Below are 144,179 nucleotides of genomic sequence, written 5' to 3'. Positions count from 1 at the left end.
CAGGCAAGCAGGGGGGTAACCTGGAGGCTACTGGGGGCAGACAGAGCCAACTCTTCAGAGAAAGCACCGGATAGAAAATTAATTCCTTAAGAAGTTGCCGGGAATTATGGGAAAATCTCCATTTACATATCTGTGTCAATTCTCACTTTCTAAAGGGTACAGATTTCATCTGGATGCAATCCCTTAATTAGAATGAGTGCAATTAAATTCTGACAAAGACTGGGAGACTACTGAATAGGAATGGTGTGACAACTTTGAGTAGCACATGTGACACTGTCCCTTGAGTTCTTTTAAGCTTTTAATACTGTCTTGGGACTTCCCTGATGGCCCAGTGATTAAGAATCTGCCTTCCAATTCAGGGGACAGGGTTCGGTTCCTGAACAGGAAGCCAAGATCCCACATGCCCAGGGCATGCCTTGGGGCTGCTGCTGCTAAGTCCCATCAGTCGTGTCCGACTCTGTGCGACCCCATAGTTGGCAGCCCACCGGGCTCCCCCGTCCTTGGGATTCTCCAGGCAAGAACACTGGAGTGGGTTGCCATTTCCTTCTCCAAGCCTAAGCACCACAACCAGAGAGAAGCCGGCTTGCAGCAGTGAAGATCCCACGTGCTGTAACTGACACCCAATGCAGCCAAATAAATAATAAGTAAGTAAAAGTTAAAAGGTAAAATTGTCTTCAGTTTTGAACAAACTCCATATATAAGTATTAACATAATGCTGCTAATTTGCTCGACATTACTATTTTATAAGTTAGATGTAATGTTTCTGAAGTATAGTGAAGTTAGGTAAGAAAACAGGGCAGTGTATGAATCAGGGCCAAACAAACATAGAAGTAAGATGACCTGATTTTGACCTGATACTGTAGTCACATAGTCCAGAACTCAATCCTAATTCTACTCCTTAGTAGCTTTTGTCATATTGGGCAAGTTGCTGAGCCCAGTTGATTCTAGATTTCCTCATCTATAAAACGGGTAAAATAAGATCTATCCTCAGGGTTAACAATATATATGAATTGCCCAGAAAAGCCCTTAGTAAAATGGTAACTTATTAAGCAATGGCGATTATTTTTGTTGCTATTAAACTGCCATTATAGACAATAAAGGCAACAGATGTTCAAAGAAGCTATACGATTCTGAACAACAAGATTCTGGGACATTTCATGAAGAAGCAGAGCCTGCCCTGATTTTACATGCTGAGCAGATTCCTTGTAGGGAGAAAGGATTCTGTCAATGGGAGGAGGCTTCAATCCCTTACAGGGACAATGGTGTAAGTGCATTGTGCAAACAGAAATATCTCTGACTGATTTAGAAAGAGAGTGAGTATACTGATCTAATAAGGACTCCAGTTCAGACAAAGGAAGAAAGGTTAAACTGGGACCTAATTATGGATGAGTTTGACTATCTGTCAGCCCATGGGCTTCTCTTTGTGGATAATTGATAATAGGCTGGGTTAAATTAATGAACTGGTGTTGAACAGAAGAAAGATGTGTGGTCATAATCTGTAGGGCCCCTCCTCATAGCTGACATTTTAAAGCAGTTGTCACAGACCCAGCCTACATCATTAGTCAGAGGTTCTCTGGAGCAAGAAGACTGAGGCTTCCGTTCAATTCCTCACTAAGCAGACCACAGTTTAAACAAGGGCAAAACATCTACCAAAAGATAAACATAGGAAGTAAGAAACTAGAAACCCCCATCATTAAACAACAGAGTAGTCTGGGTATCATCAAACAAAAAGTTCATAGACATTTTTTTGATATCTGAGTGAGGGTTTTTTCCCTCTTCTTATGACCATATAGCAAAACACAAGCGAGTCCAGCTTGCAGAATGAAGAAGGTCCCCAAATAAAAAGGGAACCATTTAAAGTAGTTTTACACGAAATAACTTACATTCACTATACCTAATAGTATAGTATATCATAGTACTTCCGGTCTGTATTTATTCTTCAAATGATTATTTACAGTAAAAGAAATCCAGTTGGAGGTTTTAGTCACTCTGATACAGGCCAGGCATTCCTATGTTTAACAGCAAGGAAAGGGAATTTTCTGTCTTGCAGTGTGATGCACAGCTCTCTGAAGTCTGTCGGTAAACTGTCTCTTACAGGAATGCAAGACTTTCAGAAATGTAAATCTTTCTGATCTATGGAATGTGACAAGCTCACTGTCCAACTAGGGATGGGTTTTACATTAAAAAATTTTTTTCTATATGTTTAGCTTGGGGAAAAATTACACTCAGGAAGACTCTACTAACAAATGTTCAGGTAATTAACAGGCTGTCATGTGAAAAAGGATAAACGTATTCCATGTAGCATCAGCACGGAACTGGTTCTGTGGATTAAAGAAAAATAAAAGTCAGTTTTAGCTTTACATAAGAAATATTTTGTAGACTTGGCTGAAAATAGCTTAGCCGCCTTCATGAAGATGGAAATATTCGGCGGGGATGATCAGTTGTTTCTGAGGCCAGAAGCTATCAATTAACTCAGGGATATTCTTTCAGTCTTCACGTTAGCCTCACCTGACAGCTTTTTAAAACTACACAGACACCAGAACCTCAGGGCAGATGAATTCACCAGAACCTCTGGTAGTAAAATGTACTGGCCTTGATATGTTTAGGAAGCAGCAAGGTTGGGAATCACTGTATTAGCTGAGGCAAGTCCGCATGGCCCCCGTGCACCCACCCTGCCTGTGACATCAATTAGGAGAACACCATGAAGAACCCTTGTCAGCGCGGCTGACACCCATCAGGGGCCAGTGTACAGCATGTATTGAGGATGATCCTGTTTGGAAGCAAGCAGGCAAAGGAAGGAGCTGCTGGGAATCCAGTCACCAGATCATGAAGTCTTCTACAATGAATGCTTTTGTAATCAGAAAAGCTTTCTGTAAAAGGGCTTTTATAATCAGAAAAGGAAGTTATTTTGAATTAGCAAAAATATGAATCTTTAATATTATAAAGATCATATAATATATTATCTGTTATAAAGATTATTGTAAGTATTATAAATGACTGAAATCTGAAAGAGTTTTCCAGCTTCATCTTCAGGTCCTCCTGTGCCCCAGCCCCTACCCCCAACATATGTGTTTACACTTAAGTTCTGGCTATAGTCCATTTTCTCAAGACTCCAGAAACATGGAAAATACTGTCGCACCTACATGATTTTCAGTCTTTGAGATCAGTCTCCTGGAATACCTTTCTTCTTTGCCTGGCAAAATCACACTTATCTCCAAATCTTGTTCCATTATCACCTCCTCAAAAATTTCCTAGAATTCCTCCCATTATTTTCCCTATTCTATTTCTGTAGTATTCTGAGTAGGGTTCAGGAACTCTATTCATCACATTGTAGTTTAGTTGTTGTTGTTATTTTTTTCTGATGGTTGTCTCCCTAGATTTTTCTGTTAGCTCCTCTGAACAGCAAGGAGGAAATAGAGAAAAAAAAATCAAGTTTTCTTCAGGAAACTATAGTGTCTCTGATAGAATCACAGAAATTAACTGAGGATATTTTAGGTTTGAAGCATATGGGGTAAAGACCATACCCATGATTTAGAATAATGGACAGATCTTTGTAATTCAAATAAAATCCAGAAAAATACAGTGACTAAGATAAAATCGTGGGGTGGGAAGCTTGCCCTCTCACTGAGATAAAAGGTAAAAGGGCTGCTTTTATTGAAGCTTCGCTCTGAGAGTTCCTTTCTTTCGTTTCTGGCAATCATCAGCCATAGTCACAGACCCTTCCCCCTCCACGGGGTAAAGTTGAAAGGAACTGAATGGTTGACATTCCAAGTGAAAGGTCTGTGTCGGGTCCAGAGAATAGCACTGTGTGTGGAGGCCACATAGGTCAGTTATGTGGGAGGAGAGGAAATGTCACTGCAAAAAGTCTTCCCTAAAGATCTGAAAAGGGACATTCAAACAAACTCCTCCTCCAAGTATCACGCATGCGTGTGTGTGCTCACTCACTTTCCACTCTTTGCGACCCTATGCACCGTAGCTCCCCAGGCTCCTCTGTCCATGGGTTTCTCCAGGCAAGAATACTCGAGTGGGTTGCCACGCCCTCCTCCAAGGGATCTTCCTGACCCACCGATCAAACCCGTGTCTCCTGCGTCTCCTGCATTGCAAGCAGTTTCTTTACCACTGAGCCAACTGGGAAGCCCTCCAAGTATCATAACAAAAGCTTTTAGTGAAAGGAGAATGACTTATGAGGACCACCACTTAATGGTGCACTCTCCACAGTAAGGGTTTTGACCTTGAAATAAAGGATGGTTTAGCACAGCTTTCTGGACTCCCATCTGAGTGTTTGATCATTTGTGCATCTTTGGGTTATTTTGTTTTTTAACCAATGCACTATAGATGCATTGGTTAATATATAATATAATATATTATATATATAATAATAATAATATATATAATGCATCATTATATATTAAGGAAATATATAAGGGTATGATTATTCTTTCAGATAGTGATTATCTAGAGCTTTTCAACTTAAGATCATCTCACAAAAATAGTAGAGGCAAAATTGAGTAGTAGTAATATCACTAAGATATTAATACAGTTGGGGTAATAATTTTCAACTATTAGTAGCTTCTAACTAAAGATCTGCTATTTATTTCTCACTAAATGAACCATATTAAATGCAGTTATATTCAGATAAAGCATGTATGATTTCTGATCAGAAGGGCAATGTAATATGATGCAATATGAATGAGAAGTCCTAGATTTTAGCCTAAATTTCAAGCTTTTATTCTAATTAGCTGTGTGATCTTTGGCAAGGTATTTAATATTTCTTGAGTTTTTTTTTCCCTCATGTATAAAAGAATATCTTTTTGTTCATTTTGCCAATAATTTAAGCAAAAGTGTTTTGTCAACTATAGAGAGCTCTAGAAATGTAAGTTATTATTGTCATTATCATATCAAGTAATATAAACTATATATAAAAATATAGACTATTTTTCATATATATTTTACTTATTCCAGAAAGATTTTCTATTTTCATCTGAAAGATAAAAACGGTCTTCTCATAAAAACCTAGAGAGCAAAACCAATACAATATTGTAAAGTAATTAACTTCCAATTAAAATGAATAAATTTATATTAAAAAACCTAGAGGGTTTTTTTTAAGTTAAGTGCTCAAAGATGGTTTCTTTGGTTGCTTAACCAGTTCACTTAGTAAACATAGATGCTTACTTCATATACTGATTAGATAATCCTCTGAAAATGAGGGTCTAATATCAATGACCTTGGAACTCAGGATTTGTTCTCTTTCTGGACACACAAGATTGAATAACCCTTTGAAAAAACAAGATTTATTTCCATCTATTTCCCATACATCTTTTGAAAGTAAGAGTGTTAGTCGATCAGTCATGTCTGACTCGTTGTGACCCTATGGTCAGCAGCTCACCAGGCACCTCTGTCCATAGAATTCTCCAGGCAAGAGTAGTGGAGTGGGTAGCCAATCCCTTCTCCAGGGGATCTTCCTGACCCAGGGGTTGAATCTGGGTCTCTTGCATTGCAGGCAGATTCTTTACCGTCTGAGCCACCCTGGAAGCCCCATATGCTATTACAAAATTATATTGCTTGTTGTTCATAAACCAGTTCCTAGGTATTCTTAAGTGTACTTCATTCCCTAATATCCTCTCTATTTCTACCTGTCAAAAATCTATAAGTTTAATCATAATGTTACTTATGGTATTAAAAGATTAAAAACAAAATGGGTGTCAATCACAGAGAATATCAATTATAGTGGGCTATTTTGTCTCCACTTCTTCCTTGATAATGGGGTCCCCAGTTTTTCATTGGGTCTCAGTTACCTGAATGAAGACTACTTTCCTCAGATTCTCTTGTAAGTAAACATGGACAAGTAATGAATTTCTACCCTTTGGATAGAAATAAGAATGACGTGTGCAACTTGTGAAAAAGTTCTTCCCTCTGCTTAACTTCACTCCATCCTCCTGAAACTTGGCAGACAGATGAGGCCTGGGCTTATATACCACGTGGCATAATGCCAGTCCAGAACTCCTTTCACCGATACATGGAAGAAAATTCTGCTGTCTTTAATCCACTCAGTTTTCTCTCGTTTGCAGCCAAGTCTAAAACTAACAAATACAGCTTTTTATTTGGGAGAACTGGATTAAAAAAAAATCTATTCAGACATTTAAATGGTGCAAAAGAATAGAAAGTTGATCACAATATACTGAGTGATAAAATCAGATTAAAAAAAGGAATCTACAGTATGTTCTGAAAGTAGAGCAAACAGTGTATTAACTATTGATAAAATTATATGGAGGGGATAAAATATTGTGAGCAATAATTTAATCCTCTACAATTACAAGATTACTTTTGCTTACAGGTGGTTTAATTTCCTTTTACTTGAAATACATTTTTTTCTAATTTATATGAAATAATAGTTTCAATATAGAATAAATTTACTAAACTAATTTTAAAAGATGATGTCCATGCTTTAAGGGCTCATCTTAAAGCCACTCTCTCTTTGAAGCCTTCTTGGTGAACCCAATAAGTTCTAGGAAATATTTCACTTCTCTGAACTACAAATCAATTAATCGTGTCTTCATATGGACCTTCTCCTGTATCTTTTTTCTTTAATTATCATTGTCTATGCTTATTTCCCATTAGATTTCAGAGCAGAGATTATTTCTTGTTCAGAAATTCATCTACTTAGCCCAAGCTTTGCGCATTGAAGGTGTTCAAGAAATATTTATCAAATGAGTTGGTGAAGTACAAAGGAATAAAAGATATGCATGCATGCTGAGTTGCTAAGTCACATCCAACTTTTTGTGACTCTGTGAACTGTAGCCCATAGAGTTCCTCTGTCCATGGAATTTTCCAGGCAAGAAAACTGGAGCAGATTGCCATTTCCTACCCCAGGGGATCTTCCTGACCCAGGGATCAAACCCACATCTCCTGTGTCTTCTGTGTTAGCAGGTGAATTCTTTACCACTGAGACACCTGGGAAGTTTAAAAGATATAGGGCACCTTTTATAGGAAAATATTAATAAATATTCATAAAGAAGATGTTGGCAGGCCACACACAAAATATTGGAAACAAACAAACAAAAAAATTAGTGTTCATTAGGACAGGCATCCCTGAGAAATGCTGTTTACCTGGATTACACACTCTGATGACCTGAATCTTGACTCTTGCAGGCAGATAGAGTACAGCCATTTTTAGTAGCCAATTCTTTAACTTAGAACCTTGCAAACATCACAAAATGACTCAGTGAAAATGACTGAGAAGAATGTGAGTTTCCTTTTGGGACCACATCAGGAACGCCCAGGAATAACTTGGAGAGAATTAAAAGGTGGAACTGAGACCCTTCTCTCACCTAAGTGGGTGCTACACTACTTTAAATGTAACATTAATGTGCCCTTGTTCATTTCCACTGGCTGGCGAGGAGAAACTTGCATACATTCAGTAGATTCTACTGAATGAAGAATGCTTATCTTATCAATCTCTAGTGTGTCTTTATAGTAGACCTTAAGAAAAGTCTGACCTAAAATAGTAGTCACATGCAACACAATTCCCTCTTCCAAATGTCTCATATAATTCTTGTTCTGTGAACAGTCTGTTCTATGAACACTCCGGCTATTCAAGGTACCTTGGTTCTTTCTTTTTAAACCTTTATGCCTACCTTTTAAAATAGATTTATTCCAAGTATCAGTGCTGGAAATTCCTTCATAGTCCAGGGGCTCAGACTCTGTTCTCAGTGCTTGGGGCCTGGGTTCAATCCCTAGTCAGGGAACTAGATCTCGTATGCCACAATTAAAGGTCCCATATGCTGCAACTAACACCCAGCACAGTCAAATATATAAATAACTTTTACAATTGAGTATTAGTACTCATTTCCAGATTTCTTCGGAAGTCTTTCTATCTCTGCTAAGTGATGTGACAAACACTGTGTGTTCCTGTGGGTCACAGAGCTCTCCATATCTCTGAAAAGAGGGTTATGGAGTTGTACTCTACAATGTAGGATAAGGAGGATACAGTACAAAAGAAAGCTTAATCCCCCTTTGGCTGGGTGATTCATTTCCTGGTGGAGGTGTAATGCAGCAATCTTCCCATGATAGACACCCACACCATGGCCTCCGTCTGCCTCTTGTATGTAGAAAAACTTTAGCCCAAGAATAAACTTCATTTGAGAAGTGAGAAAATGCAGAAACAAAGGAAAGCAGTCAAACAAAATCAAATAATAACAGTTTAGTCATTAAGCAAACTCAAGGATTTTAGTTCCTCTTCAAGGGCTACAGATAGTAGGTGCTAAGTCAATTCAGTCATGTCTGACTCTTTTTCACCCCGTGGACTGAAGCCTGCCAGGCTCCTCGGTCCATGGGATTCTCCAGGTAAGAATACTGGAGTGGGTTGCCATACCCTCCTCCAGGGGATCTTCCCCACCCAGGGATCAAACCCACATCTCTTAAGTCTCCTGCATTGCCAGGCAGGTTCTTTACCACTAGCACCACCTGGGAAGTCCATTATAGACAATATTCTGAGCCACATCGTTTGTGCTCAGACATACTGAGCACCAGGGGTAAGTTAACTATGTGACGACCAAACTCCCGTAACAAGAATTTCAAGAAGTGGCCTCAAAGAAATGGGAACAAACCAACCCTAGAACTGAAGATTAACTGTATGGACTTAAACCAATAAAGATGACGCTGCTCAGACCACCAATGACCAATTTCAAGATGACTGTCAGAGTTGACTGTGCTGTTTCTGCATCTGGCCCCCTCCCTCCACTGATACACCCCTGAAACTCCCCTTTAAAAGTTCTTGCCCCGCTGGCTGGCAGAGGGAAGTTTGTGTTTTTGGGACATGAGTTCACCTTCTCCCCAGAATTGCTGACTTCCTCAATAAAGCTACCTTTCCTTTTACCCAACACTTATCTCTTAGTATTGGTCAAGAGCTCTTGAGCAACGAGCTCTCCAACTTGAGATCTATAACAGAAGTGATACCTGAAAACAGGTGTGTCACTAAGCAAGACCAGGATTCTACAGACACTGTATAACCGGGGTCCCCGATCCCTGGGCTGCAGAGCAGTATTGGTTCACGGCCCATTAGAAACCAGACCTCACAGCAGGAGGTGAGCAGAGGGCAAATGAGGGACACTTCATCTGCTCCTCCCCACATGCCCCCCAATTGCTCGCATTACCACCTGAACCAATGCCCTCCACCCTGTCTGTGGAAAAATTGTCTTCCATGGAACTGGTCCCTGGTGTCAAAAAGCCTGGGGACCACTGATGTACAGGACTGTTAGCACATGGTGATGTATTAAATGTTTAACACAGCAAGATCATGTGAAGAAGCATTGAAAAATGAGCGTGGCATTACTTTTCACTGCTCTGAGCCCTGCAGGAAGGAATCATAGGTATTCTCTACCTTCTCAAGAGGGCAAGTTCTTCTTCTTTGTAAAGTAGATACTCCTTCTTCACAAGAAGACGTCAGGAAAAAAAATGCTTTTGTGTTTTATGAAGAAATTGCAAAGGGAGATGGAAACCCTGGTGGCAACTCTTTATGACTTTTGGAGCAAGGAGGCATCCGAGGAAGAGAAAGTTACGGCAGCTTTGCATTCAGAGTTGAGGTGTGGATGTGGGGAAGGGCATAAAACAGGAGATACCCATCAAGCAACAAAGAAGTTTCAGGACTGAAGTTTTGGAAGCAATACAGGGGCCTGAGAAAGCTTATTTGAAGTTTCTTTCTTAGGAAACCAGTGCTCAAAAACAAGCACATCTTCCTGGGTACCTGTGAGCACCAGGCATGTGGTGAGGAGCAGGGAACGGGGGCACCAAGTAAGCAGCACAGCCTGGAAGCCCAAGCAAGGGGCCCCCAGGACAGAACCCGGGCTCGAGGAGAGAGTGACACATGGAGCGGTCCAGCTGGAGGGTTCCACTGGTTTGGGCAGGAAGCTGAGGAAGACCCCCTCATCGGTGACACTTCAGCATCAGTGCTCACCAAGATATTCTGCTCCCATTTGGAATTGAGGTTGCTATGGAAAGTGTGGAATTTTTTTTCTAAACCAAATAAGCACATGAGCCTGCATGTTTATATAAATTTAGGGATGGAAAAGCAGTTCCTGGAAAAAAGGTTGATAGAGGTAGTAGCTGTGGCTGCATTAAACTCGATTCAGTAATCCAATCTACTTTCATTTTTATTAAGAGCACTTAACACGAGATATGCCTTCTTAAATTTTGGGGGTTCAATACAGTGTTAATAACTATAGACAATAAAGCAAAAGATGACAGGATCAGTGTTTATGCAATACCCATAAGTCTCTTTAGGTACAGTATTTAAAAGGATCTTCAATGACTGTATATAATCCTTGCATCATGTATTTTGAGAGCCCTCCCCAATTTTAGCAAAGCTAATATGACTGATAACACAGACATTAAAAGCTCCTTTCTCTTTATGATACACCTGTAACTGTTAGACAGGTGAGTAGCCTGTATGCAGAATGTTAAAAACAGGCTAGGCTTTCTTAAGCATTTTCTATATAGTTTAGGACTTGGGATAGTATTGATTTGATTAGTAACATATAGTATGTTACACTTATACAGAATATTTTAATCTATTGATTATGTATGTATTGCCTAGTGGTATCAAATAGAGATTAAAACATGGTAAGCAGATAGAAGGACAGCAAGCACAGTCCTCAAAGTGTCCCACCAGTGGGTAATTTATGGCTTTCTCTAATCTAGTTAATTCTTTATGCCTTGTTTCTCCTTTGTAAAGTTGAAATAATACTACTTGTTAATGTTTATAGACTATGCTTCAGGATACTATGCTTTGGGAGAAGGAAACAGCTACCCACTCCAGTATTCTGGCCTAGAGAATTCCATGGACAGAGGATCCTAGCCAGCTATAATGCATGGGATTACAAAGAATCCGATATGACTGAATGACTTTAACTCACTTGGGATACTCAGATGAATGATGTAATTAGATACATATATGACACATAATTTAATGACCACTTCACTTCTTGGGTTCAGTCACTCGGTCATGTCTGACTCTTTGGAACCCCATGGACTTCAGCATGCCAGGCTTCCCTGTCCATTGCCAACTCCCTGAGCTTGATCAAATTCATTTCCATTGATGAGTTGGTGATGCCATCCAACCATCTCATCCTCTGTCATCCCCTTCTCCTTCTGTCTTCAATTTTTCCCATGATCAGGGAGTCAGCTTTTCCAATGAGTCAGCTCTTCGCATAGGTGGCCAAAGTATTGAAGTTTCGGCTTCAGCATCAGTCCTTCCAATGAATATTCAGAGTTGACTTCCTTGACTCTTTGCAGCATTGACTCTTTGCTGTCCAAGGGACTCTCATGAGTCTTCAACACCGCAGTTCAAAAGCATCAATTCTTCAGCATTCAGCTTTTTTTATGATCCAACACTGACATCCTTACGTGACTTTTGGAAAAATCATAGCTTTGACTAGATGGACCTTAGTTGTCAAAGCAATGTCTCTGCTTTTTAATATGCTGTCTAGGTTGGTCATAGCTTTTCTGCCAAGGAACAAGTGTCTTTTAATTTCATGGCTGCAGTCACCACCTGCAGTGACTTTGGAGCCCAAGAAGATAAAGTCTGTCACTGTTTCCATTGTTTCTCCATCTATTTGCCATGAAGTGATGGGACCGTATGCCATGATCTTCATTATTTGAATGTTGAGTTTTAAGCCTCTTTCACTTTCATCAAGAGGCTCGTTAGTTCTTCACTTTCTGCCATAAGAGTGGTGTCACCTGCATATCCAAAGTTATTGATATTTCCCCCTGCAATCTTGATTCTAGCTTGTGCTTCATCCAGCCTGGCATTTTGCATCTAATTTATATACTTTGCATATAAGTCAGATAAGCAGGGTGACAATATGTAACCTTGATGTACTCCTTTCCTGATTTGGAACCAGTCTGTTGTTCCATGTCCATTTCTAACTGTTGCTTCTTGACCTGCATACAGATTTCTCAGGAGCCAGGTCAGGTGCTCTGGTATTCCCATCTCTTTCAGAATTTTCCACAGTTTGCTTTGATCCATACAGTCGAAGGCTTTGGCATAGTCAATAAAGCAGAAATAGATGCTGTTCTGGAACTCTCTTGCTTTTTCTGTAATCCAAAAGATATTGGCATTTGATCTCTGGTTCCTCTGCCTTTTCTAAGTTCAGCTTGAACATCTGGAAGTTCTCGATTCATGTACTGTTGAAGCCTGATTTGGAGGGTTTTGAGCATTACTTTTTTAGCATGTGAGATGAGTGCAATTGTGTCATAGTTTGAACATTCTCTGGCATTGCCTTTCTTTGAGATTGGAATGAAAACTGACCTTTTCCAGTCCTGTGGCCACTGCGGGAGTTTTCCAAATTTGCTGGTATATTAAGTACAGCACTTTCACAGCATCATCATTTAGGTTTTGAAATAGCTCAGCTGTAATCCATCACCTCCATTAGCTTTGTTCATGGTGATGCTTCCTAAGGCCCACTTGACTTCTCACTCCAGGATGTGTGGCCCTAGGTGAGTGATCACACCATCGTGCTTATCTGGGTCCTTAAGATCTTTTTTGTATAGTTCTGTGTATTCTTGCCACCTCTTCTTAATACCTTCTGTTTCTGTCTCTATTTCTTTGTGAATGTGGAACCTAAGATTGATGAGGGTAAGTGATGTGCTGAAAATAGTATTGTAAGTTAGGGACAGGGCTAGAAATATAGACTAATGATTATAAAACTAACTAGTATAAATATGAATAGAATCAAATTCAAATCCAGAAATTCCCAACTATTTGTTTTATGTAGAGCTTAATGACGGGTTTGGTAAATTTTCAAAGAAAGCCACTCACATACTAAACAGATCAGATCAGTTGCTCAGTCGTGTCTGACTCTTTGCGACCCCATGAATCGCAGCACACCAGGCCTCCCTGTCTATCACCAACTCCTGGAGTTCACTCAGACTCACGTCCATCGACTCAGTGATGCCATCCAGCCATCTCATCCTCTGTCGTCCCCTTCTCCTCCTGCCCCCAATCCCTCCCAGCATCAGAGTCTTTTCCAATGAGTCAACTCTTCGCATGAGGTGGCCAGAGTACTGGAGTTTCAGCTTTAGTATCATTCCTTCCAAAGAAATCCCAGGGCTGATCTCCTTCAGAATGGACTGGTTGGATCTCCTTGCAGTCCAAGGGACTCTCAAGAGTCTTCTCCAACACCACAGTTCAAAAGCATCAATTCCTTGGCACTCAGCCTTCTTCACAGTCCAACTCTCACATCCATACATGACCACAGGAAAAACCATAGCCTTGACTAGACGAACCTTTGTTGGCAAAGTAATGTTTCTGCTTTTGAATATGCATACTAAACAAGAGTATTATAAAACTTTTTTTTACTCTAAAGTTCTTGCATTTGGCATACTCTATCATTGGTTTGCCAAAATCTGTGAAAATTCTATGGATAGAATGAGACAGTAATTGGAGAATAAAGTTACAATGGAAATGCTATAGGTGCTAATTTGAGATATGAGTATAACATCTAACTCTATTTCCTTCAGTGAAATATATTATGAGTCTTACAAATCTTGAATTAAACATTTCTCTCCACTATTGTCATCTCCTGAAGTTTCTCAAAGTCCAAAAATTTTTTTCTCAAATTTTATTCTGCACACATTTTGCAACATCTCTTTCAGGTGTTACAGTAATTTTCTATTGTCGTAACAAATTACCACAAGCTCCGTGGTTTAAAGCAACACAGCTTAACCATTTACAGTTCTAGAGTTTAGGAATCCAGAATGGGTCTCACTGGCCAAATATCAAGGTGTCTGCAGGACTGTGTTTACTCTGGAGATTCTAGGGGGATAATCTTGTTTTCTTGCCTTTTCCAGCTTTTAGAAGCTTCCTCTTCATACTGTTGTTGTCTCTCTGCTTCTTCCTCTTTTGCCTCCTCCTTACATCAATCACAACCCTTCTGATTACATCCCCTCCACACACAAAATAACACAGGATAAGATTATCAACCTTGATCCCATCTTCTACCTTAATACTTCTCTGTCATGTAAGGTAACATATTTCCAGGTTTTGGGGATTTGAGTATGGACATCTTTGGAAGGTCATTAATCTGCTTACCACAGATGTTAAGAATTAAAGATCCTCAAATGAGTAGTAGATATAGGAATAGTTACCATAAATAGCCATATTAACCTCAAAAGTTCAGCCCTCTTTTCATTTTGCCTAAATGTCAAGGCTATGGTTTTTCCAGTGGTCATGTATGGATGTGAGAGTTGGACTATGAAGAAAGCTTAGTGCAGAAGAATTGATGCTTTTGAACTGTGATGTTGGAGAAGACTCTTGAGAGTCCCTTGGACTGCAAGGAGATCCAACCAGTCCATCCTAAAGGAATCAGTCCTGAATATTCATTGGAAGGACTGATGTTGAAGCTGAAACTGCAATATTTTGGCCACCTGATGCGAAGAGCTGACTCAATGGAAAAGACCCTGATGCTGGGAAAGATTGAGGGCAGGAGGAGAAGGGGACGACAAAGGATGAGATGGTTGAATGGTGTCACTGACTCAATGGACATGAGTTTGGGTGGACTCCGGGAGTTGGTGACAGACAGGGAGGCCTGGCATGCTGCAGTTCATGGGGTCACAAAGAGTTGGACATGACTGAGCGACTGAACTGAACTAAATGTCATACTAATTACTTAGACAACTTTTTTAAACTCAAACTTTTGTATCTTATATTTTTTCTGATCATTAATGAAGATGAAAATAACCCTGTCTGATAATTATTTGAAAACATACAATAAATGGAATCATATATGATCAGTACCACCACCAGCCAGTCAACATAAGCACACAGAATTTGAAAGTCTGCCTGGTAATACGAGTAGACAGACAAGGAAAAATGTATTCGGGCATTTTAAAATAGAAAACACAGGTTTATAATGATGGTGAATCGTTCCTTTCTCATAATTTATATTGGAAAGTGATCACACATATTTTATGCTCCTTGAGAAGTTTGTTCTTTTTTTTTTTCCCTTAATCAATACATCTTTGCATTAAAACTGGAGAGAAACTTTGTGACAGGCAATTACAGAATCATTTTTAATTTTAAATGTAATCTGTGTTATGTGATTATCCAAAATATGTTGATTTAAATAAATACATTTCTGAAGGAGTTTGCCAACTTCTCTTTTTGAAATATAAGTTCTTTCCTCATTATTTGTTGAGGACACTGCTCTTTCCCAGTAACTCAGCATCATCATTTGCACATTAATTTCCGATCAAGATATTAAATTCTGCTATTCTTGTTTTGAAGTAATATTTTCACTGTTGCCTACTTGCAGTCCTAATCAATCAGTACCAACATTACTATAAGAACATATCTTAAGGATTGTTGTTTGTTGTTTGTAGTCAGTAAGTCTTCTCTGACAGTTTGCGACCCCATGGACTGTCGCCCACTAGGTTCTTCTGTCCATGGATTTTTCCAGGCAAGAATACTGGAGTGAGTTGCCATTTCCTTCTCCAGAGGATCTTCCCAACCCAGAGACTGAACCTGCCTCTCCTGCACTGGCAGGTGGATTCTTTACCACTGAGCCACCTGGGAAACCCATCTTAAGAATTAGTCCACACTAATTTTTTTTTTTTTTTTGGAAATCAAGAAAAAGAAAAGCAGCTCACATTTACTTTACAAAAGCTTCAAAATGTAAAGCTTATTTAGTTCCCACCTTAATCCTGTGAGTTGAGTACTATCTTAATCTCATTTCCCAAGTGAGAAAACTGAGATGTGGGGAAATTAAATAATTTGCTCAAAGTTGGGTAGATGGGAGTAGTAAAGCCAAATTTCAAAATCAGATAGTCTGGGCTGGGTTTCCACCCACCTGCTCAGTGCTCTGCCTGGGTGTTTTATGGGAAGCACATGAGTTCCCTTTGTGCCTTGGCGGGGAGCTGTGTGACCCACCATACCTAACGCTATCACTCTGACAGATTCCACTGGGAACTGGAGGGCACATTTGATAGACAAGGAACCACTGGGTGTGAGGGCCTCTATTCCCAAAGGGGGAAGAGGAGGAACAAGTCTTACCAGCCCCAGACAGAAACTAGCAGAGTCCTGTTTCCCTAGTCCTGCCTCGTCAGCCTTGCCTCCTCCTAGCTTCACAATGCTGCTGGTGCCCTGACAACAGCCCTTACATCACCGTGTCCTTCCCAGGATCCTAAAACACCTTTGTAACACTTACAGGAGCAAGCCCCAACAGCTCTGTCTGGCTCAGGAGATCTGCTTCATCGTGTCTGTCTGATCTTCTACTTCTTCCAAATGTAGATTTCCCAGTTCCAAAATCTCCTACTCATACTTTATTCTTCTTTTTCTCTAACAAGTTATAGCCAATCCCACTGACTTCAGCTTGAAAACATACTCCAAATCCAGGAATTTCTCAACACCTTTCCGGCCACCACCCTAGACCGCATAACCCTCATGCCTTGTTTGGACCATTGACACAGCCGCCCGACTGGTCCTGCTGCTTTCTCTCCTCCCTTTCTACAGAATCCTCCAGACACTGCAGTCCTAACCTTTCACAGAAGTTACTGTCTGCTAAAATCCCCGAGTATCCACCTATACCACACTGGATAAAAACCACGAGGCTTTACCAAAATGTGCAGAGCTTAACATAATCGGGCCCCAGAAATCTCTGACTTAATTGCTTTCCACTCTTACATGTGAGCAATTTGTACCAACCACTTGGGACATAATATTTTTCATAGATGTGCCTATAGAGTAATTTCAAAAATTTTAGTATCACTCCCTGGAACAGTAAGATAAAATGAGACGGAGCCCTTGGATTTTATATAAAAATATTGATTGAAATTCCTGGGGGTAACAGTCATTATTCTAGTTGAAGTTGCAGTCTTTGAAGAAATGCAGCTTTTTTTTATACACGTCTTTATTTGGAAAAATTAAGAATTAAAGATCATCATTAAGTTCTCCTACAGCTTAAAAAAAATTCATTTAAACTAGATATAATGTACCACTAATAACAATGACACCAAGGTTGTTACTAAATTGTGCAGGTGCAGGAGGGCCAAGAGGAGCTGCTCCACGTTCAAGGTCAGGAGGGGCGTCTGTGAGGAGATACCCCTCGTCCAAGGTAAGGAGCAGTGGCTGCACTTTGCTGGAGCAGCCGTGAAGAGATACCCCATGTCCAAGGTAAGAGAAACCCAAGTGAGACGGTAGGTGTTGTGAGAGGGCATCAGAGGGCAGACACACTGAAACCATAATCACAGAAAACTAGCCAATCTGATCACACAGACCACAGCCTTGTCTAACTCAGTGAAACTAAGCCATGCCGTGTGGGGCCACCCAGGACGGGCAGGTCATGGTGGAGAGGTCTGACAGAATGTGGGCCAGTGGAGGAGGGAATGGCAAACCACTTCAGTATTCTTGCCTTGAGAACCCCATGAACAGTATGAAAAAGGCAAAATGATAGGATACTGAAAGAGGAACTCCCCATGTCGGTAGGTGCCCCATATGCTACTGGAGATCAGTGGAGAAATAACTCCAGAAAGAATGAAGGGATGAAGCCAAAGCAAAAACAATACCCAGCTGTGGATGTGACTGGTGATAGAAGCAAGGTCCGATGCTGTAAAGAGCAATACTGCATAGGAACCTGGAATGTCAGGTCCATGAATCAAGGCAAATTGGAAGTGGGTAAACAGGAGATGACAAGAGTGAACGTCTACATTCTAGGAATCAGCGAACTGAAATGGACTGGAATGGGTGAATTTAACTCAGATGACCATTATATCTACTACTGTGGGCAGGAATCCCTCAGAAGAAATGGAGTAGCCATCATGGTCAACAAAACAGTCCAAAATGCAGTATTTGGATACAATCTCAAAAATGACAGAATGGTCTTTCTTCGTTTCCAAGGCAAACCATTCAATATCATGGTAATCCAAGCCTATGCCCCAACCAGTAACACTGAAGAAGCTGAAGTTGAACAGTTCTACAAAGATCTACAACTAACACCTTTTAGAACTAACACCCAAAAAAGATGTCCTTTTCATTATAGGGGACTGGAATGCAAAAGTAGGAAGTTTCAAGAAACACCTGGAGTAACAGGAAAATTTGGCCTTGAGTACAGAATGAAGCAGGGCAAAGGCTAATAGAGTTTTGCCAAGAGAACGCACTGGTCATAGCAAACAGCCTCTTCCAACAACACATGGACATCACCAGATGGTCAACACTGAAATCAGATTGATTATATTCTTCACAGCCAAAGATGGAGAAACTCTATACAGTCAGCAAAACAAGACCGGGAGCTGACTGTGGCTCAAATCATGAACTCCTTATTACCAAACTCAGACTTAAATTGAAGAAAGAGGGGAAAACCACTAGACCATTCAGGTATGACCTATATCAAATCCCTTATGATTATACAGTGGAAGTGAGAAATAGATTTAAGGGACTAGATCTGATAGATAGACTGCCTGATGAACTATGGAATGAGGTTCATGACATTGTACAGGAGACAAGGATCAAGGCCATCCCCATGGAGAAGAAATGCAAAAAAGCAAAATGGCTGTCTGAGGAGGACTTACAAATAGCTGTGAAAGAAGAGAAGCGAAAAGCAGAGGAGAAAAGGAAAGACATAAGCATCTGAATGCAGAGTTCCAAAGAACAGCAAGGAGAGATAAGAAAGCCTTCCTCAGTGATCAATGCAAAGAAATAGAGGAAAACAACAGAATGGGAAAGACTAGAGATCTCTTCAAGAAAATTAGAGATACCAAGGGAACATTTCATGCAAAGATGGGCTTGATAAAGGACAGAAATGATATGGACCTAACAGAAGCAGAAGATCTTAAGAAGAGGTGGCAAGAATACACAGAAGAACTGTACAAAAAGAGCTTCATGATCCAGATAACCACGATGGTGTGATCACTGACCTAGAGCCAGACATCCTGGAATGTGAAGTCAAGTGGGCCTTAGAAAGCATCACTACAAACAAAGCAAGTGGGGTTGAAGGAGTTCCAGTTGAGCTATTTCAAATCCTAGAAGATGATGCTGTGAGACGCTTACTCCTTGGAAGGAAAGTTGTGACCAACCTAGATAGCATTTTCAAAAGCAGAGACATTACTTTGCCAACAAAGGTCCGTCTAGTCAAGGCTATGGTTTTTCCAGTAGTCATGTATGTATGTGAGACTTGGACTCTGAAGAAAGCTGAGCACCAAAGAACTGATGCTTTTGAACTGTGGTGTTGGAGAAAACTCTTGAGAGTCCCTTGGAGTCCATCCTAAAGGAGATCAGTCCTGGGTATTCACTGGAAGGACTGATGCTGAAGCTGAAATTCCAATACTTTCACCACCTCACGTGAAGTGTTGACTCATTGGAAAAGACTCTGATGCTGGGAGGGATTGCGGGCAGGAGGAGAATGGGACGACAGAGGATGAGATGGCTGGATGGCATCACTGACTCAATGGACATGAGTCTGAGTGAACTCCAGGAGTTGGTAATGGACAGGGAGGCCTGGCGTGCTGCAATTCATGGGGTTGCAAAGAGTCAGACACGACTGAGCAACTCAACTGAACTGAACTGAAAGAGAATCTTTAAAGATAAAAATCTGATTCTGGCTTATCTTTTAGTTTGATTATCCGATTTTAATTTTTGGTAATACCCAGCAAAAAATGAACCTGCAAAGTGGCTCCTCCGTTTCCTTTTTTGAAGTAAAATCACTCCTACAACTAAAAAAAGAAGACTTTTCTTTATGCTCTATCTCAGTATACATTTCAGGAAAGTCTCCACAATGTGGTTTTTATGGATATTTAAAAAATAAAGTCCATTTTACTGATAAATAAACTTTTATAAAACTGAATAAATGAATGTCTTCTGATAAACTTTTCTTATTTAAGGTTGACCTGGTTCTTGCAACCAAGACTCAATAGAAAAAAAAAGTACAAAAATGTTAAATAACATGATGAGATAATTATTATTTTTTTAAATTATGGTACAACATACACAACAAAATTTTACCATTAATGCCGTTTTTAAGTGTAGAGTTTAGTGGAATTAAGTGTTTTCACATCGTGTAATGCCACCATCCATTTCTGTAATATATTTTTGTCATTGCAAGCTGAAACTCTGTGTTCACTAAACCTTAATTCCCCATTTCTCTCTCCCCAGCCCCTGGTAACCACTCTTCTACTTCCTGTATCTATGAATTTGGCTATTGTGGGTACCACAAACAAACAGAATCGTATATTTGTCCTTTTTGTGCTTGTTTTGTTTAACTTAACATAGTGTTTTCCAGTTTCATCCTTGCTGTAACATGTATCAGAGTTTCTTTCAGTTTTTATGCTGAATAATATTTCATTGTGTGTGTATACCACATTTATTTTATCCATTCATCTGTTGAAAAACATTTGAGCTTTGTCCACGTTTTTTTGTGTGTGTGTGTGTGTTAAGTATTTTATTTCATTTATTTATTTTTTTTTTTACTTTTTTTTTTAATTTTATTTTATTTTTAAACTTTACATAATTGTATTAGTTTTGCCAAATATCAAAATGAATCCACCACAGGTATACATGTGTTCCCCATCCCGAACCCTCCTCCCTCCTCCCTCCCCATACCATCCCTCTGGGCCGTCCCAGTGCACCAGCCCCAAGCATCCAGCATCGTGCATCGAACCTGGACTGGCAACTCATTTCCTACATGATATTTTACATGTTTCATTGCCATTCTCCCAAATCTTCCCACACTCTCCCTCTCCCACAGAGTCCATAAGACTGTTCTATACATCAGTGTCTCTTTTGCTGTCTCGTACACCGGGTTATTGTTACCATCTTTCTAAATTCCATATATATGCGTTAGTATACTGTATTTATGTTTTTCCTTCTGGCTTACTTCACTCTGTATAATAGGCTCCAGTTTCATCCACCTCATTAGAACTGATTCAAATGTATTCTTTTTAATGGCTGAGTCCACGTTTTGACTATTGTGATTAAGACTGCTTTCAGCCTCTTTGTGTGCACACGTCCTAGTGGGATTGCTAGGTCTTATTCTCTTTAATTCTGTTTAATTTTTTGAGGAACTGCCATACTGCTTTCTACAGCAGATGCACCATCTTATATTCCCATCAGCTACGCCCTATAGTTGATATTTCTTCACATCCTAACATTGGTTGTTTTCTACTTTTTAAAAAATAATCCTCTTACTTGATGCAGGGATAATTCTTTTTTAATCTCAGAATAAGGAAGACTTTGGGCTTCTCAGGTGCCTCAATGGTAAAGAACCTGCCTGCCAATGCAAGTGACATAAGAGATGAGGGTTTGATCCCTGGGTCAGGAAGATACCCTGCAGAAGAAAATGGCAAACTGCTCCAGTATTTTTGCCTGGAGAATTCAATGGACACAGGAGCCAGGCAGGTTACAGTCCATGGGTGGCAAAAGAGTCTAAACAACTAAAGGATACTTTTCCAAATATGATATAAAACCAAAACGGAGAGAGAGAGAAGCCATGAAATATTATGTTGATGAATTTCATTACTCAAAAGCAAAAATTTTTAAGGTTTCTGCAAGGCTGAAGTCACCTTAAGAAAAATCAGTATAAAGACCAACTAGAAAATAATTGTAACTTTCAGACAGAGTTAATTTCCCTAGCTTAGGAAAAAGCTCCTTCAAATACTTAAGGAAATAATCATAAACTAATGAGAAATGGCAAAAGATATAATTAAAAATTATAAGAATAAGAAAACATAAATAGATCATGAGTATATGAAAGATGAGTCTTAGGTCATCCATCTTCAAAATGATATCTACTGCATTAGGCCAAAATAAAGATTCAGTAGTAAGTACTCAATGAGTACATTTCATATATTTTCATTAACAATCCAAAATTTCTGGGAAGTAGAGCAGAATCCACATATAACTCAGACAAAAAGAAAAATCGTTCTTATTTTGAATTCAGCTAACATAATTAATTTCTTTAGGACAAATCAGATTAAGACGTTATAGTATAAGCCAAGTTATTGAATTGCATTGTTAAGTTAGTTCAGTAGAGCAGCAACTTACAGAGAAGTGAAAGAAAGTGAAAGTGTTAGTCGCTCAGTCGCGCCTGACTCTTTGCAACCCCATGGACTGGAGCCCACCAGACTCCTCTGTCCATGGGATTTTCCAAGCAAGGATACTGGAGTGGGTTGCCATTTCCTTCTCCAGGGGATCTTCACAACCCAGGGAGCGAGTCCGTGTCTCTTGTGTCTCCTGCATTAGCAGGCAGATTCTTTACCGACAGAGCTACCAGAGAAGCCCAACTTACAGAATGGTTGCTCCAAAAAGTATATAGGGAAATTTTTACACCAAACATTTATTTCTGAGGAGAAACCTTGGAACTTTTTGGAACCTCCAACACCCTCATCACCAGAGTTTGAAATAGCTAATCACATTATTCATACATATAAACATCTCTAAAAGTCTTCACTCATTATGAAAAATGTGGTTTCAGTGAGTCCTGTAACTATTTAAGTGTAATTCTAAGATTCCTCATTAACTCTGAGAATGATTCTTCCTTGAGCAAAATTTCTTGGTAAGGAAAATATATTTAAATTTCATGAATGTTTTATATGGGAGGTATTTAATTGTCATGTTTCACATCAGAGGGTCAGAAAGATCAAGAGCATTTATGTAAGAGCCCTTCTCATTTCCCCCATGAAGCTGTCAAGGAGAAAGTTTTCCTCTCCTCTTCTAAGATCTTTTGGCCGGTAAAAGATTTAAATTGACATGAAACAGATTAGCAGCAGAAAATCAAACGAAAGTTTAATAACAAATATACATAGGAGAGACTCAGGAAAACTGAGTTACTCTCCAAAATGAACCAAAGCCTCCACCTTAAAATACCATTTTTGGATAAAGATGAAAATAAGATGTTGCAGGTAATGGTTGGGATTTCAAAGAGGAGGAAGGCAATTCACATAGAGATAGAAAAGCTACTGTTTGCTGGGCTAGGCAGAGGTGCCTGGATGCAAAGTGGACTCGGACCTCAAGGTTCTGCCAAGTTCTCCCCACCATGCCCAACTCATATCGTCCCAGATATCTCTGTTAATAGCTCTGTTCTGGGAACGTTACCAAATCCAAGCTCTGTCTTCTCACTGTGTGATAGACCAATAATCAGACAAGGTGTTGAGGTAAGGCACATGCTGTGTGTGTGCTAAGTACTTCAGTTGTGTCTGATTCTGTGGGACCCCATGGACTGTAGCCTATGAGGCTCTTCCATCCATGAGCTTCTCCAGGCAAGAGTACTGGAGTGGGTTGTCGTGCCCTCCTCCAGGGGATCTTCCCCACCCAGGGATCAAACCCACATCTCGTGTCTCCTGCATTGGCAGACAGGTTGTTTACCACTAGCACCACCTGGGAAATTCAAGGTAAGGAATAGCGACTTTACTTGGAAAGCCGACAGACAGAGAAGATGGTGGACTAGAGTCCTAGAATACCATCTTATCAGGGTCTGGATGCCAGTTTCTTTTATAGAACAGAAGAGGGGGGAGTAAGAAAGTAAGTTTAAAAGACGTTACTCTTGCAAAATATCTCCTGGCTTGGCCAGCATCAGGGAGGGGATGTATTAATTTCTTCTTTTCTGTAGCCACTCACAGATGGGCCGGGTCAGAATGTCTTCCTTTGAGCTGGACTTAGGCACTTCAGTTTAACATTCAGGCAGAGGGGGCAAGGTTTGCCACGGGAACCTGAGGTTTCCCCAACCTCATATATACTTTCATCTATAGACAGCATCTTTGGAGTGATTATAATAGCAAAAGCAACAAAGAGCAAAGGTTGTCCAACAAGAAGTCAGAATTTGCTCTTTCCTGGTGTAGAAACAGGCCCTTTATCTAAATCCTGCTAGGCAGTGGAGGGGGCAATAATGAGAAAATCTCCCTGAGTCATGTTCTTAAAAACAGTCTACACTAATCCTCATGCCAAAGAGACACATTTTGGGATGACAAACTTTCCTCCCTTATAAAACCACTATTAAATGAGCAATTAATATTCATATAAAGGGAAAGCTAAAGTTAATGAACTCAAAAAGTTCTTTTCTACACTAGATGTTAGCTTTTTCTCTGACTCCCATTAACAAAAGTAATTGGCTTCCTTGGTGGATCAGATGGTAAAGAATCTGCCTGTGATGTAGGGTTTCAATTCCTGGGTTGGGAAGATCCCCTGGAAAAGGGATAGTGTTTTTGAACTGTGGTGTTGGAGAAGACTCTTGAGAGTCCCTTGGACTTCAAGGAGATCCAACCAGTCCATTCTAAAGGAGATCAGTCCTGGGTGTTCATTGGAAGGACTGATGCTGAGGCTGAAACTCCAATACTTTGTCCACCTCATGCGAAGAGTTGACTCATTGGAAAAGACTCTGATGCTGGGAGGGGTTGGGGGCAGGAGGAAAAGGGGACAACAGAGGATGAGATGGTTGGATGGCATCACTGTCTTGATGGACATGAGTTTGGGTGAACTCCGGGAGTCGATGATGGACAGGGAGGCCTGGCGTGCTGCAATTCATGGGGTCGCAAAGAGTCAGACACAACTGAGTGACTGAACTGAAATGAACCCATTCCAGTATTCTTGCCTGGAGAGTCCCATGGACAGAGGAGCCTGGCGAGTTACAGTCCGTGGGGTCACAAAGAGTCAGACACAACTGAGCAACCGACACTCCCTATTAGATATTGAATGCCTTCTCTGTGTGCCAAATGATGCTCTTGATGTTTTTAGGTAGAATCGTGAGCACATGTGATGAAATCCTCACACTTGGAAAGACTCCATGGTAATAGGAAGAGACCACAAAGAAGGTAAAAGCAAACAAAGATGTAATAGAGTACGTGTTGCAGGAATGAGTTCCCTTTCCAGGGTGTGAGGGTGGGCTCTTGTCTAACTCTCGGAAATTAATTGTCTGAGGAGACACGTGTACCGACAAAGCAAGAGATTTATTGCGAAGGGACACCGGGTGGATAGCAGCAGGATAAGGGAACCCAGGAGGACTGGTCTTGGGTGCCCTCAGCCTGAAACAGCTTGAAGCAGGGTTTCCATCCCTGGCCAGCAGTTGAGGTAGGGTTGCTGCAGTGAGACCCGAATCCTAGCCACTATACCAGTGGTCAGTGACAAAGCCCTGGCTCTTCAGCTTTGCAGAAAAGTATTCCTACAAGAGAGGAGTGAAACCAGTAGCGTTTATTAGGGGAAAAAGAGTACAGTACATGTGGATAGGCACACAGGTGTCCTCGGAGAGAGTAGTGCCCTTATGGTAGTTTAAATCACTTTTATGGGGCATTTCTTCTGGGTTTCCTTTGGCCAATCATTTTGATTTGCTGACGCTGAGTCCTTATTTGATATATTTCAGGATCCTCCCATGTGTGCATGCATCTCTCGGCCAAGATGGATTCTAGCAAAGAAGACTATGGATAAACTTGGCACCACTCCCCGTTTGACCTCCAAGGAGCTTTCTAGTCAGGAACATCTCCTTGACTTCAAGAATAAGAAATACGTGGCCTTTTATCTCTTATCTGGGCAGGGCCCAGCCTCCTCTCTCAATTGTCCTGCTATTAATACTTTGGAGTTTCTGACTCATGGTCCTCTCTGCTAGCATGAGTATCTCTCAGCCAAGATGCATTCCAGAGTGAAGGATTCTGGGTAGTTGGCAGGACATATTATGGGCTGACATCTCCTCTCTCCTTTTGGCCATTCCTGAGTTCTCCTGGTTAGTTTCCAGTGGCAGCACCAAGTGCCTTATTGATAACATGACCATGGGCATGGCTCCTGAGGCAGATTGTAGGTTAAGAAGACTGGAAGAAAAATTAACAACAACAACAAAAACACTGGTGGCCAGAGCATGTAGGAGAAATAACCTGTGTGGATACCATACTCACTGGGAATCCGAGAAATAACCAGATACTAGAGTCGTCAAGGAATCAGACAGGGTGTCTAAGAAGTCTGTAGATGACACCAACAAGGAGAGACACCAGGTGGCCAGACTACCCATGTGCTCCTTCAACTGGGCTGCCTTAGCTGCCTGAGTGTCCTGGAACCTCGGGATAATCCTCTGGTGGATGTGTTTAATAACATGGACATATTTTATCCAGTTTTATTAAGTGCTGACAATACAATAGGCACCGAAGAAGGAAGGATAATGAGGATGGATAATACAGTCTCTGGTATTAAGAAAATCCATATAACAGGGAAGCTGGGCAGGAAAACAAATGGTAATGCAGTAAAAATGCATTCCAGCAACGTGTGGAATATCAGCAAAGGAAATCGTGAGAGTGGTAAGTTTTTTAAATGAAATCATTCTGAATCACACAAGTCATCCCTGGTTGTAGTTCAAAACTGGATCCACCTTCCCACTGATTTTCTCAAAAATACTTAGTGAGTACAACATAAAAGTGTACACAGTATGGTAGAAGATACAAAGATATATTAGACGGAAGCTCCCTCTTTACATTGAACTGTATTATGGTAGGTCATGCTATAGGTAAGATTTCCTGTGATTCATTTTCTTTTCCAGACCTTTTTATGTAGGTAGCTATGGAGGTTCTATGTAGCTAGGGGCAAAGATGTTGTTTCCTGTTACACCAAATTGTCTGGGTCATGTAAGCATTTGTTCAAAATTTAAAACCAGAGTATCACCTAAGAAAAATATCAGGGGAAAGCGAAACCGGATCCTGAAGACACAGTATACCAAGTGTTATCTCTCTGAACATAATCACAAGATTGTCTCCGAGAACTTAAAATAGGGTCAGTATCTGTGGGGTATCATTATTTTTGTTTGTGGGGAATATTTGGATCAAATAATCATATCTGTCAAAATGACTCATAATGCCACCTGATGGTTGGTATTTACTTCTTAATAGCAATCATACCATGCTAGTGAATAACCAATATAAAAAACAGAACTAAAAAAAAAAGAAAAAACTTACCTCTCTTCTTGGAATTATTCCAACCTTTTCTGTTGGAAGTTTAATATATCATAGTTCATTTAAGGAAACTCATTATTTATTGTCTTTAATTTATAATAATTTGCCTGACATTTATAATAATTTATTTATAATCATTTATAATAACTTGGGCTTCCCTGATAGCTCAGTTGGTAAAGAATTCACCTGCGATGCAGGACATCCAGGTTTGATTCCTGGGTTGGGAAGATTCCCCTGGAGAAGGGGAAGGCTGCCCACTCCAGTATTCTTCCCTGGAGAACACATAGGTGCAAGTGAACAGAACCCAGCTAGTGTTTGGGCACACACTCAATGAAGCTTAATTGAATTTACAGAGACAGAGAAATGGCCTGAGGTCTGGATTGGTGTTAAGCCGCAGAAGACAATGGGATTAGGGCCAAGTCATCAAAAATCTCTTTCCATCTCCCTTGTTTTTCTCTGCACATCTGGATTGGCTTTTCTATTTCTGCTTACTGGCTTCCTCTGCTTCTCATCTTTAAGATGAAATGGTGTTGCCACAGACCCTGAGTTTGCATGTTGTGGTTCCATTCACACACCATGACTCACTAGCTCATTCTCAAGGCCGTATTTAATATGGAGAAAGTGTGATCGGCCCAGCTTGGCTCAGTAAGCTCTTCCTGATTTCTTGTTAGGATCTAGAAACTGATGCAGTTTAACGGTGGCTGCCCTCTCACCATCTGGATGCTTGAGAAGTTCCCAGGCGAAGGATGATTACTGTCAGCCTTGCAAAAGAGACATGTCCTAGTCTTGACTTCTCGGCTCATCTATGTCTTTCTTTCTACATGTCCAAAGATATCCTACTCATGATTCAACTAACCAATGCATAACAACAAACGCTTAACTATTTCATCACTGGAGAAATCCTGAATTAATAGTCATTACTTTGCCCAGAGGCATAGCATAGGGGATAGATCAGGACTTTTTAAGACAGGAACAACTCAAACTAACATAACTAAAAGGGAAATTTGTTAGATCATTTAATTTGGAATTTCTAGGTTCAGGTTCAAATAGATTTCAGAGTTCAGTTTTCCAATATGTAGAGCTCTACCTCCACTGCTTCCCTCTGTATATAGCCTTAATACTCCCAACCACAGAAGGATATTCTCCATGAGTCTAGAGAAGATATGTCACTATTAGATTCCTGGTGTGATATCCCAGTTACATCATGAGAAACGCTGGGCTGGAAGAAACACAAGCTGGAATCAAGATTGCCGGGAGAAATATCAATCACCTCAGATATGCAGATGACACCACCCTTATGGCAGAAAGTGAAGAGGAACTAAAAAGCCTCTTGATGAAGGTGAAAGTGGAGCGTGAAAAAGTTGGCTTAAAGCTCAACATTCAGAAAACGAAGATCATGGCATCCGGTCCCATCACTTCATGGGAAATAGGTGGGGAAACAGTGGAAACAGTGTCAGATTTTATTTTTCTGGGCTCCAAAATCACTGCAGATGGTGACTGCAGCCATGAAATTAAAAGACACTTACTCCTTGGAAGGAAAGTTATGACCAACCTAGATAGCATATTCAAAAGCAGAGACATTACTTTGCCAACAAAGGTTCGTCTAGTCAAGGCTATGGTTTTTCCTGTGGTCATGTATGGATGTGAGAGTTGGACTGTGAAGAAGGCTGAGCGCCGAAGAATTGATGCTTTTGAACTGTGGTGTTGGAGAAGACTCTTGAGAGTCCCTTGGACTGCAAGGAGATCCAACCAGTCCATTCTAAAGGAGATCAGCCCTGGGATTTCTTTGGAGAGAATGATGCTAAAGCTGAAACTCCAGTACTTTGGCCACCTCATGTGAAGAGTTGACTCATTGGAAAAGACTCTGATGCTGGGAGGGATTGGGGGCAAGAGGAGAAGGGGACAACAGAGGATGAGATGGCTGGATGGCATCACTGAGTCGATGGACATGAGTCTGAGTGAACTCTGGGAGTTTGTGATGGACCGGGAGGCCTGGCGTGCTGCAATTCATGGGGTCGCAAAGAATCGGACATGACTGAGTGACTGACCTGATCTGATCTAATTGTATAATCCAGTGGAAGATTCATGATTGATCTGTCTTGGTCATACACCCACCCAAGACTAATTGGTCTATTTAAGAAAAATGGAGTTCAATCTATTTGTATCATGTTATTTTTGCCTGAAGAATTCCTTTTTAAGATACCAATTTACGTATGAGGACTCTTTGTGTTGCAAGGAACAAAACCCAACTCAAATTATATTTAAAACATGAACAATGATTTTATACTTAGCTATTTCTAGGACACAATCATCTTATTAAGTGTCCTCTCCCCTACCTCCCAATTACTTAGAGTTTATTTTTCTTCATAAGTTGACTTTATCGCATTTCTCTTTATCATTCCTCCATAAAGTTAGGAAAGGAAAAGGCTATAGTTCCCCATTTCAGCAGAAAGACAGCTTCTAACTTCTCTAACTGTATCATGATATATGGATGTCATCTTAAACTTTAGAAAATAATCCTATATTTCATTTAGTGATGCATTCATAAGTGAAGAACCAAGTATCAGAACAGACATGGGAATGAAAATTGAGGAGACTGCTCGCCTTTCCAAGATCACAGAATGATCTGTGATGCAGTTCATAGGGGCTGTGTTGGCTACATGGATCCTCATATGATTCTGTATATATTTTAGTCTGGTTAAGATATTTTAGGCTTCCCTGGTGGCTCAGAGGGTAAAGCATCTGCCTGCAATGCAGAAGACCTGGGTTCGATCCCTGGGTTGGGAATATCCCCTGGAGGAGGAAATGGAAACCCACTCCAGTATTCTTGCCTGGAAAATCCCATGGACAGAGGAGTCTGGTGAGCTACCGTCCATGGGGTCGCAAAGAGTTGGACACAACTGAGGGACTTCACTTTCACTAAAGATATTTTATGATTAAAAACTTAAATGCTACTAATGTTGAAATTTTGAGTCTAGAGACAACTTGTAGATGGCCCTATGTAGATGATTTGAGCAGTCTAGTCTTGTATTTATTTATTTATTTTTTCATGTAAACATGGAAGGCCAGATCATTCACTTACCACTGTGGCTGTGAAGAGAATGAGAAGGTACTGGAGTCCTCAGCCCCATTAGATCCCAAAGGATCAGGGAAAATACAGTTTTCCCAAAATGAGGATGTTGGTTGGACAAAAATATCTAAGGACTGTGTTAGTCACTCAGTCGTGTCTGACACTTTGTGACCCCAACAGACTGTAGCCTGCCAGGCTTCTTTGCCCATGGAATTCTCCAGGCAAGAATACTGGAGTGGATTTCCATTCCCTTCTCCAGAGGAACTTCCCAACCCAGGGATTGAACCCTGGTCTCCTTCCTCACAGGCAGATTCTTTACCATTTGAGCTACAGGGACGTCTATCTAAGGGGCATTACAATTAGTTAATTTTCTCTAGGTGAAACTCATTCTTTCTTGAGTTCATTTTCAATCTGTTCTTGTATACTGCTACCAAAAATTATAGCCTTAACCATAGCCAACACACTTGAGAAACAATGGTGGGAGGAAAACAGAATGAATCTTTAATGAAATAAATCTTGATCTTTTCCTTGTATGGTGCCCTTCAGAGGAAGACTCCTCTGTGTGGGTGTGTGTCTGCATATACACACAGGTATGTGGTCATCACTTGCTTCCTAGTGTTGTTGAAGCTTAGATCTGAGAGGAACCCAAGGGGATAATACTTCCTCCACTCTTTGTTATCATGGGTCACTGTTCCTCAGAATTTCACACTGTTTCTGCCCTGAAACTTCCTGAGTTGCTTTTTAAATTCATTTGAGGGGACTTAAATTGCTTACAATTTTTTTTTTTTCTGCAAGACACTGCTTATTAGGACACACTCCAAACCCTATTTCACCATGAAAGCTCCCTGCCTATGATAATGAGTTATGACCAATGCTTATCATCCTCTGCTGATTGACCTCGGCCACAGACCATAGACGTGTAACAATGGGATGAGGAAGAAGCCTTTCTTAAGCATGACCCTGTCCTGCTCCTTCCTCCTGACAATGTAGTGATGGAATGAATCTTAGGATGGAACACAAAGATGACTACTTCTGGGGACAAAATGCTAGAAGACAGCTTTGAAGACATGGGGAGGGAGGTGGGTGGTAAGGTGTAATACACATACACCCAGTATTTTGATTTTGTACTTTTAAGATCATTGCATCAATCTTATCCATAGTACCTGGTGTATCCATCTACTGCATGTGATTTATGATTAATTTTTTTGTTTGGATCTCAAATACGGCAGAAAGTGAAGAGTAATGAAGTAGCCTCTTGATGTGTATGAAACAAGAGAGTGAAAAACCTGGCTTGAAACTCGACATTCAAAAACTAAGATCATGGCATCCGGTCCCATCACTTCATGTCAAATAGAAGGGGGAAAAGTGGAAGTAGTGACAGATTTTATTTTCTTGGGCTCCAGAATCATTGCAGATGGTGACTGCAGCCATGAAACTAAAAGGCACGTACTCCTTGAAAGGAAAGCTATGACAAACCTAGACCACATACTAAAAAGCAGAGACATCACTTTGCCAACAAAGGTCTGTATAGTCAAAGCTATGGTTTTTCCAGTAGTCAAATATGGTTGTGAGAGTTGGACCATAAAGAACACTGAGTGCCATAGGATTGATGCTTTTGAACTGTGGTGCTGGAGAAGATGCTTGAGAGTCCCTTGGATTGCAAGGAGGTCAAACCGGTCAATCCTAAAGGAAATAAAGGCAGAATATTCCTTAAAAGGACTGTTGCTGAAGCTGAAGGTCTAATACTTTGGCCACCTGATGCAAAGACTCAATTCATTGGAAAGGTCTCTGATGTTGGGCAAGATTGAAGGCAAAACGAAAAATGGGTGGCAGAGGATGAGATAGTTAGATAGCATCACTGACTCAAAAGACGGATTTGAGTAAACTCCAGGAGAAAGTGGAGGACCAAGGAGCCTGGTGTGCTATAGTCCATGGGGGCACCAAGATCAGACACAACTTAGCGACTGAACAACAGCAACAATTTTTAATCATTGACCCAGATTTTCTTTATCTGCTTACAGACAAATGCAGGACTGGAACATATCCTGGGTTAAAACAAAACATTTCAGGGTGCACACAGCACACTTCCATACATATCGTTATTTGTTACTGTTTCCACCAATGTTTCTTTTTTGGTAAGCACACTAAGTGTTGAGAGCCAAACAGATGATAGTTTAATCAAACACTTCACACTGTGGCATGGTACGGACTATCAGTTTCTCCTTCTGGAATGGGGAAATCCACCCTGCATCTGACTCTCTTGACAGCCAGTTCTACATTCTCTGCAGGTCTGTTATCCTTTCTCAGCTCTTTTAGTTTAGTTCAGTTCAGTCACTCAGTCGTGTCCGACTCTTTGTGACCCCATGAATCGCAGCATGCCAGGCCTCCCTGTCCATCACCAACTCCCGGAGTTCACTCAAACTCACGTCCATCCAGTCGGTGATGCCATCCAGCCATCTCATCCTCTGTCGTCCCCTTCTCCTCCTGCCTCCAATCCCTCCTAGCATCAGAGTCTTTTCCAATGAGTCAACTCTTCACATGAGGTGGCCAAAGTACTGGAGTTGCAGCTTCAACATCAGTCCTTGCAATGAACACCCAGGACTGATTTCCTTTAGGATGGACTGGTTGGATCTCCTTGCAGTCCAAGGGACTCTCAAGAGTCCTCCAACACCACAGTTCAAAAGCATCAATTCTTCGGCGCTCAGCTTTCTTCACAGTCCAACTCTCACATCCATACATGTAGGTCATTAGTTAGAATTTTTAGATCTTGAGTAACAGATGCCAGATTGTATTTGCAAATGTAGGAGTAAGAGATGCTTTAAGAGGATGAATGTACCTCTCCAAGCCTAAGGATGGGATTGTACTGAAGCCCACAGCAGAATCTGGACCTGAAAAGTGGAAAGCAACTAATGCTCAGTTTTAACTTTTGTCTCTACTCTGCTCTGGGCTTTTGTGAATTTATCCTCTTTGCAGATAAGTTCTCTTTGCTTTCTAATGGAAGTCCCCTACACGTGAACCTTCACATTGCCAACTTTCCAGGACGCACACATGCATTTGCAAGTCCAGTCATGGAAGTTAGTTAGCGTGTCTGGTGTGCAGTGTCATCTCTGTGCATCCTCTAAAGTGGTTGTGCTTTGTGTCTTTTTCCATATAGTACTGTATAGGGCACAGTGGAGAAAGCAATGGCACCCCACTCCAGTACTCTTGCCTGGAAAATCCCATGGGCAGAGGAGCCTGGTAGGCTGCCGTCTATGGGGTTGCTAGAAGTCGGACACGACTGAGCAACTTCACTTGCACTTTTCACTTCCACGCACTGGAGAAGGAAATGGCAACCCACTCCAGTGTTCTTGCCTGGAGAATCCCAGGGACGGGGGAGCCTGGTGGGCTGCAGTCTATGGGGTCGCACAGAGTCGGACACGACTGAAGCGACTTAGTGGCAGCAGCAGGACACAGTAGTACAGTATCTTTATTTCAAGCCCAGGACATCTGGAACCAGCATGAAAGCAGCTGTATATAGCTGACTGTTGGGTACCTAGGCTTATGGTTGGACTTTCAAGTTCTTGAAAAGGAACTCATGTGAATATAGGGGACTTACTGTACATGACTCAGTATGGCTTCTTGCAGGCTGGTTTTATATTAATAGCTCTAGATAGATACTGAGGTTGTCTCTAGATTCCAGAAAATCTCTGATTGGCTTCCCCCAGTCCACAGGTTGTGCGAGCTGAAAACCTAATGAGGTGGAGCAGTTATTTTGAAACATCATCTCCTCTTTTTAGGACATGATCATACAAGGTGAGCCATCAGAATAGAGTTTTGTAATGTAGAGAATGAGGCTGCTTCTGCCTAATTCATCTCAGAGCTTGTCTCTGCTTTGATGTTTGAAATAGGTGTGGCATGACTGCAGTAACGATAACCATAGTCACATTGGACTTTTGTATGTAATTGCAGGTTTTCTAAGCTACCTAACATCTCTTTGAGGTTGGTCAGTATTATTATAATTATACCAGATTTAGGGGTATGGATTTGTAGACACAGGCATTTAAGATGCCATGCTAAGGGTTATGACAAATCCAGGATTTGAAGGAAAGTCATCTGGCTGTAAAACTTGGGCTCATAAACTTTGGTCATATTGGATTTAAATCTTTTTTCCATCTGGATTTCTATTTTCTGCTCACCATTTCTTACTCAGATGCTCTAATGTCCCAGCTGAATTTTATAATAGATTTTTAATTGAAAATATGTTCTTTATATAATAACAAATAGCAATATAATGTGACTCCCTATAGTAAAAGTATCTCTTAGATTTGTCACTTTTTTCTTTATTAAACATTCTCCCTTAACTTCTTTTCTGTAACTAATAATCATGATGATGGTTTTATTTTATTATTTTTTTAATTTATTTTATTTTATTTTTTAACTTTACAATATTGTATTGGTTTTTCCATATATCCACATGAATCCACCACAGGTATACACGTGTTCCCCATCCTGAACCCTCCTCCCTCCCCATACCATCCCTCTGGGTCGTCCCAGTGCACCAGCCCCAAGCATCCAGTATCGTGCATCGAACCTGGACTGGCGACTCATTTCATATATGATATTATACATGTTTCAATGCCATTCTCCGAAATCATCCCACCCTCTCCCTCTCCCACAGAGTCCAAAAGACTGTTCTATACATCAGTGTCTCTTTTGCTGTCTCGTATACAGGGTTATTGTTACAATCTTTCTAAATTCCATATATATGCGTTAGTATACTGTATTGGTGATTTTCTTTCTGGCTTACTTCACTCTGCATAATAGGTTCCAGTTTCATCCACCTCATTAGAACTGATTCAAATGTATTCTTTTTAATGGCTGAGTAATACTCCCTTGTGTATATGTACCATAGCTTTCTTATCTATTCATCTGCTGATGGACATCTAGGTTGCTTCCATGTCCTGGCTATTATAAACAGTGCTGTAATGAACATTGGGGTACACGTGTCTCTTTCAATTCTGGTTTCCTCAGTGTGTATGCCCAGCAGTGGGATTGCTGGATTTTGTTTTTATTTTATTTTAGTTTCATTTTCCTTGTAAGCAGAATTGGAGCCTTAAGGAATATCTGCTTAAATGAAGTCTAGTGTATTTAAAATAATCCCCTCTGGGGAAATAAACTTTTGGTTGGAATATGGTTGGTGGTGAAGGCAGAACATGGTGCTATTCAAAAGTGAGTCTGTTTGTGTTTAAATATGAGTGACTTCATTCTCATGATTAGAGAGAAATTAAAAGATACATTCTGATATGTGAAGTTTGAGCAATTTAGAAGTGTGATTTTTGAAACTCACAGTCCCCTCTAACACCACATCAACTCAGTTTTCAGAAGGGAAAGAGGAAATGGAAGCTCCAATACTTTGGGCACCTGATGTGACGAGCCAACTGATTGGAAAGAATCTTGATGCTGGGAAAAGTTAAGGGCAAGAGAAGAAGGGGGTGACAGAGGATGAGGTGGTTGAAAGGCATCACTGACTCAATGGACATGAAAGTGAAAGTCGCTCAGTCATGTCCAACTCTTTGCGACCCCATGGAATTCTCCAAGCCAGAATACTGGAGTGGGCAGCCTTTCCCTTCTCCCGGGGATCTTCCCAACCCAGGGGTTGAACCCAGGACCCTGCATTGCAGGCAGATTCTTTACCAGCTGAGCCACCAAGGAAGCTGGAAGCAACTCAGAGACAGTGCAGGACAGGGAAGCCTGGCATGCTGCAGTTCATGGGGTCACAAAGAGTCAGACCCGACTTAGGAACTGCACAACAAGAGCTACAGGAAATAATAAGAGACAAAATGTGAGAATGCAGGCACCATTTGGAAGAGTTAAAGAGAAGGTGCTCTTGGGTTTAATATGTCTTTCACCTCCTCATTCATTATTCGTGTATATTTCAACTAGGATTTCTTTTTTTACGGGTTTATTTTTTAATCAGGAGCCAATTAAGGTTATGACACTGTAGGTGACGTGATCATGACTAGATATTTGATCTTAAGGAGTTACTGTTAAACATTTTAAGTGTTGTATTTTCTTTTTAAAAATGTTATTTATTTTTAATTGAAGATAATTGCCTTATAATACTGTGTTGGTTTCTGCCGTGTATCAACATGAATCAGCCATAGGTACCCTCTCTCTTGAACCTCCCTCTAACCTCCCACCCCATCAGACACCTCTGAGTTATGACAGAGCTCGGATTTGAACTCCCTGTATCACACAGTAAATGTCCACCGGCTATCTGAGTTCACCTATGGCGATGTATGTTTCAATACTACTCTCTCCATTTATTCCATTTCCCCCTATTTGTCTACAAGTCTGTTCTCTATGTCTGCATCTCTACTGAGGCCCTGCAGATAGGTATAGTTCAGTACCACCTTTTTAGATTTCATATATATGTGTTAAAATATACCTGTCTTTCTCCTTCTGACATACTTCACTCTGTAAAATAAATTCTAGGTTTCTCCACTTTATTAGAACTGAGTCAGATGTGTTCCTTTGGAGGCTGAGTAATATTCCATCGTGTATACATACCATGACTTCTTTATCCATCCATCTGACGGTGGATATCTCGGTTGATTCCGTGTCATCATTACTGTAAATAGTGCTGTGATGAACAATGGGGTGCGTGTGTCCTTTTCAATTATGGTTTCCTCGGGGTATATGCCCAGTAGTGGAACTGTTGGGTCATGAAGTAGTTATATTCCTAGTTTTTTAAGGACTCTCTGTACTGTTCTCCGTAGTGGCTGTATCAATTTGCATTCCCACCAACAGTGCAAGAGGGTTCCCTTTTCTCCACACCTTCTTTAGCATTTATTATTTGTAGATTTTTTTGGTGATGGCCATTTGGACCAGTGTGGGTGATACCTCATTGCAGTTTTGATTTGCATTTCTCTAATAATAAGCAATGCTGTGCATTTTTTCATGTGTTTATTGGACATCCATATGTCTCCTTGGAAAAATGTCTATTTAGGTCTGCCCATTTTTTGATTGGGTTGCTTGTTTTTCTGGTATGGAGCTGAATGAGCTATTTGCACGTTTTGGAGATTAATCCTTTGTCAGTTGTTTTGCTTGCTATTATTTTCTCCCTTTGGAGAAGGAAATGGCAACCCACTCCAGTGTTCTTGCCTGGAGAATCCCATGGACAGAGGAGCCTGGTGGGCTACAGTCTATGGGGTTGCAAAGGGTCAGACACGACTAAGCAACTAACACACATTTTCTCCCATTTTGAGGGTTTCACCTTGTTTATAGTTTCCTTCACTGTGCAAAAGCTGTTAAGTTTAATTAGGCCCCATTTGTTCATTTTTGTTTTTATTTCCTTTACTCTAGGAGGCAGGTCATAGAGATCTCGCTGTGGTTTATATCAAAGAGTGTTCTGCCTATGTTTTCCTCTAAGAGTTTTATAATTTCTGGTCTTACATGTAGGTCTTTAGTCCATTTTGAGTTTATTAGGCTGGTAGGGAGTGTTCTAATTTTAGTCTTTTACACACAGTGGTCCAGTTTTCCTAGCACCACTTACTGAAGAGACTATCTTTTCTCCACTGTATATTCTTGCATCTTTTGTCAAAGATAAGCTGCCCATCAGTGCATGGGTTTCTCTCTGCACTTTCTATCTTGTTCCATTGGCCTGTTATTTCTGGTTTTGTGCTCATGCCATGCTGCCTTGGTGACTGTAGGTTTGTAGTATAGTCTGAAGTCAAGCAGGTTGATTCCTCCAGCTCCATTCTTCTTCCTCAAGATTGCTTTGTCTATTCAGTGTCTTTTGTGTTTCCATACAAATTGTGAACTTTTTTGTTCCCATTCTGTGAAAATTACCATTGGTAGTTTGATAGGAATTGCATTGAATCTGTTGATTGCTTTGGGTAATATAGTCATTTTTATAATATTGATTCTTCTAGCCCAGGAACATGGTACATCTCTCCATCTGTTTGCATCATCTTTGATTTCTTTTATCAGTGTCTTATAGTTTTCTGCACACAGGTCTTTTATCGCTTTAGGTAAGTTTATTCCTTGATATTTTATTATTTTTGTTGCAGTGGTGAATAGTATTGTTTCCTTAATTTCTCTTTCTGATTTTTTCATTGTTAGTGTATAAGAATGCAAGGAATATTTGTGTATTAATTTTATGTTATACAACATTGCTATATTCATTGATTAGCTCTAGTAATTTTCTAGTGGCATCTTTAGGATTTTCTATGTATAGTATCATGTTATCTGCAAACAGTGAGAGTTTTACTTATTTTCCAATCTGGATTCCTTTTATTTCTTTTTTCTTTTCTAATTGCTTTAGCTAGGACTTCCAAAACTGTTTTGAATAATCATGGCAAGAGTGGGCATCGTTGTCTTGTTCCTGATCTTAGAGGAAATGCTTTCAGTTTTTCACTGTTGAGAATAATGTTTGCTGTTTGTTTGTAATATATGCCCTTTATTATGTTAAGGTATGTTCCTTCTATGTCTATTTTCTGGAGAGTTTTTTTTTTTTAAATCATAAATGGGTATTGAATTTTGTCAGAAGCTTTCTTTGTATCTATTGAGATGATTATATGATGTCTATCTTTCAATTTGTTAATATGGTGTATCACATTGATTGATTTGTATATACTAAATAATTCTTGCATCCCTGGGATAAGGGCCCACTTGATCACAATGTATGATCTTTTTAATGTATTTTTTTATTTTGTTTGCTAAAATTTGGGTGAGGATTTTTGCATCTATGTTCATCAATGATGTTGGCCTGTAGTTTTCTTTTTTTGTGGTATTCTATCTGGTTTTGGTATCAGGGTGACGGTGGCTGGTGGAAAGGTTTTCAATCCTCTTCCTTAGCCACTCTGCCTCTGGGACTCAATTGTGGTTTTATCGCCACCTCTGCATGTGGGTCATCCACAGGAGTCTGCCCTGAGACTGACTCAGCTGACTCAGTGGCACAGCTGCTTGGATCTTGGGGATGCTGGAAGCACCAGGTGTGCAAGGGCACAGGTGGTCGTGGGCACAGGTGAGATGGCACTATTAGGGGTTTTTCCCAGCCTCTGTCTGCTCTGCCCCAGTGAGGACCAGGCATGGAGGTGGTGCAGCCGCTTGGGTCATGGGGAACCCAGCAGCACCAGGTGTGCAGGGAAGCCGGCGGCCACAGGCACAGCAGATACGGTGCCCGTAGAGTCCTCTTCGAGTTTCTGGCGGCTGGCGTTCAAGGGCTTGTCTGGCTGGCCTTCTTTGTTGCTTGGCACAGCAGGTACTCAAAGGGCGCCCCTGGCTGATGTCCTTATCTGTTGGTCAGCTAATCAGGCTCTATAAGGCCACCCTCCCTTGGATTTTCCTCTGTTGGGCAGCTGCTGGCCCCTGCAGGTGGGGAGAAGGAGAGGCTATAGTGACGGCTCCACCGCCTTCGCGTTCGGTGACTCTGCAGAGTTGCCTTGCCTCCTTCGCTTCCCAGCTCTCCTGCAAGGGCTTTCCCTGCTGTGATCTCCCCCCTCACATCCCCTGGGGCCATCTCCCCACAGTCAACAGCAGTCCACACCCTGACTGCCCTCCAATCCCCACACTCTAGCTCCCAGCCATAGCAAGTACCAGAGGACCTGCATCCCTGTCTGGGGTGTGAAGGCTGCTGCGTGGATTGTCCATGCAGATCGCACCCCATTCAGACCGTTACAGATCAGCTGCTTCCCTCTCCAACGGCCTCAGATGCCTCTGCTCTGTCCCAAACTACTGCTCCTACGTGAGGATCTCACCCCTGCTTCAGTTCCTCTACCCCTTGGGAGCAGGTCCAGTCTCACTCTCCCCCTCTTCTTCCCTTCCTCCCTTCATCCTCCCAAGTTTTGTGTGGACCTATATATTCCTTTCTGGTGGTCCGGGATACTGCCAGCTCTCAGTTGGCGCTCTGTGAGATCCTCTGCATCTAAAGATGTATCCAGATGCATCCATGGTGGGAGAAGTATTCCACATCCACCTACTCCTCTGCCATCTTGTCATCTCTCCATTAGTCGTATATATTTTGAACCCCCTATTATGCACCAGGGATCCTGTAGTGGACAGGAACAGATAGATGCTTATTCCCTGGGAACTAAAGGAGTGAAACAATTGCATAAATTATAATTACCACTGGGACTTCCTTGGTGATCCAGTGGTTGAGAATCCACCTTCTAATGCAGGCAATGCAGGCAATCCCTAGTAAGGGAACTAATATCCCATAAGCTGATAGGGAGCTAAGTCTGCCCTCCTCAATCAGTGAGCCCAGGTTTCACAGTTAAGACTTGACACAGCCAGAAATAATATAATTAAATAAATGATTAAAAAATATAATTACCATAGTTTTGAGGAAGGAAAACCACATGGAGATATATAAACTTAGAGCTGACCCAGTCTAAAAAGCCAGGAAGTCTTTCCAGTGGAAGAAAGCATTACATTTAACTCAAAGGAGAGGTTCATAGTAGACCTTCCTTAAATGCACACAGATGTTTATTGCAACCTTGTGAATAGTAGAAAAATAAAAGAATGTTACAGTAAGTCCCCTCCATAAGAACCAGTGGAAGCAACCTAGATGTCCATCAGCAGATGAATGGATAAGAAAGCTGTGGTACATATACACAATGGAGTATTTCTCAGCCATTAAAAAGAATACATTTGAATCAGTTCTAATGAGGCGGATGAAACTGGAGCCTATTATACAGAGTGAAATAAGCCAGAAAGAAAAACACCAATACAGTATACTAACACATATATATGGAATTTAGAAAGATGGCATCTGGTCCCATCACTTCATGGGAAATAGATGGGGAAACAGTGGAAACAGTGTCAGACTTTATTTTTGGGGGCTCTAAAATCACTGCAGATGGTGACTGCAGCCATGAAATTAAAAGACGCTTACTCCTTGGAAGGAAAGTTATGACCAACCTGGATAGCATATTCAAAAGCAGAGACATTACTTTGCCAGCAAAGGTTCGTCTAGTCAAGGCTATGGTTTTTCCTGTGGTCATGTATGGATGTGAGAGTTGGACTGTGAAGAAGGCTGAGTGCCAAAGAATTGATGCTTTTGAACTGTGGTGTTGGAGAAGACTCTTGAGAGTCCCTTGGACTGCAAGGAGATCCAACCAGTCCATTCTGAAGGAGATCAGCCCTGGGATTTCTTTGGAAGAAATGATGCTAAAGCTGAAACTCCAGTACTTTGGCCACCTCATGCGAAGAGTTGACTCATTGGAAAAGACTCTGATGCTGGGACGGATTGCGGGCAGGAGGAGAAGGGGAAGACAGAGGATGAGATGGCTGGATGGCATCACTGACACGATGGACCTGAGTCTGAGTGAACTCCGGGAGTTGGTGATGGACAGGGAGGCCTGGTGTGCTGCGATTCATGGGGTCGCAAAGAGTCGGACACGACTGAGTGACTGAACTGAACTGAACAATATACCTGTATATGAGACAGCAAAAGAGACACTGATATATAGAACAGTCTTTTGGACTCTGTGGGAGAGGGAGAGGGTGGGATGATTTGGGAGAATGGCACTGAAACATGTATAATATCATATATGAAACCGGTTGCCAGTCCAGGTTCAATGCACGATACTGGATGCTTGGGGCTGGTGCACTGGGACGACCCAGAGGGATGGTATGGGGAGGGACGAGGGAGGAGGGTTCAGGATGGGGAACACGTGTATACCTGTGGCGGATTCATGTTGATATATGGCAAAACCAATACAATATTGTAAAGTTAAAAAAAAAAAAAAAAAAAAGAACCAGTTCCATCCTGACACTGTGTTTTTAAGTCCAATTTGTTCATTAAGTCCAGCAAAGTTAGCCAGGTACCCAACGAACACAGTCGGCTATACAGTACTGTACTATAATAAGTTTATAATACTTTTCACATAAGTAATACATAAAAACTAACACAAAAATGAAGAACATATTTTTAATCTTGTAGTACAAAGTACAGTAGCACAACAGCTGGCATACAAGGGCTGGCGTTGAGTGAACAGGCAGGAGGAGTTATTGGAGGATGGAGAGGAGGTGGGAGATCTTGGAGCTGAAGGATCGTCGGCAATTGGAGGCAGGGGGCACACTGCTTTCCACTCAGCCTTACAGCATCTTTGAAAATTCGCAGCTTTCAGGTTCATATGTAGGAGACTTACTGTATAAGGTTGCACATTTTTGGCAGAGAAGTGATAAAGAGATGAAAGCTTTTGAATTTTAAGAAGCCCACACTAGTCAAAGCTAGAATTAGACACTGTAAGGATAGGGATGGGTGGTGAGTAATAGCAACCGTGCAGGGGGGCAGAAGGGAAGACAGGAGAGGGGGCAGGCATCACAGGATAGAGATCCACAGAGCAGATGTGGGCAAAGGGATGAAGGGCAAGTAAACATGATATGTCTGGGAGACAGGGATACAGGATTGCAGACAGTCCCAAATTAGACCTTCCAGAAGAGGCAGGAGAATTGGCAGTTTGCTCCTGTTTTCACACTCCCCGCCCCCTCATTGCTTTAATTGCAAAAGTACAAGCTACATCTCAGACCTCAACTGCCGTCTGTGAAATCCACTCCAGGTAGGAATGACCTTGAGAACACCTAGAGCAATCACTACTGATGTATCTCTAAATAATTCATACAGCATAGGAGAGTGATGAATGTTAGTGATCATGTTAATAGCACTGGTGATCATGGCTGCCGCATATTGCCACTCTAAACTGCCTTCGGAGACTCACATTCATCCATAAGAACGATAATATAGCTAACGATATTTCAGAAGGGAAACCTTTGTAAAGATATTTAAACTGGACAATTTTCATACATCTTAGCAAATAGTGTTTCACACTAATGGAAAAAAAAAAAGTAGCTACAATAATCAGTACATTTCATTAAATATCTTCTGTTAACATCACTACATGTTCTGTCCCTCTATTTCCTTGCATGATTATGTATTATACTAGTAAATACTGGAAAGATTTTTAAAGTTATGTGTGGAGGTCATAAAAAATGTAAGCAAGCTATTTGTTCTGCCCAAATTGAAGAGAAAATGCATTTGTGAGAAGGTAGGAGAAAGAAATGGCAACCCACTCCAGTGTTCTTGCCTGGAGAATCCCAGGGACGGGGGAGCCTGGTGGGCTGCCGTCTATGGGGTCCCACAGAGTTGGACACGACTGAAGTGATTTAGCAGTAGCAGGACCTAATGGGCTATTTAAAAATATAAGAGGATGGTTTTCTCCATTTTAATTACCATTTTGTTTCTCTTTAAAACCAATGATTAATCCACACATGTATCTATTTATATATAACTGCATTTTTTCCATACCTCTTTTCACAAAGACTCACAGCATCGTTTTGGACTTTAGATTGTATTTAAAATTCTTCCATCTTTACACACACATGAACATACACACACACACACACACACACACACACACACCAAAGATTCAGATAAACAGCTGATTTCTAGGCATACCTACTATGCCTAATTAACTTTCCACCCTCTGCTCTAACTAGTGTCTGGTATGATGCCTTTCCTACAGAAAGTTCTCAATAAATATGTGTTGAGTTAACGACACTTACCTTATGAAACAAATTAAATGTGGAACATAGACAAGATGTTCATTTCAATGATTTCCACAGTCGTCATACGTGAAATGTCATAAGACAATTAAACTCATGTGATTATTCATCCAACAGTGCTTTTTGCCCAACAATGATAGGGATTTTCCTTCTTAATTTTCCCCAAAGTACTAGGGGAAAATGTTATTGATAAGCACAGCTAGTTTTTTATTGTTAGATGTGACATTCTTTCTGTATCAATGGCGTTATCTGCCTAGAAGGCATTGCCTTGAAGTGCGCTAAAATGTTTATTTTAAAGCTCTTGAAAGGACCAGAAGCTTAGTGCTCCTTTGGTCTATAAATAATGGCTGATTCATTGAAATTGCTTCTTATCATTTGTCTAAGACATTTTGAAGGGACACAGGTTTGTTAAAAGCAAAATAAACAGAAAAAATAGTCACTGAGAATATAAATTTTCTTATTTTCCAATAAACTTTAGTTGTTTTTTTCTCTTCTATGATTTCTCTCTCTTATTTTTCTGCATACTTCTGTGCATCTATATATTACTCTGTTATTCTATTTCATTATAGTTTGTCTTCTCGATTAAATTACAAGTACTTCGAGGGTTAAAAAAAAGTACCTCATACTGTTTTGAAATGCCTTGTGTACGTGAACTCAATACGGGCAATAGATGAAGCTCTGTTCAATGAAATTTCAGTGCCACTATTTCGTTCTTGGACCTCAGCCTGAATTTTGCGGAATGGGATAAAGATGAACTCGCTGTTTGATCAATAAATATTGTCTTTGGAGCCTCTTAGTCATAAATACCATCTTCTCACTCATCTTGTTTGTTATGTTTTAAGTATAAAATTATTTGTAAAATCCTACTTTTAGTTCCTGGTTTCAATCTATGCTGCTGTTTAAAAAAATAAAGGTTAGAACATACTCAGCAGAGTTTTCACAGGAAAGACTGAGGTTTATGTGTTCTTTCCCACACTGTCTGGATCTTATTCCTTTCTGTTCTTTCTATCCTTTGCTGTTTCCTTTTCACAATGTTTATAGATTTAGAGAGGTCCCCAGAAATAAATTTCACATGACCCTGTTCCTGAAAAGTAGGAAGACTGCTTTTCACATACATGGCTCGTTTATTTCTTTTCCCCACTGACAACCTTTAGCTACTCTGGTTATTTCTTATTTCATTCATTTAAACTTCCACATCCGCTCTGACCCCAAATGATACTGATTTTCGGTCTCAGTGGTTGTCAGCTGGTCTCCTTTCTGGCGTCACTGCTGCTACCCTGCCACCCTTTTGAGACCACAGCTGGCCCAACTGCTCTTTCTTACACTCTAGAATTTATCTAGGTGGGAAACAACTTTGAGATCAGTCATTACTCCACCATCAATAGATACTAGGTCTGCGCTTTGCAGCTTTACAATCAGGAATCTTCACAATCCGAGCCCAAGTGTAACAATAGTGGCTGCTTATTACCACACATCAGAGCCCAGATCAGGGTTTTACAAGTACTATTCCTAATTCATAATTCTTACAGCAATCCTAGGCAGTAAAAAACTATGATCGCATTCTGCAGGTGAGGAAATATCTGCAAGCTTTATTCCTAAACTTACCTTCCAACGCAGTCCTGCACAACCATGGCCATGTGTGGCCACGTCTGTGCAGGGCCCCAGAACTCACTTTTACTTTCTTGCCTCTAACCTTTCCTCTGTGATCTCAGCACCTAGTTGTATGTCAGCTTCCATCTTCTGTCAAGTTTGCTTATCAGTCAGGACTCAATTCAAATTCCAACATTTCTGTGAAATTCTGCTTGCATTCCCCAATGATCTAAGCAGTTAATCATTTCTTCCTCTTGCCCGGAAAGCACCCGGAGCTTTCCATTTAAAGTTCCTCTCACTGGCTTATGCTAGTTCTGTTTGCTGTACTTGTGTCCCGTCCCCTCGTCTAGCTTGCAGGCTCCTTAAGGTGTCATGTCAATTTGATACAGTCTCTTAACCCATTAAAGATGGAAAGCCCTTAGTATAGGGCCTTTAATACATTCTTCCTCTCTTCTTATAGTTTCCTCTCTTTTATTGTTTAGAATAATTAACATCTTAGTAGATATCCTTCTTTGCGATTTCACTTGCTTTATGTACGAATGCATATCTTAATAAAATTCAACTTCCCATGGGCCCTTTTAATTTGTTTAGTCTAAATACTCTTGTTTTTAAAATAAGATAAGCATATATTTATTAACGTAGTTTCAGGTGCTTATATTTGAGAAGGAAATGGCAACCCACTCCAGTACTCTTGCCTGGAGAATCCCATGGACAGAAGAGCCTGGCAGGCTACAGTCCACGGGGTCGCAAGAGTCAGACATGACTTAGGGACTAAACCATTTGCTCACAGTAAATGAAAATCCACACAGAGAACATGGATTGAGTGAGTCAGAAGATTGCATGTGAAAAATGAAGAGCAGATTTGCAAAAAGATTTAAAGGTGAAACATGGGAACTGGCAGAAAGAGAAGAAAGAAGTTAAATGTGTAAAACAAGAATATTCTCCACTTGCTGTTAAAGAAGAGAGACTACAGATCACAAATAGCACAATCTGGAAGCTTAGCTTTGCAATGTGGTGGGACTTACTGTTAGTTTCCACCTTTGTCTTTTGCTCTGTTTCAACATCTAGAAAATGTAAATTTCATTCGCCTGCATCTACTCATCATTCAGGAGGACCTAACTCAAATCTCATCAGTTTAACATTTTCCTCAAGTTATTTATTTCGGGAAAAATAACCATAAAAGTCATTTAAAAAGTCAATGCCAGCTTATGATAATTGACACATCCCGCCAGAAGTTCAAAATATGCCTATTTTTTCCTAAAGATTCATTTTTCTCCCTACTGGGATGCATCTTAAACATTTATGGCAAATGGCTAGACCTTGAAGACAACGCAATGATACACTTATCAGAAACGCTCGAAACAGATTTACTGAGATGTAGACGAGAAAATATAAAATTCGTTTTATTAACTGCTGCAATTATATTCAAACCAAAAGAGAGTGTCTCTCGGTCCGGTCCACAACATTGCTCCATGGCACCCCACCGAGTGACCTGCTTTTCGCTCAGGCCTTCCTTTCATTCCAAGTCAGTAGGCAGGAGAATCCAAAGACAGTCCCACATCTCTGAAATACTTAAAATTCTTCTCTCTTCCAAAAAGGTGACTTCACAAGCACTTTGTCTGACACCTTTCTACTGCCTGCTCCCCTCCAAGTCCGGATACACTCGGGCGGGCGGCGGGGTAGGGTCTGCAAGCCCGGCTGCTGATAAGAATTATCTCCGGGGAGCCGAGTCCGCCGGGTCCCCGGGGGTGGTCCCAGCCCGGCTCCCACCGCACCGCCCCTGCCGCATTCCTGAGCCGGGAGCGCACCGGGGAGGGGGTCCGCCCCCCCCCAGAGCGCTCACCCCCGGCCAGGTGAGCGCCGCCGGCCTCCGGGGGGTCTGCTCACCCGGGCCCGGATGCCTGGACCTGTCGAGGCTGGGTAGCCCCAAGGGCGGACAGAAAAAGAAGGGTTTTCTACTTTCCCGGCCGAGGGCTGGATGTCTGGGTTCGGACAGGTTCCGGGACGCTGGCCAGCTGCGCGCGCTGCGGTGCGACCCGGCGCGGGACCTGTTGCAACCCGTCCCCACCCCGCCCTCGCCGGCGCTGCACCTGGGCCCGGGAGGCGCGGCCCGGGCGGGCCCGCGCTGCCCTCCGCCGCCCGACGCGCAGGTGACTCCCCGCCTCCTGCGCCCTGGGCCTCCTGGGACGCGAACCTTCGGCGCGGGCGCGGCTGTGCACGGCGCGGGGCGCTCCCGGCCGGTGAGTGGGGTCCTTGCTCCCGATCCTCCCTGGAGGGTGCGGGGCGACGACGGGGGCGGGGACCGCCGACACCCCCGGGCGGCCGGGAGGGCAGGGCGCGCGCGCGGGATGGGACGGTTGCGGGCGTGCAGAGTCGGGTCCTCGCTTTTCTGCTTTTCTTTCCTGGGCGCGCGGGTTAGGAAGTTTGCAAAGTTCAGTCTCTGGCGGCCCGCGTTCGGCCGCCCCAGGGACCCGCGCCGCCCGCGGTGGGCTTTGGATCCCGTTTCCTCGTGGCTCCCGGGTCCACGGCGCGGGGGGTCCCGGAGGGGCGCGTGTGCGGGAGCCGCGGCTGTACAGCCCGTGGGTGTACTTCAGATCCCGCGTGGGGAACCGAGCTCAAAAAGGAAAATCCAAGTTTGCCTGGACACCCTCTCCCGTTTGTGTGGGTCCCGCCTCTGCTCTCAGAGGGGTCCAGACTTTAGAAACTTTGAGTTTCCCGGCCCCTGGGTCTGTGACCTTGGCAAGCTCGCCGGGTCGTTCTGCCTCCTATCAGATTCTGAGAACCGCTGCTGAGGGTGCTGGTGGCCCTCAGAGGAGAGGCGATTAGTGCTGGCGAGTCGCATGGAGACGTTAGGCCTGTTCTTTGTGTCCTGTTGGGAGAATGATTACCTCCATGGGGCGTGGGGGTGGTGAGGAGCAGGTAACATGTGTGTGTCAGACGTTGGAATTACGGGTGAGTGAAGACAACAGTGCTTTATAGAGAAGAGGCTGGCGGTCCGGGAGCACAGGTCTGCCTGGGACTGTGCCCAGAGGGATGCGGCTATAAAGTGGAGTTAAGAGCTAAAGTCTTAGGGCTTCCCTGGTGGCTCAGCTGGTAAAGAATCTGCCCGCAATGTGGGAGACTGTGGGTTCGATCCCTGGGTCAGGAAGATCCTCTGGAGAAGGGAAAGGGTACCCACTCCAGTATTCTGGCCTGGAGAATTCCATGGACTGTCCATGGAGTTGCAAAGAGTCGGACACGACTGAGCAACTTTCACTTCACTTCACTTCAAGAGCCAAGGAGGCCGGAACAGTAGAAAAGAGCCGTGCTGGTGGCCAGTAGTCGAGAGGAGGCTGGATGTCCCAGGGCTCCTTTCCAGATTCCCCTAGAGATTCTTCTGCCAGGTTACCGCCAGGCACCTCCCCTCTCCCTTGTGTTATCCCCAACACAGGGAGAACCCCAGGGAAGTCCATGATTGATGCTGAATCAGACTTGACAAGAAATAGCCTAGGAAACAGTGAGGAAAGAGAAAGCTGGTCTTTTTGGTCTTCCAGAATAACCAAAGAAGGGGGAGTGGTGTGAAACCAGATCGGGCAGGGGTGGGCTGGGCCCTTGGTTTTGTTTGATTTCTCCCTGTCTTCCTACTGATCCCGGAGTGACAGAGGCTCCCACACACCTTCCAGTCAACATTGCCTCCCTTGGTTTTGAGTTTAAGGCGCACGTGGTATACACACCTGTGAGGGAAGCTGGCTGCACCCAGCAGAGCCTGCCTGAGGGGCTGGGTGGATCCTGCCTTTCAAGTTGGTGCCTTCTAGACCCCAGATGCTCAGAATGTATTGTGGGAAGCATCACCCATTGAACAACTGCTGAAAGGGATTGCACACAGGAAGACAAACCACACCTCTTGCTGCTGACTCAGTGACGTTTTTTTGTGATCACTCTTTGGAGGTTGTTGCTTTAACCATAACTGACTAAACTCTTTGGGATGGGTTAGTTAATTTATTATTCTTTCTATTATATCCCCTCCTGCTACCATACTCCTTACAGTTTGTGGTGGAGCTTTTCTTGATCGTGACTTAGTCATCCTGTAACAACTCACCTCCTGCTTCCTGTCCACTGCATCACACAACTGTGAGTTTCCAGGCTGGGAAAGGAAGGATCCTTCGAGTTTGGAGAACCTTGTGCTGAAAATGTGATTCCAGTAAATCAGGCCTCTTCCATAATATAAATCTGGTAGGAGGAGACCTTTTGAAAAGGCCCCACACTTAGCTTAATTTAACTAATTATTTGTAAACTTACAAGTTGTCCTTGTATAGCTAGTTAGGTAAGTTCATGTCTCTCCCTATGTAACTTGCCAAGTGTAAGTGTTCCAGGGATGTTTCACAATTTCACAGAGTCTGTGAAACACAATGTTTTAAATATACTTTTGATTGTTTAATTATTTCTAACTTGGAAGTGCGAGGTATTTTAGGACTTTGTTGGTGAATTTATTGAATATCAGAATGCCACCCCCCCCCCACCACTGCCACCACCATGGAAGCACAATTCGAAATGATGGATTTTAAGGATACCATGGGTTAAATTTTATACAGATATCACCTAAGCTCCATCAAGAATTAAATCCACCAACATTTCTCTGAGCAAACATGCCAGAGCCTTCAGGTGACTCTTCCTTCCTACCACCCTGCAAAGTAGAGCCAGGCTCCAAAGGGGATCAGCATCTGCCAGCTGGGAGATGAGTACTCTGGGTGGCTGATCCTGAAGGTGGGGAATGGTGGAATGGGGATGCATGGAGGTGAATTTGAGTGGGAGCCAGTTAACTTCCATTAGGAAAGGAGGGTTTTTGAGGAGTTGAGAGGCTAGCGCATGTAAGAGGTTAGGAACAGGGGTTGAGGGAGGCAAAAGATGTTTTGAGCAGTTGGATGCTGTGAGGAAGATGCACCTGGGCTGGAGAGATGATCCAAAGATAAGGGATATTCACCCGCTGGACACATCTACTTTGGGACTTGCTTGAGTCACATGATCGTGGCTAATACAAGGAACCTTTTCCTCGGGGGACATCTAATTACTACCCAGTTTGTGTTTTATTCTTCATACTGTCCTTAAGAGTGAAGCCAGATGTCCCCTAGAGGCACAGGGCATTCATCTTCTGAGCTGTGTGTCAAATAATTTGTAGGCTGAGCCCATCCTTGGTGTAGGTACGGTGGTAGTGGGCAGTCTCTCAAGGACTGGCGTAGGGTCTGGTGTAACCTCCATATTTCTAGCAGCAGCCTATATTTAAATTTTTTTTCAATGGCGTTCTTTCTTTGGCTGCTGTGGGACTTAGTTGTAGCATGCGGGATCTTTTTTCTATGTCATCCTTCCTTGATGTGTAAAGACTCTCTATTTGTGGGGCTTAGTTGCTCCGCGGCATGTGGGATCTTAGTCCTCTTACCCGGGATCAAACTTGTGTCCCTACACAACACGGTGGATTCTTAACCACTGGGCCCCCAGGGAAGTCTGAGCAGCATGCTTTAAAGAATCTAATACAAAAGTTATGCACTCATGATGTGTAAAGGTTATAATTTTGTGCTTCTGTGCCCCTGTTGCTTCATTTTCTAAGTCGTGTTCGATTCTTTATGACCACATGGACCGCGTAGCACACCTGTCCTCAAATTCATGTCTATTGAGTCAGTGATGCCATCCAACCATCTCATCCTTTGCCACCCGCTTCTCCTTTTGCCTTCAAACTTTCCAAGCATCAGGGTCTTTTCCAGTGAGTCAGCTCTTTGCATAAAGTGGCCAAAGTATTGGAGTTTCAGCTTCAGCATCCATCCTGCCAATGGATATTCAGGGTTGAGTTCCTTTAGAGTTGACTGGTTTGATCACCTTGCAGTTCAAGGGACTCTCAAGAGTCTTCTTCAACATCACAGTTCAAAAGTATCAATTCTTTGGTGCTCAGCCTTCTTTATGGTCCAACTCTCACATCCATACATGACTACTGGAAAAACCATAGCTTTGACTACATGGACCTTTGAAGGCAAAGTGATGTTTCTGCTTTTTAATATGCTATCTAGGTTGGTCATAGCTTTTCTTCCAGGGAGTAAGCGTCTTTTAATTTCATGGCTGCAGCCACCATCTTCAGTGATTTTGGAGCCCAAGGAAAGAAAATCTGCCACTGTTTCCATATTTCCCATTCTCTTTGCCATAAAGCGATGGGACTGAATGCCATGATCTTAGTTTCTTGAATGTTGAGTTTCAAGCCATCTTTTTCACTCTCCTCTTTCACCCTCATCAGGAGGCTCTTTAGTTCCTGTTCAGGCTTGTGCTCTATGCATTTATTAAACATACATATATTGGCTATGATGCCCTCACCAGTGTGTTCTGCTCTGGGAATATGGGGTTAGCATTGTTTTTGGCTCTCAGGAAGTTCATTGTTATGAACCTAATAATGAGTACAAACAGATATTAATGCATCAGGTTCCTTTATTTAGTATTCCCTTCATGCTCTCTAAAGATCCCTGCAGATACTGTATATGTTCACTAATAATTTGTGAACTTGGACATTATCAGACCTGAGTTAGTGGTGATTTTGGCCAGAGTATTTAAATTCTCTTGGCCTCTCAAGTTTTCCAGTGATGCCATGAAGGGCTTGAATACTTGATCACTGATGTGTGTCATTCTGCTCTGAAATTCTCTGTGATCACTTTTATTTGAGGGTTCAATAAAATAACGTTAGCTAAGATCTCCCCAGAGTGTCACTGGAACCTCATTATTTCCACTTCTGTTATCCAGCTTTCATTTCGGAGAGTTTTAGATCTCTTTATTATTCCATTGCTTCTCAGATTGTATAAGCATTACTCACTTGGGGAAGAAAAGGCAGTTTTCAGAGCACTACAGTGTGGCATCTTCCACCTCAATGGCCATGATAGAATTGCTCACCATAGGGTGTCTGACTGTCATCTGTATACACGCACAGCGATGATGGCTTCACTATGAACAGCGAGTTCCTCTAAATGCTCAGTCTCATCTGACTCATTCAACAGCTGTTTCCTGATTTTTTTTTTTTTAATCTACGTCTTTCTCAAATAAATGTAACTCCTGAATTGTTTGAGAAAAGTCAAATAAAGTTAAGGTGTTTTTAAAGTTAGGAACTGTTGACAGCATTCCCCAATGATTTCCTTTTTAATTTTTTATTATTTCTTTCAGTCTCAGCCCTTCCTTTGCTTTTTAGTCTCTTACTGCCCTTTAACGTTTTTGTCCTGTCTTAGCATTTCTGACCCCTCTTTGCCCCTTACTGTTCCTTCTTGCCCCTTCTTTCTTTGCCTCGGTCTTCTCTCTCTTTTTTTGCCCCTCTCTCTTTCCTTCCTCTCCTCTTTTCTCTGCCCTGCACGCCCAATCCCTGCTTCTGTCTGTCTGTTAGTATTCCCTTCATGCTCTCTGAAGATCCCAGCAGATACTGTATGTTTGCTAATAATTTGTGAATTTGGACATTATCAGACCTGAGTTAGTGGTGATTTTGGCCAGAGTATTTAAATTCTCTCGGCCTCTCAAGTGTTTCAGTGATGCCATGAAGGGCTTGAATACTTGATCACTGGTGTGTGTCATTCTGCTCTGAAATTCTGTGTGATCACTTTTATTTGAGGGTTCAATAAAATAATGGTTTTTGTTCATCTGTTTAAAATCTGTCTTCATTTCCATCTGTCATCTTTCTCCATCATTTCAAGTCTCTACCCTTCCACATTATATGTTTCTAAAACTCTGTAAAATAAAATTATATTAAAAATATAAATTACAAGGGAAATTTTATTCTCTAACAGCCAAAATATGTAATAAATATGATTTCCACTTATACTTTAATATTAAATACAGTGTTTAACAATACAGTTATAGCATTTTTATGCATTTAAAAATTTTGTTCTTTTCCTTCCCAGTGGAATAGATGTACAGTGATCATCTGGCTAAAACTAAAGATTTGCCTCATTTGGCATACCTAATAATTCCATCTTTGCCTTGATTGTATTCCGCTTATTAGATAAGCATTTTGTCGCTACCATGGAGACTTCCATTTTTCTGTTTTTCATAAACTTATAGAATGAGTTCAAGTTGGAATAAAATATTCAAATAGAGTGCAAATAAGACAGTAAAAAGAGGGTAATGATGTTATTGAAACTGCATATTGGCGTGCTGACAGCCTTACTGGGCAGGAAATTGAAATATTTGTTAATGGCTGGATTAAAGACTGGATTTGTCACAGAAGAGTTACTTTGAGTGTTAGTGTCTGATGCAGAAAAGTTCACAGGGCAAAAGAACTAAGGAGGGAACCACTTATACATATAATTGAATATTTCTTTAAAAAAAAATCTCAGCAGGAAAATGACACAAAAGAAAATTAAAAGAATACCCTATGTCTACAATTTCCATGTCTGTTAATACCAGGCAGAAAGCATCAGCCTCTAGACATCGAAAGTGACACGAACATTGCTTTGTTACAAAAGCATTTGTTTGTGCAATTGGCCACTTCTTGTACACTCACATCTAAAGGTATTCCTGAAAAATCAGTCACATCTGGTCCATCCTCAAAGGCCTAATTCAGAACCCTATTATTAAGACAGTGTCTTCACACTATTTTACACTCTGTGTTGTGTTTATAGAATAGATTTACTCCCATCTAGCAGGTTACACCTTGTACGTAGTAGAGTTAGGACAAGAAACCTAAATGGAAAAGAGCATAAACTCTCTTCAAAACCATGGGATCCTGAACACTATTCCTCAGAAATTTGGCACAAGAACCCTTGACCATCCTGAGTAAGATATCACATGTGGAATACGTGACTTGATAAAATCATTAATGATTTGAGTTAAAGAAACAAATTGTTATCTTTGATTTTAATATCGTATCATTGCAAAATAATAACATTATTTGAGGGAGACCCAAACAGTTTATTTTGTTTACATTTCATATGAATGACTTTTAATGTTTTTAATTATGATAAAAGTCACATAATATAAAGCATACTGTTTTAACCATATTTAGCTGTACAGTTCAGTGGCACTAAGTATACTCATATTGTTGTATGCAGCTCTCACCGTCATCCATGTCGTGAATTTTTCACCTTTCTAAACTGAGACTCTGGCCCCATTAAACACTAACTGCCCATTCCCCGTCCCCCTTCCTCCCCGCATTCCTCATCTCCTGACATCTACCCGTGTACTTTCGGACTCTATGAATTTGACTGTTCTAGTTATCTGGTATATAACTGGAGTCAAACAGTATTTGTCAGCATCTAATGTATATTGGAATGCATTTTTCAGGTTATCTTAACATATGTCCTGCAAACATATTGTACCTTCTTTTTTCCCCACCTCAGTGCTATACATGGTACTCATTGGTTATCTATTTCATTTATACTGGTGTGTTTATGTCAATTTCCAATCTCCCATTTTATCCCACCCCTCCTTTTCCCCCGCTTTGTGTCCATCCTATACCTGGATAAAACCATAATTCCAAAAGATACGTGCGCTTCAGTGTTCCTTGCAGCACTATTTACAATAGCCAGGACATGGAAACAGTGTAGATGTCCATAGACAGAGGAATGGATAAAGAAGATGTGGTACATATATACAATGGAATATTACTCAGCCAAAAAATGAACAAAACCGTGCCCTTTGCAGAGACAGGAATTACTTTCTTGGTTTGTGTAAAGGATGGTTACAACTGAGGCTTGCTTTCTTGGTTGGTATAAAGGATGGTTACAACTGAGGCTTGCCTGGTGGCTCAGATAGTAAAGAATCTGCCTGCAATGCAGGAGACCTGGGTTCAATCCCTGGGTCAGGAAGATCCCCTGGAGAAGAGAATGGCTACCCACTCCAGTATTCTTGCCTGGAAAATCCATGGGCAGAGGAGCCTGGCCGGCTACAGTCCATGGCGTTGCAGAGTTGGACACAACTGAGCGACTAACACACACACACACCCCTGAAACAAACAGAAGATAGGTTTTGATAATGTAACCAATGATAACACACTTTCAGATCAGTGCTAAGTTCTTTCCACTTAGAAGTGTACATTGTTATAGGTATTGCCTTTTGTTACACCCTCCTACAGTTATGGAGAGAGGTCACGGGGAACCGAGGTTACTGTTCCTATGAAATCCTTAAGACCTAGGGTCCATTATACATTCCAGCAGCATTTTATACATTTAAGAAATGTGTTTATTTAGACCTCATTGACTGATTTCTTTGTGTGCATGTGTTTTATAAACAAACGAAAGGAACCAGTGAAGAAACTTATTGAGAAAATAATAAAAGGGCTGACTTAGTATGGGCTCTTTTTCCAGTCACATTTTGGGGGGGTGGATTTCTGGGAGGAAATAAAAGAGGAATACTGTACTTCAATTGTGATATCTAGGAAGGCTTGATTAAAACTGACTCCCTAGGGAAAAGACAAATAAAAGACTACTAGAAGTTGGTATTGTTTTAGATGTTCTGATTTTTTTTTTTTATGGCTCTTCACACAAATTAAAACTAATATTTTTCTGAGCTGGATATATTATTACCATTTTTTAGCATTTTAATGAAATAAATGTGTGTCAGTTTGTACAGTATCCACATCATCTTCACATGGTTTTAAATGTTTACTTTCTAACAGTCCAAGATTATTTTTTTGCTGCTAAATATTTATAACACCTTGAATTTCAATGGCTGTTCCCACCATACCTTCACAAAATACAGTTTCTCAAGGCTTTGTATTCAGAAGCTTCCATTTTTTAAGTACACTGTTTTTACTGAGGTATTGGAAAGCCTCTTATAGTTCACGTTGGGGCACAGGATTATTATGTTTTCCTACAGCTCCTGTTCTTCTGCAAATGTCAATGTGAGCTAGATTGACCTTTTATTACCTTAAATAGACTCAAAAGGTGGGCCAGGAGTGCATTTAACACATGTTCAACCTTCCTCTCCAGGTGGCCCTGTTGCCTGCCATGCCCTGGGCTAAATATATCAAGTCTTTATTATAAATTCTGCTAAAGTTCAGAAACTGAGGTTGAAAGATCCTGAACCCCACTTCCTGTGGGATCAGGGAACTGTAGATGGGTATTGTGAAGTGAGAGGAAAGGCAAGGCAAAGAGGTGAGCAGATGGATGGATGGGTGGATGGATGGATGGATGGATGGGTGGATGGATGGATGGATGGATGGGTGGATGGATGGATGGATGGATGGGTGGATGGATGGATGGATGGATGGAGGCATAGAGATGGGTCCATAGATATTTCTCCTTTGTGATTACACAGAGAGAATAAAACACAAGAGGAGAACATGAGACATGAGTCCTATCCAAGACAGTGGGGATATGTACTAAGCACTATGATAAGGGCACTGGTAAATTAGAATACTGTTTGGTGGCCTTTGAGGGGTTTCCATTCTAGTGAGGGGGGTACAAGCCGTGACAAATAAATAAATACCTTTGCTATTTTACAGCATGGTAAGTGATATAGGTTAAATAAAACCAGGTTAGAGAATTAAGCACGGCAGACAGGGTGTTGTTGTTGTTTTTTATCAGCAGTCTGGAAGACTTCTGTAAGGTCGTGACATATAAGAAAGGAGTAGATGAACAACTAGTGTCAAGATCCTAAGAAGGGAATGAACTCGTAATTTTAAAGGTAAAGAAAGAAAGGTACCCAGGGAAGATGTCGGAACCGATTGACTATATGGATCTGGAGCCTAAGGGAGCAGTCAGGTCTGGGATTCGCCTGTCACCTGTGGACAGATGTGTTCACCTGTAAGGTTCCTGGGGAGAGTGTTGACAGAGACGGTTGAGGACAGAGATGAGTGTAGCTCCCAAGTTCAAACGGGAAGATGGGCCTTGAAGACATTTGAAGGTAATTCTCAGCTGCTGTCCTGGAACCCAGCACAGAGGATATCTCAGCTGTGTTTTTTCAATATTGTTGGCTCTAACAACTGTCACTATAAAAATCACTTCCCCTAACACTCTAGCAGTTCTCAAGATGAAAGGAGATCCTCGTCCTATTGCAAGTTTTGCCTGCCTTTAGAACAGAGACATTTACATCTTGGAACCATAATCTGGGTTTATATCAGGGTAACTTAAGGGATAAACTGAAACTTCACTGTGTGGTGTGTTATCAAGTTGTAAAAAGAAATATAGACTTTGAAGCTTCTCAGGGCTGCTCAGGAATATATGGTTTACTCCAGTTTCATGTTAATGGCACACCAAACATCTATAATCATAATTCATTTAAACACCCAGTGAATCCTTTCTTCCTGCTGAAATGAATCTGTTTAATAATAGAACTGACATTAATGACACAGGGAAATGAGTCATGCTTTACAGCTAATTTGTATCACTATTTCTGTTGAAAAATGCAAGACTTAGAACTTTATTTTGTTAAGATGAAGTGCAGAGAAGTCACTTTTGAGAATGACTTTAACATAATTAAACGCTTTAAAATACAAATTTTAGGGAGAATCTCCAAGTGACACAATAACATCTCCATACTTCTGATAAAGTGCTCATTTGAAATTAATTTTTTTTTGATAGAGAGCATGGATTTATCTAAGAACTTTTACAGTACTCATTGGATTTCTGATTATTCTCTTAAAGTGCTTTACAAAAGGGTAATAATTTGTATTACCGAAAAACTAAGCTCCACTTAGCAGAAACAAATAGGTGCTTACACCTTTCAAGTTCTGCACAAGCATGCGTGAGTGCTTAGTCACTTCAGTCTTGTCTGACTCTTTGTAACCCCATGAACTGGAGCCTGCCAGGCTCCTCTGTCTATGGGATTATCCCAGCAAGAGTACTAGAGTTGTTTCCACACCCTCCTACAGAGGATCTTCCTAACTCAGGGATCAAACTTACATCTCCTGCATCATAGGCAGATTCTTTACCACTAGGCACCTGGTAAGCCCCACTCCAGTATTCTTGGGCTTCCCTTGTGGCTCAGCTGGTAAAAAATCTGCCTGCAGTGAGGGAGACCTGGGTTTGATCTCTGGGATGGGAAGATCCCCTGGAGAAGGGGAAGGCTACCCACCCCAGTATTCTGGCCTGGAGAATTCCATGGACTGTATAGACTATGGGGTCGCAAAGAGTTGGACATGCCTGAGTGACTTTCACACTTCATGCACACACCTGAGAAGCCCAAACATTATACAGAGGTTTTAGCATTTTTAAAAAATTATACTTCAGTATTTTGAGGCCTATCATACTTTGCATGTGTGCTAAGTCACTTCAGTCCTATCTGACTCTTTGTGATCCCATGGACGGTAGCCCGCCAGGCTCCTCTGTCTGTGGGATTCTCTAGCCAAAATACTGCAATGGGTTACAATTTTCTTCTCCAGGGGATCTTCCTGACCCAGGAATCAAACCCATGTCTCTTTAAGTCTCCTGCACTGGCATTTGATTAAAGCACCACTCTAATCCACTCTAATTCTGTTTGAGTTTTTAAGGTAATATGTGATTAATTGGTTATTTAACAGTTATGTCCATCCTGAGCACTGATGAGTGTGCTAAACAGGCACGGTCTCCTCGATCACAGGCTCCTAGCCTTAGGAAAGAGGTAGAGAACAAGGCCTTTACATGACGCACCACACAAGATGCTCGGTGCTGGAAGTGCTGTGGTTGCCCCTTGCCCTGGCCATGGTCCTGACTCCCTGAGAGTCGGGGATGACACTGCATCTGTCTCCCTGAGCTACTTATTTAAGACCTCATTAACCACATGTAGTTATTTTCATTTTGTTTTCTTTATGGCCCCTGTAACAATATTGCTTTATTTTCTGTATGTTTTGTACCTGTTCATGTGTTGCTTTGTAATAGTTATTAGACTGTTTTATATGCAGTGTTTTGAATTACCTACTATAGTCAACTTAGCACATGAATGAAAAAAGAAGAGGATTTTCTAAAGTTAAAATTAACTGTTGGAATAATTGTTTTATCAACTTTCTTTTTCCCCAGTGGGAACATCCTCTTCCCTAGTGTGAACAATATATATTCATTGATAAAAGTGTGTGTTAGTTGCTCAGTTGTGTCCAACTTTTTGCAACCCAGTGGATTGCAGCCCACCAGGCTTCTTTGTCCATGGGATTCTCCAACAAGAATACTGGAGTGGATAGCCATGTGCTCCTCCAGGAGATCTTCCTGACCCAGGGATCAAACCCAGTCTCCTGCATTGCAGGCAGATACTTTAACCATCTGGGCCACCAAGGAATCCCATATATTCATTGCTAAAAAAGTGAAAGTCACTCAGTCGTGTCCAATTCTGTGACCCCATGGACTATACAGTCCATGGAATTCTCCAGGCCAGAATACTGGAGTGGGTAGCCTTTCTTTTCTCCAGGGGATCTTCCCAACCCAGGGATCAAACCTAGGTCTCCTGCACTGCGGGTGGATTCTTTACCAACTGAGCCACAGGGGAAGCCCAATTCATTACTAAATATTTGGCAAATACAAAAATGTGTAAAGAGTTTTAAAAACAATCACCCATCGCGCCACCACTCAAAGACAAGGACTCTCATTTTTATGTGTGTTTCCTTTTGATTTTGGATGAATTTTCTTAAGTTATAATTTTGCTCTTGAGTAGTTCGGTAGCCTGCTTGTTGTCCATATGGCATCCCAGCAGAAGTGAGAAACACCTGTCTTGGCTTTTTCGTTCTTTTGTTTTACATTTGAAAATGGGTGTGTTTAATGTTGTTTATTTAGCTTCAATAAAATGAAGCTGAATGGTGGAGGCTGACCCAGGAGAATCCAGGACAGGACTTAGTAGGCAGGTCTTTGTCACACCTGGGTGAAACATGCTTTATTAACCACCTCCATGCTTCCAAGTGAAGTTCGTGAGTTTGTGGGTATATATTCCAAATTTTTTTAAGCAGGCAATATAAATGTCATCTTAGAGTTTTAAAGCAAAAGGTGTGCCCCCAGAACCCAACTTGTGACATGTTATAGGACTCTGTCCAAAAATGTGTCCTTTGCCTGAATACATACAGAAAGAGAGTACACAGGTAGAAATTAAGGAAAAAAAGGAGACTTATTACTAAATAAAATCCATCCTATATGACTGCCTTACAAATTTGTAGTAATATTTATGGCAGATAGATAGTAAGGCTTTTATAGAAACCCTTTGCCATCAGTACAGGAATATGAGGTTTGGAGTCATGAAATGACAGTGACCAAGGTCTTACGAGTATGTGGCAGAGCAGAAGTCAAATTCTAGGCTGTTTTTCCCATTCTGGGTCACTGAACCAACCTCTGATTTGTTGTTTGCCTTTAAAATCATTCTCCTTCCCTATTTCATGTAATTAAAGATTACCCTACTATGTCTCTCTTTGTGTTCTCTTTGGATGAACAATTCCGTTTTTCAAATATTCTTCACGACATAATCTTCCCCCTACCCTCCTCCATCCTGTTTTTAATATAAACTTAAACTTTAAAATTTATTGTATTGTGTTTCATACTATCCAGTTGATTTATTATCTTACTGTGTAAATACTTACTATGTATATCATTTTGAATATTGAGTCTGTCATCTAACATATATGTTGTTCAATTCTGTGAACTTTATCAACGTTTTTCTATGTATTGGTACAAATAATTGTCACACACATTGATCAGGACCAGGCTGAGGTGGAGCGTTTTGGGCACGAGATGCAACCAGTTCGGGTTACCTTGTTCCACTCCTTGGATCATTTGCTGTGCTGATGTCATAATAAAAACAGTTTAGGAATAGGTCAGATATTGGTCCAAGAGGAATTTGCCTTAATTTCTCTTTCATTTTAAGCCATGCATAGAGTAATTCTCTGCAGTTTGACTATTAAGTACATGTTTTCTCAGTAAAGTGTTTATTCTTTCTCCTACATGTTTCTCTACAGGAATTACTCAATAAATGCTTCCAAATATAATAAATGACTGTGTTTTATTGTCATGAACATAAATTCATGGTCTTTATGTTCTTCCATTTGAACTATAGTATAGACTGGGGATGCCAATATATTGAAGAGCAGCCAATAAGAAACAAACCCTGGAATTATTTTGGTGTGAAAGTGATTGCCATGCTATTCCCCAGTTACAAGAGATTAAGGAAACTGAGAAATGATTAGATAGTGAGCAAATGATATTTTCATCAGGATTTATAGAACGAGTTGCAGCTGCTTAGTTTTGTCCTTTTCATGAGTTTGATAAGATGGCTGATTCTCTTGATGACCACGTATGGAGGCATTTGCACCCACTCTAACTGCGTGTGCCACATGGGCATATCTGCTTGTGGGCAAGTCTGCACCCACACTGCATGTGCCACAGAAGCTTGAATTCCTTGGCTTGCTCTGCGGAAGCCTGTGACCTGCACTTCTGGCCATTTTATGAAGTCAGCTTAGAATCTTAGTGTGTTTGGTTGCCGCGATTAGGTATCTGATTGCCCTTGGCAGATTATTATAGTGAATTTTAAATTTAGTAGTAGCTTCTTTAATGTTTTCATGGTCATCTTAAATTTCTTAAAATCAAAGTCAAACATAATATTGGCAGCGTTGGTGATGGATGGGGAAGCCTGGTGTGCTGCAGTCCACGGGGTTGCAAAGAGTCGGATATGACCGAGCGACTGAACTGAACTGAAAAATTTGAAGAAAGAAGAGTTATTTTCAACTGTTGTCCACTGTAGATTACGATTTTATCAGTCGAGGATGTTCTGAAACAAGCCTTTATAAAACATTTTCTCATCTTCTGTAAGCAAACATTTTGATGCACATCATAGAGTCAATGCCCGCTCCAAAAAGAGTGGTTTGAGGTATCTTTTCCCTCAATATTTGAAAGACTATCAAATGTCCCTTAAAGAAATTTGCCATAACATTGAAGTTATGTCAGAAAACTTGTTTTATAATAACACACTAGAAAAACAATTGAAATCATTTGTGAAGGGTAAATTTATTTTTGTAAGTTCCTTTATTTGACATTTTTAAGATTTACAAATAAAAATAATCCTATGTATGTTTATGTTAGCTTTCTAGGGCTGGTGTAACAAAATGCCACAAATGTTGGCCTATAACAATAGGGTTTATTCTCTCACAGTTGTAGAGGCTAATAGTCTGGTTGTCCTTGGGACCCTGTTTTCTTGGAAGCTCTAGGGGATAATCTGTTCATGACTTTCTCTTAGGTCTGGCGTTGGCAGTATCTCTAGGATTACGATCTCTGCCTCGTCAGTCACCAGGAGTTATCCCGTGTATTTGTCTATGCCTTGTGTCTTGCAGAGAATACCCTGTTTCCAAATGAGATCACATTTACTGGTACTGAGGGTTAGGTCTTGAACATATTTTCTTGGAGGACTCAGTTGAATCCATGACAGCACTGTTGTGGTTCAGTTGCTCAGTCATGCCTGAATCTCTGCGACCCCATGGGCTGCAGCACACCAGGCTTCCTGTCCTTCACCATCTCCTGGAGCTTGCTCAAACTCCTGTCTATTGAGTCACTGATGCCATCCAACCATTTCATCCTCTGTCGTCCCCTTCTCCTCCCACCTTCAATCTTTCCTAGCATCTGGGTCTTTTCTAATGAGGCAGCTCTTCGCATCAGGTGGCCAAAGTATTGGAGTTTCAGCTTCAACATCAGTCCTTCCAATGAATATTCAGGATTGATTTCCTTTAGGGTTGACTGGTTTGATCTCCTTGTAGTCCAAGGGACTCTCAAGAGTCTTCTTCAACACCACAGCTCAAAAGCATCAATTCTTCATTGCTCAGCTTTCTTTATGGTCCAACTCTCACATCCATACATGACTACTGGAAAAACCGTAGGTTTGGCTATGTGGACCTCTGTTGGCAAAGTAATTTCTCTGCTTTTTAATACACTGTCTAGGTTTGTCATGATTTTTCTTCCAAGGGGTGACTCCTTGCAGTCACCATCTGCAGTGATTTTGGAGCCCCCCAAAATAAAGCCTGTCAATGTTTCCATTGTTTCCCCATCTATTTGTCATGAAGTGATGGGACCAGTTGCCATGATCTTCATTTTTTGAATGTTGAGCTTTTGGCCAGCTTTTTCACACTCCTCTTTCACCTTCATCAAGAGGCTCTTTAGTTCCTCTTTGCTTTCTGCCATAAGGGTGGTATCATCTGCATTGGTTGAATAGAAACAACCTAAGACTGAAGTTGGTAACAGGACATCAGGGACATTGGCAATGCTTATCTCTCTGGGATTTCTTTCAGCCAAAACCCTGATTTGGGGCCAGCTGCTTGCCCATGAGCTAATCATAACCTCAGACTATCTGTTATTTAAGAAGCTTATAATTTCTCCTTGGAGCATTTTTTCCACCAACTTCTTATATCAGAAGTCTTTCCAATGATGGTTCTGTGATCAGAAACTGTAAACAATGGAGACTAGGTTTAGCTGTTGGCTTAATACTACAGTTGACAAAACAGCGTTAACACTGCTGATGGGATGACAGAGACTCTGTCTTTTTCTGAATCCTTAAAGACTTTTGTGACCAAATGTTTTATATCTTTAGAGTAATTATACTGTAACATTATGTTAAAATGTAAAATAGGAATACTAGTATAATACTTCATAGGCATTTGCCTCATTTATTTCTTAGAATGACCTAATGTCATGAACATGTAACTGAGCAGGACCTATGGGGCCTTCCTGGGACAGACCCCTCTCCATATCTTCTGCTTGAGCACCTCTCTGAAGTACCCCCATCATAACAGCATCTTGTATTTTCCCAAGTTTTTCAGACGCTAAAAGCCACCACCAACTGAAAGAAATTGATGACCAGGAGTATATAGCCCCAGACCTTTTGGAGCCTGAGGACTGATGGTGTTAACCCCTGTGACACCATGCTGGTACCTCACCATTAACCAGAGAATTGTGCATCAGATGATACATTCCTTGAGATGCTTCTGCCTCACCTGCCTTTAAAAATGGCATTTCAGGGAGTTCAGGGTTTTTGAGCAGGACCCACACATTGTCTGTTCAGGACCCTGCAATATACCTTCCTCCAAACTCTGATGTTTCACTTTGTTTGACCTCACTGTGGATCAGGACACAAACTTGCATTCGGTAAGAGGCACAGACTGAGGCTTGCGTGCGCAGGTCACTTGTCCACGAACTTCACAACACGGCAAGTCCCCTACATACAAATGAGTTCCATTCCAAGAGTGCCATTTGTAAGTCCAATTTGTTCATAAGTCAAACAAAGTTACCCTAGGTACCCAGCTAACACAATCAGAGGGCAAGCTGCAGTTTCACCCACCCTGATGTTGCTGGAATACACGTTCGCATCTTTGAAAGCTCAAAACTTAAAAGTTCATATGTAGGGAAGTGATTGTGATTTGGGAAGCAGGCTTTAAACCTAGTGGTGTGACCCTGAACACAAGCTCTCACCCTCCCAGTTATATGTTATTTTTATTTTGTTTTCTATTCAAGGCAGGTGAAATTGCTAGTGAGCACAATTTGTTTTAAGATAATTGTAGATTCTTCTCGTGAGGTTCATAGCAGTTGATCAGGCATCAGAAGTTAGTCCACTGTATAGCTGATGAATACTCCATGATATGGGGGTACCACAGTTTGTATAAAACTCAACTACAAAAGACGTTTGGGTTGTTGCCAGCTTGGGGCTGTTATAAATAAGACTGTTGTGAACATTCGTGTACAAATCTTTGTGTGAAGGTAAGTTTCCATTTCTCAGGATCAACCCAAGGAGTGCAGCTGTTGCCTTGTATGAGTTGTATATTTAGTTTTATAATTGAAATGTCCAAACCGTTTTTAAGAGTGGCCTATGCATTGAAATCTATTCTTTTATACCTTGTTTATACATTTTGTATTTACAGATTTCATTTTTGGAATGTATACTTCCCACAATAATTCTAAAGTTTGATAGCAAATGCAGTATGTGGTGGTTTGGGGATCTGGCTTTGAATCATGTGTTTTGGGAGTCTCTTTTTCTGGAGTGAGTCAAATAATAGATGAGCCAAACAGTCTCCTCAGCTTTTATATCACGAAGAGATTTTATTTTTCTTTTCTCGTTAACTCTATCCTGTGAAAAGAATATACATGAAATAGTATATGAAAAGAATGTACTTTCTAAGAGTTTTTAATGGTTATTGATTAAATGATGCTAAATTTTTCTGTGTTTAAAGGCATACCCAATTCATTTCGTCCTCAAATATAACCCTTCAAATATTTAACAACTGAACTCTTAAAGTGCTGTACTGAGTCTATAACTAATTGCTGCTGCTGCTAAGTCACTTCAGTCGTGTCCGACTATGTGCGACCCCATAGACGGAAGCCCACCAGGCTCCCCCATCCCTGGGATTCTCCAGGCAAGAACACTGGAGCGGGTTGCCATTTCCTTCTCCAATAACTAACTACAGGTGCTATTTTATTGCGGTAGCTCTTTGTGTAGGAGCCATTGCTTTGCTCTCTCCCATTAACATTTATGTAGCTGGCTCTTTTATAAGTAGCCACCTGTAAACAGCTCTTGCAATAAATGAGTGGGTCTCTAGACTATGGTTGAAGGATAGCTTCTCTCCAGCAGGACAAATCAAGTGTATTTATTTCTTATCTTAACTCTTATACATCATATCTCAACTTCAGTACTTACGGCTGTTGCGTTTTTCCTCTGGTGTGTTTTATCTGCATCGTATCTGGTTTTGCTCTTGATTAGTCCTATAGGGTTTCACTTTTATTCTCACTTCCAATTGTTTTTTCCTTCATAATTAATTTTTCATATGTGTCCTCCTAGTTTTATTTTACTTTCATAATCCCTCTGATCTCTGTGATTTCTCAGCTTACACATAGTTCAAGAATGAAGTTTTTAAAAATATTTGCAGTGTATATATTTGCATAGGTAAAGCTCAGAAATGAATTAAGTATTTTTTAAAGCACTTTATGCATTTTGATCTCCAGATGGAATAGGCAGGTAGCATCGCATGTTTTAGGAATTCAAAAGTTAAATTTTGAAAGTTTAAAAATGAGTGCTTAGGAGTCCTGGGACTGTTACGAACAGTCATCAGTTACCTACTGTTTTTAACGATTACAGATGATCTCTGTGATTTCCTGTGACCACTGGATGTTTGTCCCTTCATGGACTGGACTTATCAAATGAAAACTACTCTTCACTAAACCTTAGGAAACTAAACTTTGATCAGATTAATTCATTCTGTCAAACAAATAAAAACCTTATTTCTTTGTTAATAAAGGAGTGTTAATGTGCAAAAGAGAACTTTAATGAACACTGCAAAGGTCATTATTTAGTAGTTTAATACTGTGCACAGGAAGTGAGTGACTCGATGAGGATTTCTCAACCTTGGCACCATTTGCATTTTGGACCAGATAATTCCTTACTGTGGGCGGCTGTCCTGTGCCTGGATGGGGACTTCGCAGCATCCCTGGTCCCTACACACCACGGCAGTAACACGCCTCCCCACACGTCCTTATTAAGAACATCTCCAGACATTGCTCGTGCTTAGAGTCGGGGTGGTGTCAAATCTCTTCTGTTGAGAACCCCTGGGCACCTATATAAGATTGAGACATTTATGAAAGTTTCCTTCTTAACATCCTGGTACATGTCAATAGATTAAGTTGGATGTAATGAGGTAATAAAATAATCAAATTTTACTTCTTTATAGCTTATCTATCAGTCTAGCAGACAGCTTAGTCCTTATTCCTCCAGCCCATGGAGGAGTGAGAGCATGTTACCCCAAAACTGCATCATAATTCCATGGGAGGCAGGAAGACTGTGTTGCCCAGAACTCCGATGCCATGTTGCAGAGATGATGATGGTCCCGGGACCCAGGGACAGTTCCAGTTGCCTTGGCTTTGGAGCCAAGTTATGGCTCAAGCTGAGAATCCTCCAGGAAACTGAAAGCAACGTGTTCTCTTTTTTTCTTATGTCAGATTTAATCTTTAGGTTTCATTACTGCTAGATTTTCTCTGTAAAACCTCCAAGCCTAGGGATGAAGGCAGGCTTGTCTCCATCTATTTACATAAAATAGTAAAGTAAGGTACCCTGAACCCCGCTCACTCCCCAGTCTGGCTTCCTATACACTGGATCTTTTCTGACCTTTTCTCCCCCAGCAGAACTATGGCCCTGTTTATTGTCCATTCCTCCATGACTTCTGTCTATGGTTAGTGACTCTTGTTACGTATTTTCAGATGAGGAGTTAATAGTAATGGCTTCCAGATTAGCTTTTCGGTAAAGCCGAGAGAAGTAGAAAACTGACAACTACGCAGGGCCACTGACAAAGACGTTTTTAGTCAGAAAAGCCCTGGAGTGCTTGTAGCACATCGTAGAGCAGTACTTTGTCTGCATCCACACAATGGAGCTTGTGACTTCCAAAGCCTGGAAAGTCCCCCATTTGATGGACATAAGGTCCAGTCCAGTATCTGACCAGGGAGTGAGGGAATGAATAGCACTTTGTGGGCATTGTGAGGGATGGGGCGTGGGCTTGGGTAGGCAGATTTTCCTTTCTAAGAGAAAACTGAATTGTCTTTGATGCCCTGAATTTCTTTATCACCTGTATGCTGTCAAGCCATCAGATTTCAAGTCTGTGCTTTGCACCATGGCTTGAATATTCTTGTCACGTCCTCACTGGGGGTTTGAAAAGAGAAGGGCTCTCTCAGCTCCTTATCCCTCCTCTACTCCCCTGATACTGCCAGACTAATTGTCTTGGGCACAAGTTTTGCTGAATCACAACAATCTCCCGTGGGCCTCCACACCTGGCTCCATTTGGTCTATCCCCCTCTATCTCCTGCCACCAATACAAGGATCCTGATTTCCAGCAGACCAAGTTGTCTTTTTTTTAAACCAACTGTGAATGTACCAAGCTCATACCTGTTCTGTGCTTTTGCTTATGTTTTACATTCTTGTGTGGGATGAAAATATTCCTTCTTGACATCTGATCATATTTTTACTCATCATCCCAGGTTCAGCTGAAGCCCACCTCCTCTCTAGGCTAACCATAATGCATCTCTTCTATTCCATATTGATCTCGACTTGCTTTTATTCTGAAAGCATTGACTACTCACAGTACTCGTTTTAGCCCTTAGCAGTATATGTCTTTGTTCAAAGTGGTAACAAACAGCTTTGTGTGTATAGTTCACCTCTTCATCTTATTAATACCTCCCTGGAAGGCAAGTGTTTTGAGCTTTTTAAATTTCATAAGGATATATGCTTAACAGATATTTGGTAAAGATTTATATAAATGGCCGACCAGGCATTGGTTTTATTCTGATTCTAATCATACCGTGTGTAATCCCAGATTAAATTTAAGAAGGATGGGCTTTCAGAATGTCAGAGGAGGAAGGTATATTTCCTTAGATGAGAAACTAGAGTTAGAGGTATCTTGGGAAGGGATTTATCAACTAGGAATCTGTAAAAGGAAATCAGTTTAACTTATTTGGATTATGGTATTATGTGAATAATACCATAATAATTATTGGGATTATGTGAATTGTGGTATTATTAATGCCACTTTGAATATAAAATGTATGTTATACTGAGCCGGTAGTAGAAATGAATAATGACTTTAAGACATTTGATTTCCAAATTCTGATTTTGATTTTCTTCTTTTTAGACATCCAGATACCTCTCTTTCCTTCACGAATGGACATTTGAAAGTGCCCTTGTCAAAGATTCGCCAGCATGGAGTCCTCATCAATGCTGTCCTCCTTGAATGACGAGTGTAAATCAGACAATTACATTGAACCTCACTATAAGGAATGGTACCGAGTGGCCGTGGACACGCTGATTGAACATGGGTTAGATGCATACAAAGAATTTCTTGCCAAGGAACGAGTGTCAGACTTTCTAGCTGAGGAAGAAATTAATTACATTTTAAACAATGTTCAAAAAGTTGCACAAAGCACGTCACATGGTCCCGATAATTCCTGCGATGACGCGTCATCTTCAGGGACTTACTGGCCTGTGGAGTCCGATGTGGAAGCCCCAAATCTTGACTTAGGCTGGCCTTATGTAATGCCTGGACTCTTAGGGGGGACGCACATTGAGCTCCTCTTTCATCCACCCAGAGCACAACTGCTTACGATTAAGGAAACCGTTCGGAAGATGATCAAAGAAGCAAGAAAGGTAACATTTCTGTCTCTAGATGAAAGATCTGAAACGTTGGAAATCACCAGAGTAGTATCAATACAGCAGTCTCCAGCCATTTTGGCATCAGGAACCAGTTTTGTGGAAGACTGTTTTTCCACCACAGACCAGGGTAGAGGGGGTGGGAGGAATGGTTTGGGGATGATTTGAGTGCATTACATTTATTGTGTGCTTTTTTTTTCTGTTATTCTTACATTGTCATATATAATGAAATAGTCGTGCCACTTGTCGTAATGCAGAATCAGGAGGAGCCCTGAGCTTGTCTTCCTGCAACTGGCCAGTCCCATCTGGGGGTGACAGGAGACAGTAGCAGCCCAGTGCTAGCATCACTGCCTCAGATCACCAGGCATTAGATTCTCATAAGGAATGAGCCATCTAGATCCCAGTAGTTCACAGCAGGGTTCATGCTCGTCTGAGAACTAATGCCACCCCTGATCTGAGAAGAGGCAGAGCTCAGACTGTAAAGTGAGCGATGCAGAGTGGCTGGAGAAACACACGAAGCCTCGCGTGTTCACCCTTCACTCACCCCCTGCTGTACAGCCCAGTTCCTAACAGACCTCAGACTGGTAGCAGCCCGTGACCCACGGGTTGGGGACGCATGGTATAATAGATACATACATTAATAAGAATCTCTACATATATAGACTATGCTTGTTACTTTCAGGAAATATACATACAAATATATAGGCAGGCTGTACTTCTCATATGTTGCAAGTTTCTGAGATCAGGTGTTGTGTCCCTGCTGCAGGTGGAGATTTCCTTCTCTTCATCATGTTCATACATCTAAGAGATCTTCATGCATGATATGTAAGGTGTATGGACTGGAAATGGGATGATTTGATGCATTCATAATCTAAATCATTTAACTTTTCCTTAATCTCTGAAAGGAAATATGTGATTAGTAAATCTAGGAAAACTTTCCTTGTTCATAAACGCACAGAGCCCTAATTCTTGCTCTGCTGCTGCTGCTAAGTCGCTTCAGTCGTGTCCGACTCTGTGCGACCCCCATAGATGGCAGCCCACCAGGCTCCCCCATCCCTGGGATTCTCCAGGCAAGAACACTGGAGTGGGTTGCCATTTCCTTCTCCAATGCATGAAAGTGAAAAGTGAAAGTGAAGTCGCTCAGTCGTGTCCAACCCCTAGTGACCCCATGGACTGCAGCCTACCAGGGTCCTCCATCCATGGGATTTTCCAGGCAAGAGTACTGGAGTGGGGTGCCATTGCCTTCTCCAATTCTTGCTCTGGATATAGTTTATTTTGGTAAATAAAACATTTTGTTGTTGTTCAGTTATTCAATGCTGTCTGACTCTTTGCAACTGCATGAACTGCAGCACACCAGGCTTCCCTGTCCTTCACTATCTCCTGGAGCTTGCTCAAACTCGTTTCCATTGAGTCAATGATGCCATCCGACCGTCTCATCCTCTGTTGCCCACTTCTCCTGCCCTCAATCTTTCCCAGCTTCACAGTCTTTTCCAATGAGTTGGCTCTTTGCATTAGGTGGCAAAAGTTTTGGAGCTTCGGCTGCCGTCTTTCTAATGAATATTCAGGGTTTATTTTCTTTAGGATTGACTGGTTTGATCTTCTTGCAGTCCAAAGGACTCTCAAGAGCCTTCTCTAGCACCACAGTTTGAAAGCATCATTCCTTGATGCTCAGGCTTCTTCATGGTCCAGCTCTCACATCGTTCATGACTACTGGAAAAACCATAGCTTTGACTGTATGGACCTTTGTTGACAAAGTGATGTCTCTGCTTTTTAACATGCTGTCTAGGTTTGTCATAGCTTTTCTTCTGAGGAACAAGTGGCTTAATTTCATGGCTGCAGTCACTGTCCACAGTGATTTTGGAGCCCAAGAAAATAAAATCTGTCACTGTTTCCATTATTTCCCCATCTATTTGTCATGAAGTGATGGGACCAGATGCCATGACCTTAGTGTTTTGAATGTTGAGTTTCAAGCCAGCTTTGCAATTTCCTCTTTTCACCCTCATCAAAGAGGCTCTTTTCTCTTCACTTTCTGCCATTAGAGTGGTATGATCTGCATGTCTGAGGTTGTTGATATTTCTCCTGGCAATCTTGATTCCAGCTTGAGCTTCATCCAGCCCAGCATTTCACATGATGTACTCTGCATACAAGTTAAATAAGCAGGGTGACAGTATACAGCCTTGATGTACTCCTTTCCTAATTTTGAACCAGCTCATTGCTCCATGTTCTAACTGTTGCTTCTTGACTTGCATACAGGTTTCTCAGGAGGCAGGTGAGAAAATATTTCTTTCTCAGAAGGTAGTCTTGTTTTCCCTTCTCTAAGAATTTCCCACAGTTTGTTGTGATCCACACAGTCAAAGGATTTTGTGTAGTCAATGAAGCAGAAGTAGATGTTTTTCTGGAATTCTCTTGCTTTTTCTCTGTTCCAACGGATGTTGGCAATTTGATCCGGAGATCCTCTGTGTTTTCAATCCAGTTTGAACATCTGGAAATTCTCAGTTCACATACTGTTGAAGCCTGGCTTGGAGAATTTTGAGCATTACTTTGCTAGCATGTGAAATGAGTTCAATTGTGTGGTAATTTGAACATTCTTTGGCACTGACTTTCTTTGGGATTGGAGTGAAAACTGACCTTTTCCAGTCCTGTGGCCACTGCTGAATTTTCCAAATTTGCCGGCATATTGAGTGCAGCACTTTCACAGCATCATCTTTTTAGGATTTGAAAGAGCTCAACTAGAATTCCATCACCTCCACTAGCTTTGTTTGTAGTAATGCTTCCTGAGGCTCACTTGACTTCAGACTCCAGGATGTCTGGCTCTAGATCAGTAACCACACCATTATGGTTGTCTGGGTCATTAAGACCTTTTTGTATAGTTCTTCTTGTATTCTTGCTACCTCTTCTTAATCTCTTCTGATTTTGTTATGTTCATACTATTTCTATTTCTGTCTTTTATCGTGCCCATCTTTGCATGAAACATTCTCTTGGTATCTCTCATTTTCTTGATGAGATTGCTAGTCTTTCCCATTCTATTGTTTCCTTCTATTTATTTGCATTGTTCGCTTAAGAAGGCTTTCTTATCTCTCCTTGCTATTCTTTGGAACTCTGCATTCAGATGGGTATTATCTTTTTTTTTCTCTTTTGCCTTTTCCATCTCTTCTTTTCTCAGCTATTTGTAAGGCCTCCTCAGACAACCATTTTCCTTTATTTTTTTTGGGGGGGGTGGTGGGGTGAATGGTTTTGACACTGCCTCCTATATAATGTTATAAACTTTCATCTGTAGTTCTTCAGGCACTCTATCAGATCTAATCTCTTGAATCTATTTATCCCTTGAATAAAGCATAGATTTTCTTATTTATTTCCTGAGTTGTGTGAAAACAGTATTTAGTCAGGCTTGATAATGTAAAATTCTGAAGTAACTTTCTGAGGTGTTTAGCATGTTAGGGTGTCTGTTTTCTTTATGAAATATTTATATTGGCTTATCAATCTCAGAAATTCTATCACGGAGCTCAGACGAAACTGTAGAAATATTTTTTAACTAACATCATAAAGCTTATTGAGAGCTTTCTATGTACTCAGCACCATGATAGGTGTTTTGGACATTACAACACGATTTCCGAAGTTGTTTATTGAGTTTTAAAATATATAAACGAAAGATTATGATCATTAACTATGAAATGTCTATTTCTTAGTTATGGACACTGTGTTGTTGTTGTTGTTCCGTTGCTAAGCAGTGTCTGACTCTTGGCGACCCCGTGGACTACAGCACAGCAGGCTCCTCTGTCCTCTACTATCTCTTGGAGTTTGCTCAAACTCATGTTCATTGAGTCAGTGATGCTATTTAACCATCTCACTTCTGCCACCCACTTCTCCTTTTGCCTTCAATCTTTCCCAGCATCAGGTTCTTTTCTAATAAGTCAGCTTTTTGAATCAGGTGCTTCAGCTACAGCATCAGTCTTTCCAATGAATGTTCATTGGATTGACTAGTTTGATCTCCTTACTGTCCAGAGGACTCTCAAGAGTCTTCTCCAGAACCACAGTTCAAAAGCATCAGTTATTCAGCATTCAGTCTTCTTATGGTCACATTCTTACATAACTACTGGGAAAAAACATAGCTTTGACTATTCAAACTTTTGTTGGCAAAGTGATATCTCTGCTTTTTAATATGCTATCTAGGTTGGTCATAGCTTTCCTTCCAATGAGAAAATGTCTTTATTTCATGACTGCAGTTACTGTCTGCAGTGATTTTGGAGCCCCCAAAATGAAGTCTTTCATTATTTCCATTGTTTCCCCATCTGTTTGCCATGAAGTGTTGTGACTGGATGTCATGATCTTAGTGTTTTTCATGTTGAGTTTTTGGCCAGCTTTTTCACTCTCCTCTTTCACCTTCATCAGGAGGCTCTTTAGTTCCTCTTCACTTTCTGCCATTAGAGTGGGGTATTATCTGCATATCTGAGGTTGTTGATATTTCTCCTTGCCTTCTTGATTCCACCTTGAGATTCATCCAGCCCAGCATTTCACATGATGTACTCTGCATGTATGTTAAATAAGCAAGGTGACAATATACAGACTTGACATACTCCTTTCCAAGTTTTGAACCAATTCTTTGTTCTATGTCTGGTTCTAACTGTTGCTTCTTGACATGCATACAGGTTTCACAGGAGACAGGTAAGGTGGTCTGGCGTTCCTATCTTTTTAAGTATTTTCCACAGTTTATTGTGATCCACACAGTGGAACTATACATACTCTGTACATCTATGGATACTTCTCTATGTATACTATACAGTAAAGAAATTTAGACCTAAAAGGGGTTTGGGATGCAGACATACCTGGCATTGCTTTCTTTCATGTCTATGAGACACAGAGATGCTTGGGAAAGCGTGCTTTTAGGAAGTACAGAGGTATTAGATTCCTTGAAACCCACAGGGACATGACAGTTTGCAAGACAGGCAACTAAGAATCTCTAGTTCTCATTAAGGAGACACAATGTTCCAAGACCAATGTCACATGCAGGCTTTGCAAAGTAAGGTGATTTTTTACCCCCTTAGATCTTCAAAGCTCAAATAAGCTGACTTTGTACTCGTATTAACCCCTTTAGCAGGATTACATTAAGAAATCACTCATCTATTCCAGTTGTTAAAAATTAGCTGTAGAATCAGGCCCATGGTAGGTATCTAGACTTTCACTGAATAAGTTGAAATAAGTTATTCACTTATTTCAGTGAATTCACTTATTCACTGAATACTATGAGAATTTTAAAAACTGGACTATTCTATGCTCTGTAAACAAATTCTACAGGTGTATTTTGTAAAACAGCACAACTCGAGAATATATACATATACTCATATATAAACTCATATATATTCTCGAGTTGTGCTGTTTATATATACTCATATATAAACTCATATATATTCTTGAGTTGTGCTGTTTTACAAAATACACCTGTAGAATTTGTTTACAGAGCATAGAATAATGCAGTTTTTAAAATTCTCATAGTTCAATTTATATATAAATTCAATATATTAGTTCAGTATATACGAGTCCTTGTATAGGTAATATAGAGCTTCCCTTGTAGCTCAGCTGGTGAAGAATCTGCCTGCAATGCAGGAGACCTGGGTTCGATCCCTGGGTTGGGAAGATCTGCTGGAGAAGGGAAAGGCTACCCACTCCAGTATTCTATCCTGGAGAATTCCATGGACAGTATAGTCCATGGGGTCGCAAAGAGTCGGACACGACTGAGCAACTTTCACTTCACTTTCACTTCATAGGTAATATAACAAATACCAAGTAGTAATATTTGTGAATTTCTGTTTGGGGAGACAGTATGCTTTTGAACTACAGTGTTAACTGAAAAATGCATCAGTGAAGCTTCATATTTTTATTATGTTAATCTTTGCAGTTATTAGTTCATCAGCCTGAACCCCAGGCAGTCTCCTTTGGGGCACTGCACATCTGTGATACAAAGTGAAATTCAGGAGCTAGCCTGAGTTCTCAGGCGAGCACTCAGTGGACACTGAACATTAGTCATGACCTTCTGATGTATTTTTGTTCTAATGTGACAGCTATTTACTTAGTAAACCTTTAACAGTAATATCCTCTGCCTGGTCATTGTCTGCTGGGAATTCCCACTTGAATTAGCAAACAAGGAACTCAAAGTCCAAATGGTAAAACAATAATATGATGCTTTGCTTCTCTTTCACCAATTCCAAGTGGCATAAAATAAGGAAGAATTTTACCTTTACACTTACCCAAGGTATGTATATTACCTTGCATACATATATCTATTCTGAATTCAAAGAAAGAGAATTATTTGAACTTTATAAGTTGAGTAAAATGAAATTGACTATAAATCACAGTAGATAACAGTGGTTTTCTGTTATTTTCCCCAAAGCATTGGAGAATGTGTTTGTTGCTTACCAGGTTTAATACATATTTTGACCAAATGGGCTATAAGTATATGAGATGTATGTTGTGCAAGTATTTTGGAAGTTTCTTGCTATGTCACAATGTTAATTTAAAGATTTTTGAAGGATCCAATACTCCAGAGAAGACACAGTTATTGACCACATTTTTAAACAATTTTGCACTGCTTGCCCATAAGTCCTGTGAAAAATGTTAAAATAAGAAAAGAAAATATTGTTGTGAAATATTATTATGAAATTGTAGCTTGTCAAAACACGTTGCCTTGGAAATATTCTGCCTGCTTTTCATGACTCAGCAGCTGAGTTAGGCTCTTGTAAACCTTCAGATTCTAGCCTATTAGTTATCATCATAAACTTCTTGTTTCTGAACTATTTTCAGTGGATGAATTCTCTTTACTGGTAACTGTCAATGAATTGTCATGAGAGGATGAAATGTACAAGGAGGATTATCTTTTTTTTTTCTGATAAAGTACTTGAATAATGTTTATTTTGGAGGACAGAATGAAGTTTCTTGCTTCCACATTTCTTAGGGAAATTCTTTTGTTTTTTAATTTTATTTTTGGCTGTGCTGTGCCTTCATTGCTGCTTGCCGGCTTTCTCTAGTTGCGCTGAGCAGGGCTCCTCTCTGGTTGCCTTGCGCGGGCTTCCCACTGCAGCAGTTTCTATTGCTTCAGAGCGCAGGCTCTGGGGTGCACGGAGCTCTGTAGTGTGGGGTGCAGACTTAACTGCCCTGTGGGGTGTGGAAGCTCCCCGAACCGAAGATCAAACCCATGTCCCTTGGATTGGCAGGTGAATTCTTAACCACTTCTTCACTGCCAGGGAAGTCTATGGAAATTCTTTTCTTAATCATTATGAGACTATGGAGCTATGAGGTCGTAACAAGTAATGCAAGGAACCAGCATAGCTGAACCCAGTAACAATCTCAGAGAAGAATTTAAATTTGTTTTCACTATTCTGCTTGCAAATGAGATAAACTGCTTATGAAATAAATGTCATTTAATAGAAAAAAAATAAAAAGAATTCAAAAGCAGTTTTCTTAGAGGTCCACATATTTGAAGTCCGATCATAATCACCAAACTAACCTTCCAGTTCCTTGAGAATGGAAATAAAAATGATGTTATATCTCATCTCTCTTGTCTGGGAATATTTTGTTTTTGAACTTTGCTAATTTATTGCATTTGCTTTATCTCTGAATCATTCTGCTTTTATAAGAAGAATATAATCTTTATAGCACTTCAAGGATTCATAGATTTGTATTTATTAATTTTATTTTTGCCAGTTGTCACTTACAAGTTGTTCAGAAAGATGTTTTCTTTTCTTTTTCTTTTGCAAATTTGATTATTTGAGAATTTTCCTATGAGAAAATCCAGTTGTAGGTAGCACCTTGTGCCCTAAGAGGATCTTATTTTTATTTACTGGCTCTTTGTTAACCTCCTTCTATTTATGTTACTGTATGGTTGACATAATTATATTTGGTTCAACTTTATAAAGTCTGATAGCGTCTAGCAAGACTTTTCCCAGGTAATTATTTGGCTCTCAAGAAGTGTTCCCAAGATGATATATGCATTTATTCCTAATTACCATGAATACCTCTTATGAAAATGTCTCCTCTAATTACTTTGAAAAGTCATCTTTCATTAAAGTCACTTTTCTTATAGCCACTCAGTGGTAGATATCCATAAAGTCATCATTTTTGATCATCTTGAATATGTAAATGTTTAAGCAGATACTGCTGGTTTTTGTTTCCTAATTCTAGCCTAGTGTCTTCTGTGGGATGTGACTCTTACTCTTGTGAAATATGGAGAAGTCACATAAGCAAAAATCTAGTGAGAATTAGGCCAGCGTGATCCCCAAGGTGCTCAGACCTGCATCTCCTGAGTTAAGTCTTGGTTGCTCCCTGAGTCACCGTTCCTGGGTGTGTCTGTTATGGCCTCAGGATCCTTAATACTAACAGAAACTGAAGTACCGGGTGGCCCCATTGCCTCAAAGTGAAAGGTGGCTGATAATGGAGACTTTTCCCGGGACTTGATGGGTGCAATCAAAGTGCTGGCGGCTTGATAGCTAACCAGTTGTGGATTGAACAAGTCATGGTGCCTCTCCAGGTATCTCCACTTGTTTAATGAAAGACACAAAGCGAAACCTTTTAGGGTTTTTTAAATCGAATGTTCCTGCCCAAATCTCTAACAGCAGTTATGAAGTCACGATGATTTCCGTGTGTCATATTCCTTCATTACGTGGGTAGAATTCACTGTGTCACTTTCACTGCCACTTCTTTGCAGTCGTATCCTGCCCAGCTAAGGGGTATTTATGTGTTTATCCCTGCCTTTATTATCTCTCTCCTGATGTGTCCAATGCTTATTAAGATTTTCCTCTCTGTACCCTTCCTATTTCAACACTCACCATGAATATTTCATTCTTTAAATTTGAGTCAAAATTAGTTTCTTCCAGGAAATAGCTTTTGCTTAGTCAGATTTAATGACCGTAGTATCCTGTGACGTTAATTTAATAGCTTTTCTTTGAGTAAATGCATTATATGTGCGTGTAAATGTGTGCGTGGATCTGTGTCTGTGTGTCTGTGTGTGTTGAGGAAAGAGAGAGAAATCTTGTTAAGAATCTTTTTTACAAAATTTTTATTGGTGTAGCTATAGTTGCTTTACAATGTTGTATTAATGTCTACTGTACAGCAAAGTGAATCAGCCATATGTATCCATATATCTCCTCTTCGTTGAATTTCCTTCCCATTTTAGGTCATCACAGAGCAATCAGTAGAGTTCCCTGTGCTGTTCAGTAGATTCTCATTAGTTATCTGTTTTATACATAGTATCAATAGTATATATATATAAATCCCAATCTCTCAACTCGTCCCATCCCCCCTTCCCCTTTGGTATCCCTATGTTCTCTATATCTGTGTCTATTTTTGCTTCATAGATAAGATCATCTCTACCAGTTCTTTTTTCAGATTCCACATATATACATTAATATGTGTTTTGGTTTTTCTGACTTATTTCACTCTGTATGACAGTCTATGGGTCCATCCATGTCCCTACAGATGACTCAGTTTTGTCCCTTTTTGTGAATGAGTAATATTCCATTGTATATATACACTACATCTTCTTTATTTCATCTGTCATTGGACATTTAGGTTGTTTCGATGTCCTGGCTATTGTAAACAGTGCTGCAGTGAACACTCACTGGGGTACATGTGTCTTTTTCAATAATGATTTTCTCTGGGTATATGCCCAGTGGTGGGGTTGCTGGGTCATGTGATAGTTCTATTCTTAATTTTTTAAAGAACCTCTATCTTATTCTCCATAGTGGCTATCTCAAGTTATATTCCCACCAACAGTACAGAAGGGTTCTCCTTTTTCCACACCCTCTCCAGCATTTCTTGTTTGTAGATTTTCTGAAAAAGTCTTTTTTAAATTACACTGACTTTATCATGTCAACTGTCATTGTGATTGCATGGGAATACTCTTTCTATGTCAACCCTGGTCCTGTTCTCCTATCTTCCACTACTACCAATAAACTTGATATTAAGTATATAATTTTTAACACAGTTACTTAAGGAAGAGGAAAGAGGAAAAAAATACTCTTTCAATTCAGTTCAGTCGCTCAGTTGTGTCCGACTCTTTGCAACCCCATTGACTGCAGCACACCAGGCCCCCTATCCATCACCAACTCCCGGAGATTACTCAAACACATGTCCATTGAGTAGGTGATGCCATCCAACCATCTCATCCTCTGTTGTCCCCTTTTCCTCCTGCATTCAATTCATCAGGGTCTTTTCAAATTAGTCAGCTCTTTGAATCAGGTGGCCAATGTATTGGAGTTTCAGCTTCAGCATCAGTCCTTCCAATGAATATTCAGGACTGATTTCCTTTAGGATGGACTAGTTGGATCTCCTTGCTGTCCAAGGGACTCTCAAGAGTCTTCTCCAACACCACAGTTCAAAAACATCAATTCTTTGGTACTCAGCTTTCTTTGTAGTCCAACTCTCACATCCATCCATGACTACTGGAAAAATCATAGCCTTGACTAGGCAGACCTTTGTTGGCAAAGTAATGTCTCTGCTTTTTAATAAGCTGTCTAGGTTGGTCATATCTTTCCTTCCAAGGAGCAAGCGTCTTTTAGTTTCATGACTGCAGTCACCATCTGCAGTAATTTGGGAGCCCCCAAAAATAAAGTCTGCCACTGTTTCCACAGTTTCCCCATCTATTTGCCATGAAATGATGGGACCGGATGACTTGATCTTAGTTTTCTGAATGTTGAGCTTTAAGCCAACTTTTTCACTCTCCTCTTTCACCTTCATCAAGAGGCTCTTTAGTTCTTCTTCACTCTCTATCATAAGGATGGTGTCATCTGCATATCTGAGGTTAGTGATATTTCTCTTGGCAATCTTGATTCCGGCTTGTGCTTCATCCAGCCCAGCATTTCTCATGATGTACTCTGCATATAAGTTAAATAAGCAGGGTGACAATGTACAGCCTTGATGTAATCCTTTTCCTATTTGGAACCAGTCTGTTCTTTCATGTCCAGTTCTAACTGTTGCTTCCTGACCCGCATACAGATTTCTCAGAAAGCAGGTCAGGTGGTCTGGTATTCCCATGTCTTTCACAATTTTCCACAGTTGATTGTGATCCACAGAGTCAAAGGCTTTGGCATAGTCGATAAAGCAGAAATAAAACTCTCTTGCTTTTTTGATGATCCAGTGGCAATTTGATCTCTGGTTCCTCTGCCTTTTCTAAAACCAGCTTGAACATCTGGAAGTTTACGGTTCACATACCGTTAAATCCTGGCTTGGAGAATTTTGAGCATTACTAGCATATGAGATGGGTGCAATTGTGTGGTAGTTTGAGCATTCTTTGGCATTGTCTTTCTTTGGGACTAGAATGAAAACTGAACTTTATACTCTAGTCCTGTGGCCACTGCTGAGTTTTCCAAATTTGCTGGCATATTGACTTCAGCACTTTCACAGCATCATCTTTTAGGATTTGAAATAGCTCAACTGGAATTCCATCACCTCCACTAGCTTTGTTCATAGTGATGCTTCCTAAGTCCCACTGACTTCACATTCCAGGAGGTCTGGCTCTAGGTGAGTGATCACACCATCGTGATTATCTGGGTCATGAAGATCTTTTTTGTATAGTTCTTTTTTGTATTCTTGCCATCTCTTCTTAATATCTTCGGCTTCTGTTAGGCCCATACCATTTCTGTCCTTTATTGAACCCATTATGGCATGCAATGTTCCCTTGGTATCTCTAATTTTCTTGAAGAGTTCTCTAGTCTTTCCCATTCTATTGTTTTCCTCTTTCTTTGCACTGATCACTGAGGAAGGCTTTCTTATCTCTCTTTGCTGTTCTTTGGATCTTTGCATTCAGATGGGCATATCTTTGCTTTTCTCCTATGCTTTTTGCTTCTCTTCTTTTCACAGCTATATGTAAGGCCTCATCAGACAGCCATTTTGCTTTTTTGCATTTCTTTTTCTTGGAGATGGTCTTGATCACTGCCTCTTATACAAGGTCACAAACCTCCATCCATAGTTCATCAGGCATTCTATCAGATCTAGTCCCTTAAATCTATTTCTCACTTCCACTGTATAACCATAAAGAATTTGATTTAGATCATACCTGAATGGTCTAGTGGTTTTCCCTACTTTCTTCAATTTCAGTCTGAATTTGGCAATAAGGAGTTCATGATCTGAGCCACAGTCAGCTCCTGGTCTTGTTTTTGCTGACTATAAAGAGCTTCTCCATCTTTGGCTGCAAAGGAGTGTTTGAGGTTTCTTGAATGACTTGATAACATTTATGGGCAAAATATTGTATCCTCCTTTAATTGCACAATTTCAAATGATGCTTTTTTTCAGAGAGACTTCATGGAATCTCATGAAGGCTCTGAATCGCAGAGTCAGTTAGGGCCAGATTGAATCCCAACTCAAACAACTGTTTGCATTAGACATTGTACTACAACCGCTTTGAGCTTTAGTTTTCCCATCTGTGAAATGGATATGCTAATACTCCACTGGGTCCTGGTGAGAGTGGAATGAAGGGACTGACATGTTTACCACGTTACCCCCATACATTTGGTGCACGTGGTGTTGAGATGATAATGGCCATTACTCCTCCTCCTCTTCCTTCTACTTTTCTTCCTCTTACTATATTTTTCTAGACCTTTATGTTGTCAAAATTTCATCATCCTTTATTTTTGAATCACTGTGATTTGGCCTTTCTTTTTTAAAAGAGAGAGCGAATGAACAACCAAGTCCAGCATCTAAGAAGACAACATCTTACCAGGAATGGCAGCCAAGGTTATCAGCTGTTGGTGAAATGACTCAAATCCATTTCTGAAGTATTGTGGTGATTATGTAGCAGTGCATTAGCAAAGTGCATAGCGTTTTCCAAGGGTTATCGCTTAGAAGGTTCAAAATGGGAAAATATTGATTTCAACATAAGTGTGCATTCTTGAAAATACTACCTACTGTGAAGACAGCTCACATGTTACAAATTTTATACTCAGGATGTGCAGAAAAGGCATCCTCTTTAATGGACAGTTGTTCAGAATTGAAGAAAAAATTCTAAACCACGCTAAGATCTGAAAAGATACAGAGTTTTGGTGAAAAGCTAAGGGGGAGGACGGGGAACATTGTTGTAGACCAAGAGGAAAAAAAAGAGTCATTCCATTTCATCTCTAATTTGAAAAGTGATAATTTTTTGGATTTTTATACAAAGATTCTGTATTTATAAACAAAGAAGAGCAATTTTTTGTAAGTTTTATTTTAGACTTGACATTTAGTGTCCAAAGTTCAAGTAACCCTGAGTTTATGAACTATTATTACTTACTAAATATTTCTGATATAATTAAAAAAGTAATAGAGGACATATTATTTAAGACTTACCCTAATTAGTCATCTCAGCTTAAAACTCTATTTTCCAGACCGAGAGGCTATTTCTTTTTTTTTGCTTAATGGAAGCAATAAATCTGAAATGTATGAGAAAATACAAATAAAATTGTTATATAAGATCTCCAGCTTGTTTTTTATACTAAAGTCATGTGTAATTTTTGAGTTTCAGGTGTTTTACCAGGCTATGTCTTATCAGGTAAACTCTAAAAATCACGCTTGATTTTCATTTTTAACCCATTTTTATTTGACAGTAGCAATTTGGGAAAGAGTTTACTTTTAAAAGAATACTTAAAATCATTTATAGGAGACAGTAAACTTATCAGAAACTCTGCCTTGGTGGTATTAACCTATACCTCTATTACCAGTTGGGGGAAAAGGTTTTAAAATTTGAATTATTCAGAGTGCACATGATTTATTTGATTAAGGGAAATGTTTTTAAGACCATTTTCTGCCCTCAGTTACTATCTTTTGGTATCCTTTAATTCTTTTTTTTTTTTCTTTACAATATGAGCTGTGAGAAGAAGTTCCCCTAGGACTGTGTGTGGTGTGTGCATTCTTTCTACTGAACTGTGAGGGAGACTGTTATTGACCATGGCACAGAACTTAGTTCAATGTATTCTGGGATCTCTGAAGTAATTTATTTTTTAATGATAATTTCTGCTTACTCATTTTCCTTCCTGTCGTAGGATTAAAATAAAAAATAAACAGGTACTTATTGAAGTGTGTAACATTTTTCTGATACCACACCTTTAGTAGTTTTTGGAACGGCAGATCTAATTGTCATCATAAAACATTATGATCATAAAACATTCGGTTTTCCTAATGTCTCAGTGATCCCAAAAGTTCATAGGGATAGAGTTAAGCAGTTGTGCAAACTCAGATGCTTTTTGGGGGAAAGACAGAAAAGTAATTCTGCACAGGAGAAAGGGGCAAGTGATAGACATTCCAATGCGAAGTCAAAAGAACACGGATGAAGAGGACTTAACCTCAACTCTGTGGGCATCCCTGTTTAAAGTGATGAAATAGAGGCTTCCCTGGTGGCTCAGTGGTGAAGAGTCCACCTGCCAGTGCAAAAGATACAGTTCAGTCTCTGGTGGTCTGGGCAGACCCCACATGCATGGAGTAACTAAGCCTGTGCACCACCGCTGTTGGCGCTGTGCTCTAGAACCCAGGAGCCACAGCTGCTGAAGCCCGTGCTCCACACAAAGAGAAGCCATGGCAATGAGAAGCTTGTGCTCTGAAGCTAGAGGATAGCCCCTGTGGCTGCAACTTAGAAAAAAGTGCATGCAGCAACAAAGACCCAGCCCAGCCAAAATAAATAAATAAGCAAAGTTATTGTAAAAATGATATAAATAAATTGAGATTTGCAGCTGATTGTGGTGATAAACTTAGAAACTCAGGTCAGATTGAAGTATCTTATCAAATGTTAACTTCCATGAGAATAAAGGGATGTAACTGTCCTATGCTTATCTGTCCTCTTAATGAGATGTGAAATGTAATGGGGGTGGGGGTTGCTTTAGGATGTCTTTTTGAGGTGAGGGAGGTTCTCGCAAAAGATTGAAGTTTTGAAGTTCAAGGATTTTTGCCTATTCTCCTGTAGTTGCCACAGATTCATCATGAGACATATACTTTATATCAACTTTTCATGTCGTTTAACTAGTCACTCTTCAATTTCTTGAAAAACATTGCTTAGCTCTTATTATCAGGACTAGAACTAGCAACTGATTTTTGAGGAAAGGATTTATGTTGTATAATCCAGTAATGGTAACATGCAATATTTGTGGAACACTTATGTGTCATGTACTATTCAGCAGTTTTCATGCACTACTTTAAATTGACCTTCACACTGCCCACCTCGTGAAAGGGGTACTTTTATGATCCATATGTTAATGGTGAATAATCTGCTTTCTGTTAATAGGCATGATGAGGTCAGTGGTAATGATCCAAAAGGATCATAATCAGAAAGTATGAATGGCGGCCTATTCCCAAATGGAGGTTGTAGAAGATCTGGTGAGAGGGTCTGGCCTGGAGTGTGGTTGGTGGCCGTGTGGGAGTGCTGGTTTCTAAAGGGACCAGGCACAAGGCCCCTGTGGGGTTTGCTGCTGGAAGTCAGAAGTGACCGCCTGGAACCGACAGAAGACTGTGATACGTGGATGGGGTGTAGCACCTAGGATACAGACTGTGTTAGAACACACGGGAAAGAAACAGATTCTCTGGATTTCACACAAAGGTGACTTTAGAAGAAGGAATCAATGAGATTATCCTTTGGACCCTGTTGTGTTCAGCTATGACTGGATCAGCCAGCCTTCGGCGAGCCTTAACAGTGATCAGTATAGCGACGGCTCACTCATTCAGCAAATATTTATTTAAAGTAAACTGCTTGTCAACTACAGTTCTAAATTCTGAGGATACATAAGGGAATAAAACCCCAAAGAAACACTGTCTTTGAATGGAGCTTATGGACAAATAGGGAGATTTAGGTAATAAGCGCAATAAATGAGGAATGCTATGGAGAAAAACAGAACACAAACATGGAGGGGAGGAGCATTGCGTGGGGGCAGGGGGCAGTTTAAGATCTTAAATTGGATTCTCAGAGGAGGCTTCATCAACAAGGTGATGATGGAGCCAAGATTTGAGGAAAGAAGGAAGGGCCCTGCCTCTGCTTGTGGGCAGATCAGACCAGACATGGGGTAAGCTTTAGGGCAAGGACATGCCTTCTTGTTTATTAAAGGAAGAGTGTGGATGCCAATTCCTGGACCCAAGAAAACAAAGGGAGATGAGCAGGTGAGTTCAGAGAGGTACCATGAGGTCCTCATGGACCATTACAAGGACCTTGGTTTATGCTCCATATAAAATGGGGAGCCACTGGAGAATTTTGGGCAAAAGAGAGACATGCTCAATTTGAAATATGCTGTATTTTAAAAGCGTACATCTGGCTGCAGTATTGAAAATTAACTATAAGGGCTCAAGAATAAGCTTGCTAATTTGCTCCAGTCGTATCTCATCTCAGACACTATCAAAGTAATGCTCAAAGTCTCCAAGCCAGACTTCTACAGTTCGTGAATCATGAACTTCCAGATGTTCAAGCTGGATTTAGAAAAGGCAGAGAAATCAGAGATCAACTTGCCAACATCTGTTGGATTATCGAAAAAGCAAGAGAGTTCCAGAAAAAAACATCTACTTCTGCTTTATTGACTATGCCAAAGCCTTTGACTGTGTGGATCACAACAAACTGTGGAAAATTCTTAAAGAGATGGGAATACCAGACCACCTGACCTGCCTCCTGAGAAATCTGTGTGCAGATCAGGAAGTAACAGTTAGAACTTGAAACAGACTGATTCCAAATCAGGAAAGGAGTGTGTCGAGGCTGTATATTGTCACACTGCTTATTTAACTTATATGTAGAGTACATCATGAGAAATGCTGGGCTGGAGGAAGCACAAGCTAGAATCAAGATTGCTGGGAGAAATAGCAATAACCTCAGATATGCAGATGACATCACCCTTATGGCAGAAAGCGAAGAAGAACTAAAGAACTTCTTGATGAAAGTGAAAGAAGAGAGTGAAAAAGTTGGTTTAAAACTCAACATTCAGAAAAATAAGATCATGGCATCTGGCCCCATCACTTCATGGCAAATAGATGAGGAAACAATGGAAACAGTGGCTGACTTTATTTTTTGGGGCTCCAAAATCACTGCAGATGGTGGCTGCAGTCATGAAATTAAAGACACTTTCTCCTTGGAAGGAAAGTTATGACCAATCTAGACAGCATATTAAAAAGCAGAGACATTGCCAACAAAGGTCCATCTAGTCAAAGCTATGGGTTTTCCAGTAGTCATGTATGGATGTGAGAGTTGGATTACAAAGAAAGCTGAGCACCAAAGAATTGATGCTTTTGAACTGTGGTGTTGGAGAAGACTCTTGAAAGTCCCTTGAACTGCAAGGAGATCCAACTAGTCCATCCTAAAGGAAATCAGTCCTGAATATTCGTTGGAAGGACTGATGCTGAAGCTGAAACTCCAATACTTTGGCCACCTGATGCAAAGAACTGACTCACTGGAAAAGACCCTGATGCTGGGAAATATTGAAGGTGGAAGGAGAAGGGGATGACAGAGGATGAGATGGTTGGATGGCATCACTGACACAATGGACATGAGTTTGAGTAAACTCCGGAGGTTGATGATGGACAGGGTGGCCTGGCCTGCTGCAGTCCATGGGGTCACAAAGAGTTGGACACAACTGAGCGACTGAACTGAACTGAACTGTCTGACTCTTTGCGACCCCATGGAGTGTAGCCCTCCAGACTCCTCTGTCCATGGGATTCTCCAGGTAAGAATACTGGAGTGGATTGCCATGTCGTCCTCCAGGGGATCTTCCTGACCCACAGATTGAACCCCTATCTCTTATGTCTCTTGTATTGGCAGATGGGTTCTTTACCACTGGCGCCATTTGTGAAGGAACCCAAGAATAAACTTAGCAGAGGCTATTACAGTAATTCAGGTGTGAGATTATCTTGTCTTAGATTGCCATGATGGTAGCAGTGCTGATCAGATTCTGGATATATTTTAAAGGCACTAAGATACAAGGTATGAAATAAATTGAAAATATAAGATTACTCCAACATTTTTGATGTGAGCATTTTGGATGATGACATTGTCCTTGAAGTTGGCTTCAGAGTCATCAGCTTGTTCGAATCAAGATGCAGGCAGAGACCAAGTCACAGAGGCCTTTAAGTTATCATTTTTACCACAGCCCTGAGATAGCTGACTGGTGACTATAGCCACCACTGTCTAAATAGTGACTAGGGTTCAGATTATAATTTATACCCAGAGTGACCGGACTTGGAGACAGTCCTAGTCCTGAGGTCATTGGTAAGGAAGGGACTGGGACATAGCTGGATAAGCATGAGATACAAATAAGTAGGTAAAGAGAGCGTGTGAGATAAGAAGCCTGGCTGGCTGATGACCCAAAGCCTGATAAGGCAGGAGGTTACAAAACCTGCAGAGAAGCAGAGCCTCCCAAAGGCAAGTGTTAAGCAACCACATATGCTGATCTGGTGAAGTAAGACAACTGGGAAGGTGTTTGTTGGGACCCCACTTTCTTGAGAGGTCACTGTGGATCATATGTGTGGAGGAGTAGGAGGTGTACCCTGGAGAGCTTGGCATTTTCGACAACAAGGAATGTGGAGGGAGCAGAGTGGGGCTGAAAAAAGAAGGCAGAGGGTGTTGAGATCAAGCTGTGAAGGTCCTTCAGTCCCGCTTTGTGAGTATGGATAGTGGGAGGCCATGAGGTTTCTGGGTGATACCATCACATCTGGTCTTGCACATATTAACATTTTGTTGGTTAGTTAAAATGTAGAGGGAAATACAAGTAGGTTGTAACAAATGTTGGTATAAAGTTCACCAAGAAGCTGATAATGGCCCAGAGCTGAAGATCTCTTCTTGAAATGAGAATGTATTATACCTTCAATTTCTTACAGAGGTAGAATACTATAACTACTTAATTCAGTATCTTAAGGAAGGTGATTTGGGGGAGTTATTTTTAAATGTCCTAACTGTTTGATTTTAAGTCAATAAAATTTATTTCTGAAGAAACACTTACAACTATATACTATACTATATATAATTTATATGTATCTATTAAATCTTTGTTAAGTTCAAGACACTCTACTAGGTCATACAAGTGGAAAAAGAAATGCTTCAAGTGGTTTAGAGTCTAGTATTTGGGGGATATGGTAAAAGATTTATGGGAGATTTATAGATAAGAGCTTGAGGGTATTGGCCATTATGTGAGTGACCTATGTGTTACAAAGGGTCTGGGTTTTTTTTCCAACTTTTTTACTCTATGTATCAGAGTGTTATAGAGATACTTCTTAAAGTTTCAAAGTAGAAAAATATTTTGCCAAAATATTTATTGGCAAACAAGGATTACTAGTTCAATGAATACATAGAATAAAAGTTTACTTTTTCTTATTATCAGAATATACACACTCCTTATAGAAAATATGGGGAAAATACAAGAAAGAGTTAAGAAAATAAAATCTAGGTATTTTCTTCCCTCTAAGATATAAATTGATGGACTGGAAAATACACGCGCACCCGTGTGTATTTTATATGTGCGTGTAAATCTCTGAACACCGAATATTACATCTCTGACATAGAATGTTCATATGTAATATTCTTGAGATCATACTTGAAATTATGTATAACAATTTGCCTCCTGACTTTTCCACTTAGGACTTTTCCCATAATAAAATACTTGCTTTCCTGTGCCAATAAGCGGTGGCATAGAACAGGGGCAGTGAAGGGTGCCTGGGTGCAGGTAATAAGGAAGTTCATTGCCTCTTGGGAATTTGAAAACAGTAATAAGACTGAGTAAAAGGCAGTCTGCTTTTTTATGACACTGGAATGGCAGTTGTAAATAATATCAGTGATAATGTCCTGTTTCTCAGCAGGGCAGCCTCTGCTGTAGGCAGAGCAGGTCCTTCTGTCTAGGTCCGTCCCCACCCTCCTCCCACTCCTCTGTACATCAGTGCTGATATGATGAGAATCTCAGAAACATTCCTTTAGAAATGAAGAAAGCCTCCTAACCGTCTTTGTGTAATTATTAGCTACTTAATAAGCACTCTCGAAGCTTTAAAAGCAGAGAAATCAGTAAGTGTACATTTTCTTTCTAAACTTTGTTTCAGGCTATATTAATGTCTTATTAATCATCACCTATCAATTTCCCCCTAATAAGTCAAATGAATATTTTAAGCAAGTAAATAAATGTGAACATGCAAAAACATTGCCATTTGGCTAAATATCAATCCAATATGTGCTACTGGAAAATCCATAATCATGGGAAACAATCAGTGTCTGTGTCACAGTACATAGTCATAATCAAGCCGCCTGAAATTCAAGAATGGTTACTTTAAAAAAAAAAAAAAGAAGAACAGAATATGAACCCAGTGACCATGTAGCCTTTTTACAATAAACAGTTGGAAATTTGAAGAAGCGCAAAAGTTCAAAGTCACTCAACTGATTAGTAACCCTCAGGACAGATTATCTTTAGGTGTCTTGATTCCATTCCCAAACTCTTACATCCTGGGTTGCTTCTCTACTGGGAAGGAGCACTAAATTTGTTCCTGACATTAATACTATCCAGCATTTATTGACTGGTACATGCCAGGCAGTATAGTAAGCTCTTTATATGTATTGACATTTATATTCACAGCAGCTCTCTCAGATAGGTACCTCTGTTGCCTCCTTTCATGGGTGAAGAACAAAGAGATTAATAACTTTTTACTAGGATTTGAAGTAGGAAAGGCGATGCTGGAACTTGAACCCAGACAGAGCACCTAGTAGTCCTTGCCTATTGGTACCGGACAAACCACTGAATTCTCAGGACACTTTTGTGCAGGTCTTATTATGTTTGGGTCCTGATGATCTACCTGATGGAGTCCAGGTGGACAAACGTGGCATATACGAGGCTCCTCCTGTTGAAGGTGGCTCCTCCTCACCTTTGCCCTTTATCTCCTTCCTCATTCCTCCCATCACCTGACTCTCCAGTGTTACTGCACTGCCATTCTGCAGGCTTTCCATGGCAGCTGATTGTGTCCTGATTTTCAACATGATTATTCTCTGGGGAGCATCCCTTTGCTTATTCTTTGCCTCCCATTCATCTTTTAAAATCCTTGTTCAGTTTTACTTGCTAGTTGAGCTCTGATCAATTCCCTCACCAGATTTGGATTCATCAGTTGCCCTATGATATTGTCACGTTTATACTTATCCTTGGGATTTTAGATGAGCTGTGTTCTCCACTCTACCATAGGGCTCAGGGTTCTTTACCCATTATTTTCTTCTTCTTCTTTTTCTTAAAGATAAGTAATTGTTTAAAAATGATTTCCTGCCTTACAAATAGCTGTGAAAAGAAAAGAAGCAAAAAGCAAAGGAGAAAAGGAAAGATATAAGCATCTGAATGCAGAGTTCCAAAGAATAGCAAGGAGAGATAAGAAAGCCTTCCTCAGCGATCAATGCAAAGAAATAGAGGAAAACAACAGAATGGGAAAGACTAGAGATCTCTTCAAGAAAATTAGAGATACCAAGGGAACATTTCATGCAAAGATGGGCTCAATAAAGGACAGAAATGGTATGGACCTAACAGAAGCAGAAGATATTAAGAAGAGGTGGCAAGTATACACAGAAGAACTGTACAAAAAAGACCTTCATGGCCAAGATAATCACGATGGTGTGATCACTCAGCTAGAGCCAGACATCCTGGAATGTGAAGTCAAGTGGGCCTTAGAAAGCATCACTACGAACAAAGCTAGTGGAGGTGATGGAATCCAGTTGAGCTATTTGAAATCCTGAAAGATGATGCTGTGAAAGTGCTGCACTCAATATGCCAGCAAATTTGGAAAACTAAGCAGTGGCCACAGGACTGGAAAAGGTCAGTTTTCATTCCAATCCCAAAGAAAGGTAATGCCAAAGAATGCTCAAACTACCACACAATTGCACTCATCTCACATGCTAGTAAAGTAATGCTCAAAATTCTCCAAGCCAGGCTTCAGCAATATGTGAACTGTGAACTTCCAGAAGTTCAAGCTGGTTTTAGAAAAGGCAGAGGAATCAGAGATCAAATTGCCAACATCCACTGGATCATGGAAAAAGCAAGAGAGTTCCAGAAAAACATCTATTTCTGCTTTATTGACTATGTCAAAGCCTTTGACTGTGTGGATCACAATAAACTGTGGAAAATTCTGAAAGAGATGGGAATACCAGACCACCTGATCTGCCTCTTGAAAAAGCTATATGCAGGTTTAGAACTGTACATGGAACAACAGACTGATTCCAAATAGGAAAAGGAGTACGTCAAGGCTGTATATTGTCACTCTGCTTATTTAACTTCTATGCAGAGTACATCATGAGAAACGTTGGTCTGGAACAAGCACAAGCTGGAATCAAGATTGTCGGGAGAATTATCAATAACCTCAGATATGCAGATGACACCACCCTTATGGCAGGAAGTGAAGAGGAACTCAAAAGCCTCTTGATGAAAGTGAAAGAGGAGAGTGAAAAAGTTGGCTTAAAGCTCAACATTCAAAAAACTAAGATCATGGCATCTGGTCCCATCACTTCATGGGAAATAGATGGGGAAACAGTGGAAACAGTGTCAGACTTTATTTTTTGGGGCTCCAAAATCACTGCAGATGCTGATTGCAGCCAGGAAATTAAAAGACACTTACTCCTTGGAAGGAAAGTTATGATCAACCTAGATAGCATATTCAAAAGCAGAGACATTACCTTGCCAACAAAGGTCTGTCTGGTCAAGGCTATGGTTTTTCCAGTTGTCATGTATGGATGTGAGACTTGAACTGTGAAGAAAGCTAAGCACCAAAGAATTGATGCTTTTGAACTGTGGTGTTGGAGAAGACTCTTGAGAGTCCCTTGGACTGCAAGGAGATCTAACTAGTCCATTCTAAAGGAGATCAGCCCTGGGTGTTCTTTGGAAGGAATGATGCTAAAACTGAAACTCCAGTACTTTGGCCACATCATGCGAAGAGTTGACTCATTGGAAAAGACTCTGATGCTGGGAGGGATTGGGGGCAGGAAGAGAAGGAGACGACAGGATGAGATGGCTGGATGGCATCAGTGACTCAATGGATGTGAGTCTGAGTGAACTCCGGGAGTTGGTGATGGTCAGGGAGGCCTGGCATGCTGCAATTCATGGGGTCACAAAGCGTTGGACACGACTGAGTGACTGAACTGAACTGATGTCACCATATATTCAACTCATGCAATCACCATAATAAAGAAGGCGTCACAAGATAATTTTTTAATTAATTTTATTAGAGTATAGTTGCTTTATAGTATTGTGTTAGTTTCTGTTGTACAACAAAGTAAATCAGACATACATATACATATATTCCCTCCTTTTTGAATTTCCCTCACATTCAGATCACCCCAGAGCACTGAGTTCCCTGTGCTTTACAGTAGCTTCTCATTAGTCACCTGTTCTGTATATAGTATCAATAGTGTGTAATTGTCAATCCCAATCTCCCAAATCCTCCCACTCCCCCTTCCCCTTGAGTATCCATATATTTGTTCTCTGCATCTGTGTCTCTATTTCTGCTTTGCAAATAAGGTCATCTGTATCATTTTTCTAGATTACACATATACCTGTTAATATATGATATTTGGTTTTCTCTTTATGACTTACTTCACTCTATATGATACTCTCTCAGTCCATCCATGTCTCTGCAAATGACCCAATGTCTTGCTTTGTGTATGGACTGATATCCAATATCCATTGGATATATGTACCACATCTTTATCCATTCCTCTGTTGATGGATGCTTGCGTTGCTGCCTTGTCCTGGCTGTTGTAAATAGTGCTGCAGTGAATACTGTGGTGCATGTATCTTTTTGAATTATGGCATTTTCTGGATATTGCCCAAGAGTGGAATTACTGAATAATATGGTATTTATGTATTTAGTTTTTTAAGGAACCTCCATACTCCTCTCCATGGTGGCTGTGTCAGTCTACACTCCCACGAACAGTGCTTGAGGGTTACCTTTTCTCCACACTTAATCCAGCATTGTTTGTAGAATTTTTTGAATGGGGCTTAGCGTTTGAAACTGTATTGAACGTCTTTACTCCTTAATCTCTAAGAACTGCTTCCCTGGATAAATCCTTGATGTGAGGACTTTCCAAGCGACTCCCTTTCAACTGCTAGCTTTTCCCCAGCAGAAGTCTAATGTAGGCTGTCGTCTCTTTTAATCTGTTTTTTTCAGAAAGAGGAGAAAAAGAAAAAAGAAAAAAAAGAATCTATGATCTTAACTGCCCCCTGCCATGCTATTACTCTGATTTCTATATCTTTATTTCATATTTATGGTTACTTCTCTCTGCTTTCCAGCATGACACTCTGAGTGAGTTGCTTGCCTCCATCCTGTTGCCGTTCTCTCTCTCATTTTTTAATCACTATACTTCCTTCGGGTGTAGGTCATCAAGTGTCTCTGCGTCTTTCTTTCTCCTTCCTCTCACCTCTGCAGTCTGGGCCTCTGTTCCATTCCTTTTTAACCCGGTGCCTCAGCGTCCACTGTTGTGCACGTGGTTAAGACACTCCAGCCACTTTTTAACAAACCCCAGCCTCCTCAACTTCTCTGTAAGCACTGGTCACCTCTCATCTCTTGCCATTGTTCACCTTGACATTCCTCTCTCTTCCTTCTGTTTCTTCCTGTCCTTTTGTGGCTCTCTTTCCCTCTCCTTAAAGCGAATGTTTCAAAGCTTTTAACCCCTGGCTCTGTTCTTTCTGCACGTTATCCCTCGGTGCGCCTTTCCCATCCACACCTCCTCCTGTTTACAGCTCTGGTATGGACTGTCTGCTGAATGTTGCCCGTTAATTTTTTTCTGACTGTCCCATATCTTTACCTACAGGGCTCACTGGGCTTTCAAATGCAGTTGTGTCCAAAAGAGTTTATGACGTTCACTGAACGTTTTCTCCTGTCTTCTCTCTGTGTGAAAGGCATCATCACTTTCTCTGATACCGAGGCCACCTTGGAATCACATGTGACTCAATCTTCTCTCACCGCACACCTCCAGTTTTGCCATCAGGCCCTGAGGTTTGGGCCTCTGCCACGACTCCCTCCCTCTAATTCTCTCCGTTGCTACCGCCCAAGTTCTGTTCTCAACTTCCCATGGTTAATTACAATAGTCCTTCTAACTCATCTTGCTACCTAACAATTCTGCTTTCTCCAGCATCCCTGCAGTCACTTGCCGGAAGGATCCACATCATCCTTCTCTGATGACAAGCCCCTGTACCTTTGCTTTGTGTGAGTGCCACAGAAGCACCGAGGCATCCAGCATCTACCCCTGTAGCTTTGACATCGGCCATTTTCTACCTTTAAATATTCGCTTCTGCCCTTCCCTCTTCCAGAAATGCTCTTCTTTATCTCTGCCTACTGGTACTGTATATACTTGGGGCACACCATCTTACTGTTGTCTGTGCTAATATGTCCACAACTCTTAACCGTCCTCCTTCTAAAAGTAGAGCTGAATTCCCTTCTCCTTGAGTGTGTTCTAGACTGAGCGACTCCCCTGTAATGAATAGAAGATGGGAGAAGTGAGACCAGGTGATAAGTAGGATATCTTGATTACTCCTCTCTGTCTGGATGATTTTTGCTTTGAGAGAAGTCATCTGCTGTGTCATGAGGTCCTTCAGCAGTTTATACAGAGGCCCATAGGGCCAGGAACCAAGACCTCCTACAACCGATGTGTAAATGAACCCCCTTGGGAGCAGATACTTCTAAGCCAGCCTCAGATGACTACGACCTTGGCTCTAAGTCAGAACCACCCAGCTAACTTAAGCCACTCTCACATTCTTCACCCACACAACTGTGAGATAATTAATGCTTGTTGTGTGAAGCCACTGCATTTTAGAGATAATTCTCTATTCAGCATTAGATACCTATTATAAGAAGCCTGATCTCAACTAGTGAGATGAGATTACATCTGAGAAATCTTTTGATTTATACCAATGATGTGTTCCTTGACACAGACTATTCCTATTATAGTTATTTGTTAATCCATTTTATAGTTGATGTATTAGGACATGTTTTTACAAGTCTAAACTGTTTAATAATGTGCAGAATGCATATTATGTTTAATAACTGTGCCAAATGCATCAGCACTTATAACATGAACCAAATTTCTGATATCAGTCAGTTCAGTAACTTAACACTTTATATCTTGGTTCTAGAGATGATCTTTGCCAAATCAGCTGCTGGTTGTTAAAAGACATTCTCAGCATCACAAGTTTCACATTTCCAGTGATGATATATGCCCGACATCTATGGACCAATTTAAAATGTTATGCTTCTACTAAATCAGGTTATATACAGAGTCAATTTCTAAATTAAATTGAAGGTCAAATATCTGAACAAAATGATGCAGATGGAAAGTGGCTTTTTATATAAAAAAAAATCCTTCTAAAGTTTAGCACGTAGGATTCTCCTTTGACAATATTTATGTGAAGAGAAATACAAGGAACCTTTGGAGTCCTTTCTCGTGCACATGTGAATATATGTGAGGCCTCAATATTTATTCCTGTAATCATCCTGCTCCTCTCCATTCTGAAAGTGGTTTGACACTCAAATTACTTTAAGTGTTACAAGTGCTAAAAAATAATTGGTTTTGTGTCACCTTACTTGAACCTTAATCAATATGTTTTATGGTGGTTGGAAAACTGTATTGTTTAATTATTCCATGAAAGAGACTGTCTTTTTTTTTTCCATTTGGACATTTACATTTGTCTGTTAGTTTGAGGGTTAATTTAAGGGTGAGAGAGAAGAGTTTCTTCCTGGCTCATATTTAATAGTGTGTCTTTTGCACTTGAATCCCTTAAGTGCTATGGTGTATGCAGCCAGTGACCTTCAGTCCATTGATTTAAATGACTTTCCCAGTGTCCCGTATCTAAATTCACGAAGCAACAGATCTGCCCACAATTTACAAACTCCAATTCCTAGAAGCAATTTTTTTTCCTGATAGATGGTATATGTAGTCTATATGGATACTAATGAGTCTCTTAATTTTGTTTAGGATGATAATCACTAGGTAAATTGGGGAAATATAATCTACCTTCTGTAACATATCCTGTTTGTGATGTCTGCCAATAAAAAAATGCACATATGCCAAAAATGGTATAAATACAATATAGTTTATGCAGGTGTCTTATATTTGAGAGAACATACTTGAGGAGATTTTAATTAAAAATATGTGTCATCTTAGGGAATATAAGAAACAGAACTCTACAGAAATGTGCCTTAGCCATCTGGTGTTTGAATTAATATTTTTGTTCTTTACTGGAATAGAATACAAAGCCTGTATATCCAGTTTTCAGTAAATGACATATTAGAAAGAGTAGTAGACCCTTGGATTTGGGCTGCTAATGAAGAATGGCTTTGGCCAGAAAACTATTGGAAATAAGCAGGGTAAAATCTGGTATGATACCTTTCAGAAAGAAACTTCAGAATATGCAAATGTATTTGGCAGCTTAGGGCAGGGATCATGAATATGGGCATGAGCCCTAGGTCCCGACTGTCTGGCGTTCAAACTCAGCTATCACCTAGCCTTTTCTATGCATGAGGTCTGATGCTACATGCCTGGAAGGTTTTTATTTCATTCTTGAAAAGACTCTGGGGTATGCTTTATTTTCCCATTTTTCAAATAAAGAAGCTGACATTTCAAAAAGTTAAGTACTTTGACCAAGGCTAGTGTGATAGTTCCAAACCTGGAACCAAATTATTGCCAGGGCATTTATAGATACTTTATTGCCTTGGACTCTGTAACTCAGAAGGGATGTGGGAAAACAACCATGGTAACATCCAAAGTGTGGATGAGTGAGAATTTGAAGAGACGGTCACTGCTGGGCCTGAATAGAAGTTTCAGTTTGCCTGGGGCAGGTGTATTCTTGGGAGGGTAAAGGGACAGATTCGATACCCCATCAAGATCCCTTCTGGTTTTTTTCATTTCAGTCTTGCCAAAATTGCTATTATACTGTGTTGCAGGCTTCCCAGGTGGCACTAGTGGTAAAGAATCCACCTGCTGATGCAGAAGACACAAGAGACGCAGGTTTGATCCCTGGGTCAGGGAGATCCCCTGGAGAAATGAACGGCTACCCACTCCAGTGCTCTTGCCTGGAGAACTCCATGGACAGAGGAGCCTGGTGGGCTACAGTCCATGGGGTCACAATGAGTCGGACACGCTGAGCACACTGTCCAGTCTGTACTGCGTCATCCTTCCTTGAGCCTTGTACATATCTTTTTATAATATACATCTGGTTTTTCTGTTCTCAGGTAGATGTGCTAGCTTGTGGTTCTGGCTTTTATTGTCTCAGGGCAGTTTGTGTTCAAACATGATTGTTGCGCCAGAGAATTTTGACATACACTCAAATATCAAGGCATCATATATTCTGAAAATAAACTTGCCAAGTTCATGTTCATAGTTTTTGGTTGTATGTGTTGTAAATGCGTGTAATGGTTGTCTCTGTTGAGAGAGGCTTCATCTAAATTGGGGGAAAATGGGCTCTTAAACCAAAACTTGAAAACCTTGGTTGTTGTTTAGTCTTTAAGTTGTGTCTGATTCTCTGTGACCCCATGGACTGCAGCATGCCAGGCTTCCCTGTTCTCCACTGTCTCCCAGAGTTTACTCAAGCTCAGGTCCATTAAGTTGGTGAGGCCATCAAACCATCTTATCCTCTGTCACCTCCTTTTCCTCTTGCCCTCAATCTTACCCAGTATCAGGGTCTTTTCCAGTGAATCAACTCTTCACATCAGGTGGCCAAAGTATTGGAGCTTCAGCTTCAGCATCAGTCCTTCCAGAGAAAAGCATGGCAAAGCCTAAAAAAAATCATTGGTTAAAATACTTTATACTTTATCAATTGCTTAAAACTAAAGTACACACCAGCATGCTACCTTTGCAGATCAGGCTGCCTATTTATAGCAATCATCTAGAATGATGCAGAAAATCAAGAAATAAGGAAATCAACCCTAGAACAGCCAAAGTAGACATGAAAGATCTACAGCTTTTTGGTGGAACAGGTCCCTTAGTCCCTTACGTGTCTGTGCATGCTCGGTTGCTCAGTCATGTACAGCTCTTTGTGACCCCAGGGACTACAGCCTGCCAGGCTGCTCTATCCATGGAATTTTCCCAGCAAGAATATTAGAATCTTCCTGACCCAGGGAGTCCCTTATATTATACAAAATTCAAATTAGCTCTTAAATCTTTACAAACCCAATCAGATTACAAATATTAAATTAGAACACAAGGAGCCATGCTGTCAAGAAAGAAAAGTGTTAGCTTGACATCCTGATAGCAAGAGAAACACAGTAAGAACCGTACGAAGGAATAACATAAGCGAAGCCTCACAAGGCCCTAGAATACAGCAACTGCCTCTGCAATCAACCTTTAATACTGTCACTGTCTTACAGTACATTTAAATACTATCAAATTTGAATCATATTCAGCCTACTACTATGCTTGAGAAGTCAGGGAAGATTTATTCTTTTTTGATTAACCATTTTTTAAAATTGAAGTATAGTCCATTTACAATGTTTTGTTAGTTTTAGGAGTACAGCAAAGCGACTCAGTTGTGTGTGTGTGTGTACACACACATGTATAGATATATATTGTTTTCCATTATAGATGATTACAGGATATTGTATATAGTTCCCTGTGTTATATGGTAGGTTTTTGTTGTTTATCTATTTTATATATGTTTGTGTATATATCAAGAGAAAATTATTTTGTATTTAAGAATGTTATCAATCTAAAATTGATAGAATAAAAACAACAAACATATTTTGGTGTTTAGTCACATTTCAATAATTATTAGGAAAATTTACCTGGTTTGAATTTACATATGTTACCCCCAATTCCTTGGAAAGACCTTCCTTAATAAAAATCAGTTGCATTTGTTAAAAATTAAACATAATTTGATATTATGGTCGAGTCTAGATTCTAAGAAATCACATGGAAGCCGTACAGCCCAGAATAGTATAAGATTACTTTTGACACCATCCTGTTAGTGTTTAGTGAAATGTTGTTTATTTCCTTCCCTTTCATCTTTGTGGTTCTTATTTCTATTGTTCTTGTTTTCCTACTTGTTACTGCTACATTCCTTCCCAGATCTTTTCTCTGAGACCCATTAGGTTACTTAGTCTGGTCCGCAGACCTAGGACAGCTTTAGCAGCCAGGACTGCTGCCGCCCTGGGGTGGAGTAATCCACCATGTGACCCGATAATAGAAAACATCAACAGCAGCATCTGGAAAGTAGGGAGGCCAGAGGTGGACGACAGTTCTGGGTACCACAATTAACCTAAAATAACATTTGCAATATTCTTGCTGAGAGTAAAAGCCTTGATTGCATAGCTGTATATCCTGAGTAGTTTAAATGTTTTAAATTGGAGAGCTCATAAAAAAAATAAATAAATAAATGAGATTAAAATTTCTGACATGTGCTTATATATTATTGTGTTCTCTACAAATCGAATATAGGGACAGAGGACTCACACATTTTTCTTACAGCTTTTGACAGAAACTCTGGTAACAATTTTTGCGTGAAAAATTCTGTGGATGTCTGGAAAAAGACAAAAGAACATGAAAACCTAGCTGTTACGTTAGCTGTCAAATTCAGGTCAAAGTGTTTAAGCTTTCATTTGGTGAATATCATGGAACTTCCAGTCATTCTGTTTTTGTCTAGACCAGTAGGATAATGTGACGGTAAAAAAAGACATGTCAGTAACACCGACGCATCTGCCAGAAGAAGTATTAAAAGGCGTCTTTCTGCCAGAAGAATTAAGCAGGGCACATGCCAGCCAGTTCACAGCCAGCAAAGATTTTGGCAAGCAGATAGCGATTAGACATGTATGAAATAAAAATAGTACCTGTACTGTTTTCCTAATTAGCAACCTTGAAAGTTATGGAATTTCGATGTTATAATTATAGCATACTGAAGGAAAACAATCAATTATGGGGCCCCAAGAAAAGAGCAGAATAAGGGAAATATCCTCCCATCCTCTACTCAGGGTGGCCTTTCTTAGAGTGGCTAATGTATTTTCTTCCTCCTCCTGGGGGTATTTAGCGAAACTTTTTGTCTTATGTAGGGTTTAATTTCTAAGGATACAGTATAGTTTTCCTGTATATTGCCTGGGAATTAAATCTAAAATGAACCAGAACCTTCTGGCATAGCTGAACCCACCTGTTGCTCCTGTCCAATGCTCTTTCCTGCCAAGCTGTCTGCAGCTCAGAGAAGAGTTTTCTGCCAACCCCACATCAGTGCAGGAAGCACAGGAGTCCATGGGAGGCTTATCACTGGCTCTGTTCAGGTGTGAAGCAGCCTCAAAGATGCTCAACACTTGGCAGAAACTCAGATTACAGAGATGGCTGGTCTTTGTAGGTCATGTGATATTTGTGAAGATTTGGGACAAAGGTCAGAAAGAATGAAGTGATGTGACTGGTGGAGACCTCAGGACTTCGCCATCTTAGTGTACTGAGCATTCCACATTTAGTACTTCCCCAGATGAGCATCTTCCTCTACCCCACTTCCAAATCAGATGTTGCGTTTACATTTTCTGACTCTATCACCATCTTATCACATGTTGAAAAAACATACAATGTCAGAGTTTTGAGCTAAGTTTTACTGGGGGCAAAATGAGGACTGTAGCCTGGGAAACATCATTTTAGATGATGTTGAGAAACTGCTCCGAGGTGGCGAGGGAGAAACTAGGATATAAAGGAATTTTGCAACAAAGGGCAGGTAGTTGGGAACATCAAAATATTGTTAACATCAAAATATTGTTGTTGTTCAGTCACTAAGTCATGTCCGACTCTTTGCAACCCCATGGACTGCAGCACACCAGGCTTCCTTGTCCTTCACTCTCTCCCAGAGTTTGCTCAGACTCGTGTCCATTGTGTCGATGATGCCATCCAACCATCTCATCCTCTGTTGCCCCCTTCTCCTCCTCCCCTCAATCTTTCCCAGCATCAGAGTCTTTTCCAATGCGTCACCCCTTTGCTTCAGGTGATCAGTGTATTGGAGCTTCAGGTTCAGCATCAAAAGATTACTGTTAATTAATGAAAACCAGATATGTCAAGTTAAGGAGTTCAGTGCTTTTCTATGTATGGGAAGATGCAAGAGTCTGGGCTCCCTGAAATCATTCCTTTGATTCTGGGGAGCTATCTGGGACCAGTATCCTGTATTTTCACATCCTGGGTTTCCTCAGGGCTTCCCTCTTCACATTGGAGAGGCACAATTGCTGATGACTATGAAATCCTTGTTTACTGATGTGGCAGGAAATATTCCATTTCTCACATGCAATCAAAATAGTAACTCAACTATGCTGCTAAGTCACTTCAGTCGTGTCCAACTCTGTGCGACCCCATAGACGGTAACCCACCAGGCTCCTCCGTCCCTGGGATTCTCCAGGCAAGAACACTGGAGTGGGTTGCCATTTCCTTCTCCAAAACTCAACTATACTCCAATACAAAATAAAAATTAAAACCAAAAAAACCCCCGAAATAATAACCTTGAAATTAATTGATTTAACTCCTTCCTCTCTCCCATACTTCCCTACACCCATACAAATTTTTATCAAAACTTGGTTCTTTCACCAACACCCTGCCCCTAGTGCCTCTGCTCAACTTCAGACTTGCATAATCTCTTGTCTGGTCTGGTTTGGGAGCCTGTCCTGTGTTCCTCTATGGTCATCCTTCCTGTTGATTTCCCCTTAGCCTTTACATTTTAGTTAACACATCTCTGCTGAGCATTTCTTGAACTTCCCGGGTTTGTTCACTGTTACCTTCCAGGCTCCTGTGCACATCTGTGTAGCCCTTAATCTCTCTGTGATTCAAATCTTTGTTTATGCCTCTGTTTCTCCAACTAGACGCTAAAGTCCTTGAGAAAGGAACTTCATCTTGCATACTTTAAAATTCCTGATCCACAGTGAATACACAGTGTATTTCTTAAATAAAAATGAGAAATAGAAAGATGGGTCCTGATTTGTCATGAAACCCAAAATCAGTGGTATAAACTGATAAAGTAGAAATTAGAAAAGCCTTATTATATTTTACATGAACTTTATGTACAACCTTTATGCAAATGGGAGAATTGGTTCAAGGTTTTTCCAAATATTTCTCTCTTAAGTGTCTTAGAAATCACATGCACTGAGAGTTTTGGATGTAATAGTAAATGCAGCAACGTGAAGCTTGATTCAAAATGCTCATTTTATCCTTAGTCATACCAAGTAATAAAGTGCGTTTTATCCTTTGTCATACCCTATAATCCAGTGCCTTCTTTACTTAGGTCTAACTGTTCTGTTCAAAAGCTCATGAAAATTGCCAAACTGAATGCTTTCAAATGTTCATTCTCAGAGTTTCATGACTCAAAATAAATTGAGCTCCAAGGACCAAATGACTGACAGCACATTTTTAATCACAATGAAATGAGATGATTCAGTTTATTTTTTTTTAATTTTTTTAAAATTTTATTTTATTTTATTTTTTAACTTTACAATATTGTATTGGTCTTGCCACATATCAAAATGAATCCATCACAGATATACATGTGTTCCCCATCCTGAACCCTCCTCCCTCCTCCCCCCCGATACCATCCCTCTGGGTTGTCCCAGTGCACCAGCCCCAAGCATCCAATATCGTGCATCGAACCTGGACTGGTGACTCGTTTCATATATGATATTATACATGTTTCAATGCCATTCTCCCAAATCATCCCACCCTCTCCGTCTCCCACAGAGTCCAAAGGACTGTTCTATACATCAGTGTCTCTTTTGCTGTCTCGTATATAGGGTTATCATTACCATCTTTCTAAATTCCATATATATGCCTTAGTATACTGTACTGGTGTTTTTCTTTCTGGCTTACTTCACTCTGTATAATAGGCTCCAGTTTCATCCACCTCATTAGAACTGATTCAAATGTATTCTTTTTAATGGCTGAGTAATACTCCATTGTGTATATGTACCACTGCTTTCTTATCCATTCATCTGCTGATGGACATCTAGGCTGCTTCCATGTCCTGGCTATTATAAACAGTGCTGCGATGAACATTGGGGTACACGTGTCTCTTTCAATTCTGGTTTCCTCAGTGTGTATGCCCAGCAGTGGGATTGCTGGATCATAAGGCAGTTCTATTTCCAGTTTTTTAAGGAATCTCCACACTGTTCTCCATAGTGGCTGTACTAGTTTGCATTCCCACCAACAGTGTAAGAGGGTTCACTTTTCTCTACCCCCTCTCCAGCATTTATTGCTTGTAGACTTTTGGATCACAGCCATTCTGACTGGCATGAAATGGTACCTCATAGTGGTTTTGATTTGCATTTCTCTGATAATGAGTGATGTTGAGCATCTTTTCATGTGTTTGTTAGCCATCTGTATGTCTTCTTTGGAGAAATGTCTCTTTAGTTCTTTGGCCCATTTTTTGAATGGGTCATTTATTTTTCTGGAATTGAGCTGTAGGAGTTGCTTGTATATTTTTGAGATTAGTTTGTCAGTTGCTTCATTTGCTATTATTTTCTCCCATTCTGAAGGCTGTCTTTTCACCTTGCTTATAGTTTCCTTTGATGTGCAGAAGCTTTTAAGTTTAATTAGGTCCCATTTGTTTATTTTTTCTTTTATTTCCAATATTCTGGGAGATGGGTCATAGAAGATCCTGCTGTGATGTATGTCAGAGAGTGTTTTGCCTATGTTCTCCTCTAGCAGTTTTATAGTTTCTGGTCTTACATTGAGATCTTTAATACATTTTGAGTTTATTTTTGTGTATGGTGTTAGAAAGTGTTCTAGTTTCATTCTTTTACAAGTGGTTGACCAGATTTCCCAGCACCACTTGTTAAAGAGATTGTCTTTAATCCATTGTATATTCTTGCCTCTTTTGTCAAAGATAAGGTGTCCATATGTGCGTGGATTTATCTCTGGACTTTCTATTTTGTTCCATTGATCTATATTTCTGTCTTTGTGCCAGTACCATACTGTCTTGATGACTGTGGCTTTGTAGTAGAGCCTGAAGTCAGGCAGGTTGATTCCTCCAGTTCCATTCTTCTTTCTCAAGATTGCTTTGGCTATTCTAGGTTTTTTGTATTTCCATATAAATTGTGAAATTATTTTTTCTAACTCTGTGAAGAATACCATTGGTAGCTTGATAGGGATTGCATTGAATCTATAAATTGCTTTGGGTAGTATATTCATTTTCACTATATTGATTCTTCCAATCCATGAACATGGTATATTTCTCCATCTATAAGTGTCCTCTCTGATTTCTTTCACCAGTGTTTTATGGTTTTCTACATATAGGTCTTTAGTTTCTTTAGGTAGATATGTTCCTAAGTATTTTATTCTTTTCGTTGCAATGGTGAATGGAATTGTTTCCTTAATTTCTCTTTCTATTTTCTCATTATTAGTGTATAGGAATGCAAGGGATTTCTGTGTGTTGATTTTATATCCTGCAACTTTACTATATTCATTGATTAGTTCTAGTAATTTTCTGGTGGAGTCTTTAGGGTTTTCTATGTAGAGGATCAGGTCGTCTGCAAACAGTGAGAGTTTTACTTCTTCTTTTCCAATTTGGATTCCTTTTATTTCTTTTTCTGCTCTGATTGCTGTGGCCAAAACTTCCAGAACTATGTTGAATAGTAATGGTGAAAGTGGGCACCCTTGTCTTATTCCTGACTTTAGAGGAAATGCTTTCAATTTTTCACCATTGAGGATAAGGTTTGCTGTGGGTTTGTCATATATAGCTTTTATTATGTTGAGGTATGTTCCTTCTATTCCTGCTTTCTGGAGAGTTTTTTTTTTTTTTTATCATAAATGGATGTTGAATTTTGTCAAAGGCTTTCTCTGCATCTATTGAGATAATCATATGGTTTTTATTTTTCAATTTGTTAATGTGGTGTATTACATTGATTGATTTGCAAATATTGAAGAATCCTTGCAACCCTGGGATAAAGCCCATTTGGTCATGATGTATGATCTTTTTAATGTGTTGTTGGATTCCGATTGCTAGAATTTTGTTAAGGATTTTTGCATCTATGTTCATCTAAAATGGGGAAGGAAATAATCACTCAAGTCCAAGAAACCCAGAGAGTCCCAAACAGGATAAACCCAAGGTGAAACACCCCAAGACACATATTAATCAAATTAACAAAGATCAAACACCAAGAACAAATATTAAAAACAGCAAGGGAAAAAAAAAAAAAAACAAATAAAACACAAGGAAATTCCCATAAGGATAACAGCTGATTTTTCAATAGAAACTCTTCAAGCCAGGAGGGAATGGCAAGACATACTTAAAGTGATGAAAGAAAATAACCTACAGCCCAGATTATTGTACCCAGCAAGGATCTCATTCAAATATGAAGGAGAAATCAAGAGCTTTACAGATAAGCAAAAGCTGAGAGAATTCAGCACCACTAAACCAGCTCTCCAACAAATACTAAAGGATATTCTCTAGACAGGAAACACAAAAAGGGTGTATAAATTCAAACCCAAAACAATAAAGTAAATGGCAAAGGGATCATACTTATCAATAATTACCTTAAATGTAAATGGGTTGAATGCCCCAACCAAAAGACAAAGACTGGCTGAATGGATACAAAAACAAGACTCCTACATATGTTGTCTACAAGAGACCCACCTCAAAACAGGGGACACATACAGACTGAAAGTGAAGGGCTGGAAAAAGATTTTCCATGCATATAGAGACCAAAAGAAAGCAGGAGTAGCAATACTCATTTCAGATAAAATAGACTTTAAAACAGGCTGTGGAAAGAGACAAAGAAGGTCACCACATAATGATCAAAGGATCAATCCAAGAAGATATAACAATTATATATGCACCCAACATAGGAGCACCACAATATGTAAGAAAAATGCTAACAAGTATGAAAGGAGAAATTAATAATAACACAATAATAGTGGGAGACATTAATACCCCACTCACACCTATAGATAGATCAACTAAACAGAATATTAACAAGGAATCACAAACTTTAAAAGATGATTCAGTTTAAAACAAAAGTCAAGCCTGATGTATGAAACAGGTTAAAAGAGTTTATCCCATGATATATAGTTTATAGATGATTAGACATTTATAGACATGCAGCATCACATTTAAAATCAACTAAAATTTTATGAAAATGCACCTTTGACGTGTTCAGTGAGAGCATGTACACAAAGGTATTCATGCAATGACTATTACGGCATACTTCAGGGTAAGGCCCTACTTGAAAACAGGAACGAAAGCTTGTCTCTCTTTAGATCATGGCCTTTCAGTGGATGGAGTGATGGGAAGAGAGTGAGGTGTCCCCAGCCTTATCCAAGCCCTGTGGCCCCAGAGCAGAATTCTGAGGGCCCTTTTCAAGCTACTCATTCACGGCCTGACAGGGGTGGTGGTGTACAACCTCAGTGTGTAAAGAAAGCGTTCACTTGATGGGAGTGTGGTATTCTTGAGGAGGATTGAGGCAGAAAAAAAATGAGAGGGCTACTGAAGAATGAAGTCAGCAGTTGGCAGGATTTCCTTCTCATATTTCCAGAAACACCAAAAATAAAACACTTTTTTTTTGGTATTTTTACATACTCAGATGAAGCGTTCATAAAAATAATAGTTTTGGTGCCACAGATTCTGTCTTTGCTGTTAATCAAGTAAATGTTGACGACTGAGTGGAGGAAAAGGCACCTGTCAATGACACTACACACACACACACACACACACACACACACACACACACACACACACACACCCATGTGTATGTATAACAAATACACAGAGCAAATAAAATGCTTGATGGTGGAGGCTGAATTGACTGTGCTTTCGGCTCAAATGGCAGCATGAATCAAATAAGTTCTCTTAGCAAGAACTGAGAAATGCAGAAGTTGATGCTTGTGTTGGGCCATCCCACTGACCTGGTAAGAATGGCTGGGAAATGTGGGGTGCAGGGACCCCATGTGTAACCCCCCTGGCGTGTTCAGCATTCAAAGCAACTCTAATTGTGTATTAGGAGTTTAAAGGGCAACCATAGGTCAACATTTAAATTTTTTCAATAGATCATGACTCTTCTTTGACACTTGTCAACTTTACTGACTTACTGAGTTCCTGGCAACAAAAGCTTTTGTTGACACATATGTGGAAAGAAGTGAGAATCCGCCTACGTGTCTCACCAAATCAGTATTCTTGAATAAGCTACAAAGAAGTCTAAAGGTTAAAGATGACACATGTCTCAGAACTCAGTTAATATCGATCCTGCTTTTTAGGCTATTCTTGAGTTCTTTGGCTCTCCTTTTAATACATTTATGTTTTCCTAGACTGGAAACACCGTGGGGACTGGGGAGTTGAGAGAACATGTAGTTCAGTATAGAATCCCAGTCAGTAAGACTACCAGGTTGACAAAGTTGCTCAACATTTAAAAAAAAAAGTGTATTACTATCCTCTTGAAGCAAATATGGTGAAAGCCTGTTACAATAAAGCAAGTAGATGATTGATCCTCATATCCCCTGAAACCATTATGTTAAAGAACTCCTTGTTGGGACTAAGCTGGTGGCCCAGCTGCTAAGACTCAGTGCTCCCAGTACAGGGGGCTCAGGTTTGATCCATGGTCAGGGGGCTAGGTACCACATGCTACATGAGACCCTACCCAGCCAAATAAATGAATAAACATTAAAAAGAATTTCCTGTCAAAGGAAAAAATATATAACATGTTATATACTCAGGGGATAAATTTTTTTTTATGTAATAATACAGCATTGCCATGCTATGAAAAGTTTATAAAATAAATTATGTAGGTTCTTATGAAAATAGTGTTGCTTTCTTTATTCAGTCCTTTAATATTGAACATAAAGGGAAGAAAGAGCAGTTGCTGACTGAAGTTAGGTTGTTGAGGCACTAAGTTCTTCCTTGCAGTGGCTTTGAAGAGAAGTCAATATTTTACATTCAGAACATTTTTATTAATCAGATTTATAAAATAATGTAAGGTCATTAAGCACTTTAACTCTGACAGGTTGACATTGTTCAGTGATAGGTATGTCATTTGCACAGCAAGTAGCTAAGTTGACAGACTATTTTTCCATCCAGGAATCGTCCCTCCTCTGCCTCCACTTCAAGCGGAAAGAGGTCAGCTGTCTTCCCATCCTTGGATCTTTCTTATTTAGGGAGGTTAAGACCAACTTCATTTTCACTCATGATTTGTGAATTGCCATCATTTGCTTGAATCACTTTCAACACAATTTTTTTCTTTCTTTTCTTTTTTGGTACAAAAATTTCAAATAGTTTATTTCCATTATTCTTCCTTATGTCTTTTGTTTTATATTGGCGTATAGTTGATTTACAATGCTGTGTTAACTTCAGGTGTACAGTAAAGTAATTCAGTTATACATGTACATGCATCCATTCTTTTTTAGATTGTCTTCCCATATAGAGTGTTATAGAGTATTGACTAGAGTTCCCTGTAATATATAGTAGGTCCTTGTTGATTACCTATTTTACATATAGTAGTGTTTATCTGTTAATCCCAGACTCCTGATTTATCCCGCCCAGCACACTTCCCCAATGGTAACCATACATTTATTTTCATGTGTCTTATTTCATCCAGCTCCCAGCTAAGGGGTTACCTTATTTCTATTTAGTCACTAAGTTGTATCTGACTCTTTGCGATCCCATGGACTGTAGCCCACCAGCTCCTCTATCCATGGGATTTTCCAGGTAAGAATACTGGAGTGGGTTGCTGTGCCATCCTCCAGAGGATCTTCCTGGCCCAGGGATCGAATCCACGTGTCTTCTGTCTCCTGCATTGGCAGGCGGGTACTATACCACTAGCGCCGCCTGGGAAGCCCTTATTTGGTCAAACATTTGGTCCTGTGTGTCTGTGTCTTGTCTCTGACGTTGACATTCAATCGCCTGCTGTGAGAGACAGAATAATGCTACTCCCCAATGTTGACTCCAAAAACAAGACCAATTCCCCAAGCACCCCCACCTTCTCTTTCAGAGCTGTGAATCTGTAAATCATGAATTCACTTCTATTAATCTTGGATCGTATTTCCATTGTTTGACCCTAACAACTTCGAGAAGTAGACATTTAATGAATTCAATATCTATTATACGGAATTTTTTCTTATCTGGAAATTCATTAGTAGGAATTGTCCAAGTCTCCCATGATCTCTGTCTTCAGCTCTATTGTGATCATAGTCTGAGAATTCTGTCAATTTGCTATGATTATGGGAGAGGCTACATGCCCTTCTTAATAATTATGGTTATCTTGTTTTCAACAATTTTCAAAACTTTCGTATAGGTTCAAAAGAACTATCGAATTCCAGAAAGACCTCTTTTATTTTGTGAATCAGACTATCCTTTGATTTTATTCCTAGTTCTCCCCTAGTGATGGGCTTCCCTCCTAGCTCAGTTGGTAAACAATCAGCCTGCTGTGCAGGAGACCCAGGTTCGATCCTTGGGCTAGGAAGAGTTTCCTGGAGAAGGAAATGGCAACTGACTCCAGTATTCTTGCTTGGAGAATCTCTTGGACAGAGGTGCCTGGCAGGCTACAATCCATGGGGTTGCAAGAGTTGGAAACGACTTAGCAACTAAATCACCACTACTAGTGAGGTCCAAAATTTTACATTTATGTAACCTGTAGCTCACTTACTCAGGCAGAAATGTCTCATTAAGACAGAATTTGTTAAGGAGTGCTGTGTACTGTATTTACTTTCTCTATGCTCAGGAATCTTGAGGGACTCTTCAACTTCAGCCTCTAGGATAGAACAATATGATTAAAGGTGAATATTATATTATTTGATTTCATAAACATTTAAAACAAACACATTTGATAATCAAAAAAAAAAAAAAAATAGAACTAGTCTCACTTACAATAATACAGCAGAAGAATAAGAGGAAGATAGAAGACAATAAAAATAACCTGAAACAAATTTGGTGATTATAGTTGTAGTTTTTTCCTATGTATATATTTCCATAAATTTAAGTCAGTGGGTTTATATCCTACATAATGCTTGGAACTTGGCTTATTTTTGCCACTATTTTCCATGATATGACTGTACCATAACTGTAATGCCATATTATTTATTGGGCACATAGACTGCTTACAGATGTGTGTTATCACAGGGAGTGAAGGGTTGAATATGTACATGTACATGTCTACATTTGAGTACCATCTCCATCAGGATGAGTCCAGGGAATCGGTCTGGTGGATGTGGTTTGGTACCTGTTCACTGTAAAGAACATTACCACATTGTCACTTCGGAAAATTGTCTCAATTTATACGACCATTGAGATTTTTTTCTCACCAGCTGCCAACAGGGAGTGCTGTCAGTCACTTCAATTTTTTTGAGAGGCTGATAGGTAAAACACGATAGCTTGATTTGCATTACTGTCTGTTACTGAGTTTTTGTACTGCATCTCTTATGCTTTATTGACCATGTGTATTTGCTTTCATCATTTTTCTTTTGGAGTATTAGCCTTTGTTTATTTATTTATTTTATTTCCTAACTCCACTAACGTAATAACATAGTTCTTTCTTAACTGTTTGAAAAACACCTTTAATAAATTCTTGACTATATTTTTTAACTCATTATTTTTTCTGTTCCTTTCTATTGGTCTATTTTTAATATGCCCTAGCATGCTATTTACTCTATCATAATACTACACTTTCAGTTATTCTTTCCTTTGAGTATTTCTCTGTAGTCACATTTCATTTCTAGGTGAATATTAGAATCACTGCTCTATATGCTTACAGATCATGTGTATATAGAGTGAGATCTAATGTCACTTCCTAGCTCCTCCTCACTAAGGAATTAGTGTCAACCCTTAACTGGTGTGATAGGAGTTCTTTGTTAGGCTAAAACTGTCCTGGGCACCCTAGATGGTTATTGTCTTACTCCATTTGGCCAAGATATTTGCTTTTTTAATGTTAATTAAACATACATTATTGCTAAAAAATGCTAGCTATCATCAATCAGAGCCTTTAGCAAGTTGTCATCTTTTTGAAATAGTAACATCAAGGATCACCAATCACAGATGAGAACAACAAATATAATAATAATGAAAATATTTGAAACATTGTGCGAATTGCCAAAATGTGACAGAGAGCCAGAAAGTGAGAAATGCTGCTGGAAATATGATGCTAGTAGACTTTGTTAAATAGCATGACCAACTCAACGAACATGCATTTGAGCAAACTCTGGAAGATAGTGGACAGAGGAGCCTGGCATGCTATAGTTCATGTGTGTGATAGTTGCTCAGTCATGTTGACTCATTGCAACCCCTGGACTATAGCCCACCAGGCTCCAGTCCAAGGGATTCTCCAGGCAAGAATACTGGAGTGGGTAGCCATTTCCTTCTCTGGGGGATCTTCCTGACCCAGGGATTGAACCTGGGTCTCCTGCATTCCAGGCAGATTCTTTAGCATCTGAGCCACCAGACAAAATATCAGACATGACTTAGCAACTGAACAACAACAGCAACAAAAAGACTTGCTCAATGCAGAGCTTCCATTTGTAAAAACCACAATATCTGTGAAGTACAATAAAGCAGAATGCAATAAAATGAGGTGCATTTTTACATGGCCCCTAGCCTCAGAAATCTTTGCAAAATCCACAGTGAACTATGATGTCACCAAGTTGCAAGATATTTCCTTTCTATTTTAAGTCTCCTATGTGAAATGAGTGAAAGTCGCTCAGTCATGTCCAACTCTTTGCGACTGTATAGTCCTTGGAATTCTCTAGGCCAGAATACTGGAGTGGGTAGCCTTTCCCTTCTCTAGGGGATCTTCCCAACCCAGGGATCGAACCCAGGTCTCCCGCATTGCAGGCAGATTCTTTACCAGTTGAGCCACAAGGGAAGCCCCAAAGGGAAGTCTCCTATGACTAATCACAAATAAAGTCTTTGTTTGCATATTGTTTAACATCCAACTTTAACAGGTCAATGGTCTTAAAAAATCATAAATGAAAGACTATTTCTCTCTTCAAAATGTCTACAAATTAGCTGGTCTCCTCAGATATTTAACAGTGTTAAGAAGCAATGGTCCGAAGCAATGTCTGCATACATGTGTTGATATGCAGACCATTATCAGTGAGTCCACCTGAGCAAACAAAACTTGTCCCAAAGCAATGAATAGTATCATCTTCCAAAAGTCCTAAGGTATTTTGTTGAATGAATTTACAGAAGTTACCATTTCTACATAGAAGTAATATTGTCCAAAGATTATTTATTGTTCTAACCTAGATGATCGCCTCCCCAATCCTTTCTAAGATAAACACTCTTCCACTGTAGCCTGCCCCACTCCTCCAGCCTCTATTTAATACCTCACAGAGTCTGGCAAAGCATGAGAGCTCAGTGCACTTTAGTTAAAAGATAAACAGATGGATAATGAATGCCTCTGCCCATTCTAGTTTGTTCCATGGATGGGCCAAATAGATTCTGGCTGTTAAGACATTAGACCTAAGTTCAGAAGGCTGAGTCTGTAGATACCTTTAGTGCTAAAGTTATGGGGCCAGCAAAGAGTGGGAACCAGGGTGGAGCTCTGGCCTAGGAGCCTCACGCAAGCCAGCGTTGGCAGAGTGGTTGTGGGAGTCAAAGTCTAACTTGTAGAGAAGCCAAGCAGTAAAAAGGAGCAAAGAAAATACATATTCAAGGGAACAAAGAAAGAGGAAGAAAGAGACAGAGAAAATGAGAAGTCCCAGGCATGTGAGGTTTATCTTTCTCTGACTTTATTTACCTTGTATGACAATCTCTCACTCTATCCATGTTGCTGCAAATGGCATTATTTCATCTTTTTTTTATGGCTGGGTAGTATTCCAATTCTGTATTTTTGTACTGCATCTTCTTTATCCATTCATCCCTGGACATTTAGGTTGCTTCCATGTCTTAGCCATTGTACATAGTGCTGCAGTTAATGTTGGGGTACATGTATCTTTTCAAATTATGGTTTCCTCTGTATATAAGCCCAAGAGTCAGATTGCAGGATACAAATGAATTTATATACAGATCAGAAATAGACCTACAGACATAGAATACAAATTCATGGTTACCAAGGAGCAGGGATAAATTAAGAGTTTGGGATTAGCATATACACAACTCTGTGAAACAGATAAACAGGAACCTACTGTATTCCACAGTAAACTATATTCAAATCTTGTAATAATTATAATGGAAAAGAATCTGAAAAAGATATACATCTGAATCATGTTGCTGAACTCCTGAAACTAACAAAACACTGTAAGTCAGCTGTGCTTCCATTTAGAAAGAGAAAGTGATAGGGAGGGGGTGGTGGGTGGAAGAAGGGAGGTTAGTGACTTGTAAGGAAAAGGAAGGACATTCTGGAGAGGCCTGGAAAAGACCCCCCAGAAGGCACAGCCACGTGGGAGGCAGGGGGGTAGAGCTGGGGAGTGGCTGCCGCCGCTGCCCTGACCTCAGTGCTTCCTGCGAGTAGAGTTCTGTGCTTCCTCCCAAAGGGAGACGGAGAGGTGGAGAAAAGGACAGAAAACGTGGAAGCCTGGGGGACAAGTTGAAATGCCTATGGGCTCCGGCAGTGCCTCTCACAGCTGCCTCCACAATGACCTGGGGTCCTCGCCTCAGGAAAGAGCTTCCTCCCTTGTCCCAAGATGAAGCTCTCCATGTGTGTCTTTGTGCTGAAAGAACTAGATTAAAAATCCCAGGCTCTTGTTTGATCTGACCTTCCTGTTTTATCTCTATGGAGAACCGAAATTCCACTTCAATGGGATTTTCAAAAGACCACGAAGTACAGAATGTCTGGTTGTATTTAGAAATAAGCTAGGTCATTTATTCGAGTAAGAGCAGATAAAAGGAGCAGAACCTGTGACGATGAGCCTGTATTGGTAACACGCATGGGCTGAGTGAAGCTGGTGACTCTTACGGACTCAGGTTTGTTTCTTGCCCCTGAAAAATCAATGAGAGAGACAGAGAGAGAGATTGATAGAAAGAAGTTGCCTTTAATCAGAATGCTGGGGAGAGGGCAGACTCATGTCCCCCCAAAACCAACTGTAAAGATTCTGCTTGACCATGAAAGTTCTTAAAGGGAAAAACGGGGGATAATCTTGGTGAATCACTGGGATAAGAAGTCAGGGTCCTTGCCATCCCTCCCTGTGGGCAGGCTTGCCACCTTGTGATCTTTCTTTAGTTGCTCTCTCGTTTACATAGTTTATTTCTTGAGATTACTGAAGGGGAAGCTGGAGAAGCGATCTGGTCATCTGTTAATTACTTATTCTTCATTTCTACGTCTTTCATTTATGGAACAGATTGGGCAAGATTCGTGTGATTAATATTTGAAAAAGGTGCTTAAGACTGAGATAAGTAGAGGACTGAGGTTCCTGGTGTGAGGTTAGTGAGGAGACAAAAGGAAGTGCCTGCAGAGAACTCTTTTGGCAAAGAGTTCTTTCCTACCAGAAGCTGCTTATGCTGCCTTATCTATTTTATCTGATTTTATCATATAAATTTTAATTTAGGAAAAAACCTTTCTAAACTTAGAACTCAATCTAGTAGAATTTAGAGTCAGAAGCAAAACAATTACTGGTTATTCTTGCAGTTAATAGGTGATTTTAAATCTATAATGATTTGATATGATGTTGCTAAGAATTATCTGTAAGATTTCATAAAATATTATGAATAAATAACAACATACTGAAATATCCATTTACATGTATGGCAAGTATTATGAAATCTCTTTCATTCAATGTGTATGTAAGAGCCTTTTTGATTAGACATTCTTTTCTTGGTTATATTAAAATTTGTTCTGTTTTATGAAGTGCCTATTTCCATTTTATTCTATTATTGTAATGTGTTTAGGGTAAATAGGACTATCAACTATAAAGCTCACTACAGTTATGTGGAGAAAGTCTATTTTTAGTATGAGCTATGCATTCCATTTCAGACAGTGCCTTTTCTTGAGTGATGGTTAACAGCAAAAAACAAGTGTTAGACATACTTTTCAGCCTTTTTTGTTATTTCTTCAGTGGCATATAGCCATTGTCTAGATTAGTCTTATCATATTTTAGTTAAATTAAACAAGATTATTCCCACCATTGTTTTATTTATTCTAATGCTATTTAAGAATGTATTATTTTTCTTAGACATAATTTTATTTGCTGATTTTAATCCTTTGGACTTGTTACCATGGAAAACAACCAAATGACTCCAAAGCATTGTTCAGTGTTGCTGAAATATATAAGCAGAAAATGCCAATGTGGCTAACATTTCTGGATGATGTCATAGCCCTGTGATATTCTCTTCAATTCCTTACTCTCTTTACTCCCATTTGATCTTGACTTTCAACTTCTGTGCCTAATGTCTCATTAGCCTGTAGCATGAGGAGCCGATGGCATGAGAGGGAGGAAGTAAGGGAGAATTCTTGGTGATATTTTCATAAGGAATCTTGTGTGAAATGTGAAGTTTCTTTTTTAACAAGCATAGAATCTCAGAGCTTGAAAGCACTTCAAGAAGGCAGAGTTGACCTAATTCATGCCTTTGCTCAAAAATGGTTTTTTAAAATTTCTGTGCAAGATTCCAGTTAAATACTGAACCAAACTTCTGAGAATGTGTTCAGTTTTGAAGAAATCTCAGAAAAGACATGCTTCCCTGGGGTTCAGATGGTTAAAAAATCCGTCTGCAATGTGGGAGACCTGGGTTCAATCCTGGGTTGGGAAGATCCCTGGGAGGAGGGCACGGCAACCCACTGCAGTATTCTTGCCTGGAGAATCCCATGGACAGAGGAGTCTGGCGGGCTACAGTCCATGAGGTCGCTAAGAGTCAGACATGACTGAGCGACTAAGCACACACATAGAAAAGAGACATAACGACCTAAATGTTATGATGACTTATTTAGCTTGAGTGGCCATATGATTTTTATTAAAGAAATAGCATTGAGTTGATGTGACATAGAACCTGTCATGAAAGAAAATCAACTCGAGGGATTAAAAAAAAAATACCATTACTTATTTAAGGCTCTCCTTTACCAAAATTTGGAGGAAGAAAAATTAAATGGACTTCACACTTGTGAAACACAACTGTTGCTACCTCATTTATTGACCAAATGGAGCTCTCTGCCTTCTTGGCATTTCTTGTGGGGGGTGCGGGGGTGCGGGCGACAAAAAGAGGCTAGCAAATGCTGGCAATGATGCTGGTAAAAGATATCCTGTTAATAGGAATTGTAACTATTGATTTCATTCAGCTTCAAATTCCTTATCTTCTCATCCCACTTTATTTTGTTTCTCCATTTGTTTATTAGGAACTAAGCAATTTTTTTCCCCATGAGCTATTCTACTTACACCTTTGCAGTACAGTTCCTTACCTGGCAAGAATCTTCCGTTTTCAGAAACATCCTAAAAATACAGTTCTGCCAAGATGAAGTAGAATTTTCTTTAAGCACTTTGAAACCTATCTCATTTAAATATTCTATATATTTTTAGAATGGATGAACATATGATATATTCTGATTACTTGATTTTTAAGTTCATTAGTGATATGGATTTTTCAAATAACCACTTGTCAGTTATATAAAGACAAAAATCTAGCCATAATTTTCATATCTCATATAATTTATGATACAAATTTATGAGACATATCTCATGTATTGGAAAGCATCCAGAGTGAGCTTATATACATTTTCTTTCCAGTTTTACTGAGATAGAATTGATGTACAGTATCATGCAAGTTTAAGGTATACAGCATAATGTACTTACATCATGAAATAATGATCACAGTAAATTTAGTAAGCTTCCATCCTCTCATATAGACACAAATGTCACTTGAGATGAGAACTCTTAGGATTTACTCTCAACATCTTTCATATATAATATTATCATAGTCTTAGTTATATTTATCATGTTGTACCTTATATCCCTTATATTTGTTTATCTTATAACTTAAAGTTTGTATCTTTTGACAATCTTATCTAGTTTCTCCTCCCCTCCTCTCAGCCTACCTCCTGCCTCTGGTAACCACAAATCTGGTTTCTTTTTCTATGAATTTGTTTTTGAGGCATAATTGGCCTAATCCACTATATTAGTTGTTGGTACATAGCATGAAAGTGGAAGTGAAAGTCGCCCAGTCATGTCCAACTCTTTGAGACCCCATGGACTCTACAGTCCATGGAATTCTCCAGGCTAGAATACTGGAGTGGGTAGTCTTTTCCTTCTCCAGGGGATCTTCCCAACCCAGGGATCGAACCCAGGTCTCCCACGTTGCAGTCGGATTCTTTACCAGCTGAGTCATACAAGGGAAGCCAAGAATACTGGAATGAGTAGCCTATCCCTTCTCCAGCTGATCTTCCCAATCCAGGAATTGAACCAGGGTCTCCTGCATCACAGGTGGATCTTTACCAATTGAGCTATTAGGGAATCCGTGATTTAATATTTCTATATGTTCAAAATAATCACCATGGTAAATCTAGTTACCATCTGTCACCATTCAAAGATGTTATATAGTTATTGGTTATTTTCCCCATACTGTACATTTCATATCTGTGACTCATTTGTTTTATAATTTAAAGTTTATACTTCTCAGTCTCCCTCATCCATGTTTCTCTTGCCCTCAACCTGCTCCTCTCTGGCAACCACCTGCTTGTTCTCTGTATCTATGACTCTGTTTCTATTTGGTTATGTTCATTTGTCTTCTTAGAGTCCACATGTAAGTGATGGCATAGAGTATTTGTCTTTATCTGTCTGATTTATTTCACTTAGCATAATGCCCTTATGGTCCATCTGTGTTATCACAAGTGGCGTTATTGCATTCTTTCTTACGGCCGAGTTAATATTCCACTGTTATTTGTACACCACACCCTCTTTATCCATTCATCTCCTGATGGGCATTTAGGTTGTTTCCATGTCTTGGCTATTATAAATAATGCTGCAAGGAACATAGGGATACATATGTCCTTTTGAGTTGTTCTTTTCGTAGTCTTTGGATGAATGGATAGGCCATGTGGTAGCTCTATTTTTAATTTTTTGGGAAACTGCCATACTATTTTCCACAGTGGTGTCATTAATTTATATTCCCACCAGCTCTTCACAGGGTTTCCTTTTTCTTTGCGTCCTCATGTTGTCTTTTTGATGATAGCCGTTCTAATAGCTGTCTGCTGGGTTTTGTAAATGTTTGGAATAGAATCTCACCAATGAAGATTTGTACCATAGTGGCTCAGACATAGCTATAGACAGAGTGTAGAGACAAGGAGAATTTGATACTAGCTTAACCCGATGATAATATTGTGGGGATTGTCAGAACTTTTAGCCAAGATTCAAAAAATGGGGTACAATTGCATTTCAAGAATGGAACTCTGCATCAGAGTGTTCTTTGCTTTTCACTATCGATGCATTAACCACACATCTGGAAACAAACTGAACTCTGCCAAGGGATGGTCACCATGTTCTGGAACCTCCTTAGGTATACACATTTTCCCTGACTCAAGCAGTGGGTTGAGGGCATATGGCCTGATGGCGAAGTATTGAACTAGAAGAAAACTCAGTTCTAGCTGTAGCTTTATCACTTATGGTGTGATCTTAAATAAATACCTTAATATCCATGATCTTCAGCATTTGTTGCTGTTGCCACTGATGTGAAAATACTATTTATCCAGCCCAACTAATTTTGGGGGAAAGATGATTCTTACTAACACCTTCCATGTTACAAATGTTATTATTCTGTTCAGTTAAGTCACTCAGTCATGTCCGTCTCTTTGTGACCCCATGGACTGAAGCACACCAGGCCTCCCTGTCCATCACCAACTCCCGGAGTTTACTCAAATTCATGTCCATTGAGTCGGTGATGCCATCCAACCATCTCATCCTCTGTCACCCCCTTCTCCTCCCGCCTTCAATCTTTCCCAGCATCAGGGTCTTTTCCAATGAGTCAGTTCTTCGCATCAGGTGGCCAAAGTATTGGAGTTTCAGCTTCAGCATTAGTCCTTCCAATGAATATTCAGGACAGAGTTTCTTTAGGATGGACTCGTTGGATCTCCTTGCAGTCCAAGGGACTCTCAAGAGTCTTCTCCAACACCACAGTTCAAAAGCATCAATTCTTTGGCACTCAGCTTTCTTTATAGTCCAACTCTCACATCCATACATGACTAGTGGAAAAACCATAGCTTTGACTAGACAGACCTTTGTTGGCAAAGAATAATGTCTCTGCTTTTTAACATGCTATCTAGGTTGGTCATCACTTTTCTTCCAAGGAGCAAGCGTCTTTTAATTTCATGGCTGCAGTCACCATCAATAGTAATTTTGGAGCCCCACCCCCCAAAAAAAATGTCTGTCACTGTTTCCACTGTTTCTCCATCTATTTGCCATGAAATGATAGGACCAGATGCCGTGATCTTAGTTTTATGAATGTTGAGTTTTAAGCCAGCTTTTTCACTCTCCTCTTTCACTTTCATCAAGAGGCTCTTTAGTTCTTCTTTGCTTTTTTTCTATCTTTATTACCTGTGCCATTTAGGATAAGTTGTGGGACATACTTCATTTGAACAGCAGGCAGATGACTTTTAGGTGCCTTCTAGCTATTTCATGCAGGTGTACATACATAAAATAATTCCCAGAAAGAGAAGACCAATAACACAGTTGTACCATCAGTTCACGTGCTCCAACCTACCTCCATCACAGACTCTAAACTGTAAATGAAAAGTGTCAAGAGAGATTTCTGAGAAAGTAGTTTCTTTAGAAACAGTGGAAACAGTGGCATACTTTATTTTCTTGGGCTCTAAAATCACTCTGGATGGTGACTGCAGTCATGACATCAAAAGATACTTGCCCCTTGAAAGAAAAGCTGTGACAAACCTAGACAGCATATTTAAAAGTAGAGATATTATTTTGCCTACAAAGGTCCATATAGTCAAAGCTATGGTTTTTCCAGTAGTCATGTACAGATGTGAGAATTGGACGATAAAAAAGGCTGAGCACTGAAAAACTGATGCCTTCAAACTGTGGTGTTGGAGAAGACTCTTCTTGAGAGTCCTTTGTATGGCAAGGAGGTCTAACCAGTCAATCCTAAAGGAATTCAACTCTGAATATTCATTGGAAGAACTGATGCTGAAGCTCTAATACTTTGGCCACCTGATGCGAAGAGCCAGCTCATTGGAAGGGGATGATAGAGGATGAGATGGTTGGATGGCATCACCGACTCAATGGACATGAGTTTGAGCAAACTCCGGGAAACAGCGAGGACAGGGAAGCTGACATGCTGCAGTCTGTGGAGTAGCAAACAGTTGGACTTGACTGAGCAACTGAACAACAGCAACACTTTCTTTAGAAAATCATAGAAATTCATAGGAATTCAAAATAAGAAGTGTAAATATTCAGTTAAAAACATTGGCTTATTTACTATTTGAAAATAACCATACTTGATGCTTCAGAGAAATAGCTTGAATAATTTAATAAATTTTATTGACTTGTACTGTTAAACTGATGGGGATACAAAATGACTGAGGTATATTTTCCCCACTCTCCTCTAGCTTATTAGTCCCTTGAAAGTAGTAAGTGAGCAACAAGGCTGATGAAATAAATGCTGTGCTAAATGTATTAAAAACCGTAGATGGAGCATACATTAGGATGATATTGATGCAGGCTCAGGGAATCAGCAGCAGCTTTGTGAAAGAGGCCTACAGGTAAACTTGGCCTTGAGAGGGCAGTTGGATTTTGATAAAGAGAAGGTGGGGATTTTAGACAGAAGGAATCGCAGGAGACATAGAAGATGCAGTGAGTCCTGAAATGAAGACAGACTCCGCATGCCACTGTAAACAGTTTACATTTGATTTTATAAATTACGTATTCTTAAATAGTCTGACTTATGGGTGGAAATCTGTAGAATTTGGAGGCCAGAAGCTCTTTCCTGACAACCAGCAGCCTGTAATGGTTTCCGCGTAGCTGTGTCATGGATGGTTGACAATCCACAGACCCAAAGCCGACCTAACCCTAACCCTTTCCAACCTCCCATCTGCCCGTGTCTGTCACTGACGGCATCAGCCACTCAGTCATTCAATCCAGAAATCTGCAAGTTGTCCAGAAGTATTTTCTCCTCGTGTACCCCACTATCCAGTTGATGGGAGGTGCCAGCAGGACAGGGAACCCCAGAAGGAAAGTTTATTTTCTGTTTTTCAAAGTTTATTTTCTGTTTTTCCCCCTTTCTCTCTCCCCCTTAAGTGACAGACTTGGGTTTCTATAGTCTGTTTACTTAACCATGCCCACACTTCTGTAAATAGTCTTTTCTTTAATTTCTCAACATTGAAAACTCTTAGGGAAATGTTTTCTTGACAGATGTTGATATGATCCCTGTTGCCAATCAGATTCTGAACCTTTACCTCAGACTTCCAGGTGGTCCTTCTATGTTCAGACTACATTCTTCACACTACTTTTTGGAAAACTATCTTTTCTAAAAACATGTTATTATGACAGTTTGTATAGTAGGAGAGCATTCCTTAATGACAAACATATAACATGCACATTACGTAAATAACATCTCAGTTTCTAAAAGTGTGCAGGAAAGTGAAAGTGAAAGTGAAGTCGCTCAGTCATGTCTGACTCTTTGCAACCCTGTGGACTGTAGCCCACCAGGCTCCTCAGTCCATGGGATTCTCTAGGCAAGAATATTGGAGTGGGTTGCCATTTAACAGGATAAAAGAAAAAATACCATTGTCCCTGGCATAATTGTGAAATTATTGTAAGTTTCCCTTTTTTAGTCTGTTTTTTTAAAACAATCATTCTTCCCCTGGAGGTTGAAAGAGACAGATCATCTCTCTCTCGTTCTCTTTCTCACCCTGTGTGTGTGTATAATTATGAAGCACACTTGATAAATTTTTTCATGACATGAGAATATTGCTGTCTACTTGTTTGTTTACTTTCTGATCCAGACACTAGAATTGAAAGAAATTCTCCTAAATTTTACTTAGGAAGTTTGAGTTCAATGTGAAAAAAAGGCAATCTAATATTAAGTCTAAAAAGCCATGAGATTATCTTTTACCTGAATAATTAGCCCCTCTGAGAAAGAGGGGCTAGGGATCTTTTCTGATACTCATGAAACTTTCATTTCTTTAATTTTATTTTGAAACCAAATATGTCATTGACAGTGTTCTTTCTTATCAGATAGTTAAATTCACTGCACACCCTTTTCTACCCTACTCCCAGAGGACAGATTCCTTTGGTTCTCTTCTTATCAGTTGGGAGGCTTTCTGTTGCCTTTGATCAGCTCAATAATAAAAGCTGAAGGTTAGATTTCTTATTGAACTGCTTTACATTTTAATGATTTGGATATTTTTTTCTTCCCCTATGATTATCTGAACTTTTTAATGCTTATCCAGTGTACTTTTCTTTTGCCATTTGATCTGTTTTCAGAAATAAAGTCTCAAGAAACCTAAATTCACAGGCATAGTTAACTTTTGTTCAAAAATATTTCACTGGCCCAGATTGAAACTCCACATTCAATTTTGTTAGAATGGAAGTACTTTTAAAATATTATTTGTGTCCTAAAAGATGAAATTATTTGACCTTTGGAAATATTTGAAGTTTAAATGGCTTTCAAATGTCATTTGACAAATTTGGTATAGTAACCAAATTTAATGTATTCAAGAGAATTTTTGTATAGTTTTTTTCCTCATCTCATTCTATTCCTATTCTTTAATCATTAGCTCCCATTTTGCCAATATTTACAGCTATGAGAGCTGCTCGAGGATATATTTATATAAAATATTTTATTTTTCAAGTAACATATTTATGTAGAATATTAATCAAAGATAATACGTAAAGACATGGATCTTCCTTAATTTTATGGCTAAAATAATTTGGTTTAACTTAATGAAAGTGGCTGGAATAAATGTGGCTATCTCAGCTTTTGATAAAGGCAGTTTTATTTTAATAAAACCTCAATGTTCAGATGTAGTATAGCTAATAAACAGATTTTCAACCTAGAATTAGGGCAAGACCCTTTTTATGACCTACTGAAGGAAAATAAATTACACTTTAGAATTTTCCTAGTAGAGAAAGTAAGGATTTTCACAATGAGATTTTAATCATATTAATGAAGACTTCGAAATGCTAATAAAATAGGAAACTTGTGTCTTGTTTCTGTAGCCCAACTGATAAACATTCACTGCCTTGTATCTAAATATTGTTTATCTATATAGAATGAGTATCATTAGGTGTTCAGAATACTTAAGAAACTTGGAGTGTGTCGCAGACAAATTATTCAGGAAATATTCTAAGTAATGTGGCTAATTGTTTTCAATCAAGGTTGATGATACCCTGAAAATTAGTTATTCCCCGTCTCTTAGCTTTTAGAATGACTGTTCCCTACCACCAAAGGTATGCTGTCTCTCAATTTTCAGGCATCAAAGTGAAAAATAATACATGGTTCTGAGAAGCAAGTGGTAAAAAAAAAATTATCCAAGAGAGAAAAGAGAGCAGTAGAGTTAAATAAACAGGGGATTAAGTTCATATAACTTGACTACAGGGTAAAGACACAGGAAGACTTACACTGGATACAAAAATGCTACAGCAATAGTTCATGACTTTTATGTAAAACTCCTTCATATTCAAATTTCTTATTCAAATAGAAATTATTGGATAAATAGGACCTGTGGTATTTTTGGCACGCTATGTGATTGATTTCTTTTTTATGTCAAGTTAATTAATTGTTGATATTCAAGAGACACAATTATTGCTCAAGTAAAGAATGCGGTCTAGGGAGGAGCTTTTGGGTCAGTGATCCCAGGGTGGCTTGGACGGGGCACATAGACACTCACAGACCCTCCCTGAGCATCTTTTCCCCTAAGCCAAGCGCGGGCTCCAGTAGCCGTGTCTCATGGCCTTAGCTGTTCCAAGGCATGTGGAATCTTCCTGGACCAGGGATCAAACCTGTGTCCCCTGCATTGGTAGGTGGATTCTTTTTCTTTTTTAATTTTTTTTTTTAATTGAAGGATAATTGCTTTACAGAATTTTGTTTTTTTCTGTCAAACCTCAACATGAATCAGCCATAGATATACATATGAAAGTGAAAGTGAAGTTGCTCAGTTGTGTCTGACTCTTTGCGACCCCATGGACTGTAGCCCACCAGGCTCCTCTGTCCATGGAATTTTCCAGGCAAGAATACTGGAGTGGGTTGTCATTTCCTTCTCCAGGGGATCTTCCTGACCCAGGGATTGAACCCAGGTCTCCCACATTATAAGCAGATGTTTTACCATCTGAGCCACCAGGGAAGTCCTGTATATACATATACCCACTCCCTTTTGAAACTTCCTCCCATCTCTCTTCCAATCTCAACCCTCTAAGTTGATACAGAGCCCCTGTTTGAGTTTGCTGAGCCAAACAGCAAATTCTCATTGGCTATCTATTTTACATATGGTAATGTAAGTTCCTATGTTACTCTTTCCATAAACAAAGGAATATTATTCAGCCATATAAAGGAATGCATTTGACTCAGTTCTGATGAGGTGGATGAACCTAGAACCTATTATACAGAATGAAGTGAGTCAGAAAGAGAAAGATAAATATCATATTCTAACATATATATATATGGAATCTAGAAGAATGGTACTGAAGAACAGATTTATGGGACAGCAGTGGAGAAGCAGACATAGAGAATGGACTTAAGAACATGGGGAGAGGTGGGCAGGTGGATTCCTAACCACTGGGTCACCAGAGAAGTCCCTAAACTTCACATTGATGACAAGGCTCCACCCACCTGTCAACTCTTTGAGGAGGCTGGTGTCCATCTGCGACTGCACATCTTTGGATGCTCACTCCCACAAAGATAGAAGTGTCCCTTCCGAAGAGCAAGATGGAGGAGGAGCAGGTGGACATGAAGTACATATCTTTCCACAGATACATCAGGAATACAACGTCAGACACAGAGTGTGTGCAGAACACCAGCTGAGAGTGGACAGGAGTGCCTGACCAGAGGAAAAGAATGTATACTACCACGCAAAACTTGAGATCAAGTGCTGAGCCTTTGGAGAGGGAGCACTGACTCCAAGACCGTAGACTACCAGAGAACTAACCCTAGGGAGTATCAGATAGTGAGAACTCACACAGAGGAAACCACTGGAACACAAGACTCGGCATCTCGCAACCACCAATAGCACCCTGTGCAGGACGCCTCATCTAAATAACAAACAAAACAAACTGCAAACCCGATCATCAGCAGGCAGGACCACCACCTCACTCAGCCTTGCCCATCAGAGGAAAAACAAACAAACACTCAGCTCAAATCTCACTCTGTATGAAGCTTATACAAACCACTGGACCAACCTTAGGAGGGCAGAAACCAAAAGGAAGAAAGAATTCAACCTTGAAGCAGAGAAAATAAGACCTCAAGCACAATAAGTTTAAAAAAAAAAAAATGAAAAGGCAGAGAAATACTACACAAATGAAGGAACAAACTAGAAACACAGAAGTCCAAATCAACGAAGAGGAAGTAGGTAAACTATCTAAAAAAGAATTCAGAAGGATAATAGTAAAGATGATCAAAAAACCTTGAAAACAAAATGGAGGAAATGCAAGAATCAATTAACAAAGACCTAGCAATAAAAAATAAGCATACAGAGACAAACAACACAATTAATGAAATTAAGCAGAAAAATGAATCAGTGAGCTGGAAGATAAAATGATGGAAATAAAGTAAAAGAATGAAAAGAGCTGAGGATAGTCCTAGAGACCTCTGGGACAATATCAAACACACCAACATTCAAGCTATAGGGGTCCCAGAAGACGAAGAGAAAAAGAAAGGGTATGAGAAAGTTTTTGAAGAGATTATAGTTGAAAATTTCCCCAACATGGAAAAGGAAATAGGCAATCAAGTCCAAGAGGCACAGAGTCCCATACAGGAAAAACCCAAGAAGAAACATGGCAAGACTCATACTAATCAAACTAACAAAGACTAAACACGAAGAAAGAATATCAAAAGCATCGATTCTTTGACCCTCAGCTTTCTTTATGGTCCAACTTTCACATGACTTTTACATGACTATTGGAAAAACCAGAGCTTTGACTATACAGACATTTGCCAGCAAAGTAATGTCTCTGCTTTTTAGTATGCTGTCTAGGTTGGTCATAGCTTTTCTTCCAAAGAGCAAGTGTCTTTTAATTTTATGGCTGCAGGCACCATCTGCAGTGATTTTGGAGCACAAGAAAATAAAGTCTGTCACTGTTTCCATTGTTTTCCCATCTATTTGCCTTGAAGTGATGGGACCAGATGCCATGATCTTTGTTTTCCGAATGTTGAATTTCAAGCCAGCTTTTTCACTCTTTTCTTTCACTTTCATTTTTCATTTTCATCACTTCTTTATAATGGTGGTGTCATCTGCATATCTGAGGTAATCGATATTTCTCTTGGCAATTTTGACAGACACCCCTTTATATTGCAAAATTTTAAATAAGATAACAGCTATTCCAAGCCAATGGATAATTATGTTACAACCAAAGGAGGGATCCTAAAAGCCTCTGGAAAACAAGTTACTTCTGTCAGCGTACCTAGATCTGGATCCTGACCCATTGGTTTGGCAGGCCATGCCCAGGACCCTTGTCGGGCCAGTTTTCAGGAGAAGACACTTTTCAGAAAATGCTAGAAAGACAAGAACTTGTGAGAGGGCTGAATTGTGAAATCAGTAAAATGACTATGACTCTTCTTGCTGTTTCTTTTAAGCCTGCTCAGGATTTCAAAATCTGAATTTTGAAAGATACAAACATTTAGTCCCTAACACTGGTGTATAAATACTTTCAATCACATAACACAACACAGAAGCAGAGGGGAATGATTTATGCAACCCTTCTGAGTTGTCAAACATGTACTAGTTCTACAAAAGTATGTTGTACCTATAACAGAGCCTAGACATTCCCATTTAAGATTTCTGTTGACTTTTACTACAGTGCCCAGGTGTTTTTTGTTTTTTTGTTTGTTTTTACTATCACCAGGTCATGGTCAGTAAGGTTTTAAAAAGCTAAGTACAACGTATGTTTTAATCCAATTGCTGAGTAATTAGGCGTAAGTGAATAGTTATCGAAACACAGCATTTTAGAACTTGATACACACATCATCTTCTGTGGATAATTTAATATATAGAGAAGGAAACGGTAACCCACTACAGTATTCTTGACTGGAGAATCCTGTGGACAGGGGAGCCTGGTGGGCTGCTGTCCATGGGGTCGCACAGAGTCGGACACAACTGAAGCAACTTAGCACACGTGCATGCATGTATGTGTTGGAGAAGGAAATGGCAACCCACTCCAGTGTTCTTGCCTGGAGAATCCCGGGGACAGAGGAGCCTGATGGGCTGCTGTCTATGGGGTCACACAGAGTCGGACACGACTGACGCGACTTAACAGCAGCAGCAGCAGTAGTAGAAGTCAGTGAGACTCAGAATCATTTCAGTGACTTTCCAAAGATTATGAAATTCATAGCAGACCAAATCAGCTGATATCAATTTAAATGTTAGTAAACTTATATGTGTGCAAAAAGTATTGTATTCATAATGAATGTGATGTCAAGTGGGCCTTAGGAAGCATCACTATGAACAAAGCTAGTGGAGGTGATGGGATTCCAGCTGAACTATTATAAATCCTAAAAGATAATGCTATTAAAGTGTTGCACTCAATATGCCAGCAAATTTGGAAAACTCAGCAGTGGCCACAGGACTGGAAAAGGTCAGTTTTTATTCCAATCTCAAAGAAGGATAATGCCAACAAATGTTTAAACTACTGCACAATTCATTTCACATGCTAGCAAGGCAATGCTCAAAATCCTTGAAGCTAGGCTTCAACAGTACGGGAACCAAGAAATTTCAGATGTACAAGCTGGATTTAGAAAAGGCAGAAGAACCAGAGATCAAATTGCCAACATCCGTTGAATCATAGAAAAAGCAAGAGAATTATAGAAAAAAACATCTACTTCTGCTTCGTTGACTATGCTAAATCCTTTGACCGTGTGGTCACAACAAACTGTGGAATATCCTTAGAAACGGGAATACCAGACCACCTAACTGCCTCCTGCAAAACCTGTATGTAGGTCAAAAAAAAAAACAGAACCAGACATGGGGAAATAGATTGGTTCAAAATTCTGAAAAGAGTGTGTCAAGGCTGTATATTGTCAACCCTGCTTATTTAACTTATATGCAGAGTATACATCATGTGAAATGCCAGGCTGGATGAATCACAAGCTGGAATCCAAACTGCCAGTAGAAATATCAACAACCTCAGATATGCAGATGATACCACTGTAACAACAGAAAGTGAAGAGGAACTAAAGAGCTTCTTGATGAAGGTGAAAAGAAGAGAGTGAAAAAGCTGGCTTAAACTGAGCATTCAAAAAACTAAGATCATGGCATCCTGTCCCATCACTTCATGGCTAATAGATGGGAAAACAATGGAAACAGTGACAGACTTTATTTTCTTGGACTCCAAGATCACGGTGGATGGAGACTGCAGTCATGAAAGTAAAAGTTGCTTGCTACTTAGAAAAAAAGCTATGACAAATATAGACAGTATTAAAAACCAGAAACATAATTTTGCTGACAAAGGTCTATATATAGTCAAAGCTATGGTTTTTCCATTAGTCATGAATGATGTGAGAGTGGACCTTGAAGAAGCCTGAATTCCAAAGAATTGATGCTTTTGAATTGCTGTGCTGGAGAAGACTCTTGAGAGTCCCCTGGACTGCAAGGAGATCCAACCAGTCCATCTTAAAGGAGATCAGTCCTGAGTGTTCATTGGAAGGACTGATGTTGAAGCTGAAACTCCAATACTTTGGCCACCTGATGGGAAGAGCTGACTAATTGGGAAAGACCCAGATGCTGGGAAAGAATGAAGACAGGAGGAGAAAGGGACGACAGAGGATGAGATGGTTGGATGGCATCACCGACTCAATGGACAAGAGTTTGAGCTAACTGGGAAATAGAGAAGGACATGGAAGCCTGGCAGGCTACAGTCCATGGGGTCACATAGAGGCGGACATGACTGAACTACTGAACAACGAATGTAAAGCTGAAACTTATCCAGTGCATACACTATATTATATGCGAAATTTCACACAAAATGCATACTTTCACTTAGGCTGCAGTAGGATAAGGACCAAAATCACCTATTCTTAATATCAGCCTCTTATTTCTAAAATTCATTGCTTTTAACAGGCATTACGGATTTACAAGGAGAAGGCAATGACATCCCACTCCAGTACTCTTGCCTGGAAAATCCCATGGATGGAGGAGCCTGGTGGGCTGCAGTCCATGGGGTTGCTAAGAGTCGGGCACGACTGAGCAACTTCACTTTCACTTTTCACTTTCATACATTGGAGAAGGAAATGGCAACCCACTCCAGTGTTCTTGCCTGGAGAATCCCAGGAATGGGGGAGCCTGGTGGGCTGCCATCTATGGGGTCGCACAGAGTCGGACACGACTGAAGCGACTTAGCAACAGCAGCACAGATTTACAAATATATATTTCTTAAGGATCATTTAACTTAATTTCTATTAGTCGGTTTTAAGGTTTTCCAGCTGTGTTGATTTTTATTACAAATGTAGTTATTAAAGTGTTCTTTATCATTATTATTATTATTAATTTGAACTGTTTTTTAGCTTTTCTCCTGTTGGAAGAAAGTAAATCCTCTTCCTGTATATATGTAGGAAATTACCAAGAAAGGCTGAATACTTTCAAATGGTGCTTAGTATTTTGGAGCATAAAAGGTCTAATATTCACTTTTTCAATTTTTGAAGGTGATGCTGACAGTTCTGTAACTACAGAATATTAACCCAAAGTATACTTACATTTCATTAAGTATCTGTGTCATATAAAGGCATATACTATTTTGTGTGGATATTTTATTTTTCAGGATTTATATTCCTATCAAGATCACATCTAAATGTATATCAGATTTGCAAGACCCTTCATAGGAGCTATACAGTTAAATCCTAAGTAAATTTGCTCCATATTCATAAAGCGGATAATTTTTGTGCTTATATTTAGGTTAATCCAATAAACATTTATTAAAATATTACTGTGATCATCATTCTGATCTTTGCCTCTATGCCTGTAATGCTAGTCTTCCAGTTGTATGGCTAAAAATTATCTTCATTGATTTTTTAAGGCTTATTCACGAAGCCCCCCAGTAGTGTATGCCATTCTACTTTGTACTCACCCCTAACATTCTTGTAGAAATAGAACATTTTTTTCCTTTCTCTGAATTATTTTTAGAGTGTATTACATAACAACTCATTATTTCCTTCTCTAAATGAATTAAATTGTATCATGAAGTTACTATAAATATTTTGTCACTATTTATATTATTTTAATTAATTGTGTCTAGGTCCCTTCAGGAAAATTTACTAATCTGAGATAAATAAGTGTAAACTCATATCCTTGAATCAAGTTCTTTGAAACTACTAAAAGATGTAAGATATCTCTCAAATCTTAAAAGTGACACAGAATACCTTCCTAAAAGTTTTCCAAGTCTCATGTTGCTGAGGAATGCATTTGCTTGTTTACATTTCCAATTTATCAAAAAAGAATAAAAGTAACTAATGAAGAGGCAAGAGAAGTTTAAAAATATGTTACATGGCAGTTTAATGAATCCCATTTAATGTAAATGACTTCTGTGTTGACTTATAAAATTAATTAATGTACCCTTTGATAAACCTTGTACTAATCAAGTGTATCATTTTTATTTCATTCAGTTCAGTTCAGGTCAGTCGCTCAGTCATGTCCGACTCTTTGCAACCCCATGAATCGCAGCACGCCAGGCCTCCCTGTCCATCACCAACTCCCGGAGTTCACTCAGACTCACGTCCATTGAGTCAGTGATGCCATCCAGCTATCTCATCCTCTGTCGTCCCCTTCTCCTCCTGCCCCCAATCTCTCCCAGCATCAGAGTCTTTTCCAATGAGTCAACTCTTCGCATGAGGTGGCCAAAGTATTGGAGTTCCAGCTTTAGCATCATTCCTTCCAAAGAAATCCCAGGGCTGATCTCCTTCAGAATGGACTGGTTATTTCTACAGCACAGTGTGATTTAGCTAACTAGCTTGGAATGTAATACCTTCATATCAGATTTGGCATAGCTCATTTCTAATTATCATTCCTTTCCATGAATGTAACCCACCATTTAAAAAGGTGGCTACATTTTATATTTTATTTTGCCTTTCTTGGCACAGCTGAAATTCTCTGTAGACTTCATATAATTTTTCTAGGTATCTATTGAGGGTACTGGGAACCAGAAATCCTGATAAGGTACCTGGCTCTGCTACCATCAGATAAACTTGTCAGAAATGTGTAATCTGGTCTCGCGGATCCTGATGTATTGTGTTATCTGTCATGCAAGAGAGACTGGCATTTGTTCTATCTTATATGTGCTAGAATCATCCATTGGCTGAATGGCTTCAATTACTTTTAACAAACAAAACCCTCATTTATCTGTCATACATTTGTGTTTGTTTCCAAAGTCTGAAGTAATTTGTTACGATTTTTTCTGGCAAATTATAAATAAATTCTTTAGATATGCTGGTCATTTTTTTAAAAATGCCATATAGCATGATACTATTTTTCTATTTTAAAAAATCCCATTTTAGTTAAAAAAAATGAGTGCTAGTCTGCTCCAGACATGGTTTTTAAAGTTATTTTGTAAAATAAGTTTGTAAAATGGATACTTTCATTTCTTTATGTCAATGTCCATATACCATCACATCACTCATTACTGCATCATAAACACATTAATAATTGTGGATGTGACTGAAGGTTTTTCACATGTTTGATTTTCTTTTGTTTCTCTTTTTTAAAATTTTATTTTATTTTTAAACTTTACATAATTGTATTAGTATTCTAAAGAGCATGTAGAAGACACAGATGAGGCTGTTCTTACTAGCTTCTCCCTTCTGGCACCTCATCTCAATTATAAATAAGGAAAGGGTCATGGGAGGCCATTAGAATGATTGAAATTATTCTTCCTAAAGAAAATCTGATTGAAGTATGTTTTATTGATAGTTTAAAGAATGTCATCTTGTCTTGCTTGAACATGGTCCAGTGTTTTGTTCTAGCATCTTATTGGATTAAACCAGTTATTATCCATGACCTTCTTCATCTATGTACTTGCAGTGTATCCAGCACATTATCTTAGTGGTTGCTGCCATGTGCCTATTGCCAGGGCATTTCTTTTCCTTCTTGTTTCTTGACCATTTTTGTTCCTTGGTGTCTGTAAATCTTTTCAGCAGTTCTGGTGGCAATTTCAGTATGTGTGTAAAGGATCCTTCTAAAGACCAATTCCTTTTCCTGCTCTCCTCCCATCATCTTGTCCTACATGCATCTCAGCCCTGACTCCCAATCAAGTCCTTGATAGCATCACAGTCTGTAACTGCAGATCCTGTAGGACCTAATTCATCCTCCTCTGACCAACATTCCTGCTTGTATTTCTGGCACCTGGTACCTCTGGAACCTGCTAATATCCAATGTCCACTTATTCACTTATCTATCTTTGTGCTGTGGAAAACAGCATATAAAACACTCATGTACCATCAACTGGCTTTTCATCACCATTTGTGGTTCACCTTTTATAATGTGAATTAAATACAAGGCAACATTTTTATCTATACTATATTAATGTGTATATTTAAAAGAAATGATATATATTACCTTTTATGATTATATTGCTGTTATTGTAAAAAATTAATGGCAATTCCTTAATATTTAACTATCGTTTAGCCCCAGCGAGACCTCACATTCACTGATCCTACCCCTGTTTCCCTGCCTCTCACATCTGTGACACCATCTCTCCTATCGAGTTTAAATCCCAGAGTCAATCATCTTAGCTATTGCACATTATATGTATGTGCGTGTTAGTCACTCAGTCATGTCCAACTCTTTGCAACCCCATGGACTGCAGCCCACGAGGCTCTTCTGTCCATGGTATTTTCCAGGCAAGGATGCTGGAGTGGGTTGCCATTTCCTTCTCCAGGGGATCTTCCCGACCCAGGGATCGAACCTGGGTCTCCTGCACTGCAGGCAGATTCGTTACCATCTGAGCTACAAGGGAAAACCCCTACATTACACATCTTCTATCTCGTTCATCATTAATTTTCACTCTTCACTGGAGCATTTCAGTTGACTGCCGGCTGCATGACTGCTCCCCTCTTCACAACCACATTGACTGGTCTCATTTTAAATTTATGACTTGATGGGTTCTTAATGCTGCCCTGCAGTTACACTGTCTTCATGACCTATTGCCTTTTCTATCGTCTTAGATGACCACTTGATGCCCCTTTCGTCATACCGCTTACATGTCTTCCATAACCCAAGGTCTCCCCATCTCACAAAGAAAATGGCAGGATTCAGAGAACATCATACCCCCCGCCACCACAAGCACCAACACCTGCCCTCCCACCACCACCTTCTACCTGGCTTCTGCCTTGGTAGTACAGTGATCTTTTACTGGCCTTTGTTCCCTGTACTTTGACTATTTTACCCCTATAGCCTATATTTTATTGCCTACTCTAAGACTTTCCTCCAGAAACCCCCAATTCCCCATACCACCTCCAACTATCTCTTGCATCATTAATTTTCACTCTTCACTGGAGCATTTCATTAGCACACAGACCTGCTGTTACTTCTCTCACCTTAAAATAAAAAATACAACTTCCACTGACCCAGCTTAACCCACTACTACCGCTCCATTTTTCTGCTTCTTACCATAGCCAGATTACTCAAAGAGTTACCTGTACGTGCTGTTTCCAGTGTCTGTCCACTCAAGCTCTCTTAAAACCCTCCCTAGAAAGCTTTTGATCTCACTGTTCCACTAAAACTACACTGTGAAGTCATCAATAACCTGTATATTACTAAATCCGATGAATGCTTAATCCCCGTGTTACTTGGCCTCGCGGCATGATAGCACACCCTTGAGGACACTCTTCTTGTTAACACCTTGTCTTGACGTGCCTCTCAGGATGCCCCCTTTTCTTAGCCTTCCTTTGCTGCCCTACCCTTGTACTAGACCACCTAACTTACTGGTCTCCCTTGTTGACTTGGATTTAATCATCATCTCTACCCCATGACACCCAGCTGACAGTTCTGCCCTAGACCTCCCTACGCAGCATTCCCCTTGAATATCCAGGTCCCCTGACTTTTTAATCTTTTACCTAAAAGTTACTCCAGCTGTACCCTCCCCTTGTCAGTTGATGACAACTTGGTCCCTGAGGTTAAAGAGCCCCAAAATCTTAGAGTCGTGCTCTTTTCCCCTCTTTCTCTCTCATCCCACATTCAGCCCGTACAGAAGTCCTTGCAGCTCAAAGCACCCCGTGTTGATGTTTCTGCTCACCACTGGAGGTGGCTGCTCCCAGTACTGTTCTAGTCCGGGCCACCATAACCTCCCACTGGAATTGCTCTGGTGGTTCTAACTGGCCTCCCTGTTTCCATCCTGCCTCCCAGCCTTACCATCTCTTCTTAACACAGAGGCCAGAACAATCTTTTTCAAACATAAATGAGACCATATTATCGCCTCAATAAAAACTTTCAACAGCTGACATTTTATTTAGGAAAAAACACGGAAAGCTTTGTAACATCTTCAAGGCTTTCTTATAAGTTTTTCCATTTCTTGTTTTATTTACCACCCTTGCTGTTCCTTAAACCTGGGGTAGGACCTTTGCACTGTGGGGTCCCCCTGCCTGAGATACAATCTGTCAGGATATCCACCTGAAGGGCTTTTTCACAGGACATTCTCTCAGAGATGCCACAGACCCCCAATTCTCCATTTCCAGGAACTCGTGACCCTCCTCATCCTGCTCTAATTTTTCCCCAGTAAACATTATCTTACAGCTTATCACATAATTTCCCTCTTCGATGCATTGTTTATGGCCTCTTTCCCCACTTTGTAAGCTTCGCAAAGGGCAGGGATTCTGTCCTTCGCATCTGGCATGTAGTGGGTGGTCAGTTGAATGACTTCCACTTCTTTCAGCGTCATTTCATTCCCCTTGCTTCTCAGAATCAGTAATGGCTCTGTTTTCAACAGTTAACTTGGACTCTCTCCATTTCACAGGCCTGCTCCTTTAGGATATTTCTCTCTGCATTTACCTTTTAATCATCTGTTTTTGTTCTTTTTTTTTTTTTTACTTGTTCTGTCTGCGCTGCTAATTTTAGGCATATGTATTTAATTTTCTGGTCTTCAATTCTCCTTATACCTTTCTTATCTTTGGCCCTTTCTCAGCTACATTTCTATTTCTAGAAGATTTTTTTTTTCTGTCCCCGTTCACCAAGACTTTTATTCCTAACAACTAGTTCCAGAATTCTTGCTTTCCCCTGGAAATATTTCCCATGAGAAACATTAGCACTAATTTCCACCCTTCACCTAACTGCCCCCTCCATCCACCCTGCAGACAACTTTGAGCACCACGATTCACATCTGCCCTTCACTCAACATTCCACTGAAATGCAGATTCCCTTTGACTTAAAGCTAGTATGAAATTATTTAATGGGATAAATCTATATATAGTTTATTTTCAATATATATTTAGCTATTTTCTATTTTATCCACTTTTTTTCTGAAAGCAAGCACTTTCTTGGTCTTAGGTATCTAACATTGTTTCCTATTCGTATCTTTAACAGGTCATTGCCTTAGCGATGGATATATTTACAGACGTGGACATTTTCAAAGAAATCGTGGAGGCATCAACTCGAGGAATATCTGTGTACATTCTGCTTGATGAGTCCAAGTTTAGTCATTTCCTGAGTATGACCGAGAAACAGGGCTGTCAAGTTCAGCGTCTCAGAGTAAGAATTCTGTACTTTCTTTTCTTCAGGTGCTCTATCTCAGTCAAATGAACGGCACAGTGAGCTATGTCCCTCCAGATGTACACCGTATATTTAAGGTGGGGACCACAGAAGGGTCCCCTTGTCCTTTTCAGATTACGACTTCATCATCTTCATGATGGTTTTATAGGATGGTTTTCTTAATGGTGGGGCACTGAAGCTCCTGAGCTAACTTTGCTGTCAGTCATAATTAATGTTTCAGTTTCACGTGGGCAACCATGAAACAACTGACTTGAGTGATTCTTTCATTCAGCAGATGTGTCTTGTCACAGTCATTTCAGTGATGTCTGAGTCATCAATATGAAGCTGAATTTTCATCTTGTTCTGTTGTCATAACCTGAAAGGAGCTCTTGCAGTAGGACCCTAAGAGATTTATAAAACCGTCATGTATAAATGATTTAAGTTATATTAAAATGCATTATTTAAGTGATTATTTTATTTGAGTGCTTTCTTTTCAGGTTTTGTTTTAAAATGTACTTTTCCCTATCTTTATTGTTGTTGTTATATGTTTAAAGAAATTACCTGTGTACTTTTATGATTAAAAAGTTTTTATATTAATATATTTTACTTTTCAAAATATCCCCACTCTAACCATAATAGTTACTTTATTTTTACATTCAATTCTAGAATATTCGAGTGCGGACAGTAAAAGGTCAAGATTATCTTTCCAAAACAGGGGCAAAATTTCATGGAAAAATGGAACAGAAATTTTTGCTGGTTGACTGCCAGAAAGTTATGTTTGGTTCCTACAGGTAAGGTCATTGTATTTACACTCCAGTATTATCAATCATTTATAAAATTTATGAGTTTCAAGCTTTAATGTAATCTGCTTAGTTATTTCTTAAAAGTAAAAGAAGAATCTTCGCGTGGAAAACTTGGAGAGACTTGCGTTTCAGTTCTGGCTGAAAGAATATTAAGTCATCAGCAAGTCACATAACTTACTTGGGCTTTAAATTCTTCCTCTCCGAAATGAAGGAATTGAATAATATCTCAGGTTCCCTAAAGCTTTATAATGCTTAAGGTGTTTTTGTTCCTTATGAAAACAGTATGAAGCATAATAATTGTTCATATAAATAGAAACTGTATCACCTGGAAGAACCTGCTTAATGGATTGCTCTTATTTTAGTATATGGAGACCCTGATGATTATTATGCTGTAATCAGAGCGTTACTGAAAAATCACTGAAGAGTCTGACTGTTTAAATGCTATGGTGGGTGGATTTTCCAGCCCCGGGTCTGCTCCTTGGCATCCTTCTATATTACCACTGGAGGAATAGATCCACTTCTGTTCTAACTTGGCCCTTGTGTTTCATTCGCAGTCCTTACAACGTATCTGCAAGGCACTTGTTTTTATCTCCATTTTATAAATGAGGAAACTGAAGTTCTAGAAGGTTCAGTGGCTTGTCTAAAAACATCAGAGCTAAGGACCAAAAGGCAGTTCAGGTCTGGCAACCAAGTCCAGGTCCAGCTGGCTCTAGAGTAAAGTGCTGCCTTAAAACTCCCTTATGAATTTCAGACATAGATCTTGAATGGGTCACACAGTAAGGCCATAACAATAGGCAGATAAAAATGCCAACAAACACCTGAACTCCTAGGTCACCAGAGCACAGTAGATTCACCACTAAAGGCTGTGGGAAAAGTTCAGGAGAGCTGTGGATGTCAATAGAATAAGGAAAGGGAAAAGTTTGCCTCTTGTCTTAAGAACTTAAAAGTCCAGAAGGAGGAGGCAGCGCATTGAAGGGAATAGCCATGGGCAAGTTACTTTGGTTGCGTGTTAGTTTCTTCCTCTGTAAAAGGAGCATTATCATAGAACCTACCTCGTGTCATGAGAATTAAATGAATTAATGCATCCAAAACCCCCAAAGTCAGCTATTATTCTAGGCATGCTTTAACTGTTAATATTTGCTCAGGGATCCTGTAGTGAAAATCCTCTTTGCAGTTTTAAAGGAAACTGTGTTAAGAGCAGTACTTGAAGTTAATGAATTATTGCAAAGACTCATTATTTGTATATGTATTTGTTCAGACCCACTTGGTTTTAGAGGGGTTTTAATTAAAATTTTTAATTAAAATGAGAGTTCACTTGACTTATAGAATGGTATTACTAGTTAATCTCATCCTAATAAGTGCTTTCTATTTTTATTATTAACTTGAGTTTGAAGATTATCTTCAGCAATAACTTCATGTCAGCTTTGTCTTACTATTAGTAGGTGATATCTTTTGAGATGACTATAACTAAGCTACTTTAAAACTGGTGTTGGGAAGAACAAACAAATAGCTACAGAAACTCTTTATCTTCTCATCTACATCATAAGACAGAGGCAAAACTTAAGTTACTATTTGTGGAAGTGAATATGGACTTGTAGGACCACAGATTATTAAAATTCATCAAAACTATTATCTAACAACTTTTCTCTCTATTATTTCATGTTAATCTCAAATAGACTTCTTTTAAAAAATGATGCTTGTAGCCCTTGCCATTTTGGATTTTTTTTCTGACTAATCATTATGGATTTTTCTTGTCATCAGCAAATATGAGGACAGGATCTGGTGGAACAGTTAGGAACTGGTTTTTGTGGCAACTGGTTAAAAATGTACACCTTTTGGGGTAAAAACAGCTTGTAAGTCACTGTTCTGGCATTGCCATTGTTTTCCTTGTAGGCAAATTCAGAATCCTCCTTCTTGATGTTGCTGTTTTTACTGGAGTATAGTTGCTTTACAGTGTTGCATTAGTTTCTACTGTACAGCAAAATAAATCTGCCATACGTAGACATGTATCCCCTCTTTCTCAGATTTCCTTCCCATTGAGGTCACCACAGAGTACTGAGTAGAGTTCCCTGTGCTCCACAGTCAGTTCTCATTAGTTATCTACTTTATACATACTTTAATTCATATTTCTTTGCATAAAATGTCCTTATATGCTAGGCTCCCAGCATTTCTAGAGAGGTCTGGAGTCTGTAGTCCCGTGTCACACACTGTGTGACAGCTCACACATTGTCAGGACAAGGTTATCAGGAAGACACAGCAGTCTGGCTGCATCATGATAGCAACAATGAGGACATAAAAACACACAAGCTTTTCTTGACAATGTATATTGTACATTGTGTATTGTATGTATACAGTGTATATTGTAATGTGTATTGTACATTGACTATGTAAATCAAATCTTGAATTGGATACCCTCATTTGAAATTGTCATAGTGAAACCTGGAAGATACTTAATATTGTCCACAGGTTTGACTGAGAGAGAATTTTGTAAGTTTTCTTTTTTTAATCTTGTGATCTCTTTGCTTTGCTTTCAAGATTTCCTCCACTAGTTTAAAGATTTTATTTTGCTGTGGACCATTTTTAGAGTCTTTGTTGAGTTTGTTACCATATTGCTTCTGTTTTTTGTTTTGGTTTTTTGGCCACGAGGTATGTGGAATCTTACTTCCCTGACCAGGGATCAAACCCTCACCCCTTGAATTGGGAAGCTGAAATCATAACCATTGGACTGTCAGAGAAGACCACATCAGTCTGTTCTATAGCTTTTTACTTCAACTAAGTATAATTTGCTTTCTGTGTTCAACCAAAACATGACCATTCTTGTTCCCTTTCTTTGTCCATGTTTCTTCTTTCCCCAAAATGGTTTTCCCACTTTTCAAATCTGAACTTCCTGGCTTCTAATTTCTGTCAAAATACTGCCAAACTCTTACTGTCTCTGGGGATATCCTCCTATTTTAAAGCCGATCATTCATGTCTTTGCTTGCTGTTTTTAGCAAATTTTATATTCATATCTACAGTTGGATTGAAAATTCCTGTAACAATTCACTTTTGTACCATTTCTTGTAAGTCATCCTGGTTGCCACACATCTGTACATAAAATGTATCTTGACGTACTCTGCTCATACCATGCATTTAGTGAGCACGCTAGAAAAAACTGAACATATTAGAATTAGATTTTTAAGTCGCACACTGCTGCTTATATTTTATATATTTTATTGTTCTGTACATTCTTTTAATATTTCCATCTGCCTTTGTTACTGTCTTCCCTGTATAAACAGTATGCTCCTTTCATATTACCCCTCCATTATATCATGTCCATTTTTTTGAGGCACAGCATATTACAATGGCTTTTTCAGCCCAGTGTCTCTGTATGTTACATTATCAAGATTTTCTAAAATAAGATTTAAAATTATATATGAAACTTCAAGACAATTGTCTCATCTAAACTCTGAGAAGGAGATTTAGAAATTCCACAAAGTACAATAAAGGCATTTTTGTACATAAAAGCAATTGTATTCTACAAGCAGAGATCTTAATTGGCATTCTAACTGGCTTGGTTTGTGCGTACTGAATTTACTGTGGACACTGAGTGAATTGAAGGATGCCTTTAGTGGCTGAGGCTGCTGCCACAAATCCTATGTCTGTTTCCAACTTCTAGCACCCTAAACTCCATGTACTCTTAAGACACAGAGATGAAATACGTGCATTAGCACAGACTGTCCTGCATCCTGACATGTTATGACCATAAGGAATTGTAATGATTATACTGTCCTTATTCTCATTCTGGCTAGGAAGAAACTAATGTCCAAGTTCATGTGGAACAGTTGGCTTGGAAGAGGCCAGTTTTCTCAACTTTTCCTCCAATACCAGGTTGCCTGCACCTGACCAGGATGCTGCATATAAAGTAGAATGCCATATTTTGCTCCATAAAACCTTAGTAGGAAAAAAAAAAAAACCTTAGTAGGCAGAGATGCAAAATGTACACTCAGCTTTCCTTGTACTTCTCAAAATGATGGATGGGTTCAAAGCCAGGACTTGAGTTGCTTTGTTATTTAAAATATGAATACAGGAGTGAGGAGACATATTGCAAAGATATAACAACTGGAGCTCTAAATTATGGTAATTAAAGAAAACAAAAATACTCTTTGTCAACATTAAATGACACATGTTAGTAGGGCTAAGTATTGTCAGCACAGTTAACATTTGCCAATTTTGATTTTTTTTTTTCCTCCAGCTACATGTGGTCATTTGAAAAAGCGCATCTCAGCATGGTTCAGGTCATCACAGGACAACTTGTCGAGTCTTTCGACGAGGAGTTTAGAACTCTCTACGCCAGGTCCTGTGTCCCCAGCTCTTTTGCCCCGGAAGAGTCAGTCAGGGTGAACCGCGGCAAAGCCCTCTGGGAGAATGGCACTTACCAGCGCTCCGTGTCTTCCTTAGCGTCTGTTTCCAGCCAAAGAAACCTTTTTGGCAGACAAGACAGCATTCACAAACTAGATTCTAGCTACTTCAAAAACAGAGGGATATATACTCGCAATGAACATGACAAATACAACATAAGAAATCACACATACAAACCTCACTTTGTTCCAAACTTTAATGGTCCAATCCGTCAGCATCAGCACAGTCAGTTAAATGAAAATTGGAAGAGGCACAGTTATGCCGGGGAACAGCCAGAAACGACGCCATACTTGCTGCTCAACAGGGCTCTGAATCGAAATGTTAATGCTCCTGGGAACTGGAAAAAGCCTTCAGACAGTCTCAGCGTCACGTCGTCATCCCGGGGCGGCTACGGAGGCCGCCAGCACACACCTGCCCAGAGTTTTGCTGACCGCCTTGCCCAGAGGAAGACGACCAATCTTCCAGAAAGGAATTCCAACGTGCGGAGGTCTTTTAACGGGACAGATAATCATATTCGCTTCTTGCAACAACGCATGCCAACCCTTGAACATACCACAAAGTCATTTTTGCGAAACTGGAGGATTGAGTCCTACTTAAATGACCATTCAGAAGCTGCCCCTGATTCTAACGGATCTGCTCCCGCCGACAGGTTTGAGGGCTATGAGGGACATGAGAATTTGAAAGCCAGCGCCCTGTACACTCACTCTCGGCTTCGTTCTTCTCTCGTGTTTAAACCCACTTTACCTGAGCAGCAGGAAGCCAACAGTTGTACAACTGATTCCTCAAATTCAACTGTCGTTGGTTCCCAGGGAAGCGACACACCTAAAAAGATCCCAGACACCCCAACAGGCGCACAGCTTATGACAGACAAACCCCCAGAGGAGGCAACACCCAAGTCCTCACTGCATCCAGAGGCACCAAAAATGCACACCTTACAGGTTCCTGAAAGCCACCCACCAGCTTTAAACCCAACTACAAATGGCCCTACGGAGTCAAACAACTATTTGTATACAACCTTGTGTGCAAACAAGCAGACAGAAAACCCAAAGAATCAGCAAAATGAGAATCTGCTTAAAAGGCGCAGTTTCCCATTCTTTGACCATTCAAAAGCCAATATGGATCATGGAAACAGTAAGCATTATGTGTATAGCACACTTACCAGGAATCCAGTGAGACAACCAGAAAAACTGAAAGAGGATTTGTTAAAAAGTTCTAAAAGCATGCACAGTATGACCCATGGTGTGGAAGAGGAGGAGGAGGGGGAAGAGGAGGTTCCCAAGGGAGATCCTCCAAGTGGCACTGGTAACAAATCAATTTCCATGGCTGCATTGCTTGATGTGAATAAAGAGGAGCCCAACAAAGAAGTCACTTCCAAGAAAGAAGTGAAGGGTTCCCCCAGTTTTTTGAAAAAGGGATCTCAGAAGTTAAGGTCATTACTTAGCCTTGCCCCAGAAAAGAAAGACAATCTATCCAAAAACAAAGCACCTGCCTTTTACAGAATGTGTAGTAGTTCTGACACCTTAATTTCTGAGGCTGAAGAGAATCAAAAACAAAAAAAATCAGAACCCAAAAATGATTCATCACCTAGGAGAAAGCATTCCTCTTCATCCAACTCTCCAGGCAGCATCCACAAGAGTAAGGAAGATGTAGCAGTACATTCACCCAAGAGGATACATTCTCCATCCGATGAAAGTAACAAAACCATAGCTTCTTCAGGTCCAGCTGAAAGCAAGTTCTCAGAAAGAGCAGGAGATGCCTCTGCCCCCAGATTCAACACTGAGCAGATCCAGTACCGAGATTCAAAGGAGATTAAAGCAGTTGTTGCTCCTGAAAGAAAACCAACTTCTTCTCCAAGAGCAAAGCCCAATGATGAGCTTCTGAGAACTCATTCAATTGAGCGGCGTGTTTACAGTCGTTTTGAGCCATTTTGTAAGATTGAAAGCTCTATTCAGCCAACAAGCAACATGCCAAATAGCAGTACACACCGCCCAGAAGTGAAATCCTCAACTATGGGCAATAGTTATGGCAGGTCCAGCCCAATGCTTAATTATAACACTGGTGTTTACCACTCATTTCAGCCAAATGAAAATAAGTTTCGAGGATTTATGCAGAAGTTTGGAAACTTCATACACAAAAATAAATGAGCTACTGTAATCACAAATAGACTTTAAAATATAAGATCAATGTGGCTATAAATATTTGTCCAAAGAACACTATGGAATGTTAGCATGGAAAAATTGGCATATTTTTGTAATATGCTGATAGATTTCTATGGGGGCAGAATTTGAGGTATGATATATGTTTACCAACTCACGTATGTACAGTATTGTTCTATGTAATAAAATTAGTTGTGCTTAATTCCACTATAGATGGAATGTCTATAAATACATGATTTTTAAATGGGAAGATAAATGTAATGAAATTGTTTTCTTCAGACTAAAGATCTGCTTGTCTTAAATGGAAGCTTTAGTGGAGAGGTGGTGTATGGATTTTAGCCATTCATTGCAAACTCTTTCCTTATTAAAGATGATCATAACACTGTCAGCAGTCTTTTATACTGTGTCTTTGTGGGGTTTTCATATCTTCAAATTATGAGAAAATAGGACAAAACATTTGTCATTTTCAATTACTTTTAAATTCTACAGGATAACTTGTGTTTTATTAATGTTTTATTAAGTTTTCTGTGAAACTGGTAGGGCAACAGTAGTACAATTTAAACTATTATAGCTCAGCACATTTTTTATCTGAAATATTTGCAAAGTATTGGCCTCAGGTATTTCAAATTAATCATATAAATTAATTTTCAGAATGTGCTTATTTCCACTTTGGACCAAGGGAAACTGTTGCCACCCTGCTGAGCTTTTATAGTCATTCTTTCCTTCAAACTTACAGCAAGCCAGAAGGAATTTGGAAAACCTAAATTATTCCCCTCCTTTTTCTAATATGAAGAAGACTTTAAAACTGTAAACTTCCACATAAATTTTATCTTGGATTAGTATGACAGTTGGGGAAGGCAACGGCAACCCACTCCAATACTTTGCCTGGAAAACCCCATGGACGGAGGAGCCTGGTAGGCTACAGTCCATGGGGTCGCTAAGAGTCAGACATGACTGAGCGACTTCACTTTCACTTTTCACTTTCATGCATTGGAGAAGGAAATGGTAACCCACTCCAGTGTTCTTGCCTGGAGAATCCCAGGAACGGGGGAGCCTGGTGGGCTGCCGTCTATGGGGTTGCACAGAGTAGGACATGAC

General features: G+C 40.0%; 1 protein-coding gene across 1 annotated transcript; it reads left to right on the top strand.

Annotated features, from left to right (window-relative positions):
- The first annotated feature begins 47,284 nt into the window (after positions 1-47,284).
- On the top strand, positions 47,285-143,469 carry FAM83B (family with sequence similarity 83 member B). Its single transcript, XM_019986372.2, has 5 exons — positions 47,285-47,349; positions 68,631-69,142; positions 135,560-135,724; positions 136,391-136,515; positions 140,759-143,469. Exons 2-5 carry the CDS (start codon positions 68,699-68,701, stop codon positions 143,067-143,069), a joined length of 3,045 nt encoding a protein of 1,014 aa, XP_019841931.1. The 5' UTR covers positions 47,285-47,349; positions 68,631-68,698; the 3' UTR covers positions 143,070-143,469.
- Positions 143,470-144,179: the final 710 nt, after the last annotated feature.

Source organism: Bos indicus, chromosome 23 (assembly GCF_029378745.1).
Source record: "Bos indicus isolate NIAB-ARS_2022 breed Sahiwal x Tharparkar chromosome 23, NIAB-ARS_B.indTharparkar_mat_pri_1.0, whole genome shotgun sequence".
Classification (NCBI taxonomy): Eukaryota; Metazoa; Chordata; class Mammalia; order Artiodactyla; family Bovidae; genus Bos; species Bos indicus.
This window is presented reverse-complemented; position numbering and strand designations above follow the sequence as displayed.

Excerpts from the sequence above, each read along its gene's own strand:
- FAM83B (XM_019986372.2), top strand. The coding sequence starts at position 68,699 with ATGGAGTCCTCATCAATGCTGTCCTCCTTGAATGACGAGTGTAAATCA. Across the intron at positions 69,143-135,559 it reads TGATCAAAGAAGCAAGAAAG|GTCATTGCCTTAGCGATGGA; the intron begins GTAACATTTCTG and ends TATCTTTAACAG. Across the intron at positions 135,725-136,390 it reads GTCAAGTTCAGCGTCTCAGA|AATATTCGAGTGCGGACAGT; the intron begins GTAAGAATTCTG and ends ATTCAATTCTAG.